Genomic DNA, 144,179 nt, shown 5'->3' on the forward strand with positions numbered 1-144,179 from the left:
CAACAAATATAAGAAGAGTAAGAAAATAAATATATACTTTAGGATTCGGGGTAAAGGGATCAATAACAATTTAAAATGTATATATTAAGCACCCACAGTGACACAGGTGTCACTGCCCTCTTTACACATTGAGGACACTTTCTGTTAATGTTTCAGAATTGACTGTCCCATGGTTTTTATGACGGTAAAAATGGGTCTGGGCTCTTAACACTGGAAGTGTTGGAGTAGTTGTCAAACAGCTAACAGGTCATCTGCAGAGGAATGGCTTATCTGAAGAGTTTCAGTCAGGTTTCAGAGCTCATCACAGCACAGAAACAGCTTTAGTGAAGGTTACAAATGATCTTCTTATGGCCTCTGACAGTGGACTCATCTCTGTGCTTGTCCTGCTAGACCAGGGTCTGCAACCTTTTACACCAAAGAGCCATTTGGACCCGGTTTCACGCAAAAGAAAACACTGGGAGCCGCAAATACTTTTTGACATCTAAAATGAAGATAACACTGTATATATTGTTTTTATCTTTATGCTTTGTGTGAACAACTTAAGTGTGTTGCTTATGAAATCCATGAAGTGCTACAGAGAAAATTACATTATATTTATGTAATCAACACATTTTGAACTCTTAAAGAAATATAACAAAAGGAAAGACACCAACCTGAACTAAAATGATCCATGTAGCAAACAAAAACTGTTGTCAGCCGCCACCCTTATATCCCCTTTGGGCTGTTGGAGCCTTGACCTGACTCTTAAAAATAATTGGAAAAAAGCACTATGCTGCTGAAAAATGAAAAATAGATATTTGCAAAATTCTGCCTAAATATGTATTTTACCTGGTTACGCGCGTCTTGGGGCGTGGTTTGCAGCGCCGCTGCAGGGGAGGCGGACGCACCTGAGCGACACCCGCAATCACGCCTCGCTGCCTTAAAGTCTGCGCTATCTGTGTTGTTGTGTTGTCGGGCTGTGAGCTGAAAAGCTACAGCCGGCTGTATGCGTACAGCAACCGTGTGTGAAAAGTGCTCAATAAAGAGATGCTCAAAAGCATGCTCATGGAAACATCGTCGGGTCTGCCGTGATATGTTTACAATGGGACTTCTGCTCCTGAACCTCTGCGCACAGTCCGCAAATCAGGGCTATACAAAGTCACTTTACGCAGGACTGTAAGCTGTCATCTGTCAGGCGTGAACGGTGTTTGTCTTTAACATAGTTCACGGTGGAGAACAGCTGCTGACATAATGTGGATCCGAAGATCCATAATTGGCCTACCTGGGGTTGAAAGTCTCGATAAATGCACGGCGTTTGGCGGGTACACAAGCCCGCGAGTGTGACTCTTATTTTGAGCGATGAAAAATAATAGAATATCATTTTATTTTTATATTTCAATATCACAATAATCTTCCAATTTAGAACTACAAGTTAAAAAGAACTAACATAAATAAAATACACTTCAGCTAAATACTTCTAATTTATTTGCCCAAACCAAGCGGAGCCGCACTTTAAGGACTAAAGAGCCGCATGCGGCTCGGAGCCGCAGGTTGCCGACCCTGTGCTAGACCTTAGTGCTGCGTTTGATACTGTTGACCATAATATCCTATTAGAGCGATTAGAACATGCTGTAGGTGTTACAGGTACTGTGCTGCAGTGGTTTGTATCATATCTGTCTAATAGACTCCAATTTGTTCAAGTAAATGGAGAGTCCTCTTCACACACTAAGGTCAATTATGGTGTTAAACAGGGTTCGGTGCTAGGACCAATTCTATTTCCATTATACATGCTTCCCTAGGCAGCATCATTAGAAGACATAGCATAAATTTTCACTGCTATGCAGATGACACGCAGCTCTATCTATCCATGAAGCCAGGTAACACACACCAATTAGTTAAACTGCAGGAATGCCTTAAAGACATAAAGACCTGGATGGCCGCTAACTTTCTGCTTCTTAATTCAGATAAAACTGAAGTTATTATACTTGGCCCTGAAAATCTTAGAAATATGGTATCTAAACAGATTCTTACTCTGGATGGCATTACCTTGGCCTTCAGTAATGCTGTGAGGAACCTTGGAGTCATTTTTGACCAGGACATGTCCTTCAACGCACATATTAAACAAATATGTAAGACTTCTTTCTTCCATTTGCGCAATATCTTTAAAATTAGAAATATCCTGTCTCAGAGTGACGCTGAAAAACTAGTTCATGCATTTATTACTTCCAGGCTGGACTACTGTAATTCTTTATTATCAGGATGTCCTAAAACTCGCTGAAAAGCCTTCAGCTGATCCAAAATGCTGCAGCAAGAGTCCTGACAGGGACTAGAAAGAGAGAGCATATTTCTCCTGTTTTGGCTTCCTTCATTGGCTTCCTGTTAAATCCAGAATTGAATTCAAAATCCTGCTCCTCACATACAAGGTCTTAAATAATCTGGCCCCATCTTATCTTAATGACCTTGTAGTGCCATATCACCCTATTAGAGCACTTCGCTCTCGCTCTGCAGGCCTACTTGCTGTTCCTAGAGTATTTAAAAGGAGAATGGGAGGAGAGCCTTCAGTTTTCAGGCCCTCTTCTGTGGAACCAGCTTCCAGTTTGGATTCGGGAGACAGACACTATCTCTACTTTCAAGATTAGGCTTAAAACTTTCCTTTTTGCTAAAGCATATAGTTAGGGCTGGACCAGGTGACCCTGAATCCTCCCTTAGTTATGCTGCAATAGACGAGGCTGCCGGGATTCCCAGTTTTCAGTTTTATTTGTCATATCCAAGTTAGCACAGGGTCAACATTGCAATGAAATGTGTTTGACGAGCAGCAGTCACTCAGCAGCATGATACAGTAGGAGAAAATATAATAAAATATAATAAAATAAAAAAAAAATAAAAAAATAGTAAAGAGCAAAATATTAGAGAGACATGGTAAAAGAGAAAAGATGACTAAATATATATGTATCTATAAATATAAATATAAATATATGTACACTAGTGATTAAATAAGAAAATCTTGAAAAGAAATATGACGGAGGGCAGATGGGATATTGCACAGGAATGAGCAGCAGAAAATTACAGTATTGCACTTTTTAAATATAAATATCAATAACAATAAAGTGAAGTGACCAGTGCAGATTAAACAGAGTACTTGTGAAGCTGCAGGGTAGCTTCTGAGTGCTGTGTTGTGTGTGTTTAAGTGTTGTGGTTGAGGTGTCGTATGGCTTGGTGGTAAAACTGTTTTTAAGTCTTGTAGTCCGAGCAGACAGACTCCTGTAACGTCTGCCAGATGGTAACAAGGAGAAGAGCTGATGTGCTGGGTGGCTGTGGTCCTTGATGATGCTGTGTGCTTTACGGAGGCATCGCTGGAGATAAATGTCCTGAATGGCAGGAAGCCTCGTGCCAGTGATGTGCTCTGCTGCCTTCACCACCCTCTGTAGTGATTTACGGCTGCTGGCAGAGCAGCTTCTGTACCAAACTGTGATGCAGCTCGTCAGCAAGCTCTCAATTGCACACCTGTAAAAATTTGAGGTGATGTTGGCGTTCATGCTAAACTTCCTCAGCCTCCTCAGGAAGTAAAGCTGCTGGCGAGCTTTCCTGATAGCAGTGTCTGTGTGGAGGGTCCAGGAGAAGTCCTCAGTGATGTTGACTCCAAGGAACTTGAAGCTGCTGACCCTTTCGACCTTGACACCGTTGATGTGGATGGGCTGGTGTTCCCTGACTGGTCGTTTCCGGTAGTCCACTATCATTTCTCTAGTTTTGCTGATGTTGAGAGTCAGGTTATTTTCCAGGCACCACTCGTACAGTGCCATCACCTCCTCTCTATAGGCCGCCTCATCGTTGTCTGTAGGTGTAGGTGACCTGCTCTACCTCCTGAGCTACAGCCACCCCTAAAATATTAAATAATCTAGAAGGATGAAATACATGTCTTTCAGGTTCTCATCTTCTCTTTTTAGTGTTGGTCTTATCCTGCATGAATATGCTGAATTTCAAAAAGAAAAGAGAAAACAAGAGATCTGGTGCGATTGTCTGTAGGATAATTTCCAAATGTCACATAACGGATATAGGAAGGATGTAGAGACTAACAGAGAGATAATTAATCAGCCGATGCTTGAAATAAATGAGGTGGTAGGCAGTTTGGGAGACGTGGGATTGCCAGTGTTTACAAAGCTCTTGCAAAAATGGTTTTTTTGCTGCCACCCTGACCAGCAGGGGAGCTCTAACAGAGACAAAGTAACACCATTACCCTTATGTTCTCAAAAGTCACACCAGACTTGGATTAAGTTTAATCATCTCAAAGATTCAGACAGAGGGTGAATACTGTTGCTGACCTTAAAAAAAACAAAACAAAACAAAAAAAAAACAAACAAACAAAACACACACACACTATTGATTACCTACACACATCAGATATTGATAACCTTTAACTGACCCCTGATCTCCTAACTGTTCCTCAGGCCTGACTCTGGGATCCTCTCGTACTCGCTGTCACTTTCATCCAGTTCACTGTCCTATATTGAAACAATGTTAGGGTCTGATGTTGGGTCAATGTTAAATTCTGATTCTGATTTTCCACCACGTTTGCACCCTTGGATAATATTGAAGCAACAATAAAATCATCATTAAAACCAACAGGACTTCACACAGGTATTTCAATCAATACTAAACCACTGCAAATTACCATCAATACCTGTGAAAAAGACAATTGTGTATGATATAAAAAGGATAACCATTATCTGTTAAGCATTATCTTACAATTTAACATAATGTAAAATTGTAACATTTGTAAACATAATGTTACAATTTTACATTATGTTAAATTGTAACTGTTAAGGGTGGTGAGTTAGCGAACTCAGACGCTGACCTCTCGTTTAAGTTGAACAGTGTCTTTATTTACAGTGAAGCCAAAACCAATCCACAGTTATCCACAGTGCAAGTCCCTTCAGTGCTCCTCTCCCCGTCTCCCTCGTGTGTCCACAAAACTCCAGAGAATCAGTGAAGTCTCCCTTCCGTCTCGTTCGCTTCCAGGCTTGGTGCAATACTCCAGCGCTGTCTGTCACTCAGCCACATCGTTAAATAGCCCTACCAACGATGGTGGATAATTGGCAGTAGCTGGCGACGAATCGGTCGCAGGTGAGGCAGCTCAGAGCGGCAGCACTTCCGGGTCTGAGGTCTTCCGTTGCTACGCGACCGCGTGACAATCGCAGCGGAGCCGGAGAAAAAGCAGAGCGAGAGAGAGGAGAACACAACACACACACACACACACAGGTCGACCGGTCGGGGCACCGTCCGACTCTGACAGTAACATAATGTAAAATTGTAACATTATGTTTACAATGTTACAATTTTACATTATGTTAAATTGTAACATAATGTAAAATTGTAACATTATGTTTACAATGTTGCAATTTTACATTATGTTAAATTGTAACATAATGTAAAATTGTAACATTATGTTTACAATGTTACAATTTTACATAATGTAAAATTGTAACATTATGTTTACTAATGTTGCAATTTTAATGTAAAATTGTAACATTATGTTTTAATGTTACAATTTTACATTATGTTACAATTTAACATAATGTAAAATTGTAACATTATGTTTACAATGTTACAATCAGTAGCGGTTTTAGATACGGGCGACACGGGCAGTTGACGTGGGGGCGGCATCACGGGCATCGGCAAAATAAATAAATAAATAAATTACTCGTACTCATGCTGCCCCATCAGTCAGCGCATATTGGGAATGGCATAGGCACCGATCGGTTTTCTATCGCCCATTTGCTGGGAGTAAGGGCGCCCTCCGTTTGCGAGGTGCGCCTGCTTCTTGCAGCACAGGAGGAGAGGGCGGGCGGCGGGGATTCTCTGGCTGACTGGAGCAGCATCTAATAACCAACTCGCAAAATAAAACAAAATTAAAACAAACCAACAACACGAAAACACCAGACATCATGATACAGACTTATAATTTGCACTGATGTTTTTTCGAAATTCTATACCTGAAAAGTGAGCGCGAGAGCTCTCGGTGCGCCTGCGCGCTGCTGAAGTCAAAGTAAACTTTATTGTCATCTCCGCTACATACAGTCCAGTATGTAGAGAGACGAGACGACGAGGCTCCAGTTACAGCAGTGCAAGTAAACAAACAACAAATATAAGAAGAGTAAGAAAATAAATATATACTTTAGGATTCGGGGTAAAGGGATCAATAACAATTTAAAATGTATATATTAGCACCCACAGTGACACAGGTGTCACTGCCCCTTTACACATTGAGGACACTTTCTGTTAATGTTTCAGAATTGACTGTCCCATGGTTTTTATGACGGTAAAAATGGGTCTGGGCTCTTAACACTGGAAGTGTTGGAGTAGTTGTCAAACAGCTAACAGGTCATCTGCAGAGGAATGGCTTATCTGAAGAGTTTCAGTCAGGTTTCAGAGCTCATCACAGCACAGAAACAGCTTTAGTGAAGGTTACAAATGATCTTCTTATGGCCTCTGACAGTGGACTCATCTCTGTGCTTGTCCTGCTAGACCAGGGTCTGCAACCTTTACACCCAAAGAGCCATTTGGACCCGGTTTCCACGCAAAAGAAAACACTGGGAGCCGCAAATACTTTTTGACATCTAAAATGAAGATAACACTGTATATATTGTTTTTTATCTTTATGCTTTGTGTGAACAACTTAAGTGTGTTGCTTATGAAATCCATGAAGTGCTACAGAGAAAATTACATTATATTTATGTAATCAACACATTTTGAACTCTTAAAGAAATATAACAAAAGGAAAGACACCAACCTGAACTAAAATGATCCATGTAGCAAACAAAAACTGTTGTCAGCCGCCACCCTTATATCCCCTTTGGGCTGTTGGAGCCTTGACCTGACTCTTAAAAATAATTGGAAAAAAGCACTATGCTGCTGAAAAATGAAAAATAGATATTTGCAAAATTCTGCCTAAATATGTATTTTACCTGGTTAACGCGTGCGGCGGGCGTGGTTTGCAGCGCCGCTGCAGGGGAGGCGGACGCACCTGAGCGACACCCGCAATCACGCCTCGCTGCCTTAAAGTCTGCGCTATCTGTGCTGTTGTGTTGTCGGGCTGTGAGCTGAAAAGCTACAGCCGGCTGTATGCGTACAGCAACCGTGTGTGAAAAGTGCTCAATAAAGAGATGCTCAAAAGCATGCTCATGGAAACATCGTCGGGTCTGCCGTGATATGTTTACAATGGGACTTCTGCTCCTGAACCTCTGCGCACAGTCCGCAAATCAGGGCTATACAAAGTCAGTTTACGCAGGACTGTAAGCTGTCATCTGTCAGGCGTGAACGGTGTTTGTCTTTAACATAGTTCACGGTGGAGAACAGCTGCTGACATAATGTGGATCCGAAGATCCATAATTGGCCTACCTGGGGTTGAAAGTCTCGATAAATGCACGGCGTTTCGCGGGTACACCGGCTTCCGCGAGTGTGACTCTTATTTTGAGCGATGAAAAATAATAGAATATCATTTTATTTTTATATTTCAATATCACAATAATCTTCCAATTTAGAACTACAAGTTAAAAAGAACTAACATAAATAAAATACACTTCAGCTAAATACTTCTAATTTATTTGCCCAAACCAAGCGGAGCCGCACTTTAAGGACTAAAGAGCCGCATGCGGCTCCGGAGCCGCAGGTTGCCGACCCCTGTGCTAGACCTTAGTGCTGCGTTTGATACTGTTGACCATAATATCCTATTAGAGCGATTAGAACATGCTGTAGGTATTACAGGTACTGTGCTGCAGTGGTTTGTATCATATCTGTCTAATAGACTCCAATTTGTTCAAGTAAATGGAGAGTCCTCTTCACACACTAAGGTCAATTATGGTGTTAAACAGGGTTCGGTGCTAGGACCAATTCTATTTCCATTATACATGCTTCCCTAGGCAGCATCATTAGAAGACATAGCATAAATTTTCACTGCTATGCAGATGACACGCAGCTCTATCTATCCATGAAGCCAGGTAACACACACCAATTAGTTAAACTGCAGGAATGCCTTAAAGACATAAAGACCTGGATGGTCGCTAACTTTCTGCTTCTTAATTCAGATAAAACTGAAGTTATTATACTTGGCCCTGAAAATCTTAGAAATATGGTATCTAAACAGATTCTTACTCTGGATGGCATTACCTTGGCCTTCAGTAATGCTGTGAGGAACCTTGAGTCATTTTTGACCAGGACATGTCCTTCAACGCACATATTAAACAAATATGTAAGACTTCTTTCTTCCATTTGCGCAATATCTTTAAAATTAGAAATATCCTGTCTCAGAGTGACGCTGAAAAACTAGTTCATGCATTTATTACTTCCAGGCTGGACTACTGTAATTCTTTATTATCAGGATGTCCTAAAAACTCGCTGAAAAGCCTTCAGCTGATCCAAAATGCTGCAGCAAGAGTCCTGACAGGGACTAGAAAGAGAGAGCATATTTCTCCTGTTTTGGCTTCCCTTCATTGGCTTCCTGTTAAATCCAGAATTGAATTCAAAATCCTGCTCCTCACATACAAGGTCTTAAATAATCTGGCCCCATCTTATCTTAATGACCTTGTAGTGCCATATCACCCTATTAGAGCACTTCGCCTCGCTCTGCAGGCCTACTTGCTGTTCCTAGAGTATTTAAAAGGAGAATGGGAGGAGAGCCTTCAGTTTTCAGGCCCCTCTTCTGTGGAACCAGCTTCCAGTTTGGATTCGGGAGACAGACACTATCTCTACTTTCAAGATTAGGCTTAAAACTTTCCTTTTGCTAAAGCATATAGTTAGGGCTGGACCAGGTGACCCTGAATCCTCCCTTAGTTATGCTGCAATAGACGTAGGCTGCCGGGGATTCCCAGTTTTCAGTTTTCAGTTTTATTTGTCATATCCAAGTTAGCACAGGGTCAACATTGCAATGAAATGTGTTTGACGAGCAGCAGTCACTCAGCAGCATGATACAGTAGGAGAAAATATAATAAAATATAATAAAATAAAAAAATAAAAAAATAGTAAAGAGCAAAATATTAGAGAGACATGGTAAAAGAGAAAAGATGACTAAATACATATGTATCTATAAATATAAATATAAATATATGTACACTAGTGATTAAATAAGAAAATCTTGAAAAGAAATATGACGGAGGGCAGATGGGATATTGCACAGGAATGAGCAGCAGAAAATTACAGTATTGCACTTTTTAAATATAAATATCAATAACAATAAAGTGAAGTGACCAGTGCAGATTAAACAGAGTACTTGTGAAGCTGCAGGGTAGCTTCTGAGTGCTGTGTTGTGTGTGTTTAAGTGTTGTGGTTGAGGTGTCGTATGGCTTGGTGGTAAAACTGTTTTTAAGTCTTGTAGTCCGAGCAGACAGACTCCTGTAACGTCTGCCAGATGGTAACAAGGAGAAGAGCTGATGTGCTGGGTGGCTGTGGTCCTTGATGATGCTGTGTGCTTTTACGGAGGCATCGCTGGAGATAAATGTCCTGAATGGCAGGAAGCCTCGTGCCAGTGATGTGCTCTGCTGCCTTCACCACCCTCTGTAGTGATTTACGGCTGCTGGCAGAGCAGCTTCTGTACCAAACTGTGATGCAGCTCGTCAGCAAGCTCTCAATTGCACACCTGTAAAAATTTGAGGTGATGTTGGCGTTCATGCTAAACTTCCTCAGCCTCCTCAGGAAGTAAAGCTGCTGGCGAGCTTTCCTGATAGCAGTGTCTGTGTGGAGGGTCCAGGAGAAGTCCTCAGTGATGTTGACTCCAAGGAACTTGAAGCTGCTGACCCTTTCGACCTTGACACCGTTGATGTGGATGGGCTGGTGTTCCCTGACTGGTCGTTTCCGGTAGTCCACTATCATTTCTCTAGTTTTGCTGATGTTGAGAGTCAGGTTATTTTCCAGGCACCACTGCACAGTGCCATCACCTCCTCTCTATAGGCCGTCTCCTCATCGTTGTCTGTAGGTGTAGGTGACCTGCTCTACCTCCTGAGCTACAGCCACCCCTAAAATATTAAATAATCTAGAAGGATGAAATACATGTCTTTCAGGTTCTCATCTTCTCTTTTTAGTGTTGGTCTTATCCTGCATGAATATGCTGAATTTCAAAAAGAAAAGAGAAAAACAAGAGATCTGGTGCGATTGTCTGTAGGATAATTTCCAAATGTCACATAACGGATATAGGAAGGATGTAGAGACTAACAGAGAGATAATTAATCAGCCGATGCTTGAAATAAATGAGGTGGTAGGCAGTTTGGGAGACGTGGGATTGCCAGTGTTTACAAAGCTCTTGCAAAAATGGTTTTTTTGCTGCCACCCTGACCAGCAGGGGAGCTCTAACAGAGACAAAGTAACACCATTACCCTTATGTTCTCAAAAGTCACACCAGACTTGGATTAAGTTTAATCATCTCAAAGATTCAGACAGAGGGTGAATACTGTTGCTGACCTTAAAAAAACAAAACAAAACAAACAAAACAAACAAACAAAAAACACACACACACACACACACACTATTGATTACCTACACACATCAGATATTGATAACCTTTAACTGACCCCTGATCTCCTAACTGTTCCTCAGGCCTGACTCTGGGATCCTCTCGTACTCGCTGTCACTTTCATCCAGTTCGCTGTCCTATATCGAAACAATGTTAGGGTCTGATGTTGGGTCAATGTTAAATTCTGATTCTGATTTTCCACCACGTTTGCACCCTTGGATAATATTGAAGCAACAATAAAATCATCATTAAAAACCAACAGGACTTCACAGGTATTTCAATCAATACTAAACCACTGCAAATTACCATCAATACCTGTGAAAAAGACAATTGTGTATGATATAAAAAAGGATAACCATTATCTGTTAAGCATTATCTTACAATTTAACATAATGTAAAATTGTAACATTGTAAACATAATGTTACAATTTTACATTATGTTAAATTGTAACTGTTAAGGGTGGTGAGTTAGCGAACTCAGACGCTGACCTCTCGTTTAAGTTGAACAGTGTCTTTATTTACAGTGAAGCCAAAACCAATCCACAGTTATCCACAGTGCAAGTCCCTTCAGTGCTCCTCTCCCCGTCTCCCTCGTGTGTCCACAAAACTCCAGAGAATCAGTGAAGTCTCCCCTTCCGTCTCGTTCGCTTCCAGGCTTGGTGCAATACTCCAGCGCTGTCTGTCACCAGCCACATCGTTAAATAGCCCTACCAACGATGGTGGATAATTGGCAGTAGCTGGCGACGAATCGGTCGCAGGTGAGGCAGCTCAGAGCGGCAGCACTTCCGGGTCTGAGGTCTTCCGTTGCTACGCGACCGCGTGACAATCGCAGTGGAGCCGGAGAAAAAGCAGAGCGATGTAAAATTGTAACATTATGTTTACAATGTTACAATTTTACATTATGTTACAATTTAACATAATGTAAAATTGTAACATTATGTTTACAATGTTACAATCAGTAGCGGTTTTAGATACGGGCGACACGGGCAGTTGACGTGGGGGCGGCATCACGGGCATCGGCAAAATAAATAAATAAATAAATTACTCGTACTCATGCTGCCCCATCAGCCAGCGCATATTGGGAATGGCATAGGCACCGATCGGTTTTCTATCGCCCATTTGCTGGGAGTAAGGGCGCCCTCCGTTTGCGAGGTGCGCCTGCTTCTTGCAGCACAGGAGGAGAGGGCGGGCGGCGGGGATTCTCTGGCTGACTGGAGCAGCATCTAATAACCAACTCGCAAAATAAAACAAAATTAAAACAAACCAACAACACGAAAACACCAGACATCATGATACAGACTTATAATTTGCACTGATGTTTTTTCGAAATTCTATACCTGAAAAGTGAGCGCGAGAGCTCTCGAAAGCGCCTGCGCGCTGCTGAAGTCAAAGTAAACTTTATTGTCATCTCCGCTACATACAGTCCAGTATGTAGAGAGACGAGACGACGAGGCTCCAGTTACAGCAGTGCAAGTAAACAAACAACAAATATAAGAAGAGTAAGAAAATAAATATATACTTTAGGATTCGGGGTAAAGGGATCAATAACAATTTAAAATGTATATATTAGCACCCACAGTGACACAGGTGTCACTGCCCCTTTACACATTGAGGACACTTTCTGTTAATGTTTCAGAATTGACTGTCCCATGGTTTTTATGACGGTAAAAATGGGTCTGGGCTCTTAACACTGGAAGTGTTGGAGTAGTTGTCAAACAGCTAACAGGTCATCTGCAGAGGAATGGCTTATCTGAAGAGTTTCAGTCAGGTTTCAGAGCTCATCACAGCACAGAAACAGCTTTAGTGAAGGTTACAAATGATCTTCTTATGGCCTCTGACAGTGGACTCATCTCTGTGCTTGTCCTGCTAGACCAGGGGTCTGCAACCTTTACACCCAAAGAGCCATTTGGACCCGGTTTCCACGCAAAAGAAAACACTGGGAGCCGCAAATACTTTTTGACATCTAAAATGAAGATAACACTGTATATATTGTTTTTATCTTTATGCTTTGTGTGAACAACTTAAGTGTGTTGCTTATGAAATCCATGAAGTGCTACAGAGAAAATTACATTATATTTATGTAATCAACACATTTTGAACTCTTAAAGAAATATAACAAAAGGAAAGACACCAACCTGAACTAAAATGATCCATGTAGCAAACAAAAACTGTTGTCAGCCGCCACCCTTATATCCCCTTTGGGCTGTTGGAGCCTTGACCTGACTCTTAAAAAATAATTGGAAAAAGCACTATGCTGCTGAAAAATGAAAAATAGATATTTGCAAAATTCTGCCTAAATATGTATTTTACCTGGTTAATGCGCGGCGGGGGGCGTGGTTTGCAGCGCCGCTGCAGGGGAGGCGGACGCACCTGAGCGACACCCGCAATCACGCCTCGCTGCCTTAAAGTCTGCGCTATCTGTGCTGTTGTGTTGTCGGGCTGTGAGCTGAAAAGCTACAGCCGGCTGTATGCGTACAGCAACCGTGTGTGAAAAGTGCTCAATAAAGAGATGCTCAAAAGCATGCTCATGGAAACATCGTCGGGTCTGCCGTGATATGTTTACAATGGGACTTCTGCTCCTGAACCTCTGCGCACAGTCCGCAAATCAGGGCTATACAAAGTCAGTTTACGCAGGACTGTAAGCTGTCATCTGTCAGGCGTGAACGGTGTTTGTCTTTAACATAGTTCACGGTGGAGAACAGCTGCTGACATAATGTGGATCCGAAGATCCATAATTGGCCTACCTGGGGTTGAAAGTCTCGATAAATGCACGGCGTTTCGGCGGGTACACCGGCTTCCGCGAGTGTGACTCTTATTTTGAGCGATGAAAAATAATAGAATATCATTTTATTTTTATATTTCAATATCACAATAATCTTCCAATTTAGAACTACAAGTTAAAAAGAACTAACATAAATAAAATACACTTCAGCTAAATACTTCTAATTTATTTGCCCAAACCAAGCGGAGCCGCACTTTAAGGACTAAAGAGCCGCATGCGGCTCCGGAGCCGCAGGTTGCCGACCCCTGTGCTAGACCTTAGTGCTGCGTTTGATACTGTTGACCATAATATCCTATTAGAGCGATTAGAACATGCTGTAGGTATTACAGGTACTGTGCTGCAGTGGTTTTATCATATCTGTCTAATAGACTCCAATTTGTTCAAGTAAATGGAGAGTCCTCTTCACACACTAAGGTCAATTATGGTGTTAAACAGGGTTCGGTGCTAGGACCAATTCTATTTCCATTATACATGCTTCCCTAGGCAGCATCATTAGAAGACATAGCATAAATTTTCACTGCTATGCAGATGACACGCAGCTCTATCTATCCATGAAGCCAGGTAACACACACCAATTAGTTAAACTGCAGGAATGCCTTAAAGACATAAAGACCTGGATGGCCGCTAACTTTCTGCTTCTTAATTCAGATAAAACTGAAGTTATTATACTTGGCCCTGAAAATCTTAGAAATATGGTATCTAAACAGATTCTTACTCTGGATGGCATTACCTTGGCCTTCAGTAATGCTGTGAGGAACCTTGAGTCATTTTTGACCAGGACATGTCCTTCAACGCACATATTAAACAAATATGTAAGACTTCTTTCTTCCATTTTGCGCAATATCTTTAAAATTAGAAATATCCTGTCTCAGAGTGACGCTGAAAAACTAGTTCATGCATTTATTACTTCCAGGCTGGACTACTGTAATTCTTTATTATCAGGATGTCCTAAAACTCGCTGAAAAGCCTTCAGCTGATCCAAAATGCTGCAGCAAGAGTCCTGACAGGGACTAGAAAGAGAGAGCATATTTCTCCTGTTTTGGCTTCCTTCATTGGCTTCCTGTTAAATCCAGAATTGAATTCAAAATCCTGCTCCTCACATACAAGGTCTTAAATAATCTGGCCCCATCTTATCTTAATGACCTTGTAGTGCCATATCACCCTATTAGAGCACTTCGCTCTCGCTCTGCAGGCCTACTTGCTGTTCCTAGAGTATTTAAAAGGAGAATGGGAGGAGAGCCTTCAGTTTTCAGGCCCCTCTTCTGTGGAACCAGCTTCCAGTTTGGATTCGGGAGACAGACACTATCTCTACTTTCAAGATTAGGCTTAAAACTTTCCTTTTGCTAAAGCATATAGTTAGGGCTGGACCAGGTGACCCTGAATCCTCCCTTAGTTATGCTGCAATAGACGTGAGGCTGCCGGGGATTCCCAGTTTTCAGTTTTCAGTTTTATTTGTCATATCCAAGTTAGCACAGGGTCAACATTGCAATGAAATGTGTTTGACGAGCAGCAGTCACTCAGCAGCATGATACAGTAGGAGAAAATATAATAAAATATAATAAAATAAAAAATAAAAAAAATAGTAAAGAGCAAAATATTAGAGAGACATGGTAAAAGAGAAAAGATGACTAAATATATATGTATCTATAAATATAAATATAAATATATGTACACTAGTGATTAAATAAGAAAATCTTGAAAAGAAATATGACGGGAGGGCAGATGGGATATTGCACAGGAATGAGCAGCAGAAAATTACAGTATTGCACTTTTTAAATATAAATATCAATAACAATAAAGTGAAGTGACCAGTGCAGATTAAACAGAGTACTTGTGAAGCTGCAGGGTAGCTTCTGAGTGCTGTGTTGTGTGTGTTTAAATGTTGTGGTTGAGGTGTCGTATGGCTTGGTGGTAAAAACTGTTTTTAAGTCTTGTAGTCCGAGCAGACAGACTCCTGTAACGTCTGCCAGATGGTAACAAGGAGAAGAGCTGATGTGCTGGGTGGCTGTGGTCCTTGATGATGCTGTGTGCTTTACGGAGGCATCGCTGGAGATAAATGTCCTGAATGGCAGGAAGCCTCGTGCCAGTGATGTGCTCTGCTGCCTTCACCACCCTCTGTAGTGATTTACGGCTGCTGGCAGAGCAGCTTCTGTACCAAACTGTGATGCAGCTCGTCAGCAAGCTCTCAATTGCACACCTGTAAAAATTTGAGGTGATGTTGGCGTTCATGCTAAACTTCCTCAGCCTCCTCAGGAAGTAAAGCTGCTGGCGAGCTTTCCTGATAGCAGTGTCTGTGTGGAGGGTCCAGGAGAAGTCCTCAGTGATGTTGACTCCAAGGAACTTGAAGCTGCTGACCTTTTTCGACCTTGACACCGTTGATGTGGATGGGCTGGTGTTCCCTGACTGGTCGTTTTCGGTAGTCCACTATCATTTCTCTAGTTTTGCTGATGTTGAGAGTCAGGTTATTTTCCAGGCACCACTCGTACAGTGCCATCACCTCCTCTCTATAGGCCCGTCTCATCGTTGTCTGTAGGTGTAGGTGACCTGCTCTACCTCCTGAGCTACAGCCACCCCTAAAATATTAAATAATCTAGAAGGATGAAATACATGTCTTTCAGGTTCTCATCTTCTCTTTTTAGTGTTGGTCTTATCCTGCATGAATATGCTGAATTTCAAAAAGAAAAGAGAAAAAACAAGAGATCTGGTGCGATTGTCTGTAGGATAATTTCCAAATGTCACATAACGGATATAGGAAGGATGTAGAGACTAACAGAGAGATAATTAATCAGCCGATGCTTGAAATAAATGAGGTGGTAGGCAGTTTGGGAGACGTGGGATTGCCAGTGTTTACAAAGCTCTTGCAAAAAATGGTTTTTTTTGCTGCCACCCTGACCAGTAGGGGGAGCTCTAACAGAGACAAAGTAACACCATTACCCTTATGTTCTCAAAAGTCACACCAGACTTGGATTAAGTTTAATCATCTCAAAGATTCAGACAGAGGGTGAATACTGTTGCTGACCTTAAAAAAAACAAAACAAAACAAACAAAAACAAACAAACAAAACACACACACACACACACACACACTATTGATTACCTACACACATCAGATATTGATAACCTTTAACTGACCCCTGATCTCCTAACTGTTCCTCAGGCCTGACTCTGGGATCCTCTCGTACTCGCTGTCACTTTCATCCAGTTCGCTGTCCTATATTGAAACAATGTTAGGGTCTGATGTTGGGTCAATGTTAAATTCTGATTCTGATTTTCCACCACGTTTGCACCCTTGGATAATATTGAAGCAACAATAAAATCATCATTAAAACCAACAGGACTTCACAGGTATTTCAATCAATACTAAACCACTGCAAATTACCATCAATACCTGTGAAAAGACAATTGTGTATGATATAAAAAGGATAACCATTATCTGTTAAGCATTATCTTACAATTTAACATAATGTAAAATTGTAACATTAGAATATAATGTTACAATTTTACATTATGTTAAATTGTAACTGTTAAGGGTGGTGAGTTAGCGAACTCAGACGCTGACCTCTCGTTTAAGTTGAACAGTGTCTTTATTTACAGTGAAGCCAAAACCAATCCACAGTTATCCACAGTGCAAGTCCCTTCAGTGCTCCTCTCCCCGTCTCCCCTCGTGTGTCCACAAAACTCCAGAGAATCAGTGAAGTCTCCCTTCCGTCTCGTTCGCTTCCAGGCTTGGTGCAATACTCCAGCGCTGTCTGTCACCAGCCACATCGTTAAATAGCCCTACCAACGATGGTGGATAATTGGCAGTAGCTGGCGACGAATCGGTCGCAGGTGAGGCAGCTCAGAGCGGCAGCACTTCCGGGTCTGAGGTCTTCCGTTGCTACGCGACCGCGTGACAATCGCAGCGGAGCCGGAGAAAAAGCAGAGCGAGAGAGAGGAGAACAAAACACACACACACACACACAGGTCGACCGGTCGGGGCACCGTCCGACTCTGACAGTAACATAATGTAAAATTGTAACATTATGTTTACAATGTTACAATTTTACATTATGTTAAATTGTAACATAATGTAAAATTGTAACATTATGTTTACAATGTTGCAATTTTACATTATGTTAAATTGTAACATAATGTAAAATTGTAACATTATGTTTACAATGTTACAATTTTACATTATGTTAAATTGTAACATTATGTTTACAATGTTGCAATTTTAATGTAAAATTGTAACATTATGTTTATAATGTTACAATTTTACATTATGTTACAATTTAACATAATGTAAAATTGTAACATTATGTTTACAATGTTACAATCAGTAGCGGTTTTAGATACGGGCGACACGGGCAGTTGACGTGGGGGCGGCATCACGGGCATCGGCAAAATAAATAAATAAATAAATTACTCGTACTCATGCTGCCCCGACATCAGCCAGCGCATATTGGGAATGGCATAGGCACCGATCGGTTTTCTATCGCCCATTTGCTGGGAGTAAGGGCGCCCTCCGTTTGCGAGGTGCGCCTGCTTCTTGCAGCACAGGAGGAGAGGGCGGGCGGCGGGGATTCTCTGGCTGACTGGAGCAGCATCTAATAACCAACTCGCAAAATAAAACAAAATTAAAACAAACCAACAACACGAAAACACCAGACATCATGATACAGACTTATAATTTGCACTGATGTTTTTTCGAAATTCTATACCTGAAAAGTGAGCGCGAGAGCTCTCGGTGCGCCTGCGCGCTGCTGAAGTCAAAGTAAACTTTATTGTCATCTCCGCTACATACAGTCCAGTATGTAGAGAGATGAGACGACGAGGCTCCAGTTACAGCAGTGCAAGTAAACAAACAACAAATATAAGAAGAGTAAGAAAATAAATATATACTTTAGGATTCGGGGTAAAGGGATCAATAACAATTTAAAATGTATATATTAGCACCCACAGTGACACAGGTGTCACTGCCCCTTTACACATTGAGGACACTTTCTGTTAATGTTTCAGAATTGACTGTCCCATGGTTTTTATGACGGTAAAAAATGGGTCTGGGCTCTTAACACTGGAAGTGTTGGAGTAGTTGTCAAACAGCTAACAGGTCATCTGCAGAGGAATGGCTTATCTGAAGAGTTTCAGTCAGGTTTCAGAGCTCATCACAGCACAGAAACAGCTTTAGTGAAGGTTACAAATGATCTTCTTATGGCCTCTGACAGTGGACTCATCTCTGTGCTTGTCCTGCTAGACCAGGGTCTGCAACCTTTACACCCAAAGAGCCATTTGGACCCGGTTTCCACGCAAAAGAAAACACTGGGAGCCGCAAATACTTTTTGACATCTAAAATGAAGATAACACTGTATATATTGTTTTTTATCTTTATGCTTTGTGTGAACAACTTAAGTGTGTTGCTTATGAAATCCATGAAGTGCTACAGAGAAAATTACATTATATTTATGTAATCAACACATTTTGAACTCTTAAAGAAATATAACAAAAGGAAAGACACCAACCTGAACTAAAATGATCCATGTAGCAAACAAAAACTGTTGTCAGCCGCCACCCTTATATCCCCTTTGGGCTGTTGGAGCCTTGACCTGACTCTTAAAAATAATTGGAAAAAGCACTATGCTGCTGAAAATGAAAAATAGATATTTGCAAAATTCTGCCTAAATATGTATTTTACCTGGTTAATGCGTGCGGCGGGCGTGGTTTGCAGCGCCGCTGCAGGGGAGGCGGACGCACCTGAGCGACACCCGCAATCACGCCTCGCTGCCTTAAAGTCTGCGCTATCTGTGCTGTTGTGTTGTCGGGCTGTGAGCTGAAAAGCTACAGCCGGCTGTATGCGTACAGCAACCGTGTGTGAAAAGTGCTCAATAAAGAGATGCTCAAAAGCATGCTCATGGAAACATCGTCGGGTCTGCCGTGATATGTTTACAATGGGACTTCTGCTCCTGAACCTCTGCGCACAGTCCGCAAATCAGGGCTATACAAAGTCACTTTACGCAGGACTGTAAGCTGTCATCTGTCAGGCGTGAACGGTGTTTGTCTTTAACATAGTTCACGGTGGAGAACAGCTGCTGACATAATGTGGATCCGAAGATCCATAATTGGCCTACCTGGGGTTGAAAGTCTCGATAAATGCGGCGGCGTTTCGGGCGGGTACACGGCTTCCGCGAGTGTGACTCTTATTTTGAGCGATGAAAAATAATAGAATATCATTTTATTTTTATATTTCAATATCACAATAATCTTCCAATTTAGAACTACAAGTTAAAAAGAACTAACATAAATAAAATACACTTCAGCTAAATACTTCTAATTTATTTGCCCAAACCAAGCGGAGCCGCACTTTAAGGACTAAAGAGCCGCATGCGCTCCGGAGCCGCAGGTTGCCGACCCCTGTGCTAGACCTTAGTGCTGCGTTTGATACTGTTGACCATAATATCCTATTAGAGCGATTAGAACATGCTGTAGGTGTTACAGGTACTGTGCTGCAGTGGTTTGTATCATATCTGTCTAATAGACTCCAATTTGTTCAAGTAAATGGAGAGTCCTCTTCACACACTAAGGTCAATTATGGTGTTAAACAGGGTTCGGTGCTAGGACCAATTCTATTTCCATTATACATGCTTCCCTAGGCAGCATCATTAGAAGACATAGCATAAATTTTCACTGCTATGCAGATGACACGCAGCTCTATCTATCCATGAAGCCAGGTAACACACACCAATTAGTTAAACTGCAGGAATGCCTTAAAGACATAAAGACCTGGATGGCCGCTAACTTTCTGCTTCTTAATTCAGATAAAACTGAAGTTATTATACTTGGCCCTGAAAATCTTAGAAATATGGTATCTAAACAGATTCTTACTCTGGATGGCATTACCTTGGCCTTCAGTAATGCTGTGAGGAACCTTGGAGTCATTTTGGACCAGGACATGTCCTTCAACGCACATATTAAACAAATATGTAAGACTTCTTTCTTCCATTTGCGCAATATCTTTAAAATTAGAAATATCCTGTCTCAGAGTGACGCTGAAAAACTAGTTCATGCATTTATTACTTCCAGGCTGGACTACTGTAATTCTTTATTATCAGGATGTCCTAAAACTCGCTGAAAAGCCTTCAGCTGATCCAAAATGCTGCAGCAAGAGTCCTGACAGGGACTAGAAAGAGAGAGCATATTTCTCCTGTTTTGGCTTCCTTCATTGGCTTCCTGTTAAATCCAGAATTGAATTCAAAATCCTGCTCCTCACATACAAGGTCTTAAATAATCTGGCCCCATCTTATCTTAATGACCTTGTAGTGCCATATCACCCTATTAGAGCACTTCGCTCTCGCTCTGCAGGCCTACTTGCTGTTCCTAGAGTATTTAAAAGGAGAATGGGAGGAGAGCCTTCAGTTTTCAGGCCCCTCTTCTGTGGAACCAGCTTCCAGTTTGGATTCGGGAGACAGACACTATCTCTACTTTCAAGATTAGGCTTAAAACTTTCCTTTTTGCTAAAGCATATAGTTAGGGCTGGACCAGGTGACCCTGAATCCTCCCTTAGTTATGCTGCAATAGACGTAGGCTGCCGGGGATTCCCAGTTTTCAGTTTTATTTGTCATATCCAAGTTAGCACAGGGTCAACATTGCAATGAAATGTGTTTGACGAGCAGCAGTCACTCAGCAGCATGATACAGTAGGAGAAAATATAATAAAATATAATAAAATAAAAAATAAAAAAATAGTAAAGAGCAAAATATTAGAGAGACATGGTAAAAGAGAAAAGATGACTAAATATATATGTATCTATAAATATAAATATAAATATATGTACACTAGTGATTAAATAAGAAAATCTTGAAAAGAAATATGACGGGAGGGCAGATGGGATATTGCACAGGAATGAGCAGCAGAAAATTACAGTATTGCACTTTTTAAATATAAATATCAATAACAATAAAGTGAAGTGACCAGTGCAGATTAAACAGAGTACTTGTGAAGCTGCAGGGTAGCTTCTGAGTGCTGTGTTGTGTGTGTTTAAGTGTTGTGGTTGAGGTGTCGTATGGCTTGGTGGTAAAACTGTTTTTAAGTCTTGTAGTCCGAGCAGACAGACTCCTGTAACGTCTGCCAGATGGTAACAAGGAGAAGAGCTGATGTGCTGGGTGGCTGTGGTCCTTGATGATGCTGTGTGCTTTACGGAGGCATCGCTGGAGATAAATGTCCTGAATGGCAGGAAGCCTCGTGCCAGTGATGTGCTCTGCTGCCTTCACCACCCTCTGTAGTGATTTACGGCTGCTGGCAGAGCAGCTTCTGTACCAAACTGTGATGCAGCTCGTCAGCAAGCTCTCAATTGCACACCTGTAAAAATTTGAGGTGATGTTGGCGTTCATGCTAAACTTCCTCAGCCTCCTCAGGAAGTAAAGCTGCTGGCGAGCTTTCCTGATAGCAGTGTCTGTGTGGAGGGTCCAGGAGAAGTCCTCAGTGATGTTGACTCCAAGGAACTTGAAGCTGCTGACCCTTTCGACCTTGACACCGTTGATGTGGATGGGCTGGTGTTCCCTGACTGGTCGTTTCCGGTAGTCCACTATCATTTCTCTAGTTTTGCTGATGTTGAGAGTCAGGTTATTTTCCAGGCACCACTCGTACAGTGCCATCACCTCCTCTCTATAGGCCGTCTCATCGTTGTCTGTAGGTGTAGGTGACCTGCTCTACCTCCTGAGCTACAGCCACCCCTAAAATATTAAATAATCTAGAAGGATGAAATACATGTCTTTCAGGTTCTCATCTTCTCTTTTTAGTGTTGGTCTTATCCTGCATGAATATGCTGAATTTCAAAAAGAAAAGAGAAAAACAAGAGATCTGGTGCGATTGTCTGTAGGATAATTTCCAAATGTCACATAACGGATATAGGAAGGATGTAGAGACTAACAGAGATAATTAATCAGCCGATGCTTGAAATAAATGAGGTGGTAGGCAGTTTGGGAGACGTGGGATTGCCAGTGTTTACAAAGCTCTTGCAAAAATGGTTTTTTTGCTGCCACCCTGACCAGCAGGGGAGCTCTAACAGAGACAAAGTAACACCATTACCCTTATGTTCTCAAAAGTCACACCAGACTTGGATTAAGTTTAATCATCTCAAAGATTCAGACAGAGGGTGAATACTGTTGCTGACCTTAAAAAAAACAAAACAAAACAAACAAAACACACACACACACACACACTATTGATTACCTACACACATCAGATATTGATAACCTTTAACTGACCCTGATCTCCTAACTGTTCCTCAGGCCTGACTCTGGGATCCTCTCGTACTCGCTGTCACTTTCATCCAGTTCGCTGTCCTATATTGAAACAATGTTAGGGTCTGATGTTGGGTCAATGTTAAATTCTGATTCTGATTTTCCACCACGTTTGCACCCTTGGATAATATTGAAGCAACAATAAAATCATCATTAAAACCAACAGGACTTCACAGGTATTTCAATCAATACTAAACCACTGCAAATTACCATCAATACCTGAAAAAGACAATTGTGTATGATATAAAAAAGGATAACCATTATCTGTTAAGCATTATCTTACAATTTAACATAATGTAAAATTGTAACATTGTAAACATAATGTTACAATTTTACATTATGTTAAATTGTAACTGTTAAGGGTGGTGAGTTAGCGAACTCAGACGCTGACCTCTCGTTTAAGTTGAACAGTGTCTTTATTTACAGTGAAGCCAAAACCAATCCACAGTTATCCACAGTGCAAGTCCCTTCAGTGCTCCTCTCCCCGTCTCCCTCGTGTGTCCACAAAACTCCAGAGAATCAGTGAAGTCTCCCCTTCCGTCTCGTTCGCTTCCAGGCTTGGTGCAATACTCCAGCGCTGTCTGTCACTCAGCCACATCGTTAAATAGCCCTACCAACGATGGTGGATAATTGGCAGTAGCTGGCGACGAATCGGTCGCAGGTGAGGCAGCTCAGAGCGGCAGCACTTCCGGGTCTGAGGTCTTCCGTTGCTACGCGACCGCGTGACAATCGCAGCGGAGCCGGAGAAAAAGCAGAGCGAGAGAGAGGAGAACAAACACACACACACACACACAGGTCGACCGGTCGGGGCACCGTCCGACTCTGACAGTAACATAATGTAAAATTGTAACATTATGTTTACAATGTTACAATTTTACATTATGTTAAATTGTAACATAATGTAAAATTGTAACATTATGTTTACAATGTTGCAATTTTAATGTAAAATTGTAACATTATGTTTACAATGTTACAATTTTACATTATGTTACAATTTAACATAATGTAAAATTGTAACATTATGTTTACAATGTTACAATCAGTAGCGGTTTTAGATACGGGCGACACGGGCAGTTGACGTGGGGGGCGGCATCACGGGCATCGGCAAAATAAATAAATAAATAAATTACTCGTACTCATGCTGCCCCATCAGTCAGCGCATATTGGGAATGGCATAGGCACCGATCGGTTTTCTATCGCCCATTTGCTGGGAGTAAGGGCGCCCTCCGTTTGCGAGGTGCGCCTGCTTCTTGCAGCACAGGAGGAGAGGGCGGGGCGGCGGGGGATTCTCTGGCTGACTGGAGCAGCATCTAATAACCAACTCGCAAAATAAAACAAAATTAAAACAAACCAACAACACGAAAACACCAGACATCATGATACAGACTTATAATTTGCACTGATGTTTTTCGAAATTCTATACCTGAAAAGTGAGCGCGAGAGCTCTCGGTGCGCCTGCGCGCTGCTGAAGTCAAAGTAAACTTTATTGTCATCTCCGCTACATACAGTCCAGTATGTAGAGAGACGAGACGACGAGGCTCCAGTTACAGCAGTGCAAGTAAACAAACAACAAATATAAGAAGAGTAAGAAAATAAATATATACTTTAGGATTCGGGGTAAAGGGATCAATAACAATTTAAAATGTATATATTAGCACCCACAGTGACACAGGTGTCACTGCCCCTTTACACATTGAGGACACTTTCTGTTAATGTTTCAGAATTGACTGTCCCATGGTTTTTATGACGGTAAAAAATGGGTCTGGGCTCTTAACACTGGAAGTGTTGGAGTAGTTGTCAAACAGCTAACAGGTCATCTGCAGAGGAATGGCTTATCTGAAGAGTTTCAGTCAGGTTTCAGAGCTCATCACAGCACAGAAACAGCTTTAGTGAAGGTTACAAATGATCTTCTTATGGCCTCTGACAGTGGACTCATCTCTGTGCTTGTCCTGCTAGACCAGGGTCTGCAACCTTTACACCCAAAGAGCCATTTGGACCCGGTTTCCACGCAAAAGAAAACACTGGGAGCCGCAAATACTTTTTGACATCTAAAATGAAGATAACACTGTATATATTGTTTTTATCTTTATGCTTTGTGTGAACAACTTAAGTGTGTTGCTTATGAAATCCATGAAGTGCTACAGAGAAAATTACATTATATTTATGTAATCAACACATTTTGAACTCTTAAAGAAATATAACAAAAGGAAAGACACCAACCTGAACTAAAATGATCCATGTAGCAAACAAAAACTGTTGTCAGCCGCCACCCTTATATCCCCTTTGGGCTGTTGGAGCCTTGACCTGACTCTTAAAAAATAATTGAAAAAGCACTATGCTGCTGAAAATGAAAATAGATATTTGCAAAATTCTGCCTAAATATGTATTTTACCTGGTTAATGCGCGTGCGGCGGGCGTGGTTTGCAGCGCCGCTGCAGGGAGGCGGACGCACCTGAGCGACACCCGCAATCACGCCTCGCTGCCTTAAAGTCTGCGCTATCTGTGCTGTTGTGTTGTCGGGCTGTGAGCTGAAAAGCTACAGCCGGCTGTATGCGTACAGCAACCGTGTGTGAAAAGTGCTCAATAAAGAGATGCTCAAAAGCATGCTCATGGAAACATCGTCGGGTCTGCCGTGATATGTTTACAATGGGACTTCTGCTCCTGAACCTCTGCGCACAGTCCGCAAATCAGGGCTATACAAAGTCACTTTACGCAGGACTGTAAGCTGTCATCTGTCAGGCGTGAACGGTGTTTGTCTTTAACATAGTTCACGGTGGAGAACAGCTGCTGACATAATGTGGATCCGAAGATCCATAATTGGCCTACCTGGGGTTGAAAGTCTCGATAAATGCACGGCGTTTCAAGCGGGTACACCAAGCTTCCATGAGTGTGACTCTTATTTTGAGCGATGAAAAAATAATAGAATATCATTTTATTTTTATATTTCAATATCACAATAATCTTCCAATTTAGAACTACAAGTTAAAAAGAACTAACATAAATAAAATACACTTCAGCTAAATACTTCTAATTTATTTGCCCAAACCAAGCGGAGCCGCACTTTAAGGACTAAAGAGCCGCATGCGGCTCCGGAGCCGCAGGTTGCCGACCCCTGTGCTAGACCTTAGTGCTGCGTTTGATACTGTTGACCATAATATCCTATTAGAGCGATTAGAACATGCTGTAGGTGTTACAGGTACTGTGCTGCAGTGGTTTGTATCATATCTGTCTAATAGACTCCAATTTGTTCAAGTAAATGGAGAGTCCTCTTCACACACTAAGGTCAATTATGGTGTTAAACAGGGTTCGGTGCTAGGACCAATTCTATTTCCATTATACATGCTTCCCTAGGCAGCATCATTAGAAGACATAGCATAAATTTTCACTGCTATGCAGATGACACGCAGCTCTATCTATCCATGAAGCCAGGTAACACACACCAATTAGTTAAACTGCAGGAATGCCTTAAAGACATAAAGACCTGGATGGCCGCTAACTTTCTGCTTCTTAATTCAGATAAAACTGAAGTTATTATACTTGGCCCTGAAAATCTTAGAAATATGGTATCTAAACAGATTCTTACTCTGGATGGCATTACCTTGGCCTTCAGTAATGCTGTGAGGAACCTTGAGTCATTTTGGACCAGGACATGTCCTTCAACGCACATATTAAACAAATATGTAAGACTTCTTTCTTCCATTTGCGCAATATCTTTAAAATTAGAAATATCCTGTCTCAGAGTGACGCTGAAAAACTAGTTCATGCATTTATTACTTCCAGGCTGGACTACTGTAATTCTTTATTATCAGGATGTCCTAAAACTCGCTGAAAAGCCTTCAGCTGATCCAAAATGCTGCAGCAAGAGTCCTGACAGGGACTAGAAAAGAGAGCATATTTCTCCTGTTTTGGCTTCCCTTCATTGGCTTCCTGTTAAATCCAGAATTGAATTCAAAATCCTGCTCCTCACATACAAGGTCTTAAATAATCTGGCCCCATCTTATCTTAATGACCTTGTAGTGCCATATCACCCTATTAGAGCACTTCGCTCTCGCTCTGCAGGCCTACTTGCTGTTCCTAGAGTATTTAAAAGGAGAATGGGAGGAGAGCCTTCAGTTTTCAGGCCCCTCTTCTGTGGAACCAGCTTCCAGTTTGGATTAGGAGACAGACACTATCTCTACTTTCAAGATTAGGCTTAAAACTTTCCTTTTGCTAAAGCATATAGTTAGGGCTGGACCAGGTGACCCTGAATCCTCCCTTAGTTATGCTGCAATAGACGTGAGGCTGCCGGGATTCCCAGTTTTCAGTTTTATTTGTCATATCCAAGTTAGCACAGGGTCAACATTGCAATGAAATGTGTTTGACGAGCAGCAGTCACTCAGCAGCATGATACAGTAGGAGAAAATATAATAAAATATAATAAAATAAAAAAAAAAAAAATAGTAAAGAGCAAAATATTAGAGAGACATGGTAAAAGAGAAAAGATGACTAAATATATATGTATCTATAAATATAAATATAAATATATGTACACTAGTGATTAAATAAGAAAATCTTGAAAAGAAATATGACGGGAGGGCAGATGGGATATTGCACAGGAATGAGCAGCAGAAAATTACAGTATTGCACTTTTTAAATATAAATATCAATAACAATAAAGTGAAGTGACCAGTGCAGATTAAACAGAGTACTTGTGAAGCTGCAGGGTAGCTTCTGAGTGCTGTGTTGTGTGTGTTTAAATGTTGTGGTTGAGGTGTCGTATGGCTTGGTGGTAAAAACTGTTTTTAAGTCTTGTAGTCCGAGCAGACAGACTCCTGTAACGTCTGCCAGATGGTAACAAGGAGAAGAGCTGATGTGCTGGGTGGCTGTGGTCCTTGATGATGCTGTGTGCTTTACGGAGGCATCGCTGGAGATAAATGTCCTGAATGGCAGGAAGCCTCGTGCCAGTGATGTGCTCTGCTGCCTTCACCACCCTCTGTAGTGATTTACGGCTGCTGGCAGAGCAGCTTCTGTACCAAACTGTGATGCAGCTCGTCAGCAAGCTCTCAATTGCACACCTGTAAAAATTTTGAGGTGATGTTGGCGTTCATGCTAAACTTCCTCAGCCTCCTCAGGAAGTAAAGCTGCTGGCGAGCTTTCCTGATAGCAGTGTCTGTGTGGAGGGTCCAGGAGAAGTCCTCAGTGATGTTGACTCCAAGGAACTTGAAGCTGCTGACCCTTTCGACCTTGACACCGTTGATGTGGATGGGCTGGTGTTCCCTGACTGGTCGTTTCCGGTAGTCCACTATCATTTCTCTAGTTTTGCTGATGTTGAGAGTCAGGTTATTTTCCAGGCACCACTCGTACAGTGCCATCACCTCCTCTCTATAGGCCGTCTCATCGTTGTCTGTAGGTGTAGGTGACCTGCTCTACCTCCTGAGCCACAGCCACCCCTAAAATATTAAATAATCTAGAAGGATGAAATACATGTCTTTCAGGTTCTCATCTTCTCTTTTTAGTGTTGGTCTTATCCTGCATGAATATGCTGAATTTCAAAAAGAAAAGAGAAAAACAAGAGATCTGGTGCGATTGTCTGTAGGATAATTTCCAAATGTCACATAACGGATATAGGAAGGATGTAGAGACTAACAGAGAGATAATTAATCAGCCGATGCTTGAAATAAATGAGGTGGTAGGCAGTTTGGGAGACGTGGGATTGCCAGTGTTTACAAAGCTCTTGCAAAAATGGTTTTTTTGCTGCCACCCTGACCAGCAGGGGAGCTCTAACAGAGACAAAGTAACACCATTACCCTTATGTTCTCAAAAGTCACACCAGACTTGGATTAAGTTTAATCATCTCAAAGATTCAGACAGAGGGTGAATACTGTTGCTGACCTTAAAAAAAACAAAACAAAACAAACAAAAACAAACAAACAAAACACACACACACACACACTATTGATTACCTACACACATCAGATATTGATAACCTTTAACTGACCCCTGATCTCCTAACTGTTCCTCAGGCCTGACTCTGGGATCCTCTCGTACTCGCTGTCACTTTCATCCAGTTCGCTGTCCTATATTGAAACAATGTTAGGGTCTGATGTTGGGTCAATGTTAAATTCTGATTCTGATTTTCCACCACGTTTGCACCCTTGGATAATATTGAAGCAACAATAAAATCATCATTAAAAACCAACAGGACTTCACAGGTATTTCAATCAATACTAAACCACTGCAAATTACCATCAATACCTGTGAAAAAGACAATTGTGTATGATATAAAAAAGGATAACCATTATCTGTTAAGCATTATCTTACAATTTAACATAATGTAAAATTGTAACATTGTAAACATAATGTTACAATTTTACATTATGTTAAATTGTAACTGTTAAGGGTGGTGAGTTAGCGAACTCAGACGCTGACCTCTCGTTTAAGTTGAACAGTGTCTTTATTTACAGTGAAGCCAAAACCAATCCACAGTTATCCACAGTGCAAGTCCCTTCAGTGCTCCTCTCCCCGTCTCCCTCGTGTGTCCACAAAACTCCAGAGAATCAGTGAAGTCTCCCCTTCCGTCTCGTTCGCTTCCAGGCTTGGTGCAATACTCCAGCGCTGTCTGTCACTCAGCCACATCGTTAAATAGCCCTACCAACGATGGTGGATAATTGGCAGTAGCTGGCGACGAATCGGTCGCAGGTGAGGCAGCTCAGAGCGGCAGCACTTCCGGGTCTGAGGTCTTCCGTTGCTACGCGACCGCGTGACAATCGCAGCGGAGCCGGAGAAAAAGCAGAGCGAGAGAGAGGAGAACAAACACACACACACACACAGGTCGACCGGTCGGGGCACCGTCCGACTCTGACAGTAACATAATGTAAAATTGTAACATTATGTTTACAATGTTACAATTTTACATTATGTTAAATTGTAACATAATGTAAAATTGTAACATTATGTTTACAATGTTGCAATTTTACATTATGTTAAATTGTAACATAATGTAAAATTGTAACATTATGTTTACAATGTTGCAATTTTAATGTAAAATTGTAACATTATGTTTACAATGTTACAATTTTACATTATGTTACAATTTAACATAATGTAAAATTGTAACATTATGTTTACAATGTTACAATCAGTAGCGGTTTTAGATACGGGCGACACGGGCAGTTGACGTGGGGGCGGCATCACGGGCATCGGCAAAATAAATAAATAAATAAATTACTCGTACTCATGCTGCCCCGACATCAGCCAGCGCATATTGGGAATGGCATAGGCACCGATCAGTTTTCTATCGCCCATTTGCTGGGAGTAAGGGCGCCCTCCGTTTGCGAGGTGCGCCTGCTTCTTGCAGCACAGGGAGGAGAGGGCGGGGCGGCGGGGATTCTCTGGCTGACTGGAGCAGCATCTAACCAACCAACTCGCAAAATAAAACAAAATTAAAACAAACCAACAACACGAAAACACCAGACATCATGATACAGACTTATAATATGCACTGATGTTTTTTCGAAATTCTATACCTGAAAAGTGAGCGCGAGAGCTCTCGGTGCGCCTTCGCGCTGCTGAAGTCAAAGTAAACTTTATTGTCATCTCCGCTACATACAGTCCAGTATGTAGAGAGAGAGACGACGAGGCTCCAGTTACAGCAGTGCAAGTAAACAAACAACAAATATAAGAAGAGTAAGAAAATAAATATATACTTTAGGATTCGGGGTAAAGGGATCAATAACAATTTAAAATGTATATATTAGCACCCACAGTGACACAGGTGTCACTGCCCCTTTACACATTGAGGACACTTTCTGTTAATGTTTCAGAATTGACTGTCCCATGGTTTTTATGACGGTAAAAATGGGTCTGGGCTCTTAACACTGGAAGTGTTGGAGTAGTTGTCAAACAGCTAACAGGTCATCTGCAGAGGAATGGCTTATCTGAAGAGTTTCAGTCAGGTTTCAGAGCTCATCACAGCACAGAAACAGCTTTAGTGAAGGTTACAAATGATCTTCTTATGGCCTCTGACAGTGGACTCATCTCTGTGCTTGTCCTGCTAGACCTTAGTGCTGCGTTTGATACTGTTGACCATAATATCCTATTAGAGCCATTAGAACATGCTGTAGGTGTTACAGGTACTGTGCTGCAGTGGTTTGTATCATATCTGTCTAATAGACTCCAATTTGTTCAAGTAAATGGAGAGTCCTCTTCACACACTAAGGTCAATTATGGTGTTAAACAGGGTTCGGTGCTAGGACCAATTCTATTTCCATTATACATGCTTCCCTAGGCAGCATCATTAGAAGACATAGCATAAATTTTCACTGCTATGCAGATGACACGCAGCTCTATCTATCCATGAAGCCAGGTAACACACACCAATTAGTTAAACTGCAGGAATGCCTTAAAGACATAAAGACCTGGATGGCCGCTAACTTTCTGCTTCTTAATTCAGATAAAACTGAAGTTATTATACTTGGCCCTGAAAATCTTAGAAATATGGTATCTAAACAGATTCTTACTCTGGATGGCATTACCTTGGCCTTCAGTAATGCTGTGAGGAACCTTGAGTCATTTTTGACCAGGACATGTCCTTCAACACACATATTAAACAAATATGTAAGACTTCTTTCTTCCATTTGCGCAATATCTTTAAAATTAGAAATATCCTGTCTCAGAGTGACGCTGAAAAACTAGTTCATGCATTTATTACTTCCAGGCTGGACTACTGTAATTCTTTATTATCAGGATGTCCTAAAAACTCGCTGAAAAGCCTTCAGCTGATCCAAAATGCTGCAGCAAGAGTCCTGACAGGGACTAGAAAGAGAGCATATTTCTCCTGTTTTGGCTTCCTTCATTGGCTTCCTGTTAAATCCAGAATTGAATTCAAAATCCTGCTCCTCACATACAAGGTCTTAAATAATCTGGCCCCATCTTATCTTAATGACCTTGTAGTGCCATATCACCCTATTAGAGCACTTCGCCTCGCTCTGCAGGCCTACTTGCTGTTCCTAGAGTATTTAAAAGGAGAATGGGAGGAGAGCCTTCAGTTTTCAGGCCCCTCTTCTGTGGAACCAGCTTCCAGTTTGGATTCGGGAGACAGACACTATCTCTACTTTCAAGATTAGGCTTAAAACTTTCCTTTTTGCTAAAGCATATAGTTAGGGCTGGACCAGGTGACCCTGAATCCTCCCTTAGTTATGCTGCAATAGACGAGGCTGCCGGGATTCCCAGTTTTCAGTTTTATTTGTCATATCCAAGTTAGCACAGGGTCAACATTGCAATGAAATGTGTTTGACGAGCAGCAGTCACTCAGCAGCATGATACAGTAGGAGAAAATATAATAAAATATAATAAAAAAAAAAAAAAAAAATAGTAAAGAGCAAAATATTAGAGAGACATGGTAAAAGAGAAAAGATGACTAAATACATATGTATCTATAAATATAAATATAAATATAAATATATGTACACTAGTGATTAAATAAGAAAATCTTGAAAAGAAATATGACGGGAGGGCAGATGGGATATTGCACAGGAATGAGCAGCAGAAAATTACAGTATTGCACTTTTTAAATATCAATAACAATAAAGTGAAGTGACCAGTGCAGATTAAACAGAGTACTTGTGAAGCTGCAGGGTAGCTTCTGAGTGCTGTGTTGTGTGTGTTTAAGTGTTGTGGTTGAGGTGTCGTATGGCTTGGTGGTAAAAACTGTTTTTAAGTCTTGTAGTCCGAGCAGACAGACTCCTGTAACGTCTGCCAGATGGTAACAAGGAGAAGAGCTGATGTGCTGGGTGGCTGTGGTCCTTGATGATGCTGTGTGCTTTACGGAGGCATCGCTGGAGATAAATGTCCTGAATGGCAGGAAGCCTCGTGCCAGTGATGTGCTCTGCTGCCTTCACCACCCTCTGTAGTGATTTACGGCTGCTGGCAGAGCAGCTTCTGTACCAAACTGTGATGCAGCTCGTCAGCAAGCTCTCAATTGCACACCTGTAAAAATTTGAGGTGATGTTGGCGTTCATGCTAAACTTCCTCAGCCTCCTCAGGAAGTAAAGCTGCTGGCGAGCTTTCCTGATAGCAGTGTCTGTGTGGAGGGTCCAGGAGAAGTCCTCAGTGATGTTGACTCCAAGGAACTTGAAGCTGCTGACCCTTTCGACCTTGACACCGTTGATGTGGATGGGCTGGTGTTCCCTGACTGGTCGTTTCCGGTAGTCCACTATCATTTCTCTAGTTTTGCTGATGTTGAGAGTCAGGTTATTTTCCAGGCACCACTCGTACAGTGCCATCACCTCCTCTCTATAGGCCGTCTCATCGTTGTCTGTAGGTGTAGGTGACCTGCTCTACCTCCTGAGCTACAGCCACCCCTAAAATATTAAATAATCTAGAAGGATGAAATACATGTCTTTCAGGTTCTCATCTTCTCTTTTTAGTGTTGGTCTTATCCTGCATGAATATGCTGAATTTCAAAAAGAAAAGAGAAAAACAAGAGATCTGGTGCGATTGTCTGTAGGATAATTTCCAAATTTCACATAACGGATATAGGAAGGATGTAGAGACTAACAGAGAGATAATTAATCAGCCGATGCTTGAAATAAATGAGGTGGTAGGCAGTTTGGGAGACGTGGGATTGCCAGTGTTTACAAAGCTCTTGCAAAAATGGTTTTTGCTGCCACCCTGACCAGCAGGGGAGCTCTAACAGAGACAAAGTAACACCATTACCCTTATGTTCTCAAAAGTCACACCAGACTTGGATTAAGTTTAATCATCTCAAAGATTCAGACAGAGGGTGAATACTGTTGCTGACCTTAAAAAAAAACAAAACAAACAAAACAAACAAACAAACAAACAAACACACACACACACACACACACACACTATTGATTACCTACACACATCAGATATTGATAACCTTTAACTGACCCCTGATCTCCTAACTGTTCCTCAGGCCTGACTCTGGGATCCTCTCGTACTCGCTGTCACTTTCATCCAGTTCGCTGTCCTATATTGAAACAATGTTAGGGTCTGATGTTGGGTCAATGTTAAATTCTGATTCTGATTTTCCACCACGTTTGCACCCTTGGATAATATTGAAGCAACAATAAAATCATCATTAAAACCAACAGGACTTCACAGGTATTTCAATCAATACTAAACCACTGCAAATTACCATCAATACCTGTGAAAAAGACAATTGTGTATGATATAAAAAAGGATAACCATTATCTGTTAAGCATTATCTTACAATTTAACATAATGTAAAATTGTAACATTTAGAACATAATGTTACAATTTTACATTATGTTAAATTGTAACTGTTAAGGGTGGTGAGTTAGCGAACTCAGACGCTGACCTCTCGTTTAAGTTGAACAGTGTCTTTATTTACAGTGAAGCCAAAACCAATCCACAGTTATCCACAGTGCAAGTCCCTTCAGTGCTCCTCTCCCCGTCTCCCTCGTGTGTCCACAAAACTCCAGAGAATCAGTGAAGTCTCCCCTTCCGTCTCGTTCGCTTCCAGGCTTGGTGCAATACTCCAGCGCTGTCTGTCACCAGCCACACCGTTAAATAGCCCTACCAACGATGGTGGATAATTGGCAGTAGCTGGCGACGAATCGGTCGCAGGTGAGGCAGCTCAGAGCGGCAGCACTTCCGGGTCTGAGGTCTTCCGTTGCTACGCGACCGCGTGACAATCGCAGCGGAGCCGGAGAAAAAGCAGAGCGAGAGAGAGGAGAACAAACACACACACACACACACACAGGTCGACCGGTCGGGGCACCGTCCGACTCTGACAGTAACATAATGTAAAATTGTAACATTATGTTTACAATGTTGCAATTTTAATGTAAAATTGTAACATTATGTTTACAATGTTACAATTTTACATTATGTTACAATTTAACATAATGTAAAATTGTAACATTATGTTTACAATGTTACAATCAGTAGCGGTTTTAGATACGGGCGACACGGGCAGTTGACGTGGGGGGCGGCATCACGGGCATCGGCAAAATAAATAAATAAATAAATTACTCGTACTCATGCTGCCCCGACATCAGCCAGCGCATATTGGGAATGGCATAGGCACCGATCGGTTTTCTATCGCCCATTTGCTGGGAGTAAGGGCGCCCTCCGTTTGCGAGGTGCGCCTGCTTCTTGCAGCACAGGGAGGAGAGGGCGGGGCGGCGGGGGATTCTCTGGCTGACTGGAGCAGCATCTAATAACCAACTCGCAAAATAAAACAAAATTAAAACAAACCAACAACACGAAAACACCAGACATCATGATACAGACTTATAATTTGCACTGATGTTTTTTCGAAATTCTATACCTGAAAAGTGAGCGCGAGAGCTCTCGGTGCGCCTGCGCGCTGCTGAAGTCAAAGTAAACTTTATTGTCATCTCCGCTACATACAGTCCAGTATGTAGAGAGACGAGACGACGAGGCTCCAGTTACAGCAGTGCAAGTAAACAAACAACAAATATAAGAAGAGTAAGAAAATAAATATATACTTTAGGATTCGGGGTAAAGGGATCAATAACAATTTAAAATGTATATATTAGCACCCACAGTGACACAGGTGTCACTGCCCCTTACACATTGAGGACACTTTCTGTTAATGTTTCAGAATTGACTGTCCCATGGTTTTTATGACGGTAAAAAATGGGTCTGGGCTCTTAACACTGGAAGTGTTGGAGTAGTTGTCAAACAGCTAACAGGTCATCTGCAGAGGAATGGCTTATCTGAAGAGTTTCAGTCAGGTTTCAGAGCTCATCACAGCACAGAAACAGCTTTAGTGAAGGTTACAAATGATCTTCTTATGGCCTCTGACAGTGGACTCATCTCTGTGCTTGTCCTGCTAGACCTTAGTGCTGCGTTTGATACTGTTGACCATAATATCCTATTAGAGCGATTAGAACATGCTGTAGGTGTTACAGGTACTGTGCTGCAGTGGTTTGTATCATATCTGTCTAATAGACTCCAATTTGTTCAAGTAAATGGAGAGTCCTCTTCACACACTAAGGTCAATTATGGTGTTAAACAGGGTTCGGTGCTAGGACCAATTCTATTTCCATTATACATGCTTCCCCTAGGCAGCATCATTAGAAGACATAGCATAAATTTTCACTGCTATGCAGATGACACGCAGCTCTATCTATCCATGAAGCCAGGTAACACACACCAATTAGTTAAACTGCAGGAATGCCTTAAAGACATAAAGACCTGGATGGCCGCTAACTTTCTGCTTCTTAATTCAGATAAAACTGAAGTTATTATACTTGGCCCTGAAAATCTTAGAAATATGGTATCTAAACAGATTCTTACTCTGGATGGCATTACCTTGGCCTTCAGTAATGCTGTGAGGAACCTTGGAGTCATTTTGGACCAGGACATGTCCTTCAACGCACATATTAAACAAATATGTAAGACTTCTTTCTTCCATTTGCGCAATATCTTTAAAATTAGAAATATCCTGTCTCAGAGTGACGCTGAAAAACTAGTTCATGCATTTATTACTTCCAGGCTGGACTACTGTAATTCTTTATTATCAGGATGTCCTAAAAACTCGCTGAAAAGCCTTCAGCTGATCCAAAATGCTGCAGCAAGAGTCCTGACAGGGACTAGAAAGAGAGACATATTTCTCCTGTTTTGGCTTCCTTCATTGGCTTCCTGTTAAATCCAGAATTGAATTCAAAATCCTGCTCCTCACATACAAGGTCTTAAATAATCTGGCCCCATCTTATCTTAATGACCTTGTAGTGCCATATCACCCTATTAGAGCACTTCGCCTCTCGCTCTGCAGGCCTACTTGCTGTTCCTAGAGTATTTAAAAGGAGAATGGGAGGAGAGCCTTCAGTTTTCAGGCCCCTCTTCTGTGGAACCAGCTTCCAGTTTGGATTCGGGAGACAGACACTATCTCTACTTTCAAGATTAGGCTTAAAACTTTCCTTTTGCTAAAGCATATAGTTAGGGCTGGACCAGGTGACCCTGAATCCTCCCTTAGTTATGCTGCAATAGACGAGGCTGCCGGGGATTCCCAGTTTTCGGTTTTCAGTTTTATTTGTCATATCCAAGTTAGCACAGGGTCAACATTGCAATGAAATGTGTTTGACGAGCAGCAGTCACTCAGCAGCATGATACAGTAGGAGAAAATATAATAAAATATAATAAAATAAAAAAAAAAAAAATAGTAAAGAGCAAAATATTAGAGAGACATGGTAAAGAGAAAAGATGACTAAATACATATGTATCTATAAATATAAATATAAATATATGTACACTAGTGATTAAATAAGAAAATCTTGAAAAGAAATATGACGGGAGGGCAGATGGGATATTGCACAGGAATGAGCAGCAGAAAATTACAGTATTGCACTTTTAAATATAAATATCAATAACAATAAAGTGAAGTGACCAGTGCAGATTAAACAGAGTACTTGTGAAGCTGCAGGGTAGCTTCTGAGTGCTGTGTTGTGTGTGTTTAAGTGTTGTGGTTGAGGTGTCGTATGGCTTGGTGGTAAAAACTGTTTTTAAGTCTTGTAGTCCGAGCAGACAGACTCCTGTAACGTCTGCCAGATGGTAACAAGGAGAAGAGCTGATGTGCTGGGTGGCTGTGGTCCTTGATGATGCTGTGTGCTTTACGGAGGCATCGCTGGAGATAAATGTCCTGAATGGCAGGAAGCCTCGTGCCAGTGATGTGCTCTGCTGCCTTCACCACCCTCTGTAGTGATTTACGGCTGCTGGCAGAGCAGCTTCTGTACCAAACTGTGATGCAGCTCGTCAGCAAGCTCTCAATTGCACACCTGTAAAAATTTGAGGTGATGTTGGCGTTCATGCTAAACTTCCTCAGCCTCCTCAGGAAGTAAAGCTGCTGGCGAGCTTTCCTGATAGCAGTGTCTGTGTGGAGGGTCCAGGAGAAGTCCTCAGTGATGTTGACTCCAAGGAACTTGAAGCTGCTGACCCTTTCGACCTTGACACCGTTGATGTGGATGGGCTGGTGTTCCCTGACTGGTCGTTTCCGGTAGTCCACTATCATTTCTCTAGTTTTGCTGATGTTGAGAGTCAGGTTATTTTCCAGGCACCACTGTACAGTGCCATCACCTCCTCTCTATAGGCCGCCTCATCGTTGTCTGTAGGTGTAGGTGACCTGCTCTACCTCCTGAGCTACAGCCACCCCTAAAATATTAAATAATCTAGAAGCATGAAATACATGTCTTTCAGGTTCTCATCTTCTCTTTTAGTGTTGGTCTTATCCTGCATGAATATGCTGAATTTCAAAAGAAAAGAGAAAAACAAGAGATCTGGTGCGATTGTCTGTAGGATAATTTCCAAATGTCACATAACGGATATAGGAAGGATGTAGAGACTAACAGAGAGATAATTAATCAGCCGATGCTTGAAATAAATGAGGTGGTAGGCAGTTTGGGAGACGTGGGATTGCCAGTGTTTACAAAGCTCTTGCAAAAAAATTTTTTTTGGGCTGCCACCCTGACCAGCAGGGGGAGCTCTAACAGAGACAAAGCAACACCATTACCCTTATGTTCTCAAAAGTCACACCAGACTTAGATTAAGTTTAATCATCTCAAAGATTCAGACAGAGGGTGAATACTGTTGCTGACCTTAAAAAAAACAAAACAAAACAAACAAACAAAACACACACACACACTATTGATTACCTACACACATCAGATATTGATAACCTTTAACTGACCCCTGATCTAACTGTTCCTCAGGCCTGACTCTGGGATCCTCTCGTACTCGCTGTCACTTTCATCCAGTTCGCTGTCCTATATTGAAACAATGTTAGGGTCTGATGTTGGGTCAATGTTAAATTCTGATTCTGATTTTCCACCACATTTGCACCGTTGGATAATATTGAAGCAACAATAAAATCATCATTAAAAACCAACAGGACTTCACAGGTATTTCAATCAATACTAAACCACTGCAAATTACCATCAATACCTGTGTGAAAAAGACAATTGTGTATGATATAAAAAAAGGATAACCATTATCTGTTAAGCATTATCTTACAATTTAACATAATGTAAAATTGTAACATTTAAACATAATGTTACAATTTTACATTATGTTAAATTGTAACTGTTAAGGGTGGTGAGTTAGCGAACTCAGACGCTGACCTCTCGTTTAAGTTGAACAGTGTCTTTATTTACAGTGAAGCCAAAACCAATCCACAGTTATCCACAGTGCAAGTCCCTTCAGTGCTCCTCTCCCCGTCTCCCTCGTGTGTCCACAAAACTCCAGAGAATCAGTGAAGTCTCCCTTCCGTCTCGTTCGCTTCCAGGCTTGGTGCAATACTCCAGCGCTGTCTGTCACCAGCCACACCGTTAAATAGCCCTACCAACGATGGTGGATAATTGGCAGTAGCTGGCGACGAATCGGTCGCAGGTGAGGCAGCTCAGAGCGGCAGCACTTCCGGGTCTGAGGTCTTCCGTTGCTACGCGACCGCGTGACAATCGCAGCGGAGCCGGAGAAAAGCAGAGCGAGAGAGAGGAGAACAACACACACACACACACAGGTCGACCGGTCGGGGCACCGTCCGACTCTGACAGTAACATAATTTAAAATTGTAACATTATGTTTACAATGTTACAATTTTACATTATGTTAAATTGTAACATAATGTAAAATTGTAACATTATGTTTACAATGTTGCAATTTTACATTATGTTAAATTGTAACATAATGTAAAATTGTAACATTATGTTTACAATGTTGCAATTTTAATGTAAAATTGTAACATTATGTTTACAATGTTACAATTTTACATTATGTTACAATTTAACATAATGTAAAATTGTAACATTATGTTTACAATGTTACAATCAGTAGCGGTTTTAGATACGGGCGACACGGGCAGTTGACGTGGGGGCGGCATCACGGGCATCGGCAAAATAAATAAATAAATAAATTACTCGTACTCATGCTGCCCCGACATCAGCCAGCGCATATTGGGAATGGCATAGGCACCGATCGGTTTTCTATCGCCCATTTGCTGGGAGTAAGGGCGCCCTCCGTTTGCGAGGTGCGCCTGCTTCTTGCAGCACAGGGAGGAGAGGGCGGGGCGGCGGGGATTCTCTGGCTGACTGGAGCAGCATCTAATAACCAACTCGCAAAATAAAACAAAATTAAAACAAACCAACAACACGAAAACACCAGACATCATGATACAGACTTATAATTTGCACTGATGTTTTTTCGAAATTTATACCTGAAAAGTGAGCGCGAGAGCTCTCGGTGCGCCTGCGCGCTGCTGAAGTCAAAGTAAACTTTATTGTCATCTCCGCTACATACAGTCCAGTATGTAGAGAGACGAGACGACGAGGCTCCAGTTACAGCAGTGCAAGTAAACAAACAACAAATATAAGAAGAGTAAGAAAATAAATATATACTTTAGGATTCGGGGTAAAGGGATCAATAACAATTTAAAATGTATATATTAAGCACCCACAGTGACACAGGTGTCACTGCCCCTTTACACATTGAGGACACTTTCTGTTAATGTTTCAGAATTGACTGTCCCATGGTTTTTATGACGGTAAAAATGGGTCTGGGCTCTTAACACTGGAAGTGTTGGAGTAGTTGTCAAACAGCTAACAGGTCATCTGCAGAGGAATGGCTTATCTGAAGAGTTTCAGTCAGGTTTCAGAGCTCATCACAGCACAGAAACAGCTTTTAGTGAAGGTTACAAATGATCTTCTTATGGCCTCTGACAGTGGACTCATCTCTGTGCTTGTCCTGCTAGACCTTAGTGCTGCGTTTGATACTGTTGACCATAATATCCTATTAGAGCGATTAGAACATGCTGTAGGTGTTACAGGTACTGTGCTGCAGTGGTTTGTATCATATCTGTCTAATAGACTCCAATTTGTTCAAGTAAATGGAGAGTCCTCTTCACACACTAAGGTCAATTATGGTGTTAAACAGGGTTCGGTGCTAGGACCAATTCTATTTCCATTATACATGCTTCCCTAGGCAGCATCATTAGAAGACATAGCATAAATTTTCACTGCTATGCAGATGACACGCAGCTCTATCTATCCATGAAGCCAGGTAACACACACCAATTAGTTAAACTGCAGGAATGCCTTAAAGACATAAAGACCTGGATGGCCGCTAATTTTCTGCTTCTTAATTCAGATAAAACTGAAGTTATTATACTTGGCCCTGAAAATCTTAGAAATATGGTATCTAAACAGATTCTTACTCTGGATGGCATTACCTTGGCCTTCAGTAATGCTGTGAGGAACCTTGAGTCATTTTGGACCAGGACATGTCCTTCAACGCACATATTAAACAAATATGTAAGACTTCTTTCTTCCATTTGCGCAATATCTTTAAAATTAGAAATATCCTGTCTCAGAGTGACGCTGAAAAACTAGTTCATGCATTTATTACTTCCAGGCTGGACTACTGTAATTCTTTATTATCAGGATGTCCTAAAACTCGCTGAAAAGCCTTCAGCTGATCAAAATGCTGCAGCAAGAGTCCTGACAGGGACTAGAAAGAGAGAGCATATTTCTCCTGTTTTGGCTTCCTTCATTGGCTTCCTGTTAAATCCAGAATTGAATTCAAAATCCTGCTCCTCACATACAAGGTCTTAAATAATCTGGCCCCATCTTATCTTAATGACCTTGTAGTGCCATATCACCCTATTAGAGCACTTCGCTCTCGCTCTGCAGGCCTACTTGCTGTTCCTAGAGTATTTAAAAGGAGAATGGGAGGAGAGCCTTCAGTTTTCAGGCCCCTCTTCTGTGGAACCAGCTTCCAGTTTGGATTCGGGAGACAGACACTATCTCTACTTTCAAGATTAGGCTTAAAACTTTCCTTTTGCTAAAGCATATAGTTAGGGCTGGACCAGGTGACCCTGAATCTTCCCTTAGTTATGCTGCAATAGACGTGAGGCTGCCGGGATTCCCAGTTTTCAGTTTTATTTGTCATATCCAAGTTAGCACAGGGTCAACATTGCAATGAAATGTGTTTGACGAGCAGCAGTCACTCAGCAGCATGATACAGTAGGAGAAAATATAATAAAATATAATAAAATAAAAAAAAAAAAATAGTAAAGAGCAAAGTATTAGAGAGACATGGTAAAAGAGAAAAGATGACTAAATATATATGTATCTATAAATATAAATATAAATATATGTACACTAGTGATTAAATAAGAAAATCTTGAAAAGAAATATGACGGAGGGCAGATGGGATATTGCACAGGAATGAGCAGCAGAAAATTACAGTATTGCACTTTTTAAATATAAATATCAATAACAATAAAGTGAAGTGACCAGTGCAGATTAAACAGAGTACTTGTGAAGCTGCAGGGTAGCTTCTGAGTGCTGTGTTGTGTGTGTTTAAGTGTTGTGGTTGAGGTGTCGTATGGCTTGGTGGTAAAAACTGTTTTTAAGTCTTGTAGTCCGAGCAGACAGACTCCTGTAACGTCTGCCAGATGGTAACAAGGAGAAGAGCTGATGTGCTGGGTGGCTGTGGTCCTTGATGATGCTGTGTGCTTTACGGAGGCATCGCTGGAGATAAATGTCCTGAATGGCAGGAAGCCTCGTGCCAGTGATGTGCTCTGCTGCCTTCACCACCCTCTGTAGTGATTTACGGCTGCTGGCAGAGCAGCTTCTGTACCAAACTGTGATGCAGCTCGTCAGCAAGCTCTCAATTGTACACCTGTAAAAATTTGAGGTGATGTTGGCGTTCATGGTAAACTTCCTCAGCCTCCTCAGGAAGTAAAGCTGCTGGCGAGCTTTCCTGATAGCAGTGTCTGTGTGGAGGGTCCAGGAGAAGTCCTCAGTGATGTTGACTCCAAGGAACTTGAAGCTGCTGACCCTTTCGACCTTGACACCGTTGATGTGGATGGGCTGGTGTTCCCTGACTGGTCGTTTCCGGTAGTCCACTATCATTTCTCTAGTTTTGCTGATGTTGAGAGTCAGGTTATTTTCCAGGCACCACTCGTACAGTGCCATCACCTCCTCTCTATAGGCCGTCTCATCGTTGTCTGTAGGTGTAGGTGACCTGCTCTACCTCCTGAGCTACAGCCACCCCTAAAATATTAAATAATCTAGAAGGATGAAATACATGTCTTTCAGGTTCTCATCTTCTCTTTTTAGTGTTGGTCTTATCCTGCATGAATATGCTGAATTTCAAAAAGAAAAGAGAAAAAACAAGAGATCTGGTGCGATTGTCTGTAGGATAATTTCCAAATGTCACATAACGGATATAGGAAGGATGTAGAGACTAACAGAGAGATAATTAATCAGCCGATGCTTGAAATAAATGAGGTGGTAGGCAGTTTGGGAGACGTGGGATTGCCAGTGTTTACAAAGCTCTTGCAAAAAATGGTTTTTTTTGCGGCCACCCTGACCAGCAGGGGGAGCTCTAACAGAGACAAAGTAACACCATTACCCTTATGTTCCCAAAAGTCACACCAGACTTAGATTAAGTTTAATCATCTCAAAGATTCAGACAGAGGGTGAATACTGTTGCTGACCTTAAAAAAAAAAACAAAACAAAACAAACAAAAAAAACAAACAAACAAAACACACACACTATTGATTACCTACACACATCAGATATTGATAACCTTTAACTGACCCCTGATCTCCTAACTGTTCCTCAGGCCTGACTCTGGGATCCTCTCGTACTCGCTGTCACTTTCATCCAGTTCGCTGTCCTATATTGAAACAATGTTAGGGTCTGATGTTGGGTCAATGTTAAATTCTGATTCTGATTTTCCACCACGTTTGCACCCTTGGATAATATTGAAGCAACAATAAAATCATCATTAAAACCAACAGGACTTCACAGGTATTTCAATCAATACTAAACCACTGCAAATTACCATCAATACCTGTGAAAAAGACAATTGTGTATGATATAAAAAAAAAGGATAACCATTATCTGTTAAGCATTATCTTACAATTTAACATAATGTAAAATTGTAACATTGTAAACATAATGTTACAATTTTACATTATGTTAAATTGTAACTGTTAAGGGTGGTGAGTTAGCGAACTCAGACGCTGACCTCTCGTTTAAGTTGAACAGTGTCTTTATTTACAGTGAAGCCAAAACCAATCCACAGTTATCCACAGTGCAAGTCCCTTCAGTGCTCCTCTCCCCGTCTCCCCTCGTGTGTCCACAAAACTCCAGAGAATCAGTGAAGTCTCCCTTCCGTCTCGTTCGCTTCCAGGCTTGGTGCAATACTCCAGCGCTGTCTGTCACTCAGCCACATCGTTAAATAGCCCTACCAACGATGGTGGATAATTGGCAGTAGCTGGCGACGAATCGGTCGCAGGTGAGGCAGCTCAGAGCGGCAGCACTTCCGGGTCTGAGGTCTTCCGTTGCTACGCGACCGCGTGACAATCGCAGCGGAGCCGGAGAAAAGCAGAGCGAGAGAGAGAGGAGAACAACACACACACACACACACAGGTCGACCGGTCGGGGCACCGTCCGACTCTGACAGTAACATAATGTAAAATTGTAACATTATGTTTACAATGTTACAATTTTACATTATGTTAAATTGTAACATAATGTAAAATTGTAACATTATGTTTACAATGTTGCAATTTTACATTATGTTAAATTGTAACATAATGTAAAATTGTAACATTATGTTTATTAATGTTACAATTTTACATTATGTTAAATTGTAACATAATGTAAAATTGTAACATTATGTTTACAATGTTGCAATTTTAATGTAAAATTGTAACATTATGTTTACAATGTTACAATCAGTAGCGGTTTTAGATACGGGCGACACGGGCAGTTGACGTGGGGGGCGGCATCACGGGCATCGGCAAAATAAATAAATAAATAAATTACTCGTACTCATGCTGCCCCGACATCAGCCAGCGCATATTGGGAATGGCATAGGCACCGATCGGTTTTCTATCGCCCATTTGCTGGGAGTAAGGGCGCCCTCCGTTTGCGAGGTGCGCCTGCTTCTTGCAGCACAGGGAGGAGAGGGCGGGCGGCGGGGATTCTCTGGCTGACTGGAGCAGCATCTAATAACCAACTCGCAAAATAAAACAAAATTAAAACAAACCAACAACACGAAAACACCAGACATCATGATACAGACTTATAATTTGCACTGATGTTTTTTCGAAATTCTATACCTGAAAAGTGAGCGCGAGAGCTCTCGGTGCGCCGCGCGCTGCTGAAGTCAAAGTAAACTTTATTGTCATCTCCGCTACATACAGTCCAGTATGTAGAGAGACGAGACGACGAGGCTCCAGTTACAGCAGTGCAAGTAAACAAACAACAAATATAAGAAGAGTAAGAAAATAAATATATACTTTAGGATTCGGGGTAAAGGGATCAATAACAATTTAAAATGTATATATTAGCACCCACAGTGACACAGGTGTCACTGCCCCTTTACACATTGAGGACACTTTCTGTTAATGTTTCAGAATTGACTGTCCCATGGTTTTTTTATGACGGTAAAAAATGGGTCTGGGCTCTTAACACTGGAAGTGTTGGAGTAGTTGTCAAACAGCTAACAGGTCATCTGCAGAGGAATGGCTTATCTGAAGAGTTTCAGTCAGGTTTCAGAGCTCATCACAGCACAGAAACAGCTTTAGTGAAGGTTACAAATGATCTTCTTATGGCCTCTGACAGTGGACTCATCTCTGTGCTTGTCCTGCTAGACCTTAGTGCTGCGTTTGATACTGTTGACCATAATATCCTATTAGAGCGATTAGAACATGCTGTAGGTGTTACAGGTACTGTGCTGCAGTGGTTTGTATCATATCTGTCTAATAGACTCCAATTTGTTCAAGTAAATGGAGAGTCCTCTTCACACACTAAGGTCAATTATGGTGTTAAACAGGGTTCGGTGCTAGGACCAATTCTATTTCCATTATACATGCTTCCCTAGGCAGCATCATTAGAAGACATAGCATAAATTTTCACTGCTATGCAGATGACACGCAGCTCTATCTATCCATGAAGCCAGGTAACACACACCAATTAGTTAAACTGCAGGAATGCCTTAAAGACATAAAGACCTGGATGGCCGCTAATTTTCTGCTTCTTAATTCAGATAAAACTGAAGTTATTATACTTGGCCCTGAAAATCTTAGAAATATGGTATCTAAACAGATTCTTACTCTGGATGGCATTACCTTGGCCTTCAGTAATGCTGTGAGGAACCTTGAGTCATTTTGGACCAGGACATGTCCTTCAACGCATTATATTAAACAAATATGTAAGACTTCTTTCTTCCATTTGCGCAATATCTTTAAAATTAGAAATATCCTGTCTCAGAGTGACGCTGAAAAACTAGTTCATGCATTTATTACTTCCAGGCTGGACTACTGTAATTCTTTATTATCAGGATGTCCTAAAAACTCGCTGAAAAGCCTTCAGCTGATCCAAAATGCTGCAGCAAGAGTCCTGACAGGGACTAGAAAGAGAGAGCATATTTCTCCTGTTTTGGCTTCCCTTCATTGGCTTCCTGTTAAATCCAGAATTGAATTCAAAATCCTGCTCCTCACATACAAGGTCTTAAATAATCTGGCCCCATCTTATCTTAATGACCTTGTAGTGCCATATCACCCTATTAGAGCACTTCGCTCTCGCTCTGCAGGCCTACTTGCTGTTCCTAGAGTATTTAAAAGGAGAATGGGAGGGAGAGCCTTCAGTTTTCAGGCCCCTCTTCTGTGGAACCAGCTTCCAGTTTGGATTCGGGAGACAGACACTATCTCTACTTTCAAGATTAGGCTTAAAACTTTCCTTTTGCTAAAGCATATAGTTAGGGCTGGACCAGGTGACCCTGAATCTTCCCTTAGTTATGCTGCAATAGACGTAGGCTGCCGGGGATTCCCAGTTTTCAGTTTTATTTGTCATATCCAAGTTAGCACAGGGTCAACATTGCAATGAAATGTGTTTGACGAGCAGCAGTCACTCAGCAGCATGATACAGTAGGAGAAAATATAATAAAATATAATAAAATAAAAAATAAAAAATAGTAAAGAGCAAAGTATTAGAGAGACATGGTAAAAGAGAAAAGATGACTAAATATATATGTATCTATAAATATAAATATAAATATATAGTACACTAGTGATTAAATAAGAAAATCTTGAAAAGAAATATGACGGAGGGCAGATGGGATATTGCACAGGAATGAGCAGCAGAAAATTACAGTATTGCACTTTTTAAATATAAATATCAATAACAATAAAGTGAAGTGACCAGTGCAGATTAAACAGAGTACTTGTGAAGCTGCAGGGTAGCTTCTGAGTGCTGTGTTGTGTGTGTTTAAGTGTTGTGGTTGAGGTGTCGTATGGCTTGGTGGTAAAACTGTTTTTAAGTCTTGTAGTCCGAGCAGACAGACTCCTGTAACGTCTGCCAGATGGTAACAAGGAGAAGAGCTGATGTGCTGGGTGGCTGTGGTCCTTGATGATGCTGTGTGCTTTACGGAGGCATCGCTGGAGATAAATGTCCTGAATGGCAGGAAGCCTCGTGCCAGTGATGTGCTCTGCTGCCTTCACCACCCTCTGTAGTGATTTACGGCTGCTGGCAGAGCAGCTTCTGTACCAAACTGTGATGCAGCTCGTCAGCAAGCTCTCAATTGTACACCTGTAAAAATTTGAGGTGATGTTGGCGTTCATGGTAAACTTCCTCAGCCTCCTCAGGAAGTAAAGCTGCTGGCGAGCTTTCCTGATAGCAGTGTCTGTGTGGAGGGTCCAGGAGAAGTCCTCAGTGATGTTGACTCCAAGGAACTTGAAGCTGCTGACCCTTTCGACCTTGACACCGTTGATGTGGATGGGCTGGTGTTCCCTGACTGGTCGCTTTCGGTAGTCCACTATCATTTCTCTAGTTTTGCTGATGTTGAGAGTCAGGTTATTTTCCAGGCACCACTCGTACAGTGCCATCACCTCCTCTCTATAGGCCGTCTCATCGTTGTCTGTAGGTGTAGGTGACCTGCTCTACCTCCTGAGCTACAGCCACCCCTAAAATATTAAATAATCTAGAAGGATGAAATACATGTCTTTCAGGTTCTCATCTTCTCTTTTTAGTGTTGGTCTTATCCTGCATGAATATGCTGAATTTCAAAAAGAAAAGAAAAAAACAAGAGATCTGGTGCGATTGTCTGTAGGATAATTTCCAAATGTCACATAACGGATATAGGAAGGATGTAGAGACTAACAGAGAGATAATTAATCAGCCGATGCTTGAAATAAATGAGGTGGTAGGCAGTTTGGGAGACGTGGGATTGCCAGTGTTTACAAAGCTCTTGCAAAAATTTTTTTTTTGCTGCCACCCTGACCAGCAGGGGAGCTCTAACAGAGACAAAGTAACACCATTACCCTTATGTTCTCAAAAGTCACACCAGACTTGGATTAAGTTTAATCATCTCAAAGATTCAGACAGAGGGTGAATACTGTTGCTGACCTTAAAAAAAACAAAACAAAACAAACAAAAACAAACAAACAAAAACACACACACACACACACACACACACACTATTGATTACCTACACACATCAGATATTGATAACCTTTAACTGACCCCTGATCTCCTAACTGTTCCTCAGGCCTGACTCTGGGATCCTCTCGTACTCGCTGTCACTTTCATCCAGTTCGCTGTCCTATATTGAAACAATGTTAGGGTCTGATGTTGGGTCAATGTTAAATTCTGATTCTGATTTTCCACCACGTTTGCACCCTTGGATAATATTGAAGCAACAATAAAATCATCATTAAAAACCAACAGGACTTCACAGGTATTTCAATCAATACTAAACCACTGCAAATTACCATCAATACCTGTGAAAAAGACAATTGTGTATGATATAAAAAAAGGATAACCATTATCTGTTAAGCATTATCTTACAATTTAACATAATGTAAAATTGTAACATTGTAAACATAATGTTACAATTTTACATTATGTTAAATTGTAACTGTTAAGGGTGGTGAGTTAGCGAACTCAGACGCTGACCTCTCGTTTAAGTTGAACAGTGTCTTTATTTACAGTGAAGCCAAAACCAATCCACAGTTATCCACAGTGCAAGTCCCTTCAGTGCTCCTCTCCCGTCTCCCTCGTGTATCCACAAAACTCCAGAGAATCAGTGAAGTCTCCCCTTCCGTCTCGTTCGCTTCCAGGCTTGGTGCAATACTCCAGCGCTGTCTGTCACCAGCCACACCGTTAAATAGCCCTACCAACGATGGTGGATAATTGGCAGTAGCTGGCGACGAATCGGTCGCAGGTGAGGCAGCTCAGAGCGGCAGCACTTCCGGGTCTGAGGTCTTCCGTTGCTACGCGACCGCGTGACAATCGCAGCGGAGCTGGAAAAAGCAGAGCGAGAGAGAGGAGAACAAACAAACACACACACAGGTCGACCGGTCGGGCACCGTCCGACTCTGACAGTAACATAATTTAAAATTGTAACATTATGTTTACAATGTTACAATTTTACATTATGTTAAATTGTAACATAATGTAAAATTGTAACATTATGTTTACAATGTTACAATTTTACATTATGTTAAATTGTAACATAATGTAAAATTGTAACATTATGTTACAATGTTACAATTTTACATTATGTTAAATTGTAACATAATGTAAAATTGTAACATTATGTTTTACAATGTTACAATTTTACATTATGTTAAATTGTAACATAATGTAAAATTGTAACATTATGTTTACAATGTTGCAATTTTAATGTAAAATTGTAACATTATGTTTTTAATGTTACAATTTTACATTATGTTACAATTTAATATATAATGTAAAATTGTAACATTATGTTTACAATGTTACAATCAGTAGCGGTTTTAGATACGGGCGACACGGGCAGTTGACGTGGGGGCGGCATCACGGGCATCGGCAAAATAAATAAATAAATAAATTACTCGTACTCATGCTGCCCCGACATCAGCCAGCGCATATTGGGAATGGCATAGGCACCGATCGGTTTTCTATCGCCCATTTGCTGGGAGTAAGGGCGCCCTCCGTTTGCGAGGTGCGCCTGCTTCTTGCAGCACAGGGAGGAGAGGGCGGGGCGGCGGGGATTCTCTGGCTGACTGGAGCAGCATCTAATAACCAACTCGCAAAATAAAACAAAATTAAAACAAACCAACAACACGAAAACACCAGACATCATGATACAGACTTATAATTTGCACTGATGTTTTTCGAAATTCTATACCTGAAAAGTGAGCGCGAGAGCTCTCGGTGCGCCTTCGCGCTGCTGAAGTCAAAGTAAACTTTATTGTCATCTCCGCTACATACAGTCCAGTATGTAGAGAGACGAGACGACGAGGCTCCAGTTACAGCAGTGCAAGTAAACAAACAACAAATATAAGAAGAGTAAGAAAATAAATATATACTTTAGGATTCGGGGTAAAGGGATCAATAACAATTTAAAATGTATATATTAGCACCCACAGTGACACAGGTGTCACTGCCCCTTTACACATTGAGGACACTTTCTGTTAATGTTTCAGAATTGACTGTCCCATGGTTTTATATGACGGTAAAAAATGGGTCTGGGCTCTTAACACTGGAAGTGTTGGAGTAGTTGTCAAACAGCTAACAGGTCATCTGCAGAGGAATGGCTTATCTGAAGAGTTTCAGTCAGGTTTCAGAGCTCATCACAGCACAGAAACAGCTTTAGTGAAGGTTACAAATGATCTTCTTATGGCCTCTGACAGTGGACTCATCTCTGTGCTTGTCCTGCTAGACCTTAGTGCTGCGTTTGATACTGTTGACCATAATATCCTATTAGAGCGATTAGAACATGCTGTAGGTGTTACAGGTACTGTGCTGCAGTGGTTTGTATCATATCTGTCTAATAGACTCCAATTTGTTCAAGTAAATGGAGAGTCCTCTTCACACACTAAGGTCAATTATGGTGTTAAACAGGGTTCGGTGCTAGGACCAATTCTATTTCCATTATACATGCTTCCCTAGGCAGCATCATTAGAAGACATAGCATAAATTTTCACTGCTATGCAGATGACACGCAGCTCTATCTATCCATGAAGCCAGGTAACACACACCAATTAGTTAAACTGCAGGAATGCCTTAAAGACATAAAGACCTGGATGGCCGCTAATTTTCTGCTTCTTAATTCAGATAAAACTGAAGTTATTATACTTGGCCCTGAAAATCTTAGAAATATGGTATCTAAACAGATTCTTACTCTGGATGGCATTACCTTGGCCTTCAGTAATGCTGTGAGGAACCTTTGAGTCATTTTGGACCAGGACATGTCCTTCAACGCACATATTAAACAAATATGTAAGACTTCTTTCTTCCATTTGCGCAATATCTTTAAAATTAGAAATATCCTGTCTCAGAGTGACGCTGAAAAACTAGTTCATGCATTTATTACTTCCAGGCTGGACTACTGTAATTCTTTATTATCAGGATGTCCTAAAACTCGCTGAAAAGCCTTCAGCTGATCCAAAATGCTGCAGCAAGAGTCCTGACAGGGACTAGAAAGAGAGAGCATATTTCTCCTGTTTTGGCTTCCTTCATTGGCTTCCTGTTAAATCCAGAATTGAATTCAAAATCCTGCTCCTCACATACAAGGTCTTAAATAATCTGGCCCCATCTTATCTTAATGACCTTGTAGTGCCATATCACCCTATTAGAGCACTTCGCTCTCGCTCTGCAGGCCTACTTGCTGTTCCTAGAGTATTTAAAAGGAGAATGGGAGGAGAGCCTTCAGTTTTCAGGCCCTCTTCTGTGGAACCAGCTTCCAGTTTGGATTCGGGAGACAGACACTATCTCTACTTTCAAGATTAGGCTTAAAACTTTCCTTTTGCTAAAGCATATAGTTAGGGCTGGACCAGGTGACCCTGAATCCTCCCTTAGTTATGCTGCAATAGACGAGGCTGCCGGGATTCCCAGTTTTCAGTTTTATTTGTCATATCCAAGTTAGCACAGGGTCAACATTGCAATGAAATGTGTTTGACGAGCAGCAGTCACTCAGCAGCATGATACAGTAGGAGAAAATATAATAAAATATAATAAATAAAAAAAAAAAAAATAGTAAAGAGCAAAATATTAGAGAGACATGGTAAAAGAGAAAAGATGACTAAATATATATGTATCTATAAATATAAATATAAATATATGTACACTAGTGATTAAATAAGAAAATCTTGAAAAGAAATATGACGGGAGGGCAGATGGGATATTGCACAGGAATGAGCAGCAGAAAATTACAGTATTGCACTTTTTAAATATAAATATCAATAACAATAAAGTGAAGTGACCAGTGCAGATTAAACAGAGTACTTGTGAAGCTGCAGGGTAGCTTCTGAGTGCTGTGTTGTGTGTGTTTAAGTGTTGTGGTTGAGGTGTCGTATGGCTTGGTGGTAAAAACTGTTTTTAAGTCTTGTAGTCCGAGCAGACAGACTCCTGTAACGTCTGCCAGATGGTAACAAGGAGAAGAGCTGATGTGCTGGGTGGCTGTGGTCCTTGATGATGCTGTGTGCTTTACGGAGGCATCGCTGGAGATAAATGTCCTGAATGGCAGGAAGCCTCGTGCCAGTGATGTGCTCTGCTGCCTTCACCACCCTCTGTAGTGATTTACGGCTGCTGGCAGAGCAGCTTCTGTACCAAACTGTGATGCAGCTCGTCAGCAAGCTCTCAATTGCACACCTGTAAAAATTTGAGGTGATGTTGGCGTTCATGCTAAACTTCCTCAGCCTCCTCAGGAAGTAAAGCTGCTGGCGAGCTTTCCTGATAGCAGTGTCTGTGTGGAGGGTCCAGGAGAAGTCCTCAGTGATGTTGACTCCAAGGAACTTGAAGCTGCTGACCTTTCGACCTTGACACCGTTGATGTGGATGGGCTGGTGTTCCTGACTGGTCGTTTCCGGTAGTCCACTATCATTTCTCTAGTTTTGCTGATGTTGAGAGTCAGGTTATTTTCCAGGCACCACTGTACAGTGCCATCACCTCCTCTCTATAGGCCGTCTCATCGTTGTCTGTAGGTGTAGGTGACCTGCTCTACCTCCTGAGCTACAGCCACCCCTAAAATATTAAATAATCTAGAAGGATGAAATACATGTCTTTCAGGTTCTCATCTCTCTTTTAGTGTTGGTCTTATCCTGCATGAATATGCTGAATTTCAAAAGAAAAGAAAAACAAGAGATCTGGTGCGATTGTCTGTAGGATAATTTCCAAATGTCACATAACGGATATAGGAAGGATGTAGAGACTAACAGAGAGATAATTAATCAGCCGATGCTTGAAATAAATGAGGTGGTAGGCAGTTTGGGAGACGTGGGATTGCCAGTGTTTACAAAGCTCTTGCAAAAAAATGGGTTTTTGCTGCCACCCTGACCAGCAGGGGAGCTCTAACAGAGACAAAGTAACACCATTACCCTTATGTTCTCAAAAGTCACACCAGACTTGGATTAAGTTTAATCATCTCAAAGATTCAGACAGAGGGTGAATACTGTTGCTGACCTTAAAAAAACAAAACAAAACAAACAAAAACAAACAAAAAAAAACACACACACACACACACACTATTGATTACCTACACACATCAGATATTGATAACCTTTAACTGACCCCTGATCTCCTAACTGTTCCTCAGGCCTGACTCTGGGATCCTCTCGTACTCGCTGTCACTTTCATCCAGTTCGCTGTCCTATATTGAAACAATGTTAGGGTCTGATGTTGGGTCAATGTTAAATTCTGATTCTGATTTTCCACCACGTTTGCACCCTTGGATAATATTGAAGCAACAATAAAATCATCATTAAAACCAACAGGACTTCACAGGTATTTCAATCAATACTAAACCACTGCAAATTACCATCAATACCTGTGAAAAAGACAATTGTGTATGATATAAAAAAGGATAACCATTATCTGTTAAGCATTATGTTACAATTTAACATAATGTAAAATTGTAACATTAAACATAATGTTACAATTTTACATTATGTTAAATTGTAACTGTTAAGGGTGGTGAGTTAGCGAACTCAGACGCTGACCTCTCGTTTAAGTTGAACAGTGTCTTTATTTACAGTGAAGCCAAAACCAATCCACAGTTATCCACAGTGCAAGTCCCTTCAGTGCTCCTCTCCCCGTCTCCCTCGTGTGTCCACAAAACTCCAGAGAATCAGTGCAGTCTCCCCTTCCGTCTCGTTCGCTTCCAGGCTTGGTGCAATACTCCAGCGCTGTCTGTCACTCAGCCACACCGTTAAATAGCCCTGCCAACGATGGTGGATAATTGGCAGTAGCTGGCGACGAATCGGTCGCAGGTGAGGCAGCTCAGAGCGGCAGCACTTCCGGGTCTGAGGTCTTCCGTTGCTACGCGACCGCGTGACAATCGCAGCGGAGCCGGAGAAAAAGCAGAGCGAGAGAGGAGAACAAACACACACACACACACAGGTCGACCGGTCGGGGCACCGTCCGACTCTGACAGTAACATAATGTAAAATTGTAACATTATGTTTACAATGTTACAATTTTACATTATGTTAAATTGTAACATAATGTAAAATTGTAACATTATGTTTACAATGTTGCAATTTTAATGTAAAATTGTAACATTATGTTTACAATGTTACAATTTTACATTATGTTACAATTTAACATAATGTAAAATTGTAACATTGTAAACATAATGTTACAATTTAACACAATGTAAAATTGTAACATTGTAAAAAATAATGTTACAATTTTTACAAAATGTTACAAAAAGAAGACGAGAGGCTGGGGATGGAGCCTGCCTATTTGCCTGACACGCTGTCAACTTTACGCAATAATGCGAGAGATGGAATTGCTTGCTTGTTTATTAAAGTGCTTGAAAAGTTTACAGAGCAATGTGATCGGCTTGCGATTCAAACTCTTAAAACATCACAGGCTTTATTGCAACAAGGGGAAACTCGTTGTGCTGCGGTCAACAAAAACTACGGCTGCCAGCCCTCCTCTCTGTCAAAATCAAACCAGTTAAAGGCAGACTGACAACGCCCTCTTAATGTCACTGCTAGCACCCACGTGACTCCCGTTACACATCACCATAGCAACCAAACAAATGTAAACCCAGTGATCATTAAAATTCAATACATTTAATTATAGCTCCTAGAAGGAGAAGCGAGCAAAAGACACAGGTAAGCAGATGTGTCATTGGATAATGGCAGGTTATGTAAATGGTAAAATGGCCTGTATTTATATAGCGCTTTACTAGTCCCTAAGGACCCCAAAGCGCTTTACATATCCAGACATCCACCCATTCACACACACATTCACACACTGGTGATGGCAAGCTACATTGTAGCCACAGCCACCCTGGGGCGCACTGACAGGGATGTGACTACATTTAGAAATGTCACACATTTTTAGGTATACAGCAAAAGATGCAATGAAATAAATGAGTGATCACATATTTATCAAAATGAATTCACTGAAATACATCTGCACATTTCTGCAGCCTGACACACATGAACACAGTACACATTTGTTTACTGCAAGCTTGTTTCAGAGATGTAATGCAGTTAATTACATTTTTAGTTATTTTTTTAATTATTTGCCTGTTTTATTCATTTTAATCTGGATGTGTCTGTTTCCTTGTAGCGTTAGTGGAGATGGTGAACCTGACACAATCCTGTGTTTAGTGTGAAAGAAACCAGTTAACAGCCGGTTTAGTGAAATTCTCTTGAACTCATGAAAAACTCATCGTCGTCTGGAAGTGAGCAGCTGAAGCGTCCTGTGTGATCAGAGGTCCTCGTCGTCCTCGCTCACCATGACGTCGAGCTCTTTGTCTTTCCGTACGACGCTCTCGGTGATGAACTCCTTCTGCTGCTCCTCCAGCTCACGCAGCTCCGCCTGCAGGCGCTCCAGGTGGAGCACTCGCCGGTTCTTCAGCAGCCGGCTGGGGAATGGGTTCATGTCATTGAAGGCGATGCTGGTCAGCTTCCTGCATGGACACACGCAGGCGTAAAGGACTCGATCACCAACACAGAGGAACTGGAAACTGATCAGCTTGAGCGTTTCTGTTTTATGCTGCTTGATACTTCAAGTACTGCAGTTTGAGCAGGAAATACTGGACTGACTGGACCACATGTATCCGAGAGCTGCAGATACTTACAAATCTCTAAACCATTGTTACTGTGACCAGTGAAATTTAAACTTCTCACAAGATTTCAGTAAAAAGAGTTTGAAGCTCAAAGATTCAACAGCTACATCCACTAATGATAAAACACTTCTGAGAGTGTAACAGCTCGTAGATTAAGGCGGGTGGAGGCGAGTGCATACCTGGCATTGGAGACGGTCTTTGTGAAGAAGCGTAGGTATTGGTAGATCTCCACGCTGTCGTGGATCTTCAGGATGTCGTCCTCTTTGTATTTGAACAGAGCCAGAGTGTATCTGAAGATCACCTGCAGCACAGACACGCATTTCATAACAGGACACTCACGCCACACAATTAACTGCAAACTTTGAGGAGGTGAGTCATAAAATTACTCTTTCAGTTGTGGTGCAGTTGGGCCATTTACTAATTACAGCTCTGATCGATTTCCAAGAAGCCACTTGGTTCCTCACTTGCCAGATAATCTTATCCTACTTGATAGTTGAGCTTCTCTTGATCTACGTGGCAGAAGCTGTTGTCAGCATTTATCCCTGTGTGGTATAAATTTCTGGGTCTGAACTGCCTTCTTGTTTCCTGAGACAAACAATGTAAAAGCTGTGTTGCATTTTTCACATTACGAAACAAGCCCAAAGGAATTGGCCCGCTCATCATCTGGATTTGCGCTGCTTGTGGTAGACTGTGAGGTCGTTACTAAAATTATCTGCCTTCCCACTCCTATTTCATGTCACATGACAGTTCCCCATGCGTAGTAAACAATGTCTTAATTACTCCTAAAATGTAAATAAAGACATCTAAAGCTCAAAACAAAATCATTTTTGTTTCCATGGATACTACTGTGGTGCATTGTCTGTATTTCTGTCATGGTGCGTTCGGGTGTATGGTACCTTGGTACCCTCGTACAGGAAGGCGTCCCACAGAGGCATCAGGATGTCGCTCGGCAGACTCTCCACAAAAACCACCAGGAACCAGTTGAAGGTGATGAGAGAGACGTCAATGTTGTGATCCTCAAAGTGAGATGCCAGGCGAGGAAGCTTCTCCGCCATGAAGTCCTTCAGCACGCGCTGGTCCGCCTGAGCACAAAGACTCACACAGATCAGCCTCACTGATCACTAAAACAGATCACAGCAGGCAAGCAGGTGTGTGCTGACCTGAGAGGCCACCAGATTCTTGGTGTAGTAGTCCTGAGGCATGATGGCTTCCACCACCGCCACCAGACACCAGAAGGCGTCTTCTTCACTTTGGAGGACCAGCAGAGCCAGGGCTGCTAACCTGTGGACATTTATGGAAGGTGAGATCATATCTGGAAGGTGGGTAAACATAAGTACTCAGATATAAAATTTATATATTTATTCTGACCTGTTGAGTCCTTGGCAGTAGCCAATGGCAGGGTTATGCCAGGAGAAGGCCAGAAGGATGCGGCGGAGCTGCTGGAGGGCGGGGCTGGATGGCGAGGAGAAGTGCTGATTGGTTGTCAGGGTTCGGTGAAGGTCCAGCTGGATCTGCCTGGAGGCAGGATTAGGAGCTGTCCGACTCTTCTCACACAGCTGGAAACAGAACAGGCGGATTACTGAGTGCTCGCCAGTATTCCCAACAGGAAGAAGGAGGAGCCACCTGTGCCCAGCTGCGGGTAAAGCATTCTCTCTCTCTCTACAGCTGTACCTGCTGATAGCGTTGCGGGTGGCGCTCTTGGCTTGTCAAAGTTCTGGCTCGAACCAGACAGCGCCACACTCTCTGCCGATACTCCCGAGGGACGCCTTCACGCACCAGAATTTTGAGCTCAGGTGAGATGATGAAGTCATCGTCGGACCTGCCTGCCAGGTACTGAGCCCAGCGGCTCAGCAGGGGGTGCTCCAGACCCTCCTACAGGGACAAACGAGACCGCCAGTTACTGAACACCGTAGCTCTTGATCAAAACTGGAAAAAGTTTCTTTATGGGAAACTGCTTCCCGGTTCTGGACTGTCGGTCGGCTCTGAACAGGACATGATGAGAAAATAATATAAAATATAATTAATAAATATCATTAAACATACAAAATAATGTTGGTTATGACTATAAAGATTAAATCTTTAATAGGGGACAGGTGGAGACAGATGATTGGCTGTGGCAACCCCCTTAAAGGGAGCAGCTGAAAGAAGGTTTGGGGTGATTTTTTAGCCCTGAGTAGTGACTGCAGGCCCTGCTAGCCTGCTGGGGGATCACGCTGAGTTTATTTAAACTCCTCCGGATAAGCAGCTGTAAACTTTGGTTTCTCGGACCTGGTGCAGCAGGTTGTGGGAGCGAATCTCCAGCGCCTGGATCTTTGCCAACAGCTTCATGTCCTCTACCTCGTAGTCTGGGATGATCTTAAAGCCGTACTCATCGTGATCCCTGAGGACACAGCAGATCTTTAATACATTTAACAGGTTTGGAGTAAACAGTGAAAAATTTGATCTATTTAGAGTTTCTTCTTCTGAGTTTTTAATTGTCATGTCAAGTGACTCTTGAATAAGAAAGAAGCAGGTTGTGTCTGTTATTTTGTCTACCCTGCTGTTCAGGTGCTCGTACCTGTCCACGCTGAGCTTCGTGACGCTCTTCAGCTCTCCCTTCAGAGCGTCCTCGATCATTTTCTGCACGGCCTCCCGCTGGGCCGGATGCAGAGATTTGATCTCCTGCAGCCTCCGCAGGACTCCCAGGTAACGGCTCTCCACCTGACAGTTAGTGGCTTCCAGGAAAGCACACTGCAGCCAATCAGAGGGCAGGAAAAGGGGCATTATCACTGTGCTGTAGGCTGTGGGCTGTAGCTGGCCCATAGCAGCTCTGTGTGGTGGTGGAGTGTTTAAATGAACAGAAATGGCATCAGACCGACCTTCACCATCAGGGTCTTCTCCTGCTCTGAGCTTTTCCTCCACAGTTTGGTCAGCTGGTAGATCTCAGAGTTCAGAAACTTGTTCTGAGTCTTATACGCCTCGATGTCATCCTGCAGACACAAACACAGTCAGACAACCTCGGAGGTTTAAGAGGTTTTAGACTCAGTAACGTAATATCAGCTGTTTCTTCACTGTTGATAGCTTCAGCTCATTTTGGAAGGTTTTTAAACTTTCTTTAAAACACAATCATTTACACTTGGTACCTTCAAGTAAAACTTTAATTCGCTGTAAATTATCACTGTGCTTCACCTTGAGGTTGTTGTTCTCCTGCCGAAGCTGTTTGAGAGTCTGAGAGTTGATGCGGCCGGCAGAGGACGAGTTGGGGCGCCGCGGGTCTGACAGACACGCCGTCACCTGATCGGACAGTTTTATGATCACCTGACAGGAAACAGTCGCACAGTGAGTGCAGCTGCAGATAGACTTCATGTTTTACTGTCACACAAAGATCACAGGAAGCAAGAAAAAGTAACTGAGTACATTTACTCAAGTAGAAGTGCTCGTAACTCTGAGCACTTTTTATTTGTCTGCCAGCTGCAGGCGGTGATTCAACAACACAAAACTTTCTCATGTTGTGTGGGTGCGTCCTGTTTTGGTTCAGGCAGGAAGAAGAAGCTGAGTCACACAGCCAGTTACTGCCTAGATACGATACGTGACCACAGGGTGGAGCAGTTGATTGAGCTATATGGTCATAATGCACGCCACACATAAAACAGAATTAAAATGAAACCCTGACAGAGTCAAATATGAAGCCCGGGGGCCGGATTAGGCCCACCAAAGGTCCCAGTGCAGTCCTGGGTGGCTTTGAATAAAGTGAAAATTTAAAAGTTCAGGTATTTGGAAAATAAAATCATCTCCTACTCACGGTGTGATAATCCCAGCACAGGAGCAGAAGACTATGGGAAGTTAAAAGCTGCTTGAATGATAACGAAATGCTATTTAAACCTGCGACAGCAGAAAACTGAGTGAAGTTGTATGTTTTAGACTTCGTAAGCAGCTGACAGCTCATTAAACATGAACGTTTTGAGAATGCGTTTGGACTTAAAGGGAAATAATTTTGTCTTAATATTTGCCTTAGATTCAGAAATCTGCGGTGAACTCATTTCACTGGTCCGGCTGATTTGAGATCAAACTGCAGTGTATGTGGCACTCAAACTGACACAGCTGATCACTTTAAATAACTGAAACAACTCATGATTATGAAGGACGAGCTACCTAAAGAGCCCTACTCTCAGCACAGTTTTTATTTTTGATCGTCAATTATAACTCCTGCAGCCTCCTCTCTCCTCCTGATGAATTTTAGGAATTGAGATGTTTCAGTGTGGCGTACAGAAATTCAAATCCAGGTCACATGTAGGAGGACGGTCCAAATAAGGAGGCACAAACTTGAAGAATTAGAAAATATTTTTAAAAAGCCACCCCCGAAGAGACCTAAGTAACGTTGCAGAACACCAACCTGCACACTGCTCTTTAAAAGTGGAGACACGGAGCTCGCTCAATGAGCATTTTGCTCCGTGATCTTTCTCAAACGTTCCCTTTTTGGGGTTTTTTGGCTACGATTCTCAGTTTTCCAATAAATCACATGACACATCCATCATCTGGGCTGGTCATTTAGGTGAAGCGCTGAATGCACAGGAGAGGCCCTCTGTCTGATCTAATCAACATCCACCCACACTCGGTTTGTTTTGTGCTTTTTTCCTGAGCCAGCAGCAGCTCCAGGAACAGCCCCAGATCTCAGAGAAACTTTCAGTCATGCAAACAAACGTGCACGGGTTATTTTAACGTGACCAACCGGAGGTCAGTCTGACAGCAACCTCTGGTTTGTCCTCACCTCCTGTTTGGCGTTGTTCTTCTCCATCAGCATCGTGTTGTTCTGCTGCAGCTCGGCGACCTGCATGGCCTTCTCAGCCAGACTCTTCTTCACCGCCTCCACCTCCATCTTGGCCTCGTCCAGCCGCCCCCGGAGGTCGGCCGCCTGCCGCTCGCGGTGTCGGAGCAGCTCCAGACGTTCCTGCTCACCCTCCTCTGCCAAAAACTCGGCACAGGTTCGCTTCTCCAGCTGAGAAGCCTCCAGCGCTTTGTGGAGGATCCACACCAGCTCCTGCAGGAGGCGGTGTGTTTGTCACTTTTTTCAGTGGCAGCAGAGATCAATAACGTTTTATGATTACCGAACGACTGATCACCTTCTGAGCTTTGACCTCCTCCATCAGCATCTCTTTCTCCTGCTGCAAGCGGCCTATCCGGTCTGAGGACTGAGACGCCATGTCTCTGCGGCGGACCGGCAAGGTGGACGCGCTGCGAGCCTTCACCCTCCGGCTGCAACTCTCAAACAGTGATGGTGACTCCCTGCCATCTGCAGGGGGGGCCTGATCAGCTGCATTGAGCAATGGGAGGGGAGGGGAGGGGCTCGGGGATCCAGAGGGAGTGCTGAGGTTTGGAGAGGCTGAGAAGTGACAGAGAAGGATTAAAAGAAGTCACACGCCCGGATGTTGAAGCGCGTAAATAAACTGATGGTGGTAATTTACAGGACAAACACAGACCAACAACCTCTTAATAAAAACCCGAGGACTGAAGAGGATCACGGCCCAAATCAGGTACAAAATACTCAGTACAGGTGAGTCACAGTTCAGGCTGATGTTTATGTCTTAAGTCTGAAGTCAAAACGAAAAAGTCCCAATTCAAGTCCAACTTGAAGTCACAGGTAACTATAGATGCATCTTCTTCCTTCCACACCTGATGGGCACTGCAGGCCTCAACTTTATTACATCTATATAACCCCAAATCACAAAAATGCTGCCTTAGTATCTCAAAGTAAAGGCCTTACAGTATTAGAGAGACCTCAGTGATTACACGATCCCCCATGTGGAGCACTTTATGACAGAAGGAAGGAAAAAATCCCTTTTAAGGAAGATGGCTTGAACAGAAGCAGGATCAGAGGGGGGCAGCAATCTGTCTCGACCAAATGTGGGAGGAAACATTCATAACATGGTTTGGTTCACTGTCTCCTGTCACCTGACACCTACACAACACCAACTACAAGCTTTATTAAAAAGAGAAGTCTAATAGGAAAAGTAGAGAGTGTTCCTGAATCCAAACTGGGGAGCTCGTCTGTTATATTCTGCAGAATTTCAAACAGCTGAAGGCTTTTCAATGAGCTTTAAGAACAACCCGACAATAATGAATTCCAACAGTCCAGCGTAGAAGTAGAAAATGCGTGAACTAATATTTCAGCATCACTTGAGAGGATGTTCTTAATTTTGGTGATATTGCATATATGAAACAAAGAAGTCCTACATATTTGTCTAATGTGCGCACTGAGGGACATAAATGACTCCAAGACTCCTCACAGGGCTGCTGGGGGCCAAGCTAACACCATTCAGATTAAGGATCTGGTTGGACACCAAGTTTCTGAGGTTTTTAGGGCCGTGTACAATAAAAAACTTCAGTTTGTGTGAATTTAAAAGGAGGTCTGAGGACTGAGACGCCATGTCTCTGCGGCGGACCGGCAAGGTGGACGCGCTGCGAGCCTTCACCCTCCGGCTGCAACTCTCAAACAGTGATGAATTTAACTTTAAATTCAATTTAACTTGAATTTAACATCATTCAAGTGTTTAAGTTATGACTGTAGTTTAACTGATTTGCGTCATGTGGTTTCATAGATGAATATAAATGGTATTACTGGTGTACTCTAAGCTCTGACTAGTTACTGTAGTACTGCTGTAGTACTGTATATACATACTGGGGGTGCTGACTGTGTCGGCAGTGTTCGGGGGAATCCGGGGTGGAGCTTCTACGTGAAACACGCTCTGACTCCAGTCCTGGGATGACCTCTTACGCAGACAGTGGACTGAGTTTCTGTACTCAGAAAGAAGAAACATGAAGACCAACAACAAAACAAGTGGAAGACATCAGACTGTCTGAGCCTTTTAAACGCCTCAGATTTGTGGGGACTCACTGGATCTCGATGAGAGGATGCTTGAGCGACACGTTGGCGAGGGGAATTCGCGTCATCGGCACACTGGCGGCCCCCTCGCCGACCAGACCGATGGGGCTCTTCAACACCGGCAGGAAGTCATCTGCACAAACACACAGAGACATTCAACACCTCAGACACACATGCAAAGCCTGTGTGTTTTCTTCTAGCTGCTTATTTCCAATGAATGTGTGTTTGATGTTTAAATACTTTTAATTTGACCTTTACTTATACACTCTCTTATATACTCTCATTAAGACTCAGTGTCTCATTTACAAGAGTGACCCGTTTCAGACAAACATTAAAATTGCAGCAATAGAAGAAACAATAGAATAGCTAAAAGTGTCTAACGTTTACACATTCATGTCAAAAACAGGAACAAGTCCCCAGGGATGATTTCATAAATTCCTATGTACGTCTTTTAAAGTCTACAAGTGACATCAGCTGATGTCATGTCATGTATCCCATGAAGATGGGGCAGAAAAAGAGGAATGCCTTCTTTCTGAGTTCTGTACGAACTGATGGTGACTGTAATGAAGTCCTGAGACCGCAGACTATGACTAAGCTGTTTGCGTGACGTGTACTCTGATAAATAAGAAGGGAGTAAACCACACATAGATTTACAGATAAAATTATACCAATGAACCATCCTGCATATGGCCAGTCAACCAGAGAATGTACAGCAGTGTGCCAAAGGTTTACAACTGCTTGTAAATCTTAGTGCCCTGTGATAAACAGTCCATGAGATGGAGAGAAAGAGGCGTTCATGTAAATTTTATCGCTGTAATCCAGGAGGGGTTAAAAGGTGGTAACAACAAGCCTTTTCCTTGCTGTGAAAAAGAAACACGATTGATTTTTGGAAAAAGAAGCCCAACTTTCACATAACCTTGTTTTTTTTCTGCATTCAAAAGCAGTCTGAGCTGACACAGTTGTGACTGTATAAAATCAAAAGCTAGCTGTAATTGTTCAAAAATTTATATGAGCACAATAAATGATTGTATCATCTGTGTAAAAATGAAACCGATGCATTAAGACTTTGTCCACAGCCATTAACATAAATAGTAAATAGTGCAGGGCCCACTACATAACCCTGGGGCACTCTCTGGAAATGAGACCACTGAGCTGCATGCACTGCTGATGGTCAGAAAAGTAATTAGTAATACACCACTTGCTTGGTCTGAAAGGCCTATGACCAGTAGCCTCTGGCATGAAAAGTCAACAGTGTCAAAGGCTTTTGATAGACCAATAAAAAGAGCAGCGCAGTAGTTCTTTGAAGGCTTTCAAGGCTCAATAGACATCATTAAGAACTTTTAAGAAAGCAGTTTCATAGCATTGCAATTTCCTAAAGCCAGACTGAGAAGGAGAAAAAACTACTGTAATCTAGGAAACGCTAAGTTGATTATTTACCAGACTAAGATCCAGAATTTGGAAACTGGTCCGTAGTTATTGACCATCGAAGAATCACCAGTTTTCAGAAGCAGGAGTAAAAAAGGCACACTTCCAAATTTCTGGTAAAGAATTTGTTGTATGGAAAGATCAAAATACATCAACACTGGCTCAGCTATGACACTTGCGGCCAGGCACAAAAAGAAAGGTGACAGGAATATAAAAATATTAATTTAAAAGTCTGAGTTCACTCTTTTTAAAACTCTGTTTAAAAAGTTTAGGCTAATTGTCTGAACCTTAGCACACTGTGAAAATTCAGTGTTGACAGAGACTCGAGATTTCTGTTCGATGAACAAATAGCAGCATCATTGACGGGTCTTAAATTGTTTAATTATTATTTTTTGTCCCGCTTATGTAAAATTATTTGCACTTCTACCCCCATTATCTTTTTCTTTTAAAATTTTCCATACTAGATGTCCAATAATGTGACTGATGTGAATCCTAGATAGTTAGCTAGATTGCTAGATAGATAAAAAGCTAGCTAGTTAGTTAGATGGATAAGATAGCTAGATAGTAGATAACTCGACAAATAGGTATTATATGCAGTGATAAAACAAAACAAAAAAAACAAAAATAAGTTTAAGTTAAAGAAAAGTAGAAAGCAAGACTAAAATTGTGAAAGAGTTGCAGATTGTATTAATAAATAATGTTTAGACTATAAATAAAAGAAACAGCTGCAAAAAGGTATAATCCAGAAATGTGTGTGCCTGAAAGGTGTTTTATAGTATAATAGGAATCATTTGCTGAAGCAGCTGGGCTGAGTAATTCTGACGCCTAAACAACACACAGGTAAATAAAAACAATTTTAAAAAATTATTCTTTTAAAAATTAAGAAATTTTGTGATTTTCAATGTATATATTGGGATGCAGTCTGGGTGGATCTTCAGGCCATGTCATAAAGACCCTGCAGGGGGCACTGAAAGATCTCTACGCTGTCAGATTAGGCTCTGAACGCCTACATCAGGGGTGTCCAAACTTTTTTCACTGAGGGCCACATACATAAAAATATAGGAGGGGCTGGACCACTTACTAGAAATTAGGTATATAACCGTAACTGTAGTGTATTAAAGTTAGAAAAATCATTTAAAAGTGGTCAAATGTGTTATATTGTTGAATATAATTAAAGACAAAACTGCCTTCATCACAGCTTTCCATAAATGGATCTTTATTGATTTATTCAGAAAAAGCTTTGGTAGCTCATTCTCAGAACAGCAGCAGATTTCTTCTTGGACAGAAGATTTACAGCACAGAGAAAAAACAATAAAGGGGAAAATGGGACGGGTACATTTCAAGCTTGTTATTTAAGTTCTTAGGCTTAGCAACACACCTATTAACGTTCGTTTGAAACCATTATCAACATTAACAGACTGAACTGGACTTAATAACAGGAGTCCATATAATTTTAGTAAATTATTCTGGTGAGTATCAGCTGCGCTGGGTATGTAAATCGGGCCATCCAGCCGCGGTGCTGATCGTACGCCACTCGTGCCAAAAATCCGGACAAATGTCACTTGATCAAGGAGCAGATCTGCATCAGATGAGATCAGCTGACTTTGCGTGCGCTGTGCACACCGGTGTGTACTCTGTGTGTTAACAAGAAAAACGCATATAAGAAAGTGGTGCGCAAAAGCAGGGTAGTGACAGAATTGATGCGCATCATTGATATTTGAAGCATGTGTACCTGCACATGCATGCTTATTAACACACGTGTACTGTGGAATATATTTTTACTCACCTAAAGCGCTCGTGCTCTCGTCCACTCCCCAAAAAAAAAAAAAAAAAAAAAAAAAAAAAAAAAAGCAGCTGTGCGGTGTCTGTGGCATCGGTGCTCTCATCGCATGCGATGGAGTAAAAATCAAAAGCACAGCTTTATCAGACAGTTGCAGTTTAATGTTGGCTGACAGTCTTCAGTGCGTGGCACAACTGTATTTCTGGACATGCTGACGTTGTTGAAGTCCTGCACTTTTTCCGGGCACATTATTTCGGTGACTTTAACGAGGCAGCGTTTTATGAGGTCTCCATCTGAAAAAGGCTTGCCATGTCTTGCGATGAGTTGGACGACCTCATAGCTGCTATTGGAGCCTTTTCCTGGACTTTTTGAGCACGAAAAAAATACTGTTGCTGACCCCGCAGGATAGCTACCCTTTAATTCCTGCTCTCGCTCAGCACCAGTGTAGGATGCATAGGCCTGATGTTTGGTTTCATAATGACGTCGTACATTATACTCTTTCATAACTGCCACAGTTTCAGTGCAGATCAAACAGACACACGTCCCCTTGAATTCTTTGAAGAAATATTCACTCTCCCACTGTGTCTGAAATTTTCTGCACTCACTTTCTACTTTTTGCTTCTTTGGTTCTGCCATGTTTGGTAACTTGGGGTAAATTTCTTCTGTGATTGTCCTTTTTGGTAGAGCAACTGCCTTGATCAACAGTGGCTCCCCCTGGTGTTAAAACTAAGAAGTGCAATACACTTAAGCAAAAGTTGAAGTGCGGGCCATTTTCTATTCTATTTATAAAATTACTTGAGGGCCAATTAAAAATGGACCGCGGGCCGCAGACTTTGGACACCCCTGACCTACATGAAGGATAATTAAAAACAAACAATGGAGCCGTCTCTGTAAGCTGAGCTGAGACGTAAAGGTGCTGAACAAGCTGGGACATGAACTGAATACCTGAGAGCCAGGTGAGCTGCTCCAGCAGTCAGACTGACAAACAGAGGAGGTTTAATGCTTGTTTATCTGAATTTTATCTCACGATAAAAAAATGAAAGAATGTTCAGTTTTTTTCCTTCCAGCAGGTGTTTGCTCGCCAGTTTATATTTAGTCCGTGGGGGTTTCCTCTCATTCAGCCGCATGCAGCTGATCTGCAGTCAGAGTCACTTCCTGTCCAGATGATGATGTAACTGAGCCATAACAGGAAATGATCCTCAGCTCCACAGGGCGACATCAAAGAGCGTATCGAGCACGCCAACATTTGGTGAAATGAGATGTGATGGCCTCTTAAAAGTCAAATATTTTCAGAGCTGAAGTATTTGACTGCATGCTACATGAAGTACTTGGACTGATACTTATACGTAACACTTTTTACTACAAGCTTCATTCATGTGATTTCATTTAATCACATTTGCATAATTTTTGCTAAGTGAAGATTTAAGTTTTAACCTTTTTAACCCTCTAATGCGCTTACTTGTTAATAGACTACAGTAGAGGCACACAACAGAAGTAAAATTACACTTTTTACTTCATCTACAAAAGTATAATTTAAGATTAAAAAATGGTTTATTTGATCAAACATCACAGAAACTCAAAATGCTGAAGGAGCTCATCAGAGTGCTTAATATTTTTAATTAGTTTGAGTCAATGAACACTGTCACCAATTTTGACCTGGTCAGTCAGTTGGAGGCTGTCCGGCATTGCACATAAACATAGCATTACTGTGTTTACCACTGCTGTCATAGGAATGCTCTGCTTAGCTTCAGCTAGTGTGTGCTTGCTTAACACTGACGGATAACTGACCGCAGGCTGACTGTACACGGGGACGTTCAACTAAAAGCTGATCAGTGAATCCGGACCTCATGCACAGAGAAATAAAACCAGACCACATTCATGTTTAGTGCCTTTCAGCAGGGAGGGAGCAGTGAGTTTACCCACCTGCTCCTCTGCTTAAGTTTTAATGGCCCTGCTGGGATTTTGATGATCTCCATCTCCAAACTCAGGTCCTAATTAGGATGATGAGGGTGTAAGAAGCACAGAGAGAGACCCTATAAACTCCTTCATGCTGACCTAAACAAAAAAAAACAGCCACATATATGAAGACACGAAAGGAAAAGCGGCTTCTTATCTGTGACAAAAGTATAACCTGAAATATTTCTATGAAAAGTGGAACATAAAACCAGTCAGTGCATGCTAAATGACTCGGTCGATCCTTTATTCTGACGCAATTTTAGACTTTCAGGGAACAGTGAGTCAGTCTGAGCCCCTCCCATGCCTCATGGAAGGATTTCCCAATTCTTGTCGGGACACAAAGGAGGAAGAGGAAGATAAACCACAGCAGTCACTCACTTCCTGAACATGAGAGACCAAACATGAACATGAGAGGGCCGATAAAGACAAAAGAGGTGAGAGCACACCAGAAAAGGTCTGAAGAAGCTTCTGGTGAGAGTCACAGGAAAAGCAAGTTAGAGACTGAAAGTCTGTTTCAACCACAGACTGGGTATAAAAATGAGCTGGGAAACTCACAGCTTTGTAGCTTCTGCATTCTGAAGCCTCAACATTTATAGAGCTAGAAGTGACCACGTGTGGATGAGAGGCATACACTGTACAGGTGCATCACACAGACACAGAGCTCAGACTTCTTCTGGGACTACTATTCATTTGGACAGCAAATGCTGAAAGTGTATTTAGTCAACTGAACATCATCAGACTAGGAGACTAAATCAAAAGTTGACTCAGATTGGATCGCCGCCAAATTATCCTGACGAAAGTTATGATGCAAATTATGAGTCAACGAAATTAACAATATCTGTTAGCATTAAAAAGGCTCCAACAGCACAAACGCAGTCCAGAGGTCCAGTTCAGGGACTCCACTTGGCTGAGGTGAACACTACTAGCTACAACCACCTGCGTCGCCATTCACCTGGCAGTCCAAACGGACACGCCCCCTTAAAAAAAAAACAGGCCGTAAACATGTTTGTCTTTGGGGACTGACTCACTATGGGGTCTGCTTGAATCTCACCAAACTGTAATTTACTGATATTTTCAAAATAAGATTAGACGAAGCAGATCTTCTGTCAGTGTTCAGGGCTTTTGTTTTAAATAAACTTTTATTGTTGCTCGCTGTTAAGTTCATGACTCAGCGTACCATGTAGAAGCTCGAGCAGCAGCTCGCGCTGGTTTCTCACCTGCAGTGTTGTTGTTGTTGTTCGTCGGGTCTGAGCACATAGACATCATTCGGTGCTGCCAGCGCTTCACCTGTAGCTGCTGCAGCCAATAGAGCATCAGCTCCTGGGTCACAGCCTGGAGATGGTGGAGGTGGATTAAGAGACTACAAACGCATGCGACTCAAATCGAAAAATGCTTTAAGCAACATTTGGCCTCCTACCTTCAGTATGAAAGTGCGTTCAGGTGTCTTGATTTGGAAGGTACCCGGCTCTGACTTCAGTGGGTACGTGAAGGTGGCACCGCTGAGCTCCACCCACCCCAGCGGCATCACGTCGTTCGGTGTGCGGTAGTAGAATAGCTGGTTCTTCTTCTCCTCGTAGGTGAACCAGCGCTGCTTCCAGGCCCTCAGGGGCCCGCCCTGCTTCATCAGGAAGCCGCACAGTTTGGGCTCCCCTGAAGAAGAACCTGCAGGGCCGGGCTGCATCTGGTCACAGAAAGCCTCAATGGTGAGGGGTGGAGCTGGTGGAGCCAGGGCGGATCTTTTAGCTGGAAGATCCAAGTGTCTTTTCTGGTCTGCAGGAGAAGGAGGAGGAGACTTGTGGGTGTTTAGGTGAGGAGGATCTTGGAAATGCTGAAGCCTCTCAGGTTTTTTCTCCTCTATGGACTCAGAAATATGGAGCTTATTCTGGACATCCTTTTCAGCTGTTAGGAAAGTTATAAATGAGTTCCTTTTCTCATCTTTAGTTTTCTGATCTGCATGACAAAGATCTTTGTGGTTTTGACAGTCCTGAGAGTCACCCGGTTCTTGTTCATGTTTTGGTCTGACAGGATCTCCAAGGTTCCTCTGATCTGCCCCCAAACCAGAATCTGTTGATTTAGAAAGAGGATCTAGTTTGGTTTGGTCTGGAAAGAGGTTTTCTGCTTGTGGTCGATCTGGTTTTGATTCATCTTTTGAAGAAGTTGAATCTTCAGCATTACGCCTGTTTGTCTCTGGAGTATTTTCTGGGTTTTTCTCCGTGTGAGGATCCCGCCGATCTGTTTTCTCTTTAGCCTGTTTGGTCCCTCCTGGCCTCTGGTTCTTCTGTGACCCAGGCACACTCCCAGACTCTCTGCTCTGCAGGTCCTTCTTCTGAAACTCTGTCTTCAGCGTCCCCTCATTAGCGTGGGCAGGAAGTGAGCAAGACGAGGCAGCGCTGGGATTTCCTGCTGAGCCGCTTCCATTCATCCTGCAAAAAGAAAGACGGAGGAGGGAAATGGAGTTTAATGATGTTTGTGAGGAGACGTTTGGCGGTAAACCATCAAACTGGATTCTGAGAATTTTAAATCCAGACTAAGTGCCTTTTTCCAAACAAGGAGTATAAATAAAGGCTACATTTGAAAAAAGAAAACAGCCAGCAGGAGAAGAAACGCAGAGACACAAATTCAAAGTAAACCAGTTACACATTCAGCAGTTTGTGTTGAAACATGCAAAATCACCTGTATGCAGTAAAATCATGTGGACATCCAAGGTTCCTCAAACTCCTTTATTTTTTAAATGATTTTTTAAAATTGATTTGCTTATTTTTTGAGTGTTTATCTTATATAGACTATAAATAAAAGATGACTACACCCACCTTAATGCCACTCATTAGTTTTAGTATCTGCCTTTAGAAACCTCAGAGCTAGCATATCGACCATATTTGTATGACAGGGTGGAGTGTCTCTTTAAAAACCATTTAAAGAGAAAAGGATCCATAAATACTAAGAGCATGCTGCAAGCAAACAGAAAAAAAAGTTGTATTGTTATTTCTAAGTGCTGGGCTAAGAGTTGCACGTTTTCCTGTTTAGAGGAACAGCAGCTTTGCTTTGGGTGTGGATTTTGTTGTGTGTGCAAGGGCAAGTGTACTCGATGTCTTAATGTACAGTATAGTGCTTACTGTATATGTTTAGGAAGGTATACAGTATGCAGATCATCATTTTAAAATTCAGCTGAGAATGCTAAAAGTTTTTTCTCTACTGAGAAATAAAAATCAAATAGGACCAAACCTGTAAATAATATTTTTCCATATCCATTCTTTCTTCTTTTACTGAATTCACATGTTTGTATTTAGTCTAAAATGTGTGTTCAAGTCTTTATTCACCCGTTGGTGGTCCACGAGCAGAGCACCATGATGAGTGAAGCTCTAATAATACATGTTTTCGGGTTTTGGGGTTTTTTCCTGCAGTGGAGGACCCGAATCCTTTTTCTACTGAAGAAAAGCACCAAAATAAGCACAAATCAGATGAGTTCTAAAGTAATGGGACATAATTACAGGAAGTGGTTCAGGTCCAGGGAAGCAAAACATCTAAATGACGATCCATATCTCTGTATCTCTATACACACAGATATGAAGGGGGAAAGCCAAACTAGAGCAGCGGCTCTTGACTCGTGAGCGTGGATGACCTTCTGATGTGGCAGGTCAGCCCACACGTATTTGTGGAATATCCAGTTCAGCTTAACTGCAGACCTGTGCTGTGCAGATCATGCATGTTACTTACACTGCTGTTATATTCATGGATTTTTCCAGACAGCCTTCAATGAGTTTGGAAGGAGGCCGCATCCTGTATGGACTGTTGGCTTTCAGTTAAACAGGTTTCATATAGGAAAACCAGCTGCCCTTTAATTTTCTTTTGACTACTAGACTCATTTTATTCAAACAGCTGAAAGGGGAAGATGGTCCAGGTTCCCCACATTCTGCCTTTGTCTGACTGTGTTTGTCTGACATGTGCTTCCAGTTCGAGGTATTTGACATTTGGTTTGTGTAAGCAGTGGTGCGGCATTTGGTGTCAGCGCTGATTCACACTCCAGAGACTTGAATTCATTCAAAGAAGCACTAAGTTCGGAGAGTTTTCCTTTCCTTTAAATTAGTCTGACCAATCCCATCATTTAATGTCTTCACTTCACAGGTGTTTCAGCTACCTGGAGGGCAGGGCTGACTGGGTTTTCCAGTCTATAAAGCTGTTGCTAGTACTTGCTCTGAGTTAGTTCTTTGTTTTTCTTCCTTGCACCTCTCACAATCCTGATTCTCCTGACTTAAGTTACTTCGGTTTGTTTAATGTGTAATATTTTTAAAATGCTTCAGAATAGTGTGTTTGTTTTTTATCATGACTTTCTGAGAATCACTGTGACAGACTGAGGAGCTTTTTTAAAACAAATTCTATTGTGTTGTGTTGTCACACTTGGTGTCAGCTGTTTTTGGACACCTGCTTGGGATTTTGTGGGTCATTGTATGGAAACTGATCTAACTGCGCTGATTCAGAGTTTGCTTGTTGCAATCGTCAACATGGGACAATGGGTAACACTAAAGTGTGAGATAGGGTGGAAACCCTTAAATACAACCGATTTAAAGCAAAAGTGCTCTGTGACCATTTTAAAAGACGTTCAGCTTCTGTAGGGAGTTTTTCCCCTACATGTCAGGTTTTGGATCCAGTTCCAGATGAAACTACCAGGCTAATATTAGACTGGCAGGAAGAGTAAGAAAGCTGAAAGGTTAGATCTACATGACACTAAAAGGTGAGAAAAGAAAATGGCTTCAAATCAAATTAAGTGTTCAACAGGGGGGGAAAAGGATCCAAGCAATGCTAAAGAAGAGATTCATGCGAAATTCTTCACCTAGGGCAAATTCCTTTCAGCAGTGGTGTGTCTCATGCCTGTATTTCCTCTCAAGCTATTTAAGCATTGGTGTGGGTTCAGAGTGTGCTAACTGGAAAAGCTGAGACAGCACTGATTTAAAAGCCTAAGCGCTGCTTCCAGGAACGTAGTGCAAGCATTTTAAGTGCTGGAGAAAAAACAAGCGATGGTCTGTATGTGACTTGTTTCAGTTGGTGCTGCTCCGCTGCAGGTGTGACCGCTTTTAGAGGTCGCCGTGTTGGTCCCACAGCATACTGCTTGTCATCTGAGCGAGCATGAAATGATTCATGTTTGCGGCAGCAGCTTTAGCCAATATGTCTTGTTATCTAAATGTTTGTTTAACTTGGAAAAGTTTTGGCATTCTCACATCTCACTGCACTGCCCCCGAAGGCCCAACCCAAAGCCAAACCCCCAAGTATGTCAGAGGTTTATGACAGTTTGAGCCTACTACTCATTAGGCTTATTTTACTCCGGTTGCTCTATCCTTTGGTAATGACTTACAACCAGTGTTGGGTAAGTTACTTTAAATTAGTAACTTAGTTACATTACTAGTTACTTCTCTAAAAAAGTAACTCAGTTACTTCAAGTTACTCGTTACTTTCAAAGTAACTAGTTACTAGGGAAAGTAACTTTGGTTTTACTCAGAATTCTCTTGTTAATGTGTTGCTTCCGTAACTGGATACCCAGCCAGACTGCCAGTCTTCTAGCTTGCTTACTTGCCACAAGTGCACTGTGCCACCTACCAATAGAAAGGAAAAAATAATGTGCACATTTCCACGAGAGAAATCACGCCTGGACCGTCGTTGACCGCCGCCATGATTCTAGCCTGCTTTTTACATCCAACACAAAAACTGCAGTCGTGGTGCTTTTGATTGTACTCAGAACTTGGAAATTCTGCCTTCTGAATAGGAAGATGTAGGTAACACCAGACTGCAGATGAGCTGCATACAGAGCTGGACTGGGACAAAACAATCGTCCGGGCATTTTGACTAGAGACCGCCCACCATTATAGGAAAAATCATAAAGCCTTTGAATGAAAATAAACACTGTTGTGACAGTGATGTACACTGTTCTGATGGTATATATGTATCAATCTATCAATCGTTTGTTGTAAGACTCAGATAATTATTTTTTTAAAAGCGAGACATTTTAAATGAGAATAATAAAGAAAAGTATATCTTTGTGCCCCCTTTCCCTGTTAATGCCCTACCTGGCCCCTGGCAACACTTTGCTAGACCCGCCCCTGCACAGTTACCAGCTGTCAGCTACTTAGAAAAGGATCCTGGTGTTATTTGTCTCTCAGAAACAGCTCATAACTTCCCTTCAACTCATTCATGTCACCTAAAAGGTAAACCTGTTTCTCCATCACCTGTTCAGCTCTGATGATTCAGTAAGGACATCTCCTGGTTTCATCTGCATGTTTCCTCTCACCAGATAACCAAACCGATATCATGACCAGCAGCTTTACAGCTGTGGCTCCAGCAAACATCAGCTGATACTAGAAATTAATATTAAATAAATTCTAACAACAGCTGATCAAGCTTAAACGTGCTGCTGTTGTTTAGCGCGACATCCGCTGGTTTCCTCTTTCTGGCGTAAAGTGGGCGATAAATAAACAAGAGAGAAAAGCCGATCAGCTGATCATTGATCATTGTTTCATGACTGAAGTAGAAACGGGAGAGGAGAGAATGAGAGAAGAAGAGGCAGCTGTGCAGCTTCAGCTTTGTCTTTTTCATTGTAGCTGAAGTCCGGGACAAACTGTGTTCCTTTTCACCTCAGTACGAAACGCGTAATATTTTCTCTGAATACCAGACGATTCTGTTTTTTACGGGACGGTTGGCAACTCTAATAATTAACCGTATGAACAAAATAAAGTTCAACATCAGTAACATAGCACCCACCCAGCTGTATAGAAACTCCGTCATGCTAGCTAGCACGCAGTACGAAAATGTCAGCATACCGAAAATAAACTCCACCTAAACTTGGTTTATATCTGACTCCGATAGACTGCAGGTCATAACTTCTTACCTGAAGTTCAGTTCACCTGACACGCGGACCGGCGGCCGCTTCGGGTCTCTCCTCTTGCCTCCCTTTTCCTTCATCCACCTGCTGGCCTCCACCACTTGCTAATGTTATTGAATCTGTGGAAGCTCCGCGATATCCACCACACGAAGTAACGAGTAACGAGCCTATCTAAATCCCAGTAACGAGTAACGCGTTCCTGGTTTTGGCATAATAACTAGTTACCGTGCTCGTTACCACAATAATAACGTAGTTACTGTAACGCGTTACTTAATAACGCGTTAGTCCCAACACTGCTTACAACTGTGAGATTTTTAAGAGTGACTGCATTTTATTTCATCTAACAGAAACAACAGACACTGTCACCTCTCTGTGTGGAATTCATGTATATGATGTTTATCCATCAGCATGAACAGTGACGCCATGGTAATCTCAGGCTGCAAAGGAAAAATACATATTCTCTGATTGATTTACAAGTGGTTAAAGTTAGTTAACACAAAGACTATGCCTTCAAAGTAAAAGTCATTCATGTCTTGTGGAATGTGTGTCACAATGAGGCCCAACCTTTACCCTGGAAGTTCTCTGTTTCCTGTTTGGATTACACTTTTTCAAGTAGCACTACTGCTTAGTGGTTAGTTAGCGAGTGTTTGCAGACAAGTGGCCATCTTGCACGCAAAATATGGGTGACTATGGCAACTTCCTAGTAACCACGGCAATTAAAAGGAGTTTTTCTGTTGCAGCACCCTGTTTGCAACCAATATCACCCCAAAACAGCCAGCAACCTCTAGCAACCACTTGCCAAGATGTCTGTCCCCATGGTAACCAGGTTACCATGGGGACACTGTAAGGCACCAGGAAGAAGTGCCGGGAAGACACTGGTAAGTGTCCATGGGGACACTGCCACAGGTTACCATGGGGACACTGTAAGGCACCAGGAAGAAGTGCTAGCAATAACATCAGTGGCTTGTGGCTCTGTGCTAATTTAATGCAAAACTACAAACTTAGCCAACCTATAGAGCGCCCCCTGCTGGTTGGTTTATTAACATAATTCTGCCTGTTTACTGGTTTTTAGGCATGCTCAACTGAGATGCTCTGCAGACTGGCTGTGACTCCGGGACCAACTTTGTTTCATGTGTCTTCTAGAAAGACTTTTCTTTGTTTTATGAAGTTAGTACAGACAGCTCGTCATAACTGAAATCAGATTTATTTTTCTTGTACGTTTTGGAGGAGGATCTCTGACTGATGAAGAGCATCACTGACTTTGCTTTTTAAGCATGAAGTGATGGAAACATGAGCAGCCGGCAGGAACGCAGTTGATCCGGTCACAGAATAAAGCGCAACACCGGCAGCCTGACAGGAAGTGAGCAAATACTTCATGCTTTTAGGAAAGCTGCTTATGTTCACTGATCCCATTCTCACACACACACACACACACACACACACGTAATTACTGCAGTACTTCATACAAAACTGTGAAAAAATACTTTTAAATCATCCTTCCTCTCAGTACCAAGTCCCTACACGTGTCTACTGCTGCTCACACTTCACATTAAAGTACTTTCCCCACTCAGCAGTACTCCACTGTTACTTTGATTACTTATTATTACTTTGATAGGACTTCTGGAACAGCAGAAACAGTTGAGGGTTTACCTGAAGGGGCGGGGCCTGAGCCCACCTGGCGGGTCTGTTCGTGTTTGACTGACAGCCGCTGCTGCTGTTAAAGAAATCAGACTGAGTCACTCCACCAGCTCCTCACTTCTTCTTCTCCTTCTGGACTTCTCCCTCTCCTCGTTCCTCTCCTCCTCATAGTCTCCTTCTTCTTTTCTGTTTTACGTCCTTTTATTCTGACTTCTCTTTCTTCCGGCTCCTTTCCATCCACCCCTGCGGCTGGGAGCGCTCCTTTCAGCGCTACAGTCCAACAACACGGAGCGAAGACGTAACTTCCGGTAAGAAATTTCAAACTAAGACAAACTTTGGAAAACTTCCTCTGATCTTCAAAATAATGTGTACTTTTGTAACAGAAGAATTCACGTTATTTAATAGCGAGATGAGGAACTTTTTAGGAAAACTTGCACTGGAAATATTTTATTTCACTTTTTTTTAACTTCACTAATTACAGAACTGTTCAAAAGTTTTAAGCCACCCGTTATTTCTTTTATTTTTTGTTTCCAAGCATCCAGACCTTCTTGGCAGTATTTCTTCATACTTTCTGATAAACTGTCAATGCTTTTCTTTGGACACTGGCTGCTTTTTCATTCATTTTCAGTACACCTCCTGTTCTAGACCATTTTTAGAGCAATGTTTTTGGTTTGTTTATAAGCAACTTCAACGCTCACCTATGAGTCATTCAAGCATTAAAAAAACGCAGATAACGAGATGAATCAGTGTTGTGTCTACACACAACTTAGCAAAGAGCTAATTTTAAACAGTGTCTTTAGGCAGCCTGTCATAAAATATATCATTTGTTCCATTCCTTTGGTTATATCTATGAAAAATATCAAAGATAAGACAGTTTGACAGCATAAAATTGTATTTTTGGAACAACAAGGTGAATCCCAAAAGACTATTAGCTGGCATATCTCAGCATGGTGTGCAGTGTGTCTTTGAAAAAGATTGACACAAGACTTGAGAGAAGCATCTGGACCTTCAGGTAATCCATCTACTGTTCACTGAAGCCTCATCAGGCTGTCAGGAAGCCATTCTTAATGATAGGGAAAAGGGAGAAAGGGCTGCAGTATGCCAAATTCCACAACAACTGGACTGAAGATCAGTGGCAAAGGGTCTGATGGAGCGATCAAGTTTTAAATTTTTTCTTCAAATCATCGTTAAGTATGGAGTGGGTTAGGAAAGAGGTACAACATGAACACTGTTTAATTTATTTTACTGAATGAATCATATGTGCATACATGTCTTCAGTCAAGGAATATAATAGTCACACTTATTATTTCAACTACAGAAACTAAACCTGACCAAAAACAGAGAACAACATGAAGTTAAAGTTTGTCTCCATCTGCTGGCAGCAGGAAAAAACCACAGTGTGGGGGATCGCATCCACAAAGCAGTCTAATCCAGATCCCATTTTCCCAGTAGAGGATGAGTAGCCAGGCACAATTTTGTGGAACAAAAGAAAACTTAATGATAAAATAAAATAAAATAAATAAAACAGTCTGGAATCAGGATCCAGTTCTGGCAGTAACTTAGACACCTGTGATCACCTTTCAATCTGCTGCTTTTAAAGGAGGTCCTATACTGAATCAGGGGGTGTGTTTAGTTTGTCTGTATAAAGACCTGTGACATAGTGAGAAGTGATCTCATCTGCACCAAAGCTGCATGAATTAATTTTGTTCTTCTGTTCTTCATTGTAAATGTGTTTTCTTAGATATGAGCCTTAAGCATAAACAGCTCTTCTGCTCTGCATGGAAGCTGTTAGATGATTTGTTTGTATTTGGTTTTGATGATGATGGATGAAGGATGCATGAGCAGCTCATTCTGTTCTACAGAGGGCACAGAGGAAGGAGTCCATCACTAACTATCCATGACTTCCCTCCATGTCCGAGCCCCACATTCAGATCACTCCACCGTCATCATTCACACCCGAAGTTTTAGTGTGTTGTGTTGAAGAACAAAGCAGTAGCACACTTTGCAGTCTGCTGGACCTGGAATTAAAGGACCAGCACCAGTGTGTCCATGAAGAATCAGTGGGAAGAATAATTTGGTTATTCATATTTCTGGTTCTTGTTGTTTGATTATGTTAGTTTCCCTTTCGTGTCCAGTCTCGTCTCTGTCTTGTCATCAGCATCTCTTTTTGGAAGTCAGTTGTGTTCCCGGGATCATTTCTCTGTGTGTCATACCTTTGTCCGTCATGTCCGCATGTCTGTTTGTTGCCAGTCCCTGTGTCAAGTTCACGCGCCACAGTGTGTGTGTGCTACTTCCTGTTTTTCTTTGGGGTTTTTTTACAATCCCTCGGCTTGTGTGTGTGATGTTCAGCTTTGCTTCCCCTGTCTCATCAGTTAGTTATGTTCAGCTGTGCTCCCAGGTGTGTCCATTCTGCTCTAGTCTCCTCCTGTGTCTCGCTCTGTTCTTTGTCACGCCCTCCCTCATGCTGGTATACCTGCTGTTCCTGCAGGGTTTTTAAAATTTTTTTTAAATTTTATCTGTTTTTGTTTTAAACCCAGTATTAATAAAGCTGTGGTTTTGAGTTACGTCAAAGTCTTGCACTGTGGGTCCACTCTCTGTCCGCCACACGCCCATTTTATCACAAAGGCAATTTACTGCCTTTGTCATAAAACTAATAACTGTAGTCCGAGTGATGCATGAGCTGGTTTTGCAGCATCACTCTGAGACAGGATTCTGATTTCAGTCTGAACAGCGCCACATTAACACACCTACATCAGGAAAATCAAGAGTAACAAACTACAGTTTTCTGGGCTGTTGTTAAATGTCACCCAGGCTCCTCACAATCAGCTGATTTTTTTTTCAGTAGCATTAGAAATTTAATGAAGACACAAAATTTTGCCTTTATCTTCATTTTACCCGAAAACACAATCACTCTTTATTAAAAAACAGCAAGAAAGTCAATTTTGCATCCTTCCAAGACAAAATGCTCACTTTTTTCTGTACTCTGTACTCCAGATGTTTGATCTATTTTCTGATGATTTATTGAAGAAAATTTCAGAAAGTACATTTTCTATGCTCATATCAACATGTGAGATATATGGCAGCACAAAAAAAGTCAGAGCATATGATGGGTCTCCTTTTTACACGAGGATTATCTTTTAGCTCTGAGTCATATTTTGATCCATCCATCCATCTTCGTCTGCTTATCTGGGGCTGGTTCGCGGGGGCAGCAGCCTAAGCAGAGAAGCCCAGACCTCCATCTCCCCAGCCACCTCCTTCAGCTTGTCCGGGGGAACACCAAGGCCAGCCGAGAGATATCATCTCTCCAGCGTGTCCTGGGTCTGCCCCGGGGCCTCCTCCCAGTGGGACATGCCCGCAACACCTCACCCAGGAGGCGCCCAGCAGGCATCCTTGTCAGATGCCCGAACCACCTCAACTGGCTCCTTTCGATGTGAAGGAGCAGCGGCTCTACTCTGAGCCCCTCAAGGATGGTTGAACTTCTCACCCTATCTCTAAGGGAGAGGCCAGCCATCCTTCGGAGGAAGCTCATTTCTGCCGCTTGTATCCGTGATGTCATTCTGTCGGTCACTACCCACAGCTCATGACCATAGGTGAGGTTAGGGACGTAGATCAACTGGTAAATTGAGAGCTTCGTTTTTACACTCAGCTCTCTCTTCATCACAACAGACAGGTACAGCATCCGCCTCACTGCAGCCACTGCACCAATCCGTCTGTCGATCTCCCGCTCCCTTCTCCCGTCATTCGTAAACAAGACCCCGAGATACTTAAACTCTTCCACTTGGGGCAAGAACTCGTCCCTGACCCGGAGTGGGCACTCCACCCTTTTCCGGATACATGCAAATCTTATTATTATTGTGAAATAGAGAAACACCTGAGATATTCGCGTGTTCTGTATAATATTTTGGACAGATCATATTGATCAAACAACCCTTGGTATGCAAGAACGTTTTCAAACTACTTGAAGGGCATGGATCACTTGGATTTGCTTCAAATGAGCTTGGCTGTAGTTTTTAATTGAGCTATCTCCTCTGCTTTTGCAGTTATGGTGGAATTACCTGATTTCTAACAACTCCAGCAGAGTGAAGCATGAAAAGTAATTTAAAACTGCACTAAAACAGTGTGAAAATCTTCAATTAACTTAAATAAAAGAGAAAAAAGAAAATGTAATGATTTTTAAGAATGGGATTTTACTCTGGCTCAAATGTTTTTACAGAACACTTAAACTCGTAACAAACAAATAAAACAAATAAAGAAACAAATAAAAACTGAACTAAAACTCATTCTGGAAACTAAACCAAACATACAACCATTTAGTGTTCCTACTAAAGTGATAACTGCTTTATATTAAAGGTTATTTATATGTTCTAAAAACCATGACATCTGCGATGCTCTGAGTGAACAACAGGTGGCAGCAGACTTTTACGTTTCTCTGCAGAGCGTCTTCAGGTTTGTTTTTCCAGAACAACAGACGATCCTGTCCACAGATGCAAGAACAACAACCTCAGTCCTTTAAATTAAAACAGGAGTACCAGAATTAAAAGTCAAACATCTAAAATCTTCAACGTAAAAGCAAAAAAACCAACAAGAAGTAAAACTGAAGAAATCAACTTTCTCTCTGAAGGGCAGGAAAAGTCTCCTGTATCGCTTACCTATGTCCTCTGGGCTTCGCTGCATGTATTTAGTGATCTCATGCGAACACGAGGATCAATTATTGTCCCGTGTAGGCCCCTGTAGCTTACTGAAGCAGAGAAAAACGAATTAAAGAAGCGAGAAGAAGCTGCCAACAGGAACAGAGCCGGCGGGGCGATGAGGCCAAACAAAGAGGATGGATTTCAGACTGAAGCCTAAACCTTCCTAAATCAGTTAGTCCTGAGCCCATCCTGACCTCTAATCTGCTCATCCGGCCTTTGAAGCATGCACTTCAGGGGGAGGAAAACCGATCAGCCAAATGTCCCACTCTTAAGTGACAAAATGCCCCGAGGTGACACACACACACACACACACACACACGCACACACTGTGAGGCAGCTGGACGAGGTAAAAACACTCCTGACTTTGTCTGTGATGTGTGGACAGCTGCAGCGAAGAGCAGCACTGTGTCTGATCAGACCACCTCAGTCGAGTTCAACACAAGTCCAAGAGCAGATCTGGAGTGAAGCACCAGCAAAGTCAGGAGGCTGGAACGCACGTTTACAGGCTTTTCATTTCAAATGCCAAACACACACAGACCGAGTTTCAGCTTTTACGAGACTAAAACAGAGTAAGGACATGTTGGGAACCCCATGGTGGTCCATCAGAAATCAGTGCCACCCACCAGACCCCCTCAGAGTCAGCTGAGTAGTAAATTTAATGAAACCATACAATAAATGTTTCCACCACACTTTCAATACTTACAACAGTAGCAACTTTAATTTAGAGCTTTTTAACTCAAATAATTTTCCATCATTTTTTAGCCTTGAGATACACACATGAAATTTTCAGTACTGACATTTTAGCTCTAGAAGATGATCCTGGTTTATAAATGTAGGTAAAAATGCAAAGCTTTGTGTCTTTTCTCCAAAGGTGACGAAGAACATATTTACCGAATGAATGTGTGAAATTTTTACTGACAGTGTGCTTCATTAGTTTTCCCTTCTAATCAGATCCTGGAAATCAGCTGTAGGTCTCAGAAACACAGGCACACGTGCTACACATTTCTATCCCTGCAGGTAGATTCTAGTTAAATGTGCCTCCTAAAACCTAAAACTGATAATGCCTTTGTTTTTGAGGACCAAAACAGTTCAAATTTGCACTGTTTCTCCTAGATTTGAAGTTGTAGTATTAGAAGACATTGTGTATTTGGGCAAATACAAAAATAAAATAGGTAAAACATTAAATTGACCTTTAGATTTTAGTGTATGCTGAAGTTACCAGACAATCAGTACTGGACAGGGGTTGCAGAGGAACCTCCACTTCTGCACCTCTCTGGACTAGTTTTAATGGCTCTGCTCAGACCCCAGCAGGTCTTGGTTTGGGTTCAGGGAGGATGGTAGTAGTTTGTTTTTATTCAGAAGAGTCCAAAGAGATGAAATTACATTTGCATTAAAGCAAAAGCTGATCTCTTTCTAACCTAACCAGCAGTAACAGGGTTACAGCCTTTACAAGAAGGTGTTAGAGTGTTATTACTAAAAGTATGAAACACTTTGCACTTAGCTTGCTTGCATTTAAACTGAGGCTTCAAAATAACCTCCTGGATTTGTTCCAAGATGGCTGCCAAACAGGACTTCGTGGACATCCATAACTTTAAGTTCAGTGCTACTGAAGGTGCAACATTTCATTTTCACGTTTCTTCTTCCACGCCTGTAAATCAGAAAGTCGTGGAAATGTTTCGGGGATTTTGTTTTTAAAGTTTCATCGCTTTAGGTTTTTTTTTCTCTTCTTGCTTTATTGAGGAGAGCGAGGACAAGCCCCGACAAGAGCTTAGAGGATTAAGTTCATTCTCACTGCCAGCCTGAATGAAAAAGCATCTGCACAAACACACTTCGCTCACGCGCACATTAATTCAAACATACACACACACCCGTGGGGGGGACTCAGGACTGAGCCCAGTCAGTGGAAAGACCTCATAAGGATGGAGATGCACTCTGTGTCTGTGCGTGTGTGTGTGTGTGTGTGTGTGTGTGTGTGTGTGTGTGTGTGTGTGTGTGTGTGTGTGTGTGTGTGTGTGTGTGTGTGTGTGTGTGTGTGTGTGTGTGTGTGTGTGTGTGTGTGTGTGTGTGTGTCTGTGTGAGATCCAGTCCAGTGAACCCTGAAACATCCTGAGGCGTCAGACTGCAGCCAAAACTGAAACTGAATCTGCTTCGTCTTCACGTCCACACCCGGCTGCGTTCACAGGTTCAGCACAGTTTACAGCAGGTTCACTGAAGATGGAGGAGCGCTACTGAACCTTCTGCTCTACTCTTAAATGGGAGAAAAGTATGGAAACTTGTGTCCACCTCTGAAAAAAAAATACGTGTTTTTGCCATCCATAACTCAAAATTTCAACCAGAACCAGAATAAGTAGGTGCACTGTTCCCACAGACTGTATATCAAAAATGGACACTTCACATTCAGAACCCTTGACTATGGAGCTAGTGACATCACCATGTAAGATTTTTGGAGTCAGAAGTGATGGAAGGGTGGAGTGCTGCTGTTACTAAGCGTCAGTGACATCCAAATAAAATCCTAGAATTTCACTCACCAAAGGAAGTGGTGAGAAAATCTAGCTGGAGGTGGTGGAGGGGTAAAAGAGAAATATGGAAAACAGTGGGAGACCACGAAACAATGAACAAGGAAACATGAGAAAGAATAGTAATGAAAATCTAAAATAAAACCTTAGCGTTACCATTTTACACCATGCTAAGTGCTGAGTAACCTCCAAGTAAAATTCTGGAATTTCACCAAAACTGGAGCCCAGACTTCTTAAACGTTTATTTGTACAATTAACCACCCAGCAGCCACATTATTGGTCAGATAATCGCATCAAAAGGCTCCAACAGCACAAACACGGTCCAGAGGTCCAGTTCAGGGACTCCAATTGGCTGAGTTGAAGCCAAGCAGCTACAGCCGCCTGCGTGACCATCCAGCTGTCAGTCAAAGAGGCCACTCCTCCGTTATATAACAACATATTTAGAATGTAATTATAATGTATTCACTGTCCTAAAAGTAGGATCAGTGCGAGTGCTTAAAGTTCATCAGCAGTGTCTGTGTTTTGTGATGGATTTATTTATTTCTCTTCACGTTCTCGTCTGCTACACACCAGATTTCTGTGATTTCAAAAATCCTCCAAGAAGGAGCTAAATGAAGATCAAATATACGTAAACCTAAATAATTTCTTATCTGAATGTTATTTGGTTTTCTGGTAAATGTCTTTCTTTCTTTGATTACATCAGTCGTCTGAGCACCTGAAGCTCGTCAGTGACCTCAGCTGTTTCCCGTCTGAGGAGCAGAGTTTTGCTTCGACGTGATGCTACTCTTTGTCTCTGCCATAGAACCTGTTCAGTTTTTCCTGGTCATTTAAAAAAAATGGTTTCTCAGTGAGACGGTCTTGGCCTCTTGAACCTGGCTCCGTGTCCTCAGACCACCCTTCAGCACAATACGCCGACTCTCCACCAGCAGCCTCCATCTCATTAACAGCTCTTCACTCCCAATCAGGCCGGTCCTTTCTGTGTGCCGTTTGCCCTCGGTATTATCTCCGAGCTGAGAGCAGATCATCACGCCGGAGCCTCCTTCATGAACAAACAGAGCTTGTTAAAACCTCCTCGCTCCCACCGGCTCCTTTACAAGTGTGAAAGGATCCCAGAAGGATTCATTAAAGCTGCTGCTGAGCAGACCGAAGCTGATTTAGCTTCCAGAAAGTCCCCTCATCTCTTTAACCCACGGCACATTTCTGCAGAGACCTCATTGGTGGTAAAACACCTGCTTGGTTTATCTGTTTTTCTCTCCTGGGCTTTAACGTGTCAAACTGGTAATTTAGAGTCAATTTAGGGCAAAAGTTTTGTTCACATGAGGAGAAATGCTTTGAGAACTGAACATGGGAAAGGTTTGTTCTCAATACAGGTGGAAAAATGAAGTGTAAAGTTTAAAAAAACTGAAACTCAGGAATCAATATAAAAAACTGACCTTCAGAGATTTAACATAGAAAAGCATCCATTTATATATCGGTAGACTGATTTATCATATATCAAATAAAGATAAAACGCACAAAGAAACCAATTAATCAATTAGTCCATCAAAAAGTTTAATTATTGAGAAATCGACCGAGAAGGTGATGAAGAAATCTATCGAGATCGAGATGTCTATCAAGATGCACGAAGGGATCTATTGTCACATCAAGCTATTAAAAAACCTGTTGCAAAATCATCTATGAAGACGTCTATTGAAGTGTATTGATCAAGGAGTCTATGAAGTCTTTTAATAAATCAATCAATTGAATCTATCAATAAATTTTTTGTGAAATTTTTTTTTTTTATTAATCAATAAGTCTAGCAATAAGAAATGTATTAAGAAATGTATCAAGTTATTTAAGCACTGAGAAATCTACAGCAGAATACAAACATTTTGTAGTTTAATCTGTTGAAATTATTTATATTTTAGTGGATAGATTATCAATCACCATGAAGTAAGCTAATTACTGAGCGCATCCAGTGCTGGACTGAGATATTTATCAATGAGATTTAATCGTAAACAGCAATGAAGCCTTTTAATCTGTGTTAGCAGATGATTTTTCATTACCTGCTGCACTATCAAACTCACAGGTGTAACTCATAAAAAGGTTAAAGGCGTTCGGGGCTCATGTGTTTCCTGAACTCAGAACTGAACCACCGGATTAGGTTTTAGTCGGCTCGCTCTTATTCCAAATCTTTCTCTGTGACTCTGGATTAACGGCGCAGTGTCTGGAGAGAAAAGTGATCCTAGCTCGGAGAGTTAATATCACCTCTGAGTCCGTTCACAAAAGCTTCCTGTGAGGCGACACGGAGATAACAAAGGGCTCTTATCTCTGGACTGAGGAGGGATTCTCTCCTTTCTTTCTGTCTCTCTCGACACCCTTTTGACTCCAGGGTTTGTGTTTTGTGTCCCCACGCTCGGAGGTGACTGACCTGCAGGGAAAAGATGTGTCAGACGAGGTGCTCAAGCCGCCAGATTGGTAGAGAGAAGGGGGGCGCTTGGTATCGGGATCCAGATCAAGGAAGTTCTGGATATCTGCAAACATCTTTGCAAGTTTTATCCGTTTCCAGCTGCAGCCTTTTCAGGAAGTACGAATGGCAGAGTATCATGCACCGTTTTCACATTTCACTTGTGTCTGATCAACAACTGAAAGCTTTGGGCTACTCCGTATGTGACAGTTACTGATAACAGAGTTTGAGGGTAAAGCAGAGCTCCCCAGGAGGGTATTGTGGCAAAGATGGGGCCGTTGGGTATGTGCACGAGTGGCAGGAGCACGAACAAAAACTAAAGCCATGGTTCATCTGAATCAGTGATGAGCAGAAACCTGGTCGAGGCTCTTGACTTGGATGATAACTTTTTGTAAGGATGTGTCTCAAAAGTGTGTTTAAGAGTGCAGAGAGGGTTTATAAGAATGTGGGAGGGGTTTAATGGTTTAAAATATTTAAAAATAATTTAAAAAACACATGGTTTTTACTTATGGATTTTCACCTATCATTTGGGTACACTACAGGGATAGTGTAGTGTTTCTGGCTTCCTCGTGTCTTTGCTTATCAGATTTATGTCTGGCTCTTCTTTTTTGGAAACTGTCCATCCTGCACTTTGTCTCTTCCTTATCTCACAATCCAAGCACACTGCAGTTTGTGACTCTCGTTACATTCAGCTCTGTCACGGTTTGATGATCTAATGAAGGAGACGGGGAAATTGCTTCAATTTGTTACTGGATTAAACAGAAAAAACATTTACTGACTACATATGAGTTAGCAGCCAATTATAACCAGATTTTTCTGCATCACCATCTGAATGCATTCAGATTTCCTCGACAGAATGAGGCATTTTGAGATGAAGGGCAACAGGTTGCAAATATAGCATGCTTCCTGCAGTAGAGAGTCTATATCACACTTACAGGCCATATTAAAAATGAAAAGACAAAGAGTCACTGAAAATGTGACCCTTACAGCCAGTGTAACTAGATTACATGTTCAGATTACTGGTAGAAATCCCATTAGGAGGGCAACATTGTGAAAACTCAGCACCTAATAAAGTGGGCGCACGCTGTAGTTGATGATTTACAGTGTTTTTAGAAGTGAATGTGTGTGCGTGTTTAGACATTCTGGGGGTGGAGGGGGCTGTTGTATTGTTGCTCTGCTGACAGTGAATGAAGAGGCTCAGGCCTTGTTTGGGATTAACGATTCAGCAGCAGAGATTCAGTCTTTGTTCACGCTCGTGTGTCAGTCTGCAAACCTACATATGAAACAAAGGAGAATTCATGAGTTCAGACTGTCGGACCCACTTTACAACAAAAACAGTGTCATTACAAAACACGCAGAATAACTGATGGCTTAAACTTATTTTGAAGATTACCCTACGGCTAACGTTTTCTTCTTCTTCCGCTGCTGCTGCAGCTCCCAATGGTCCAATAAAAGCGGCGTCCGACGGCAGTAATCCTGCCGATGACCTTGCTTTGTCACACGAGGTCTCCGAGTGTGTGCGTGAGTGAAACAAAACAAAACAAGCAGAGACAAAAAGGGAAGAAAGCTCACATTAAATCCAGCACACTGCTCGCCTATGCTGCGACCTCTGATTGCTGCAGAGAGCTGAGCTGCTCCTCTCTTCCGTCACTCTCATCCTGCCTCTTCTGCTTTTCTTCTCACAAGACGTGCAGGTTGATTCATTTTGCTTTGCAACTCTTTTTTTTGGTAGTTTGGTCATCTTTTCTGACACAAAACAGGAAGTTCAACAGGAAAGAGTCACAAGAACTCACAAGAAGGTCAGGAACAAACCAGCAGGTCTAACCACATGACTTTAAAGGGAAATTAAACCATCACTAACTTCCTGCTTCAGCTCTGCTGCACTTACTGTAGATGGAAGAGTCCAATTAATGGTTGCAATATTAGGGGCGTGGCCTCTTTGACTGACAGCCAGCTGTAGCTGCTAGCTGTCTGCTGGCTTCACCTCAGCTAATTGCAGTCCCTGAACTGGACCTCTGGACCCCTTTGTGCTGTTGGAGCCTTTTATCTGACCAGTAATACGGCTGCTGGGAGGTTAATTGTATTGACAAATCATTCAAAAAGTCTGAGCTCCAGTTTTTGTGGGTGAAATTCTAGGATTTTATTGGGATGCTACTTAGCACGGTTAAAATGCTAACACTGATGCTGGACAGTATTACGGCGGCTACTTTGTTTTAGATATTATCAAGTTTTCCTGTCTCACACGTGTCACACAGCAGAAAAACTTCTGTAGTCACTGTGATCTCAGGGTCTTGTTGTTGAGATTTGGTTGGTATTTTTAGTTTTAGTCATTCTTTTCTTGTGTTGTCTTGTGGTTCATTTTTTCCAGGTGCTTTGGTGTATCCGTTTCCTTGCTTCCCTTTTTCTCGTCTCCCATTGTCTTCTGTATTTCTGCTCTCCACCACCTCCAGCTTGGTTCTTTTTACCACTTGTTTTACTCCGTTTATTTTCTGGGTGATAGACTTAACTTGAATGTTATTTTAAGGTCCTTTAAAATTATGAATTGTTATTGCTACTTTGTATCTCTCTGTGGATATCCTGTTTTCACCATCTTTGCCCCAAATTTGAGGTCAGAGCTTCGAAAAAAGTTAAAAGGAACGTTTTCGCAAACTTCCTGCTGTACGCTCTGACAATCCCTTTTTAGAGACCGACTTGGTTGCGGATTTATGCTGAGCTTAAACCTCCTGCAGGTTTTTAATTTATCAGATCTGCTCAAAAGGTGCCAAGGTTTCACACGTTTATACATTCAAGATTTATCAAATGTAACTCAAGATTTCAGTTTGTGATGCTGTCTTCTTGGAAGCCAAGCTTGTGTGTTTGTGAAAACTTCACATCTGATATGAATCTGAAACCTTTCACTGGATTCAGCTGGAGGAGATGCTGTTGCTCCAGCCAATCAGAGAACAGGATTTTCTGTTGCTGTGGTTTAAAAAAAGGACATGCAGACATTGCACAAGAACAACGTCAACAAGTGTGAGAGATGCAGAGATGCAATCAGGCTCACATTACAATGGAGGAGTGTGTGTGTGTGTGTGTGTGTGTGTGTGTGTGTGTGTGTGTGTGGGTGTGTGTGTGCGTGTGTGTGTGTGTGTGTGTGTGTGCACCAGGAACAAAAGGGTGCAGAAAAGCATTGCATCTAATATTAAAATGATCCAGTAATTATAATAATAATACATTTAATCATAAAGCAATTTTAAAATCTGAGTTTCAAGTTTCATGGTTATTAAATTTAATGCAATTAAAAGTGAAAAATTATACAAGAAACTTTTAAAAATGATACACAAATGATTAAAAGATTGTTAGATGTGATTAAAAGGACGACGCCACATAAAAAAGTGTGTGTGATCTGAAGGAAGTCGTTTAAGGTGATCTCTGAAGTTTTCCCATTAGTTGGACTTTTTAATCTAAACTCTTTTTATACAGGACTCTTTGAAGAAGAACGCTGCACACACACTAATGAATTCAGTTTCAGACTTTGCTAAATGAGTTATTTGGACAGCAAGGAAAACTGCAAAGGGTCAAAGGCAGCTCAGCTCAGACTCAAATAAGACATTTTTCAGAATTGTCAGGGCCGTTTTTTAAATTTTTGCATAAATTTGCTGTTTTCTTGTTTCAAGGTTTGACTGTGAACTGAACGTATTCTCACTTGTGGAACGGACTCTCTCTCCTCTGTCTTAATTGCCTCGGTCGGCCGCTCCGTCTCTCTGCAGATGTCTCGCTCCTTAATTTGCGTAGAGAGCAACAATCAGCCCCATCTGTCCCAGTTTTTACTTTCGTCCTCCTCCTCCCCCTGAAAAATCACCTCTGTGCCCCCCTCGCCCTTCACTAAATCTCCTTAGTAAGCCCACCACACACACAGACACACAGACACACACACGCACACGCACAGACACACACACACACACACTCCTCCCATACAGAACCTTGTCAGTGGTGTGGGGATTGAAAGCCAATCAAAAAGCTATAGAAGAGTGCTTTGGTGCACAGGAACACAATCGGGGGTCTGCGGGGTGGGGTTTGGTGGGATGAGGTGTGTATATGCGTGTGTGTGTTTGTGTGTGTGTGTTTGTGTGTGTATGGGGGGGGGTGGAAGAGAGGTGAGGTGGACCCCCCTCCTGTCAGTCGCAGTGAAAGAGGCTGAGGCCAGCAGAAACGGGGACAGATGGGAGGACTCTGAGGGAGGAATAATCACTGCTTCGTCCTCCTCCTCTGTCCGTCCGTCCGTCCTTGCTGACAGGACGCACAAGAAAAATGTGATGTTTGTTTCCAAAACAAACTGTGAAGCGACCGCTGCTTCTGCGAGCAGTGGACATCAACACACTTCAGGCTGGAGCAGAGGAATCTCCAAGAATCCCTCAGATTCCTGTTCTTTCAGATTATTACACACAAAGCGTTTGTGCTGAACTAAATTTATCCCTCAGGTCTTATCCATGCGGTTTCCTGTTTTCTGCCTGTGTTTGCAGGCTTATCACACACTCTCATTCCCTCATGCTGACTCATGGTCTGAGCTCTTTACGAATGAGTTTCTGGGTTTTTGTTAATAGTTTAAAATGCGGTCCTGGTTTTGATTTTACTCTTTTTTTTTCCTGGCTTTGAGTTATAGGGTCTTATTCTCTCCTCTGCCCAGTGTCCCTCTGTCTCTGTCTTTCTATTTCCTGTTATACTCTCAAAGTTGGTTTTCTCTTGTGCGTCTTCTTTCAGTTCTTACTTCCTGTCTGTCGGATCGATGTGCGCCTGTGTCTCTGTTTATAATTTCGAATTAGTCCTCAGTGTGTTTTTACTAATATGTCTTAGTTTATTAGTTTTACTTTATATTCATTCCAGTCTCCGGTGTGACCCAGTGATGGGTTTGTCACAAGGGTACTCAGAAATATTCACATTTTTTATTATTATAATTATCAATGTCTCACTGATATTCAAAACCTCATTCACCTGTTTAGGAAACCACATGGATGTGTTCAGTAAGTCTCACTGCAAAGCATCATTATATCAGCAGCAGTGAGGAGGATAGCCACATGGTGCCTTCACAACTAAAGCAAAATAAATAAATAAAAAATTTAAATTCAATTCTGTTTTCAAAATTATTATAATTGTGGATATGATGTCATACATACAATGCCTAGTTAATGTAAGTTTACATACACCACAGAAGAAGAGAAAAGTGTACCTCACAGGTTGTTGCATGCCACATGAAACATGCAGTAAAACCTGGAAATGGAGGATAAACGTTGTGCACCATTTTCACACTAACTTTAGCACAACATGGTCGAGTTGGTCTCACCACAGCACACCAGTCAAATGTTCTAATGTCAATAGTGAACCATGGGCTCAGTAAAAGTGCGCTTGGCTTCACAGCACTTAACAGACCCAAAACTAACAGACCAAAGCATGTGGGATTTAAGTGGTGACATCACAAAATTCATATAACTTAGCCGAAATTTAGCTGAATTTAAAATTTTAAGATTCTGCTTTAGTTTAACTGGACATTTTTTGCAATACTTTTAAAAGTTTTTTCCTGAACCACTTTGCTTTGACTGTCGGACATTTTTTTCCAAAATATGTCTTCAAACAGCTATTCCCTTGGGATAGGGTGTCCCCGTGGAGAATACATCCAGTGGATCCTTCAAATCTGGGGAACAGAAGCACACATTTCTATTTGGATAGCAGCAATGTAGCAGCAGCTTCATAAGAAGCAGATTTTATTACAGCACCTAAGATTCATAGTTTGGTGTAACAGCCTCTCAGTGAAGGGTGACAACACAGCAGCAGGTTATGGCATGAAGTGGAAAATTTGCTAATAATTAAGATTTAATTGATCACTTGTCAGTCATTAATGATTCATGGGTGCATTTATGAGTTTTGGATGTTGTTATGTCCTTTCATTAAGGATAGTCCAGTGTATCCTCTGCTAAAGGAGGTGATAAAGGAACCACTGGACCTTCACTGAGTGAGCAGCTCTGCCAGTGTATCACAGGTTAGGTTCTGCGAGGCGTGTCTTTTACCTGCAGTGTTTGAAGATCGACACATGTGCTCACTGAACACAGGCAACACTTTTCTTTCCTCCTGGCTCTACTCATTCTCCTCGTTTGTCTGTCTGCAGGATTCCACCCAGCCCCTCCTCTGCCTGCTCGCTCTCCACTCATCATGTCAGCATTTTGAGTGGGACTGCTCTGGAAATAAAAAGAAAACCACTGCATTAGAGATCTATCTAAAGCTGGGATATATCGCATCTCAGTCTGGGTGGAAACACATGCAGAAACATGTAACTATTGGTCAACTTTCATAGGTCAAACTCAGACACTGAATGATCCTTAAAAGGACTCTATTAGAAAATTGCTTTGAGCTAGAAGGAATCAGATGACCTTGGTGTCTAAATGTAGGAGAAAGGGAGACCTTTCATATGCTCTAACCTGTTGTGGACAACTACTTATGCAACATGATAATATGAGCCTTGAAAATTTACCCAAAATGCACTTTTTTAAGTTTTCTCCAGAGAACGATCAGAAACAGATCAAACTTGCAGGATATCAATGCTTGTTTCTGTTCAACTACACCACAGACATTAAACTGGAGCATTTAACTGAAGCTATGATAGATCCTGTAATACTGACACTCAGAGCTGATTGTTAAAAAAAAAGCTTGGAAGCCTGAGTGACAGAGGAGGATGCTGGGATATGGTGAGCTGGATGATCCACTGTGGCGACCTCTAAAGAGAGTAGCCAACAGAAGAAGAAGACGACTTGGAGTGGGTGTAAAATTGATTTGGTTTGAGTTTCAAACGGAGCTTAAATGTGTTCTTCAGCCCTGAAACCTCCACGTGCATGTCTCCTGTGCTTATGAAGTCATCAGGACTCTGCTGGAAAACATAAGGAGATAAGAAATACCACCCTTATCTATTTTGATGGTATTTTTTTTTAAAATAATGTCATTTATCCTGTCAGATTTGTTATTTTCATGCACAACAGGTCTAACCAAGCCATCTCCTGCAAACACTGACCAAGACTCAAAGTGTGGGATTTGTTTTCATCCTAAACGACATGTCCGCTTCTCTCCTGACAACATTTTAACACCTAAACTTTGACTTTTTTCTTTTTTTTTTTGCAGAGAATTTAGCAAAACGCACCACAACTTTATGATGCTGCGAGGTAAGTTAAACTTTCCCTCTCAGCTTTTTGGGAACACTTCTGCAGGTTTGGGATGATTGATGCTTCTGTGCGAACATGTAAATCAAGTCAGCCGGAGCACGACTGATGGGGTGATTGATGGCGTCTTTAACAGAGAGCACAATCCCAGATGAGTCCCTCAGATTCGAGTGGTGCTTCTCTTTTGGAGCCTCTATCTGTGTTTTTTACGCTTTTGTCTGAGCTCCCAAAGTGAACCATTGAGACGAGTGAGTCTTGTGTTCCCCTGCAGCCGCCTTTGTGAACCTCACAATGACCATTCAGCTCTGTTGGTGGTGGAGCGGCTTTTCATCTCACACGCCAAACATTGCAGCAGTGGAACATGAGGCCAGAGAGAAGATCCTCCACAAAAACATGGGTAAAAGGACAGCGAGGAGCTGGAGAGGAACGGGTTAAAATGCAGAAGGTTCACCGCAAGACTGCAGGGAATCAAACCTGTGGAACATTCACCTGTTGAATAATAAAATCCTGCAGTCACACAGGTGTCCATAAACAGGTTAAATGTACCCTTTTCCCCAAATAAACAGTAAGAAGAGAAGAAGAGAATTAGTCAGATACCCTTGATGTTGAGTCCAGTTTGTAAAAGAGCTAAAAAAACAAACAAACAATTTATCATGATTCCGATTCAGGCATTAAATTCAATATTGTTATTTTCAGAGCTACAAATATTCTCTATACAATTGCAAATATGTTTTTAAGGCCCAAAAAGAGCAATGTTTAATTTCAGGAACCCAAATTATTCTGGACATATTTTTAAATGTTTAAAAATCTCCCAGAAAGCTCAGTTTTATTTGCAGCACACTCCCAGTCGAGGAAAAAATCATCAAAATTAAACCACCTTGTGTTTTTTTTCATCCAGAGTTATTTTGTTCTTGGACAACGTTCAAACAAAAACTATGACAGGCTCTAAAAATCACTGAGGGTTTCCATGTATGATCTTCACTATCGACTAGAAACTGCTTCCTTTAATGAGGATGAGCTGCAGATGTGCAGAGTCGCTCTGATTTCAGGACCCTGCAGAGATGCGTGCTCCCTCCTTCTCCTCAGACCTCACACTTATCTGTATCCACGTCCTTTCAGCCTCTCCTCCTCCTCCTCCTCTTCACGCTTGACAGTCGGCTGAGTTTGGACTGTGTCTGCTCTGAAAGGCCTTTGTGTCGGGCCGCTGCGCGTGTTATCCTCCGTGGCCTCTTGTGTCAGTCACAAGAGGTCCAAGGAGCCCGAAGGGGCCGAGGCCCGGCGATAGACTGAGCCCGGGGCCTCCGGAGCTGGCCTGCGGCCCGGAGCGGCCCCCTCTCCGGTCACGGTCTCGTCTCTTTCACTGACAGTTTGTTCTCAATTAGATAGCTTTTGTCCCAGAGTGAAAGCCTTCAGCCGACGGACTCTGCGCTGCCAGCTGGGGAGGGCTTTCTGTGCGGCTCAGGAGATGGCATCCGTGCCATAATGCCGATGTTTCGCTTCTCCACAAACCCCCGCCGCGACGCTCTTTACACTCTCATTTTGGCTTTTTCAATGCTTTCCCTTTGAGGGCAGCTGAATAGCACTTAACTAGCTTTTTAAAACTTCCTCGATATCTAAATCTCATTGAGAAGCCATGCAGACAGTCAGGAACAGAGGCGCTGGTGCAAAGCGTCAATTGAAAATTTATTATATACAAACTCGGAGCTGGTATCAACAAGGCATTCAGTGGATTCAGTTTTCCATTGTGTTGAGTTGCTGATCAGAAATCTCAGAAAAGCGTATGCTAGTTAGAGATAAATGAAGCCGTTTTCTTGGGCTGTTTGTATCAAAACACTAAGGCATAGGCTTAAAAATGTCAGAGTATAGAAACTACTGGGTGGTGTCTATGATTTTGTTTCACATTTAATTGTGATGTATCGAGCTGAAACTTATATTTAACTTTAAGTTTTGTGATTTGTTCTGTTTGTTTGCCTGTTTGTTAACATTTATCTACAACTTAAGGACAGATTTGCATGAAAATGCTCCCAGGGGTGGGGCTTGGCAAAACCTTGGAAGTCAGTCCAGATCTGGGTCCAGGAATGTCAGGAAGGACTGTTTAGTGTTTTAAGACCAGGCAAAACTTGCATCACATCTTCATAAGTACAAAACAATTTTATAAGAAAAACTGAGGGACATCCTCAAAATATTATAAACTAATCTGGGTCCACATGTCCTTCTGGTCCAGGGTCTGGTGTGGAGGCAGTTTTAAACCTTTTGTGTGTGTTTGTTATTGTTACTGTTTTTTTTATATCAGTTTTTGTTATGATGATGACATTTCCAATGTGCTCATGACTGAAAATGAGTCTCTTTGTGTTTTTGGTTCTTTCTTAAATTTACTCAGCCTAAACAAAGGAAGTTACTCTTTCAAACAAGGCTATTAATTCTTCTTCGAATGATTCTGTCATGTGGTTTTGTATTTCACCATCACCGTTGTGTGTTTTGTTGTGTGAAGGACCCCAGGCAGCCCTCAGCGGGGCCTCGTGTGGCCCTCCGACCACATTTGGAAACAGTGCTGATGTATCTGAGCGGCAGATGGCTCAGTGTGTGCAGTTTGTCTTCGTGGTGTTTTTCAGGTCAAATGTGTGTGTGTAACCGTTCATTTGTTGTGATAATTCTCTGGTTAAATCTATTGAACAAAACACGCTCACTGCTCATTACTCTGCAGCATCGACCCGACTCTGCTACAGAGAAACAACACGTCAGACAGAGCATCACTTAAACTGCCATTCACACCTCATCTAGACGTATAAATGCCCCATTATGGATTAAAGCAGACACAGTTAAATGAATGTGCAACATGTGCAAATGGGAGGGGGTGAACCCCAGCAGGTCACATGATTCTAATCACAGGAAATGTTCTCTTGAATGAAAATGAAGGATAAAAAAAGTACAGCACTGAAGGATTATCTAAAAATGAACAAAATGACAGAGCCCATTTGATAATTAGAGTTAATTACATCAATGTTTTAAAAATAAAAATACATTAATTGTGGTTTGAATCTTAAATTTTTGTGTCACACACACTATTATGAATAAATAAATAAAGTTTGCATTTCAGTTTCATACACCTTTGATAACATGAAGAGTCCTGAGGTCGGTCTGTAATTGTAATATCCTCACATCAACACAAACTTCTTCAACTTAAAGCACTTTTTCCATGTCTTAATCAGAACATCCTGCAGAAGTAAAACATCGACTCCATGCAGCTAAACATGAAGGTTTCTGTAGATTAATTACAGAGGTTAAAGTGGGAGATGAGGGAACCCATAGGATCAAGTGTTGCGGTGCATTTTGAGACAAGAATCGCCAAGAAATAGTCACAAAAATTGTCATGGCTGGCTTAAAAAAAGGGTAAAAGGAAGACTTTGGTGAGTGAAGCTAATCAGCATCATGAGCTTCATTGTAAACTGTGTGCTGCCCTTAGTGTAACCTAACACTGACCATGGACACCACGTCTGCTCTGCACCAGTCCGACATAGTGCATCACAGTAAACTTAAAAAACTTTATTTACATCTGAACCATGGACGCATCATTATGAAATATCTCCACACTGCCCGCTGAAAGCAACACCAAGCTGCAGTATGCAAAAAAATAAACTCAGCTGATAATAACATATGTTGACCTGCCTGTCATATTTAATGGCAGGTCTTTAATTTCCGATTAAATATGAGAGTGACCTTTTTTGGAGATGACACTGCCTTGTTCGCACGTGACTCTTCTGCACTGATGAATTGAAACAGTTCTTTGGTATAATCTCTGTCTTGTTTTGACTGAATGTACTGAGCCTGAAGATGAGTGAATGTTGTCTAAAGTTCACTATCAGAATAACAGCTGCAGGACAAAGGTGCTCATAAAATAATATGAGCACCTAAAATAATAATAAAGGTATATCAATCAATCAAAACATTTTTTTACACAGTATTAATGCAGTTTTGTTGTTGTTATAAGCCAAATAATATAAATGTACCAATTAACTTTCAATAGTATGTACTCTGTGATGAATTAAGAGATCAGAAACTCATCATTTGGACACAAACCACTGAGATGTTCGTGTCACAAGCTTATATTTGTTTACCTGTCTTTGGTTTAGGCACATTATGTATATTCCACATAAAATAGCTTACATAATCATGAGTGTGGGAATCATTTTTGGTCATTATTATCTTTGTTTTAATTCATCATAGGTGCCACATGCTATTAGTTTGGAATACATCTGGTTTGAAACAACTCCCATCTAAAACTGAGACATCAATACCCAACAGATAAATGCAGTGAAACGTGAAATAGTTCTTTCCATTGCTGTTCTACCCGATGACTCTGAAAGAGGCAAATTGCTCAAAATCTCAGCACTCACCAGCTGCCTGACGTGTCTCACATGGATGTCTTTAAATCAGTTTGTTTTTTTATATTTCTTTGTCCTTTTTCCAAACATGTTTATCTGCAGTTCATTTTATACAGCAGACACAAACCTGTCAGGGGCTGGGGCTGTGACACAGCAGTTTTCAGTTTGTTTTGTATTTTGTTTCCTTATATTGTTGGAAATATGTTAAGTTCTTGTGTTGCCACTATTAGTTAGGATTTAGTTTAGTTTTATTCTAGTTTTACTACTTTTATAACTCCTGATTTATAAGTCTTACTCTTGTCTTCAGTGTCAATATGTCGTGTTTCTTGTCTGCATGTTTCATGTTATCAAACTTGTTTGTCATGTCTTCATCTCTCTGTTTCCTGTTTTATTTTGAAAGTCTTGTGTTTCTGTGTTTAGTTTTACTCTTCCCCTGTGACGCTGTTATGTTCATTCATGTCAGCTGTTTCCCCGTGTGTTTCTACTTCCGCTGATCACCTCCTGTGTGTATTTAGTCTGTGTGTTTTCATTCATTCCTTGTCAGGTCATCTGTTGTTTCTTGCCATGTTTCCAAGTTTCATGTCCAGGTTCGTCCAGGTTCATGTGAGGGTTCTTCATATTGGTTTTTAGTTCTCCCAGTTTAGGTTAATGCTTAGTTTTGCATCAGTTTGCTTGCCTTTTGTTTGCACCTTTTTTAAATCGGCCTCATTACCTCATACTGCCTCATTCTTTTGTGTCTGCATTTAGATCTACTATTCACAATTCATACAGTCTGCTTCTGCATACTGTGACACAAACCAACAATAATAAACATCAAATATCACATCTGTACAGAAGTGAGATGGGAAAAAAAGGAAATAGTAGATTGTGTTACAAAAGTCAATGTCACAGCTGTGAAGAAAAACAATCACACAAGACAAGCACATGCATTTCAGACAAATAGTTTCCTCCAGTTACAAACAACACGACAGCTAATATTTAAATTCCCAGATAATTTTCATCAATATTTCTGCTACTTTACATTCTTTGAAAGTGAAGTCACATTTAATGAAAATGTTATTAATCCCAGCACACATAAATGAATCTTTCCTCTAAGTTACAATAAATAGAGTTACAATAAATAGTTCTCAGCAGCAAGAATCCAAAAGTCACCAATTACTCAATGAAAGAAAATGTATTCTGTTGGCAGACTACAGGAGGTGAAGGTGTCCAATCACGATACTTTAAATGTCTTTAACCTTTCAAACATAGAAATGTGACTTATTGAATGAAACACACGATCCGACAGTAAAGCTGCAGTTTGGTCACACGACGGCAGCGATGGCTCATCATCACACCGCTAATCTGATCCGATCCCCAAAGAGCAAGCGAGGCTGAGAAAGAATAGAGTTAAAGAGAGGGAGTGTGGGGAGACTATAGAGAGGGGATTAAAGGCATGTAGGGGTGAGAAGAGAGGGTGAGGGGGGCGAATCTGGTTTTAAATACACAGAATGAGAAAGAAATTAGATGTCTGGGAAAGTTTGGAAAGATTCAACAGAAAAAAGATGCAATGAATGAGAAAAAAAATTAAAAACTAAAAATGCTGTAAAATGTGCTCAGGTGAAGCCAAGTCCACAGAGAGACTGGTTAGTTCAACATGTTTAATATTTTTTTTAATGAGCAGGTGAAGAAGTAAACAAAGAAAAGCAGGAAAACAACAAAAAGGACAGAAGGAGAGAGAAAAAGGAGAGAAAGTCTTGCCAGGATTTGAGTTAATCCTCTCAAACTCTTTAGATCCATGGATCCCAGCGTGGGGGTCAGGACCCCCCTGAAGGTCCTGCAATAATCCCAGGGGTCAAATGATGATTAAAAACGAGAAAAAGCCCAAACCAAAGTGACAGGTTCAAGTTTTTAAAGCAGCTATCAACATACTAGAAAGCAGGCAGGACCCTTTTTGTTTATCAGCTGACCCCAAGTTGGGTCGTAACCCTTTGGTTGGGAAACTGTGAGAAGTTGAATGCCTGGTAATTAAAAATTACATTTAAAGCCTTAAATGTTTTCATTGAATTAGAAACTGTTTTGTGAACTTTGAATCTAAAGTGTCTACAACAAACTGGTTTGTAGTAACAATGTATGAACGAAACATTGATTTATAAGGAAGTTAAGCTCCGAGTGTGTTATTGTTGCCAGGAAGAGTAAGGCAGACAGATGGAGGAGAAGGTTTGGGGGTAAAGACAGAGACGTGCCACTAAGGAGATTCATCAGGTGGGCATCAGGTGCTTTCCCGCAGAGCCGATCTGCCTCTTCTCTCCCTCTCTGTAACTGTAACTAGTTTCTGTCATTTCTCAGTTCATACATCCTCTATTTGTATCCTTGCCTCCTCTCTTCACGTGTTTGTTCCTCCTAAAGATCTGAAAAGAGGACGAGCCACGAGAAGAGAGGAGATGAGGCAACAGGCATTTTAACCAACTGAGACCTCCTCACCTCATTTCAAAGTGATATCAGTTAAACATGTGTGACTCAGATAGTGAAAGTCCAGAAGAGGTGATGCAGAGGCAGTTTGAAGGGTAACTTATGTTTAGAGCTTCAGTCTTTCCTGCAAACAGGACTGTTTTAGCAAAACGTGCTAAATGGAGGTTGTGCTGACATCAGAGCGCTGCTCAGCTTCACAACAAAGACTCGATAAGCAGGAATCCAAAGACGGCTGTTGAGCTTTGTGTTTTCTACCTTTAAAAGGATTCAAAATGAACAAAGGAGAGAAACAGAACTTCTGAAAGTAGACTGAAGGGAACTCTGAGCCATGGGGGGCTCCCTCTGCGGCGGCTCGGCTCTGAAGCTCCGCCTTTTGTTTGCCATTTGTTTACCTTTGGCCGGCCGAGGTGTGGAGGAGAGGACAATGAGCTGGTAGATCAACAGCTCGGCCTGAATGAGGCGGCACTCCTTTATCTGCTGCCCCCTGAACGCAGCGCACCTCAGAGGGCCGGTGATTAAGAGCCCAACAGGCCACCTCAGGCTCCAAGGCACAAAGGAAGCCGCTCCACTTATCCAATAAAAAAAAGTGTCCCACACAATGAGCGCAGGCGACGTCCTGCTGACATCACACTCCAGTGATCAGTGGAAGGACGGAGGATAAAGAGGGAGCACTCGAACCGACAGACTCTCCTCCTTTCAGGCCAAGGAGGGTGGGGGGTCAGCTTGTTAACTCCTCACTGAGGATTCTGAGAAGCTTCAAGTGTGTCGAAGCTTTTAAACTGGCTGTTAGAGGACGAGGAGCAGAGTCAGAGTGGTTTACAGACCGAGGAGGAGGAGGAGGAGGATACGCACGCATGTATCTAACATGTTAGCTCATTTAAATCCTCAATTTAACAATGAAAATGCATCTTAATGGTATCGTTACTGTCCCTGTGAGAGGAAGAAGAACTTTAGGGAAGCATTAAAAGGACAAGGAGGTGCAGGAGGGAAGGAAGGGGTCATGAGCACAGACTGTATATAAAAGATGGATGAAGCCTTCTATGGTTTGTGAAGCTTGAATCGTGACGTTGGCCACCTCTGAAATGTTTTTTTTTTAAAGGCAATTAGTAACTAATTTGTAAGATCCAAAGAAAATCCTACAATTCACTACACAGAAACCAGAAATCCATCCACCTGTTCACCTGTCTTCCTACCTGGGTCCTGTACTACCAGGACAGTTTTTCCTCGTCGGTCAGGCTAAGCAGTTGCATGAAGGATGTTATCCTCTCTATAACTCAAGCCTTTATTTCTAAATCAAGCTACAAGTGCATTAATATGAAAGTCGATAAATGTGGACGGGTCGAAGCTTTACAAAGGAAACAAAAATCTAAAGAGCTTAAACACGTAAAATGCTTTTGCATTGCAGCTGTGATGCTTTCAGTGTGTGGATTTGTGACAGGAAGAGAGACTTTCAAAAAACGAGACCTTCTGAAATTTAGCGACTTGCAGGGCTGGCAAGCCAAGTAACGGTTGGCAACATGAAAAATTCAAACAGGTAAGTCATCTTCAGTGGCAGGCTGGCCAATCAGGATATTTCCTGGTGGCTTGAGGGTCATTTTGGATTGTCACGAATTTGAGCAGCAATGTTATAAAAGCAGGGATGAGCAGAAGGACGCTCATGCTCTCCGATAGACTCTGAGCGCTCAACACAGTATCCCCAACACCTTCAGCTCAGGCCAGGATTATACTTTCCAGCATCTGCAAGTCTGTGTGGATGTCCATGTGCCTGCCTGTTTTTAGTGTATAATTGAGGCCTTACAGCTACACCTGCTGGTGTGGAGTGATCAGACTAACTGGTATTTAAGGCACGATGGGCACATTCAACTACGCCCAAGATGCTACATCCGTTTGTTGAGTTTGGTTAAGTTTATCCTCCCAAACACCCTGCATCTCACCATGCTAACACACCCACATTAACACCACTGCTATTACACACAAACACGTTATATTTAAAATAATGTTTCTGTTTTAAATCAAAATTTTCTCATAAAAGTTCAAATTTAGGCTGCTGTGTCTTCTTCTATCTTTCTCACAGCCTGTGGGAAAAATTTCTGGAAGTTTTTAACCACGTAGGGAAAATCAGTAGAGTATTTAAGTATTTGCATGCAATAATTTAAAGAAAAGAGAAAGAAAATGTATCATCAACAAGTTAAAAAGTCAGAAAAATGTTAGATAAATAATATTTTTCCATGCTAATCTGTAAGTTTAGAAATTATAGGAAACATAACAAAGTAAAACGATGAACGATCACATGCTGACAGTCCTAAGAAACATACGGAGTTAATGTGGCCCGAGTTGTGTGAAACAAATGAAGTTTAAAACAACCGGGCTTCCTTTGCATTACCTGGTTCAACAAAACCTGAAGCCCCAGTCAGAGATAACGGGTATCACAATGGTGGTTATTAACTTTCTGTTAACCCAGGTTCTCTGCTCCAGGCTCGGTGCACACTCACATAAAAGAGAGTGTTTCACGATCCCTATGAGTGCCACCTACTCCAATCAGAGACACAGTCAGATGATGATGATAAAAAATTGTGATTAAACTCTATTAAACGAATAAATAAATAAAGTAAAATGAAGCACTGTTGCAAATAAGATGAGAACAAAAATGCATCAAGCATAAGAAAATTATTAATTTGTTGATTTTGCACACACAGCTGCAAAATAAACATTTAAACTCCAGTTAATTAATCGCAGAGTTCACGCTCTACCTTTCTAACATGATGGTTGCACTTCAGAGCTCTCAAACTTTAAACTGGATCCATTTAAACATTAAAGCTTTCGGTCTCACAGCCTCAGAGACGTGGAAATCACTTCAGCTCGTTGCAGATCGAAGTAAAAATAAATAATTTTACTGATTAAACAGGTGTTCTTGGTGTGTGTTCCAGGAGCTGCTTTTCCAGGAGCGTGTATCAGACTAAGCATCAGATAAAAATGAAGTATAACAACTTACTGTACTGGATCTGCGACCCAGTGTTTGTGTTTCAGACTCACAGTTACAGTAATTGTATTATTGTTGTTGTGTTGTTGTTGTTGTTGTTCATAGTTTAGGTTTTCTTTAGTTCTTACTGATTGTAGTCCTTCCTCCCTTAGTAGTTACCTTAGCCTGTGTTTAGTTTCTGTTCCCATGTCTACTCTATGCTTTCCCTGTATCCCAAATTTTACCTATGTTCCCGATGTCTCCCCAGTTACTGTGTTAAGCTTGTGTGTCCTGAGTCTGAGTTTCCGTCTGTTTCCTGTTTTATTTTGATAATCCATGTCCTGTGTGCACTGTGTCTGGTTTTACTTCCCTTGTCTCGTTTGGTCTGATTTGTCCCAGCTGTGTTACCACCTGTTCCCCATCCTGCTAATGTCCTGCTAATGTATTTAAGGCCTGTGTAATTCCTAGTTCCCACTTCCTGGTTTATCTTCTAGTGTCTTAGTTTGAGTTTTCTTGTTTGTAGTTTCGAGTTTTGTTTTGTATTTGTTGTAGTGATTTCCAGCAATAAAGCTTCTGCTTTCAGTTAAATTTCCTGTGTGTGATTCCTGTGTTTGGGTACTGCATCCCACCTGCCACACAGCAAACCATGACACAGACAAATAAGAGATTTTAAGGGTTGTTTGACGCAAACAGGAAACAAATTCGGGAATAACGTTTCTTAAGCTCATTACTGAATGTCCGAGTCTTTAAAAACTCGTGCCCTCATGCCATTTGCACACTGAGGCTGAAGGCTCTTCCAGGAGGACAGAGGAGGAGGAGTTTTCCAGCGAATCAGGCAGCAGTGTCATGCCTGTTAATCTCCAGAGCAGGTTATGTAAATCGGCGAGACAGAAAAAACTGAGCTGAACTGAAGTTACTTCAGTAACCACTCTCATCCCCACAGCACTGACGATGATGATGATGTGAACTGAGGTGAAGTTCAGAGGAGGATGAAGACCTAAAGGCGTGTCCTGGTCTTCGTGTCCTGGGTGTAATCCTGAATTGGTGGGGGAGGAGGGGGAGGCTCTGCCAGCTGCATGGCAAAATCAAAGCCCCTCCCCTTCCTGCTCAGTGCCACAAAGGATGAAAGAGCTGAGTCCCGCTGGGTGGCACCAGCTCCAGGTGACCACAGCAACCTGACCAGCTCACTGAGCTGCTCCCTAATGTGTAAAACCATCTCCCGTCGTTGTATAGAGCCCATTTAAAGCGCGGGGGTGGGAGGATTGGAGGGCGGGGGGCTCTTTCTCTTGTTTTCTAACCTGACGACATAATCTCAGCCTTGAAGCGTCCACACAATGGAGCCGGTGTGAAGGTGGCACCTCAGAGGCCGGGCTCTAACTAGCAGTTTGAGCTGTCCAGGTTCGATAATAATACGGCGGGCTCGAGTTACATATCGGGCTGAATGGGGGGTCGCCTCGCAGGACATTTCAGACCTGCTTTTTATTCTGTGTCTGTTTTCACAGGACCAATTAGAGAGGACTGAGGACGGAGGGGGGGAATCAGATTTACACCTCAGCATGTTGGCTTTCATTTGATTTATGCACACGCATAGCAGAATCATTCATATGCTCTTGTTCTTTGGCCACATGTTAAACTTTTTATTTTAAAACAATTAAGAGCGGCTCAAAGTCACATAGATGACACGTAATGGAGCCTTTATTCTACAGATCTTTTAAATCAATGAGATATTCCAGAAGCTTTACTTTAGTAAGATCAAAAACTTTCATTAAAAAGTAAGAGGTCATTTAAATAATTTGATTTTAATGAGTTTGATCTGTACAGTGGTCCCTCGTTATAACGCAGTTCACCTTTCACAGCCTCGCTGTTTCTCGCATTTTTTTGTGTAATTTTGCATGCTTTTTTTTTATTTTTATATTTTTTTTACAGCACATTGGTTCCGCGTCCTGATCGGCTGTAGACCATTGTCAATCACTCTCCTGCTGTGTCTCCTGTACAGCAGCGGTCCCCAACCTTTTTTGCGCCACGGACCGGTTTATGCCTGACAATATTTTCACGGACCGGCCTTTAAGGTGTCGCGGATAAATACAACAAAATAAAACTAGTACCGGTACCGAAAAAAAGAAGATTTATTCACAACACACGTGAAAAGACCCAGGAAAACCGAGTTAACGATAAAAACGATAACAAAATAACACTGAAAACCGATAAAAACCCTGAAAACAATACATTTCACACCCAAGCCTCAACTCTCGCGACCCGGTACCAAACGACTCACGGACCGGTACCGGTCCGAGGCCCGGGGGTTGGGGACCGCTGCTGTACAGTACGGAATGCGTTGAGATCAACGGTCAAATTTACATAAATCTTCGATTGCCAGCAGTGTGACTCTGAAGTGATGTACTGTATGTTTGTAAGTTTTCTCCCCAACAAACACAACAATGTTGACGAAACGTTTTGCACCATCATTGGTGATGGTGCAAAACAATGGTGCAAAGTGGTGCAAAAGGCGGAGGAAGATGCTAACCATTACACAAAAAGTTGGACTTCCTGACATCCTAAAGAAAGGTAGAAGTTAGCTTATTTTTCGGACCATAAGGCGCACCGCATTATAAGGCGCATTAAGCGAAACAAAACAGTCAGATAAGTCAAACTTTACTGAATTCATTCTTCTTGCTTTCTCTACTTCTGTACCATTGATTCATTCATGTTGAATTCTCTCGCAGCTGCTCTATTCCCGTGTTCTGGAACTGAAAAAAGGATTTGACCTTTGGTTTCATTCTGTAATACTGGACTTATTTTTCTACGAAGGTTTGAACTTTGAGGATGTTTAAACAAGAGAGAAAAGTGTGAAAATGTGCATGCCGAAAAGTGTATAAAGTGTGTAGTGAGGGGTTTTATGGCCTTAAAACATCTATAATAATTGTAAAAAATAAAGTTGGCTACTTCGCAGATTTCACATATCGCGGGTGATTTTTAGAACGTAACTCATGCAATAAACGATGGCCCACTGTTAGGGATGGGAATTAATAAGATTTTCACGATTCCGATTCCATTTTCGATTCTGTTTAACGATTCGATTCTTTATCAATTCTCTTATTGATTCTCTTATCGATTCTTATTTTTTAAAAAGGAGAACACTAAGGTTGATTAGCTTAGAACTTTGTTTTATATATACCATATTTTCATGGTACAAAAAACCAGATGTGATGGGGAAGGGCAGGTCACAGTGTGAACCCACATGTTCATTGGCTAATGATTGCGACTGGCACGTCGTCAGCCAATAAGCATGCAACTCCCTACTACAGATATCCCACCACTGTGAAACATCATATGACCAGGCTAGACTTCATTTTTTTAAATTCAGTACGGCTGATTCTTTAAACTCGACAGAAAGTCGTATTCCCGCAGACTTCTATAGGACCAGACGTTTTTTTGTAGCCATGGCTGTCGCCATCTGCTGCCCTGAACACAGGTTCAAGGTCTCACAGCAGTTCATAAAGTAGTAAGAAATGTCCCCTGTTTGTTTCTGGACACAAATTTCTCTGGGTTTTCTTAATGTTCATCCACTACTATTGTGTCTGTATAAACACGGACATGTTACATCCCAGAACATTCCAGGTCGGCACTAGGCAAAATGAAGAAGGCGGGACATCAGAAAGAGGATCTGGTATAGTCTAAGGAGCTGGTAAAGAAAAGCGTCTGGACTTCTTTAAGTTGCTTGAAGACATTTCACCTCTCATCTGAGAAGCTTCTTCAGTTCTTCAGATCTAAAACAGAACTGAAGAAGCTTCTGGGATGAACTGGATGACTGAGAACCTTCACAGACAGGATCTGGTATATTTTCAAAATAAAAGACCCTGAGCAGACTAAACATCTGAAATGCTCTGAAATATACACCTGTCTAATATTACATTTTTTAATGATGTAAAACATTTATGTTTGACAAACATACAAAAGAAAAATAGGAAATTGGGGGTGAACACTTTTTCACACCACTGTTGATAATCCTGGTATTCCAGGCAGTTTAAATGTGTCTGGCAGGAGTAACATGGATACATGCATACACTGTGTTAATTAGGACATATAAATGTAATTTTGTGAAAACCGCTGTTTAAAACTTGAGTCGTTTAGAAACTGTCTGACAGATCATATCCTTGAGAACAGTTAAAGACATTTTTCCTGCTTATTTAATTTATTTTGATGAATTCAGTTTTGATGTTTGTGAATCCTTGTTTTCTTCTATGAGTGCTAATCAGTGGCACACTTTCCCTCTGTCCTTCAGTCTTTTTGCCTCCTCTGTTGCTCAAATATCAAGACAACACACTCTGAAACGGCCTCTCACTGAAGCCCTTAAACAGTAAAATGAGCCTCATTGCTTAGGCCACCAACAGTGAAGAGGTCAGAGGTCAGAGGTCGCAGCAGCCTGTGGAAGAAATACTCCTGCCCGCCCCACAATGACCATGAAAGGAGGGAAAGTTTTTGTTGTTGTTGTTGTCCTTGTAGGTCATCATTACCACTGGAGTCTAATAACTCACCATCTATAAAAACAAAAAGGCTCGTTTCATTGGCGGCTCCCCACGGGGTCCTGGGGGCGGAGCCAGCGGTCCTCAGGGAGAATTCGGCTCACCTGTCGGGCATAAACTCTGCATCGAGCTCGCTTCACCTTCATTTTGAGCTGCTGCTCAGTTCTGATGACACAGTTCATTAGACATTTAAAACATCTAACACAGCACACCTTTACCTGAGCAAAAACAAACTGGAGAAGGAGAATATGCTTAAAATAAAGGCGACACCATCTACTAAGTATGAATAAGACAACGAGCACGTGCTCTAATAAAGGAAATATTTGTTTTTCATGCTCTAGTCAACATGCACAAGGTCTTTTTTGTACTGATGTACTTTCTTTATCTTTTTCTGCTTAGTTTTGTTCAACATTAACAGGGATTTCTAAATAAACCAATCTGAAACCAGTGAAAGTGTTGACTCACATTTAAAAATCCCCTCCTTGTCCTCCAGCTGTGGGAGGAAGCTCCCTGCAGCATCATGCTGCCCTTAAAACAACTGACTTTCAAATGATTCTGTTAGTGATGAAGGAGAAAGAAAAGAAGAGCGTTTAAAGATGCAAAGTGATGCCTCGTCGATCATCTCCAGCTGCCTCTTTCACATTCACGCCGTCCCTGCTGCTGCACCTCAGAGCGTCATCAGCACAGCACTCTTCATCATTGGCTTTTTTCGTTTATATATTATGCCCTTAGTGTCCCACCTGACCCTGTAGACAGTATCTGATCAGCTTGTACAAAACTTTACCTTCTTACTCTGAGTTATTTCTCTCAAAGCACACGAGTGGATCAATATTTTGCACTTTTGAAACCTCAGTATTTTTCCAGCATGCTTGAGCTCTCGTCACGTTAGAAATACAGCAAATAGCCACATTCATTTTTCAGGGCAGAAAAACTACAACCAAATCAGCTTTTCTCCCACTGCAAGTATCACAAACAAAACCTAAAATCTGGTTTCTGTTGAGCATGATTTTCTTTCCTTTCTAACCGATTCTGAGCATCAGTGTGATGCGATACTCCGTAGTTTCAGTGAACTGCACCAGTTTAATGTATTTGATGAATAGAGAAACAGTAACAGAATCACTTTTAATCTTGTTTGATGTTTGACTTGTTTTCTGATAATTCACTGGAGAAAACTTCAAAAAGTGGATTTAGGGTCAAATTTCTCTAAATCTCAGGAGTTGCTGATCTGACTAACTCAACAGCTTTAAAATCGGAGTCATGATATTTTTCTTCTTTAAGGCTTGTTTAAATCCTAGGTCCCCTCAGCTCAGCCAGGTCTGTTCAGTCAAACTGTTAATGTTTAAAATCGTGTAGCTTATTATGTATTAATAATCTGAATACAGACACAGACTGTGGAGTTTCATTTAGAGGTAGAAGAGGACGAGAGGTCTAAAATCACACATCCCATTTTGTTCATTGCCAAACACAACCTCTTCTCTCTCCCCTCTGTCTCCCCTCTTCGGCCCCTCACCTTCTTCTCCTTTGGCTTTTTGCCCCCACCCTCCCTCCTTTTGCCCCGCCAGCATCACAGAACTCGCAATTACAGGCGATTTCCAGCTCCCAGTGGAACTAATGTGATAAAATCTCAGAAAAAGACACACTGGACAAAGAGACAGAGATGTAGCCGGGGGCACAAGGGTTTTTGGGGGTTTTTTGTAAGGGGAGGGGGGGCTCAGCCAATGCAACAAGTGCCTTTTTTGGGTTTGGGGGGACCTAATGGGATTTTCCAAGGAGCTTTGCCAGATCTCCTGCCTACCCATTCAGGATCAGCCTTTTGGCTGCCAGGCGGCACACTTCAGCCCCCTGATGGCCTCGCGTCACCCCCTCCAGACCCACCCATCACTTAGTTGTATGACCCCCCTCAGATCCCCTCAGTGTGATGGACTGCAGGCTGCAGATGAGCCAGGTGTCAGAGGTGAGATCCTGAGGTGATCTGGGATCTGTTTAGCTCCTTAATCCTTCACTTTTCCTTCCTTTGACAGAGGATTGTTGTACCTGTACGAAGGAGTATTAGGGCCACAATAAAAAAAAAAAAAATTATCGATCATTTTGAGAATGAAGTTGACATTTCGAGATTAAAATCCTAATCCTATGACGAGAAAAAAGTTGAAATCGTATTTGGAGAAAAAATGTGGCGATTACAGTTGTTGTTTCAAGACAAACTGTCACCGTTGCTGTTTTTTCTGAGTGAAATCGTACTTCAGAAGGAAGGAAATTGTTTTTTTCCCCACACATAAACATGTTGTGGTGACAAGCATAAGGATGTTGAAAAGAAAAGCTGCGTCTGGGCAGTTGGAAACACATAAACTCGGAAGAGTGGATTTGTTCAAAATGAAATGGCCGGTCATGGACAGATGCGAGGTTATTGATGATTACATCCTCGTGCAATAAAGAGGATGCATGCTGTTATGTGAGTTTCACAAAAAGTCACCTACGCAAGGCATTTTGTAGAGGGTACAGTAACTGTGGCAGTCTGTCAACAACTGTAATCTTCGCATTTTGACTTTTTTCTCAAAATAGATTTTCGACTTTAATCTCAAAATTTGAACTTGATCAACTTATATTATGTATTTTTTCTTAACGTGGCACTAATACTCCATCTTATACCTGATGTGCAGCTTACTGTTGCTATTTTTTAAGCAGCAAACAGGAGCAGATCAGTCTGGTTAAATTAAACTTTCAATTAACTGTCAGCTTTAATTCTGAGGTAGAAACCAGCAGGAAAGCAGCGTGGCAAGTAAGGAGGTATCTAATTAATAATTGAAGAATTATTTATTTACAATAAAACTTGTACAAAACAGTGATTAAATAAAAGATTTCATAAAAAATATTTTAAAATGAATAAAACAGCTAACTGCCACCACAGCCTCTAAATCCCCTGAGTCAGGATTCCTGAGTGCGCTTCGGTCCGAGTGACAAAAATTTCATCATAAGATGGTGAATGTGTCTGTGTAGATATTCTGTGTAGATGCCATCTCTGGCATGCAACCAAGAGGGCAAATTTCAATGAAATAAAACAGAAAACTGCTGGGCCTCCAGCTGTATGTGTTCTGAATATATTCAAGTATATTCATGTATTTAAAAGCCCTTGATTAAAATATATATATGAAGGTGTCCATTTGGCAGTGGCCCACATCTCCCACTTCAAACTCAGCACACTGACTTTAGAAACATCCATTTGCTGCATCTCTGTGCTGTTTACTTACTGTGCAGCATTTTGTCCCAGTGTTGGGCTCATGTCTCTTCTTCTGAAACAGGTAGGCTCTGCAAATGTAGTTCATTTTGTTAACTAGGAGATGTGGGTAGTAAATAAAATAAAAATAGTGTTCACGTCCATAGGCTTCTATTAATAAGCTTTGCATCTAATCTTTAAATTGCAACAGGCCTGGGCCTTGATTTTCTAGAGATTTGTGGCCCTTATTGAACAGCTACATTAGTGTGTAATGCATCTATATCTGATATAATATATGATGTCATGATATTAATAGGGAGCATTTTTAGTAGAATAAAAACTTTTATTTTTCATACTTTAAGTAAAATGTGCCAATAACACACAGTTTATTTATAGAGAGGTGTTTCTCTAGAATTTTATTACTATTTTTATTGAATGAATAGTTCTTCCAGTTCCTCCAAATTCCTCCAGAACTCAGTATTGTCCGATAAAGTAAAATATTTTGATGACAAATACAGAATCGAACATTTTTACAGTTCTTATGCCAAGAAGAAGTGCAGAAAGGCGAAGAGAACCACGCATGGGGCAACGAGATGAAGGAGGCCTTCAGCATACATAAAAGAATAAAAGACAGCCAGCACAGAATCATTAAACTGTTCACAGAAAGTGTTGGAGGGGAGCTGCAGGGCTGAGCTTCTCAGTCCTGTGAACATGTAAAGCGTTCTCTGGAGAGTGCCGCCTTTTCTGGTTTTATTTGTTGATCTGAAGCTGAACGGTTCCCCACTGAGGATCAATTAAAGCCTCAGTTTACCAGCAGTAGCAGGTGTCAGGTGTCTCCGAATCAATGTAGTGATTTGAGCTCGTGTTTCAGAGGTCTGAGTGATGCTTTAGGCGGCTTCAGTTGGCTGTTTCTCTTCTGTTACAATCACAGAGCTCTGCAGGAAGAATAAGAAGTTTTTATCCAGGAGCAACAACAAGGAGCCGAGGAAGGAAGGAAAAAATCCTCCAGTCTGCAATGATGGAAACCTTTACAGCAGAATAAATATATGATGCTTTTACTGGATCGTTTTGATTTCCTTTTCTCTTGGGGTACCTCTTTTGACAGCTCTCTGAACTGCTCTCTGCTATGTGAATCTAATTTTACATATTAGGATTATTAGCAGCTCATTACCATTTAGGGAGGGTCTCATATTTACCAGAAACACCCTGAAATCCTGTGGTAAAAAGCCTGAGCCATAAAATAATCGAAAATATTAGTATTTATTGAACATTCTGATAATTTTTTAAATTATCTATCCATCCATCCATCCATCCATCCATCCATCCATCCATCCATCCTTCCACTTATCCTTTTCAGGGTCGCGGGGGGCACTGGAGCCTATCCCAGCTGTCATAGGGTGAGAGGCAGGGTACACCCTGGACAGGTCACCAGTCTATCGCAGGGCTAACACACAGAGACAGACAACCCTTCGCACTAATGGAACAACCTTCATCTGATTTTTATTAGCACTGACCTCCTACCTAACCATTTTCTGTTCCTTGCCTGTACAAACTCTGGTTTCAAGCATCCATCCTTCTGTGTCAGTCTGAGAGCTCCATATTCATGGAGCTGTGGTGCAGGATATTTACCCTGAAGCATTTAAAGGACTGAGCTCATGCTGTCACTTCACAATGATGCCAAAAAAATAAGTCTAACTTTCTTATATTTTTATGGTAAATTTGAGATGGTTGGATGGGAAGTATTTCAATTTTTCCTCAAGATGCATATTTAATATTTTTCCTGTTAATCCTTCAATTGTAGTGCACTCTGAGTTACTGTGGTACCTTTACTTTAGCACAGCATGTACAGAGTGCGTCCTGCAGCGCTGTCCCAGCTGCAGTCGGACTCTCAGCGAAAGGCGATACTCACAGCAGTAGCTGCAGGTCAGAGAAGCGCGACCGCTGCCAGTTGTTGCGTTGACCTCCGACCTCTGTGGGGAAGGGATGGGAGGGGAGGAGGAGAGTCTTTTGTTGCAGAACCACATACAGTTTTACTGCCTGGATGAATATAGCCTATAAAGGGCTCAGAGGCACTTCAGCAGCAGCTCAAGAGGAAATGACTTCATAGAATATCATTTAATCATTAATAAACATCAAAAACTCAAAGTTCTCCTCTGAAATATCGATCACCTGTTGGATTTGAGAAGAAAACTTATATTTTATTCATTAAAGCTTTTGGAACATCCTGTGTTAATGTGCCAACTGTAAATAAAACCAGCAATATGAATAAATAAAATGAATAAATAAATAAAACAAAAATACACATATAAAAAAGTAAATATAACAAGAATTATAAATAAAATAACAAAGGAATGGTAAAAAAAAATGAGTTAATAACTGAAAAAAATAAACAAAATACTGAAAATAATAACAAATACTAACAACATAAATAAATTAAAGCAATGTTAAAGGCATAATAATAATAAAACAATTAAAATATTAAACAAACTACAAAAAAACTAAAAGAAATAAAATAGTATAATAAATACACTAACAATCCAATAAATTAATTATAAATAAATAAAATGCAAAATATTGATGAAAAGAAATAAAATACAAACAAAAATAAAAAAAACTTAAAAAAAAAGAAAGCACATCCATAAGTGAAACAATAATAACAAATACAATAAATAAATAATAATAATAATAATAACATGATAAATAATAAGGTGGAGTAACAATAAATTAATATGTATGTGGAAGAGGATAGATAATAAAAATAAACATAAATAAACTGAGTTTTTCTACTCCCGCCTCATATCTGGAGAGAAATCCAGATTTAATAATCTGGACTGATGGTTAATCCTGTTACGCCTGAATCAGGTGCATCAGTGTGGTGGCTGTCAGTGTGCGCTGCCTTCAGGTACCCTAAACTCTGATCTCTGACCTGCAGGAGGTCACACTTAGCAGGAAGTGACTGTGTGGGTTCAAACGGACATGAGCGCCGCTCCCTGAAGTGAGGCGGGAGCCAATTTTTTTTTTTTTTCTGTTTGAAGAGTTTGATGTCCACAGGCGACCTCCTCTTTTTCATCCTCCCTAAAACACTGTTTGTATTCTTCCCTCCCCCCCCCCGTCACCCTGACCTCCGGGCCACTGTGAGCTGGTCCCTTTTAGAGTAGAGAAGAAGAATAGAGTCACTGTAGGACAGTGATCTGTAGCGGGACAGTCAAAGGTCTGTGGTTGGTTCCCAAACTTCCAGGCATGCACTTTAAACTGACCAATATTCTCACACAGCCTCTGAAAAATGAAAAAGTATGTTTTATTGCCCATTGTTGAGCCACTCAGTGAAAACGCTTACATCAAACTGGGTTTAATTGAGTCGATCACACATTAATTTATTTAATAAACCCATGAATGGATTCCTATTACAGAGGAGTCAGAAAATTATGAAGGAAACTAACAAACAGAAGCTTTTGCCTCGTACCTGACGGCTACAGCAACAACAACAAATCACAGTATGAATAAAGACACCTGTCCTCCATATTGATCAGTGACACACACAGGTGTGTCAAACGCAGGTGTAGCAGGAAATCCATCATCCTTTACCTGATGTAGCTGCTCTGAGGTCAGTTTATCTTATTTGCACAGAGAGATAAAAGTCTGCAGCACCTGCTGAATCCTGCAGCATCACTCAAAGCATGCTGGCAGACCAAACCTGAGTGTGTGTGTGTGTGTGTGTGTGTGTGTGTGTGTGTGTGTGTGTGTGTGTGTGTGTGTGTGTGTGTGTGTGTGTGTGTGTGTGTGTGTGGTTGCTGTATCAGAGAAGCATGGTCTCCTGCAGAGGTTTGGGATCTCTACAGATTTCTAATTTTTAATATTTACATGATTATTATTACACTTTCATTGCATCCAGTTGGTGTTTTTAAAGAAATGTGTCTCAGGTTGTCATGGACCGGAGGTTTTGCTTAAAATAAGATTTTAATTTTTTAAAATACTTATATGTCCTCGCTGTTTGATGTGTGTCCTGTGTTTTTGTCTCAATAAATCTGTCCTCCTGTGCTTCATTGTCTCCAGATCTGAATATCCAGTTATAAACTGGACGTCACTCATGACTTGTGTCCATCACATCAACTATCCCATTCATTCTAATTGCATCAGAAAGCTGGTATCGACCAACAGCCAGCGGAGCACCGAGTCCACAGAGCTCACATGGTGAGTTTCCTCCTGCACAGCAGTGAGACCTCGGTGTGTAGTGGATATCACGTGGCAGGAAGTGCTAAACCACATCTAGCATGTACACCTTACTGAACCCATTAGAAGTGATGTGAGTGGCGAACAAACTGCTACACTGTCCAGAGACCTTTAAGTAATTAATTACATAGATAAATATGACTGAAATCTTCCGTAGTTGGCAGTTGTGCATGCTGTTCAGGGTCATGATGGCAAAGTCCGAAATCTGAAAAGGCATCTGCTTGAGAGAGATTTGCTCAGTTCTTTTTATAAAATGGGGCATTGTATGTGATATCAATCAGATTTTAATAAAAAGGTCGTCATCTGTCCCCCTCAAAAACATTTGATTTTTATTTATTTATTTGTTTGTTTGTTTGGTGCAAACTTTAACCCTCACACTATAAAAACAGAGTTGCAGGCTGATGGTCACACATGATCGGAAATTTTCAGAGCGGAAAAACTGCAAACGAATCACTTTTACATCCACTCCAAGCATCACAATTTAAAGTAATTATTTTATTTCAGACTAATAACTTTTTTAATAACCAACTCTGAGTATCAGTATCATGAGATATCTGCAGCAGTTTAATGTTTGTGATCAGAAACCAGCCTTCACCGGAGGAAACTTGTGCTGGGAGTCCCTGGATTTCAGATTCAGGGATGAGGGGCCCCGACTCCTAATCCTGTGTGTGTGTGAGGATTAGATTCACCCTCCTCCTCCTCTTTGTATCTGCAGCTTGTTGTCGAGTCACGTGTTGTTGAACTTCTGCAGCGTGCACGAGAGCTTTAGACACATGTAGTCACTCAAAAAGTGGACACACGGATAAAGGAAGGGACTGCCTTTCCAGACCCGAGCATTTGCTGTGAATCAGAGAGGTTTTATGGAATATCCTCTGATGCAGTGTGAGAGTAAAGGAACGTCAGAGATGCTCCAGTGAAAGTGGTTTGTTTCCAGCTCGTGGATTAAATGTTCTTTGGATTTCAGGTGCAGAAGAAAACAAATGCCTACATCATCATCATCAAACATTAAAAACCTGCAGTTCCTCTAACGTCCACTAGAGGCTCCAGTAGTAAATCACTTATGTTAAACATGTTTACAGTGACAGAAACACTGTTTTGGTCTTTAAAGCTAAGTTATGTTTATTGCTGAATTGTTTAAGTTATTATATATCTCTTTGACTAACAGCTGGACAGTGACACAGTTGTAGTTGTAGCTGTCTGTTAGGCTTCCCTTCAGCTAAATTGGACATCTGCACCATGTTTTTGCTGTTGGAGCCTTTTCAATCATTTTAATGAGATTATCTGACCAAAAATATGGCTGCTGTGAAGTTACTGTACTAACCGTTCAAAAGGTCTGAGCTCCAGTTTTGGTGAGTGAAGTTCTGGGATTGTGTTGGATGTTAGTGCTAATTTGCAGGCGCAGTCACTACTGGATCCAAAAAATAAAAAATGGAGGTGGGCTAAATGCTGAAGTTGAGGTTTGAAGTTGAAGTGAAGAGGCTGAAAGACTCGTGTATGAATGAATGTCAACATGTGGCCTTGATGCGCTGTTGATCCAACCAGCAGATGACCTCCTGTACCACCTGAGCTCCAGCCACGCCAAGGTGATGTCAGGTTCATCTTTTGTTTGCAGTTAGGGGTGTATACAAACACACAGACTGCATGTTTATCGCTTTTTCATGTTTGACAGATCTCGTCTCTGACTGCTGGGGAGTTGACCTCTGTGTCTCTGCACCTCCTTTAAAGGGGAGCGAAGGGGTTAAAGTGTCTTCAGACGGGAGACACAAATGCAGTTCTGCAGTATTAACGCTTCACGTGCACGTTCCTTTGTTTCAGAGAAAGAAAGTTTAACATGGAGACAAATACTCAGATCTGCGTCAGAAATGCTGTTAATGCATGAGTGCACATGCACAGGCATTCACTCTCCCCCCCAACCCATCCTCCTCCTCCGCCTCCTCCTCCATCGACACAACAACACACTCTCAGCCTCTCGTGTATTTGTGAGCATCGGATCTGATTTCAAACCCGCAGCCTCTCGTCGCTCCTCGTCTCCCTTTTGACAACTTTTTCTGTATTTCTTTCTCTTTCAGCTCTCGCGTCGTGGAGAGCTGTTAGTCGTGAAAGGAGGGCAAAGAAAACAGCGTAACGCAGTGAAAAAGCCATTAAAAGAATATTTTCCCTGCTCTTCTTTTGTGCGGCCTCTCCTCCGCCTCGCTGCAGCTCCAAACCACACAAACAAATGCAAATGGATGTGAAACCTTTCCACAGAGAGAGAGGGACCCCCGTTTGAGAGAGGAGCTGAATGGGCTCTAAAGGAGAGCCTAATTAATCTAAGTACAGCACCAATAGGCCCACTTGGAATTTTTTTTTCACCCCCTTTATCTGAATGGGAGGGCAGAGGAGAGGGGGGAGGGGGGAATAAAGAAAAAGAGAAAGAAAGGAAAAGAAAGAAAAGAGAGAGAGGGGATCAGGCCTCCACCTTTTCTATCCAGAGACCCGCCTCATTGAGCCCCTCCATGTTTAACAGCAGCAACCCCTCCACCCACTGGAATCAATCACAGATCACATAAGTTCACTTTTTTTTTTCCTCTTTTTTTTGCGCCCTCCTCCGAGCGTCGTCGTGCAGCTTCACCTCCCTTCTTCTTTTCTTTTTTTTCTTTTTTGCACAAAATCTTTTTCCCCCTCACGTAAGAAGAAAGTGTGCAAGTGTGTGTCGGCCCTGCGGTTGTAGCTGGTGTTGTCAGGTGCAGGGGTGGCTGCAGCAGAACAATGGCAGCAGAAGGCTGCAGATGAATGCTCCGGGTAAATCAGTAATGGAGCTAAAGGGCATACGCCTGTGGGGAATTTGCCGGCTTATAAAGGAGCTTTAAGAGGGGCCTTCATTCATATGGGCCCAAAGAGATTTGAATTGCCCCCTTCACAATCACTTGAAAGGATGAGCTCAGGGTGTTCCGAAACAAAGTGGAAATCACTCTGCCTTTCAGCGCTTCTAATAAGCTTTTAACTATTTTACATTATGGCGCTCCCCTCGTCCTCGCCCTCCTCGCCGCCATTGTGGCCCCTGCCTGGCGAGCCAGGGCCGACTTAAATGTCTGATTTATACTTTTCTTCATGGTGAATTTTGATGTTTTTTTTCTCCAGGATCTAAAAGAGAAATCCCACTGAAAGCTTTATTATTATACGGCTGGAAAAACAGAAGCTTATTATTCAGTCGGCGACCGGGACGAGAGCGGGCGAGCGGCGCTCCCCGCGGGACACGGCGTGAAAATGTTTGTTTATGTGCAGATATGATGGCTGACTTTTTTGCATTTTATTATTGTTTTTACTGACCTTTAGAGAATCCCTCATCACCCTTGCATCCACGCCAGTCACATTGCGAAAGCGTCAGCGCTCGTTGCCAAAGAAACGGTTTATTGCTCTGGAAATTGCTTCAGTCTTTTTGGAGCATCAGAGGTCAGAAGGTCAACCGGGACACGACGGGCAGAGCTGAACCCTGAAACTCTGCAGCAGCAGGAGGGAGGGAGGAGGCTCGGAGCTGTGTGGGTGGAGGTTAGTTGTGGTGGTGGGGCGGGCACAGTCGGGAGCCCTCTCGCCCTCTGGATGACTCGAGTCTGAGCGAGCTGTGTGGACATTAAGAATTTCATGGTAATTGTGGAAAACAAGGAGGGAGGCTGGAGGAGGGGGACTCCTGCACTCTGCAGCCCTGATTAAGTTCTCATAACTCCTGCCCCCCCCCCCAAAACATCAGCTCACACACACACACGTACAGGCAGCTCTGCAGTAATGGAAGAAGGCGTGAGGAGGAAGAGTCCAGCGATCAGCATGTGCAAACATGGCCATACTTCCTGCCACCGCTACAACGTGAAAGGAATCGCATCCAAATTCTTGTGTATTCACACTGACATGACGGATCAAAGCTATCTCAAAAAGTCATAATAACTCTAATCTATCATATTTATGTTCCAGGAGAGGATTTTTCATCTTTCCAGCTTCATACTGACTGATTTGTGTCTGATTTCATTTTTCCAGAGTGAGAGGCTGGAGGGGGGAGACCTAATGTCAAATTTTATATGACAGGTATTTTTGAAAATCAATCCAAGCTTTAAAGGCATCGACTCCAGCAGGAGTGAACAGATCTCACATCCTGGTCTCTAAATACATTCCTGGTCAGGTTTTGAATAAGCTCACAGATTGGTTGCTGCTTCTTTTGATGTCTTGATTGCATTGAAGTATCCCCACTTACGGCTTACGCCTTCCTGATGTAAACCTTGTGTCACCTTCAGAAGCAGAGATTTTTCATTAAAACATTAAACTTATTATTCAGAAATGAATCAATAAGTAAGCAAATGTCGATCAGGGATAACAAATTTACTGCCAAAGGCATTCTTTAATTAGTTCAATTAATTAAGTTGGAAGAGTCTGATCTTCTGTCTTCATTGCCATGATATCTTAGACATTCTTATATTTATATAATTAATGTTCATATAAAAATAAGTTTTAAAAAATCTTCTATTACATAGTGAAAACTAAAGGTACATTTTTTATTTTTCCATAGGTCAAAATTTCTTATGTTTTATTTATTTATTTATTTATTAGAGAAGCGAGTATTTTGGCCATATCATAATTTTTATGCATATTTTCCAATTTCAAGCTGTATAAACTTGAGTGCTTATTGGATTTAAGCATATTAGGTGATGTGTATTTGTGTAATGAGTGGGGGTGTGGCCTAAGGAGATCAACACTCTAAATAGCAAACAGGGTCACAAAAAACTTATTGAGGAAAAAAAAGATGCTAATTAACTTCCAAAGATTTGAGAAGAATCAAACGTGAAGCTACCAGGAAACCATTATCCTCCACTGCTGCCATATTCCAGAACTGCAACCGGAGTGTCCAGAAGTACAAGGTGTTCAGTGCTTAGAGACATGGAACCTGACCACCACTGAACAAAATACACAAGTTGACTGGGCAAAGAAATATCTGAACACAGAACGTTCAAAGTTTTTATGGACTGTTGAGATGAGAGTGACTCTTGATGGACGAGATGGATGGGCCCATGGTTGGCTCATTAACGGACACAGTGCTCCACTGACTCAGACGCCAGCATGGTGGAGGTGGGGTACTGGTATCGGCTGGTATTATTAAAGATGAGCTAGTTGGACCTTTTCGGGTTGAAGCTGGCCTCAAAACCAACTCCCAAACCTACTGCCAGTTTTTAGAAGACATTCTTCAAGCAGTGGCACAGGAAAAAGTCAGCATCTTTCAAGAAGACCATGATTTTTATGCAGGACAATGCTCCATCGCATGCATTGAAGTGCTCCACTGCATGGCTAGCCAGTAAAGGCCTTAAGGATGAAAAAATAGTGACATGGCCCCCTTCCTCACCTGACCTAAACCCTATTGAGAACCTGTGGGCCCTGCTTAAACGGGAGAGTCACAGTGTAGGAAAACAGTACAGCTCTCTGAACAGCTGCTGCACAAAAAGCTGATCGTCAACAGATCAAGAAACTGACAGACTCCATGAATGGAAGGCTTGTGACAGTTATTGAAAAGAAGGGTGGCGATATTGGTGACTGATTTATTTTGACATGTCAGAAATGTTAATATGTACATTTTGAGTTCTTTTATTATTCTCACTTTAACAGATAAAAATAAACAAGTGAGATGGGAAAATGTTCATTTTTTCATTAAGTTGCATAATAATTCTGCACACTAATAGTTGCCTAATAATTGTGCTCATATATATAATCTCACTTACTTTCTTAAACATTTAGGGTTAGGTTCATTTTGGATTGCCCGAGAGGACTGTAGTTGTTCAATAATGAAATGAATCCTCAAAAATACAACTTGCCTAATAATTGTGCACACAGTGTATTATTTTTGTTGCAATGTTAATATTATAATCCTACTTCTCTTATAAACTGCAAAACTTTTACTGTGAAAAGACGACACAGGAAGAAGCCTTTTTTTTCAGCAACCCATAATTCCTTTCTCTCCGAGGACATAAAATAGCCATAAATGCTGAAGTTGAGGTTTGAGCCCATCAGCTCACCAAATATTGGAAAGGCTGTCTGCTCTGCACCCTGCAGAGTTGAATGAACCAGTTACAGAGGTCTACTGAGGGTGAACAGGACGAAACTCTACTCTGCCCTGGGGTGAGGACAGCGGTGAGGGGGGTTACAGGTGCAATCAGTGGCACAAGGAGGAAGGAGGAGAAGTTGGAGGGGGAGGAGGGGGAGTCAGAGGTTATCATGTAGAGCAGAGAGAGCAGAGGGCAGAAAAACTCCCATCTGTTTACCTGAACAGCAGCAGCTCGCAGGCTCAGTTTCCAGATCTGTATCTGAGGAAGGAGGGGGCCGTCCTCACATCTGACCCCAGCAGCTCCACTGCGTCCTCACCTGAGCATCACTGCAGGTACATCATGTGTTCATTTCACCACAGTTAAGACCGGCAAACACTTCTTTTCCTTCCACTTAAGTTTTATCTTAGTTTAAGCCCAACGAGTGTCTTCAGATCAACCAGCCGAAGTAACACAACAGTCACACAGCAGAAAACTCACAGCCTCTCATCCGCCGATTCCTGTTTCCCTATGTTTTCACAACCCGGAGCACAATTTTTCATCTTTTTGGTCTCATTTGTAATGATTTATGTCCACAATGTGCAAAAAGTTATTTATGTTATGGTTTAAAATGGTGAAAAAGTCAACATTTTTGGAGGTTGGAGGAGTAAGTGGTGAAGCTGTTGACACCAGAGACCAGTTTTACATCAGGCCGTGTTTAATTTTTTGGCTGCTGAAATGTTTTTAACATCCAAAACAGCATGCATCTTCATCTCAAGCTGTCCTATCGGTGCAGTCGATGCAACACAAACACCTGGAGTTAATAATAGAATAATCTGGTTATGGAGGAATCGCTCAGACCTTCAGTAAAACAAAGGTAGTAAGACGAATTCTGAGCTCACAGAGCTGAAAAACCTCAAGGTTGGAGCTTTTTCAGAGAAGTTGCCACCAACCCTGAGTTCACAGTCCGGGTTCACAGCAGTGTGTGAAAAAAATAAAGGAGTAAAACTATAAAACTTGTGTTTGTTTGCTAAATGAGCCACACGCAGAGCTCTGACCAGGCTCTGAATGTGCTGCAAACACAAAATTAATGAGGTTAAACTTCATGTGATAGTGTTTGCAATTCAGCCTGAAGCTAGGCATCAGAAACCGCCTTTCGTGATCCCTTTTGTTTCATCATGGCCTTCAGCCTCTGCACAGTAACAGGACCAGCATGAAGGAAAACATTTCTAATGATGCTTGAATGACTCTGACTTGCTGAGCATTGAACCAAAGTCTCAAACTAAGTCTGGTTTCCTTCTTTTTCCAACCGCACCGCTGAAACGAGGTGAACTCGGGAGCGACATCACTCACATCTCTGAGGTTCCTCGTTAAAGTCGTCTCTGTGCAACCCCTCTGTGAAGCCACGTCAGTGTTTTTGTCCTTATGTGGAGTTTGGTGATATTCGTGATCAGTGGACTCCATTTTTAAGCTAACGTTACCCAGTGCTGTTCAATGATAAAGACTTCAGTTAGCGAACAGCTTGCTTCACAGCTTGTGTCCACACTCACCAGGTGACTTTATCCCTCTGTACCCCACAGCACCTGCAGCTGACAGGTAAGTTTCTACTATAGTTTACTATTTGAAAAACATGAGAACTTGATGGTAAATCTGGAATTTAAAAAAAAAAATGTGTTAAAACTCTTTCCCCCATGAAGACGACTTTTCACGACTTGCTCTGGATGCTTAATGGAGGGTTTTAGCACCTCAGTACATATCAGTAAAGGCGTCCACAGTGAGATCCCTCCCACTACCTTGATGGACACTCAGTGAATTTGCTCTGGAAGCAGGACTGAAATATGACAAAAATGTACCTCTACTAGGCATCCAAGTTAAAAAAAAAAAGAGTTAAATATTTTATGATATTTTACAGATTCCCAGGAATCTGGAGCATCCTAATGGAGTCCTGTCATGACACAGAGGTTAAACGCTCTTTGTATGTTTTTAATTTAAAAATATTAATTTTTTTTGAAAAAAAAAAGGTGCAATAACTGCAGGTGAGGTAGAAACAAAGTCCTCTCCCCACTGGATGAAGTTTAAATCAGTGCACCTCATAAGGTGGTGTGTGTGCGTGTGTGTGTGTGTGTGTGTGTGTGTGAGTGTGTGTTCATGCTGCTTGCTCTCTTGATTGACACTTTCCTGTGACTCTGTTCTGCCTCTGTGGGCTTTTAAAGGGAGACTGACTGCCCCTCCACCACCGCCAATTACCCCCGCGACATGCCCCAGAGCAGAATGTGTGTGTGTGTCCTCTCAGCTGCACTCAGCCTTCCTGCGTGTCTCCACTCAGAGATAATTAGCGCTCTCTTCACTCCTCTCTGAGAGCCCTTCATCAGCCACTTCTACCTGTCGACCCGCTCACCTCCGACCCTCAGCACTGAAGAGACGATCAGACGCCTCGAACTCGTTTCCGATCATGCAAACAGCAGTAACACACCTCAGTGTGTCCCCACATACTGTGAAATATGGACCAATAAACTGGGTGAGACTTTAATAAGGCTTTACGTTTATAGTGCCTACTGAGTCATGGGCTACAGCCATCAGATGGTATATAAAAAAAGAATCTTCTCTGTCTTCTTCTTCTTCTCTGGTTTGGTTTCCATCAGGTCAGGAGTGCTCTGACAGGAGGCAAATCCCACTGTCTGTCTGTATGAAGATTTCAATAAAGCTTCAGTGACGCAAACTGTGCGTTCCTCTGTGAGCGAGCACGGCTCACTGAATGTGCGATGGCGTGAACAAGCATCTGTATAAGTGTGTGTTGAACCGCGAGGCTGTGTGTGTGTGTGTTTCCTTTACAAATGAAGACAACATATCTTTACATCGTGGAGGTCAGCAAGGAGAGCTTTCTGCCTCAGGCCAGCGCGCCTCCTCTCCTCCTCTTTCAGTTTCCTTTTTCACCTCAAACCTTCAGATCCTTCCTTTCTTTGTTCCTTCATTCCTCCCTCTGTCTTTTATTGAACATGATTTTTCATGCATTAAAATGCCTTTTTCTGCCAGTAGATTATGATGATACTTAAAAAACTGACCTTTAGTTTTTCTTTTCTTGTTTTTTTGAAGCTTTGTTTTCAAATCAGTTTAGTGTCACTAAGTTTCCAAGGTGGGTTTTCCTATTTTAGTTTTAGTTTTCACTGATATTTTAGTCTTTTTAATTCTCATGTTACAGGGTGTATTTCTCAGAACATGTTCAGTTCAGAGGACGTATAATGATCGTAACTGTCACAGTCCTGGGCCTCTGACCCAGTATTTTGAGTTTGTTCTTGGCATATGATTAATTTCCTCGACAGTAGGAGTATTAGCGTTTTCAGTTGTTTTCACATTGAAACGACCCAAAACGCTTATGTTCCAGTACTGCGCACGCGTGAAACGCAAGAAGATTCGACCTGCCTCATTTCTGTCTGCCGTTTATTTACTTTATTTACTCTTTGAAACGTTGCGGCAAAATGTTGAGGAAAAGCACCGAGTTTTTTAAATGGACTAACAATGAGGTGGAGTTGTTGCTGCAAGTAACAAAAGTATAAAGTTGCAAAAGCGAGTGAGAGTTAAAGAATGTGAAGAAAAGCTATCTGGAGCATGTACAGACTGATATTAATCTTTAATAGGGCTGTCAAAATTGAGAGCAAACAAAACAACTGCTGTATAACGCCCTCCGCTATCTAAGTTTAATTGGTCACATGACTTCATCATATGACTAACATGCGTCATCGTTTTAGAAAGTCTCAGTTTTCGCTGTCCACACTGTGACGCGAAAGCACCGTTTATAAATTATGCGTTTTCGAGAGCGTTTTCAAAACACTGCGTTTTCCATGAGCGAAAAAACGCCGTCTCAGCGTGGACGGGAGGCCAAAACGGAGAGAAAACGACGCGTTTTCAAATGAAAACCCATTAGTGTGGACGTAGCCCTAGTCTCGTCTCCCTGTCGGTCACGTGTCTGTTTAATCCTTTCCCGCATCTCCTTTGTGTGCCTAAGTTTCCATCTGTTGGTTTCCTGTCTTATTTTGAAAGTTTCTCATCCTGTGTGTGTTGTGTTCAGTTCTGCTTCCTCTGTCTCGTTACTCTGATCTAGGTCCGCTGGTGTGTTCTCTCTCCCTGATTACCTCATGTGTGTATTTAAGCCTTAGTGTCCTTGTCATGATTTCCCTGAAGCTTTGGAGAGGTTTCCTGTGGTTAGTATTTCTGAGCGTCTGCTTCGTGCACTTCCTAGTTTCTGTTCAGTTCATGTGTTTCTTACAAGTTCAGCAGTAAAGCTGTTTTGAGCTCAGTCCTGCATATTCCCACATAGCAAAATTGGTATGGTCCAGATCTGGCCCACACAATGTGCTTACACATGGCCCACATACCGCAAAGAATGACGGCCCTTTGGGGGCCCAATTCTGGTTTGCCAAAGGTCGCCCACACACAGGCCAGTTGCAGACACACCGGTGGCCCTTTGCTGGCCCGTGTGTGGATTACCTCTGGCAAACCTGGTCTGGGCCGCCATTCTTTGCGGTATGTGGGCCATGTGTAAGTTGTGTGCAGCCACGGGCCAGTTGCAGACACACTGCTGGCCCAGAACAGTTTCAGTTCTGGCCCCAGATGTCAGCCTAATGTGTACCTTAATTGAGCCATGTAACAACAACATGTGCATAAGTAACATGACGAAACTCTGTTCAGACAGTGAATGGACTGATTCTTATATAACATTTTTCAACTCTCGTAGATTACTCAAGGGCTCCATACAACATGCCACATTCACCCAACCACACACTTCCTCTTAACTGAGTGCTTCCTAACTACATTCATACACATTCACACTCACGACATGCACACTGGAGGAGCCAGGGATCGAACCACTAACCTTCCGATCAATAGGTGACCTGCGCTACCACCTGAGCTACAGCCACCCACTGGTAAACATGAGTAAACCCTCACTAGGTTTTGGATAAAGTGTACACTCACAAACCTGTCAAACCTGCATTTGAAACGTTGGCTACCACAGCAGTATAGTATTGCAACATGGCATTTGGGTCTTCTAACTAAAATAGGAAAATAGTAACATAAACAGTGCATCATTGCCAGTCCTGGCCCACATCTGGTTGACATACACCCTGCCATAACACCGGTCAGTCAGAAGTGCCAGCTTGATGCCGGATCCTGGCCAGAGCTGTTTTCTATGGGCCTGGGCCACATAAACCAAACCATAATCGGGCCAGATATGGTATGCCATCGCATAAACAGTGGCGTCATTGCCAGACCTGGCGCACATCTGGTTGACATACACCTTGCCATGACACCAGTCAGTCAGAAGTGCCAGCTTGATGCCAGATCTGGGCCAGGCCTGTTTTCTATGAGACTGGGCCACATAAACCAAACCACAATCGAGCCAGATGTGGCATGCCATCACATAGACAGTGCCATCTATGCCAGGCCTGGCCCATATCTGGATGACATACGTCTTATCATGCCAGAAGTCAGCCAGCAGTGCCGGCTTGATACCAGATCTGGGCCAGACCTGCATGCTATGTGGGTTGGGTCAGAAACTGTGCCTTCCACACAACATAAATATGACATAAACATATGTTTGTTTGTATGTGCTCTTCCAAACTAAACCTAGACGACTACCTAAGGCACCAAGATTCATTCTATATGTTGATTGTTTCAATTAAATTCAGTTTTATCTATATAGCCCCAAATCACAACAATTTGCCTCGAGGTGTTTTTTTTCGATAAAAAGCAATACAAAGAAAACCCCAATCATCAGACGACCCAATATGAGCAAGCCCTTGGTGACAGTGGGAAGAAAATCTCCCTTTTAACAGGAAGAAACTTGCAGCAGAACCACTGGTTAAAACATTAGCCTCTTCTTTGGTCTGTTTGCATATAGAAGTTGTGTGATCAAGGCCGGTTTGTGAACGTTTTGATTTTACACAAAAAAATGCAGCGTAAAAGTTTGCACGTGGAAATACGCGTTACACGTTACATGTCTGTTTTAACGGTTACCAGAGTGTTTCAGTTTTAATAAGTGACCAGTTTTTATTTCCTTCCTGGTGCACCGTTAGCGTTCAACAGCACAGGTTGAACGGCGAGAGGGGAATCTTTCCAGACGTTTGCATCCCACATCCAAAGAACAATGATCGAAGTAAAAGGCTGCAAGTACTCGGTGCAAACAGCAGGCGTGGCCATTCAACTATCGTCTTTCCTCTGAAGTAATTTCCATTTTAATTGCTATGTTTAAATTAAAAGTCCCTATTACTGATATTCACATGAAGATTTAATGTTTGACCAGTAGCAAAATCCCTCTTTTAAACACTGTTCAAAATCCTATTTAATAGTAATTTAGTGGTAATTAAGCTATTGAGGCTCATGATTTATAGGAAATTTACAAAAAACAAAAAAGATATGTTGACAATCATCATAAATAGCTGGCAATAAAGGGAGCTGTGGCCATGTTCCTATTACACTTCTAATGGTTCCAAATTGTTAATGATTAACCCTTTCACACATAGTGGTCACTACAGTGGACAGCTATCCGGTCTTTAAGTCTGACGTCATTAGCCCTGCCTGGGCCCAAACTCTGCTGCAGGTCCCTAAGTCACACGATCACTGCTGCATCACTGAGAGTTTAGAAAACTGTCTAAATTCTTTCATCTGTAATAAAATGATCAGTGTTCTGCTCTACCAGGTGTAACAATTAAGTTTAACATCCAGTCATTCATGAAAACCCAATTTATGAAATTTAACGGAGTTAGAAGTTAGCAGGGAGTTAGCTTGCTAGTTTCCATCTAAATATAATATACCATGTTCTGACTGAGAGATTTCCGAGACAAATTAAGACGTACAGCTCTGCTATCACTTCTGACATAAATGAAAACAGTAAAGTAAACAGCAGTGACATTTGTAGGGTTACTGAAGTTGGACTAGTTGGTATATAATGATGTGCTACGTGATCGCTAGCGACACAGCTATGTTAGCATAATATAAACACTGAAGCTGGAGGATGAACGCCAACTTTTTTCCACTCGATAAAACTTAACGTGAGGGTTCCTGATGGTTAGAGACAAATGCAATCGCATGGCAGGATGCTGTAAACGGACCAAACTTCAGTCGGGAGAACAAGTGAACAACTCCTTGCTGAACAACTTCGAGGTTAGTCATTAATGTACTGCTGCATGGGCTGGGCTGTAGTTACATCGTAAGAGTTTAAAAACTGAGCTTTAAAATGAATAGCGGTAATAAAAACCGAAAGATGAATAAAACTGCTTAAGAAAAAAATTCCAATTGAGGTTGTCATAATTCATGCATGAAAGGGTTAAATGGCAAATGCTTTCTTTAAAATTCTCAGCTGTAACTGTACCAAGTGTGACGGTACACATCCCAATGTGTTCATTAACAAAGGCTAAAGACATTTATTTTCCTTTTATTAGTCAGTATTTTAAGTACAACGTGTGTGTTAGTTTTCTGAGAAGTCTGGCTTTTAATTTGACTTCAGTTTATTACTTTGACATCTAGTTTTGGTTTCCAGCTGTCACACAGCCGTCTGTGTCTTCATTTAATCCTCACTCGCTCAAAACAGAGCAGCTGTTGCATATCTTAGAGGGTCCTGCTGAGGTGCACACCAGGTCCCCAAAATCCAAGAAGAGTCAAGCCCTTTCGCTGCTTCACCTGCTGAAAGGTGGAGTGAGGTCATCAGGTGGATTCAGCTCACCTGCTGCCTGCTCTGGATGATCCTGAGCTCTGTTTGGTTTGTTTGTCGTTGAGTTTTTGCATTTTAGCATAAAAATCAACCAAACACAGTGAAACAGACGTTTTTGTATTCTTATTTTTTCTTTAAAAATGTGGATCTCAGAGACTTCCTGTTAACCGATAACAGAAAAAGTGAATATTCCTCCTTTTAACATGGCTCTTTATTTTTAAATACACCCGTTTATTAAAATGAGATTCAGGTGTAATTTGCTGATCACTTAATCTGCATAAATGAAATGAAGTTGTCTCTGTAACATGAACTCATCATGTAAAAGGCCCCACACATGCACAGTAAAACCTCAGTGTGTGTGTGCTGTTACAGGGTGGTGATTGGTGCACTTCCTGGGCTGCAGATGGACAGGTGAGTGAATGGAGGGCGGAGCAGCCTCAGGGTGGAGGCCGACCGTCTGAATGGAGGAAGTCAAGAGAAACCAAGTGGAAGTGAAGTCCTGTCATTTTCTGAAGTTCTCTGTGCTCACAGAAACGCCACAAACAAAAGCTGAACTCTTCCTCTTCCTCCTCCTCTGTTGTCTCCCAACAATGCTCTGCAGCTTCTTCCTCGAGTGGCTGATGGAGCGTTTGAGCTTTCTCCTTCCACGCTCCGCTCACTCTGGTTTCAACATGATCCATTTTGATAAAAACAACGTTTCACACAAGCACAGATCAATAATCAACCTCCAGGTCTGAGAAGTGAAGCCAACACTGAGGCACCAAAACATGCAGCTCTTCGATGTCCAGCAGAGGCTCCAGCAGTGAGCCCGTGCTTACAGACTCCCATGTTAAAACTTTAAAGCATAAAACTGTTTTGGTCTCTGCAGATCATTAAATCCTTCAAAACACCTGTACAGGTGGTGATTTGTTTTATACCTCACATGATTAAATTATTAGGAGCGTGGCCTCTTTGACTGACAGGTGGATGGTGACACAGGTGGCTGTAGCTGCTCGCTGTCTGGTGTCCCTGAACTGGACCTGTGGACCCTGTTTTTGATGTTGGAGCCATTTGAGCATTTTTAATGGGATTATCTGAGTAATCCTGCGGGTCCCGTGCGCTTAATTGGACTAACAGAAGAAGCCCAGGCTCCAGTTTTGGTGGGTGAAATTTTAATTCAGTGAATAGTTTATGGATGTAGCAAGAGCGCAGAAAGCAGTGGCTGACATCATCGTGATTACATCCAAAGTTATATGGTCAGTTATTAAGTGGTTATTAGATAATTTTATTTTGATGTTAGGCTGCTCACCCAATGCAGTCCGACTTATGAATAACAACTAAATGTTAAACACACATTTAAAGGCAGGATTAAAACACACACAGTCAGTGGCCGGGTCTCACTAAAAGACCTACACCACCGGGGGTGGGGAACTCCAGGCCTTAAGGTTCGGTTTCCTGCAGGTTTTAGATCTCACCCTGGGTCAACACACCTGAATCAAATGATTAGTTCATCACCAGGCCTCTGGAGAACTTCAAGACATGTTGAGGAGGTAATTTAGCCATTTAAATCAGCTGTGTTGGATCAAGGACACATCTCAAACCTGCAGGACACGGGCCCTCGAGGCCTGGAGTTCCCCACCCCTGCCTTAAATGTTTATGCAAAGCAGTGAAAGTTCAACAGTTTTAACACAAGCAGTAAGCAGTTTTAGAGGCTTCAAGCTTTCCACCGAGTCACAAGAAAAGAAGTTTGATTTGGGATCAAGATGCACGTTTTGGCAGGCTGAGTAGACTTCTGCTCTGAAGTCTGGAGGTGACCGTGCGTTTGCCTTGGCTGCACCTGATTTGTGAAATAACCTTCCTATTGCTATCCGTGCATCTGATTCTATCCGATCATTTAAATCAGTTAATAACCTATTTATTTAACCTTGCCTTTCCTGTTAGTTAATGCCTGTATCTGATTTCTAGACTTACTCTATTTCTCTTTTATACATATCTTTTATGGCCTTGTGCTTTTACTATGTTTTTATTTGATATGCATTTCATGCAATTCCTGTGTATTAGTGACATTGACCTTTTAGCATATTTGGTACTTTGTCATAATAATAATAATAAAGTTGTATTGTACTTATAAAGTTATGAGGGCTCAAAAATTCTGAAGGTTCTTTTCTTCCAGGGTCTGTAACTCTGGTAAAATGTAGATGTTTTGTATTAAATAAACTAAAGTTATTGTACATATTTTTTTCAATAAAATCGTCTCATTCTGAAGGAGTTTGGGGTGAGATGGAAACCTTTTGCAGTGATTTTGCATGAAAGGACTCACCTGCATCGTTACGGATGACCAGGTTCTGATCAAACTCCAGAGAAATCAGGACAAGGAAGAGAAGGAGAGTGGAGTCTGCGAGGCTTTGACTGCAGGAATTCTTCCTCCAGCATTTGAGGGCATTGAGGAGAAGGAGGAGGAGGTGAACTCCACCATAAAAAGTGTCAGAGGAGGAGGACACCGGAGAGAGCTTTAGTCCTGTCACACAAAGAGCATAAAGTGGGCCAACAAATTGAGAACAATGTGGAGGAATTTACAATGAGCTGAATGGGAGCGTGCTGCTGAGGAGCAGGCACTCATTAACCAAACTGTTGTCTCTCTGAGAGATCAGTAAAAGAGAAACTCAGACTTCAGCTCGAAGAAGAAGCAGAAAAGCCCGATCAGAGCCAGATCAGAACCAAACAAGAATCTAAAAGTAATCAGTTACTAAGTTATAGCCCAATTTCCTTACTTCTATTCACTAAATATACACATGAGGTATCACTTTTTACATCTTCTTAAATCTGCCCTTTAAATTTTCAGACCTGGAGGTGGATTTCCGGTTACACCCTCTCTCGTGTATTTTTCAAAACTTTCTTTTTTACCCAGCTTTCCTTTTTTCTTATTTCTATGTGAACCCATGCTCTTGTGCATTAGTCCTGTTTGAAAGGTATTGTATAAATAAAGTTTGAACTGTGTTCCCTCTTTAAAATCCAGGTTGGAGTTTGGGGAGTGACAGCTGGACGTCCAGACCTGGACCCATGAAGACCAGTGATTCAGTGAGTCTGGCTCACATATTCATCTAAGAATAATGATGTGATCTCTGAGGCAGAGATGGGACTTGTGTTGGACAGATTTTTCTCTGCCTGTTTGCATCTTTAAGTGTGACACGGCAGCAGAAGGATTTTTACTGCTGGTGAAGCTCTCGTGTCTGGCAGGCGTGCCGACGGCCGTCCTGCAGCTGGATAATGATTTGTTGATAAAACAGAAGCTTAAGCTGAGTCTAATTGGTCCTCTAAGTATGGCGGTCTGTTTGACAGACTGTCCCCGCAGGGGGGGAACTAGGAGGGGCCAGGTGACAGGTAAACAGGTAAATAACAGACAGTTGTTGAGATGAAAAGAGAACATAAGCCCCATAACAAGTCGTTACCTCACACCTCATGAGTCAGGAGACCTCTCATTAGGGCCCATCTTATCGGCCTTATAGTATCACCCATTAGAGATCTTTGCTCTCAGACTGCAGGCTTACTTGTTGTTCCTAGAATATTTAAAAGTAGAATGGGAGGCAGAGCCTTCGGGTTTCAGGCCCCTCTTCTGTGGAACCAGCTTCCAGTTTGGATTCGGGAGACAGACACTATCTCTACTTTTAAGATTAGGCTTAAAACTTTCCTTTTTGCTAAAGCATATAGTTAGGGCTGGATCAGGTGACCTTCAATCCTCCCTTAGTTATGCTGCAATTGTATAGGCTGCTGGGGGATTCCCATGATGCACTGAGTGTTTCTTCTTCACTCACTATGTGTTTGTACACCGCTCTGCATTATTTATTACTTATTCTTAATCTCTGGCTACCACAGCGTGTCTTTTGTCCTGTCTTCATCCACTGGATGGATGACGACAGGACAGGACAACGGTCATGACAGACGGCCGCCCCTGAGCCTGGTTCTGCTGGAGGTTTCTTCCTGTTAAAAGGGAGTTTTTCCTTCCCACTATCGCCAAGTGCTTGCTCATAGGGGTCATATGATTGTTGGGATTTTTTTTGTTGTATAATTGTAGGGTCTATATTACAATAAGAAGCACCTTGAGGCAACTGTTGTTGTGATTTGGAGCTATATAAATAAAGTTGAATTCAACTAAGGTTGCAGACTAGGCTCTTTAAATTCATCATTAATAATCACTTGGTTCATCTCAGACAAGCTTAGATTACTGCAGCAACCTCAGAGAGTTCTCAGGAGTACACATCTTTACTTAAAAGTACTGCATGCTGGATGATAGTACAAATACTGAGTATTTAATGCTGTGAGATTTTAAATGTACAGTTTGTTCACTTTACTTCACAGAGGGCTCAGCTGAATCTTCAACTATAGGCTGAAACTATAGGCTAACAGATGAGGCTGTTCCACTTATAATGGGTGATGTTTAAGAGTCTGAACCATAAACTGTGAGTAAAATATAATTAAACTCTTTGTCTTATATTGATAATCAGACTGAACAGTAAATATAGTGGCAAAATTTAAACACAGCTAAGCTGCTCTTTACTATTATTATTATTATTATTATTATTATTATTATCATTATCATTATTATTATTATTATTATTATTATTATAATTATTGTTGTTGTTGTTGTTATTGTTTATGTATATATATATATACATACATATATATATATATATATATATATATATATATATATAGTATTATTATTCAAAGTTTTGCAAACTGTGAAATTAGACCAATGGTGACTGAAGTGGTGCTGAAGTGAGTGCAGTGAAGTCTGTTTGTAGTTTGTTTTCAGTGCTGTATTTCTTTTATCATCAATATTTTATTCTCTTAATTTAAAAATATTTTCCTTTATAATTAACAATAACCAGTCAAGCAGGTCTTTATCACCTCTTAATTTAACCCACCGCTCTTTTCCTGTTTGTTTTGGTTGTTTTTTAGTTTAACTGTTAGTCACTTGTGACAAGGATGTGACCAGTTAAAGAGGTCCATTTATTTTTTGGGTCATAAATCAAACATGCTGCTGAGCATAAGTATCTCCATCTAAATAATGGAAAACATCTTAAAGAAGGAAACATTTCTGAGACTCTTTCTATCTTCATCTCTGATGTTCTCAACAGTTCCTCCACCTCTCTGCGTTCCTACATTTGACGGGCAGATTGCTGAAAGCCAGAGGTCGAAGGTCACTGTCTAAAGGTGACACTGTGACCTTGAGGTGGCTGCACAGGCTGACCTGGGATCAGTGCTGTGTGTCTGCTGTCGCCTCGGGGTGAGGACAAGGTGATCAGAACAGTCCTGCACAAATCAAAGCGGCTTCTGTCAAATCCACAGTTTCACTTCTCAATGCAGGTCAGAGTGAACTGGAAGTTATGGTACTAGTCCACACGAGGGACCACCCGACTCCCAGCAGTGGATGCTTCCCTCTCATACAGTCTCCCTACAACCACCCAATGATCAGCATCAATAGAATTTTCATTCCATGTATTTAAAAAATAAGTCAGAAACAAACTATAGTTTTTAAAACTAAATATCCAAAATAAGACAATTTTATTCAGAGATTATGGTTTTATCTCAAGTCCACGCTCCACTGAGAGATTTACAGGAAAGCCAAAGTGATGTTTGTCTTTTGTAAAGGGACATTTCACCGTCCCGTGTGTGTTCACTGTAGTTTGACTCTTGCACCTCCACTGCCACAATTTCAACTTGCAGGGCGACCAGTTAAAGATGGAGAGCAGGGGGGCAGGAGGGCCAGCGCCCTGCAGGCCAGCCCAGCTGAGCCCCCAGCTCTGAGTGCATCACTGTATTCATCATGTGCTCTAATCAATAAAGTTGTCTCTCCTCCTTGTTTTAACACGCACACACACAGTGCAAGGATTGCTGGGGGGCGGCAGCCTTCTGTCTCCTTCATCTTGTCCTGATCAATATTAAATGAGGTGATAAAGCCATAAAGCTGAGACCACAACCTGAGACAGTACTGACAGGAAGTAGAACCCTGACGTCCAGTATAAATTACAGACAGTACAAAAAGATGAACACATCCACTGTGATGTCACCCATTTGTTTTTGTAGATTTTTTTAAAACATCAACATCAGCACCAGAAGTGACCATACTTGGATGAAATTGTTTTGTATCAGGCTGTTTATAAACATATTTATTTCTTGGGAGTCTATGGGGCCTGACTCACTCCTAGCGCCTCTAGTGGATGTTAACGGAAATGCAGCTTTTGGTGCATCTCTATTGGCTTAATTTTGGCGTATGCTTGCAGAGCTCCAGTCTCACAAAATGTCACAAAAACTTTCCATGGACAGAACTTAGACCACATGTGGGAAAAAGGCATCTTCCTTCCCTGCCTTTCAAAATAAAAGTGTTTGAGTAGTGTAGATTTGGACTACAGGTAAATAACCAACTGAATAAACTTGCAGGTTGTTGTATTAAATACAAATCTCATTATGGGTGTTAGTAGTTAATAGACAGAAAACTAATCTTGTCTTAATATCTGAATATTTTTTCTTGTTTTTGAGATACATTTCAAAACAATCCCGCTAACCCAGTCCACTCTGGGCCCACAGTGTGTTTCAGTACCAGCGAATAGGCTCCTGAGCACTGCATTTCAGTGTAGTTACAAGTAACGAGGCCTGCAGGGTGATTTTTATCTTCCGTTTTATTTTGCTAAACCACTTCATCTTTCAAAAACCGAAACATAAAGTAACAAAAAACTGCTGATTTCAGTTACAGAAACTAAGATGTGCCTCTGCTGGGTGCGACTTTCAGCTAAATCCTCTTAAGGGAGGGAAGCATTGAGTTAAAAAGAAAGGAGGAATGCTTTAGAAGCTCAGCTCCTGCTGTCCTCCTCCAGGATACACACACACACACACACACACCCAATTCGACTGGAAGCCTGATGTCCCCCTATCCCAAATTTGGCCTATCAGCTTATGAAGTCTGATGTCATTAGCCAAACTTTGCTTCCGTTCCCAAAAACAGACGTTCACAGCTATGGCCATTTTAGAGTCACCAGTTAGACTGATGTTCATGTCACTGGACTTTGGGAGGAAGTTGGAGAGAATATGCAAACTCCACACTGAAAGCCCGCCTGTGGATTCTAAGCCAGGACCTTTCTGCTGTGAGGCATCACACCACCTCACCTCCTGTCCTCTGTATAACTTTGGAGTCTTCTTGAAGTTTAGAAATGTTTGGTGTGTGGGACATCGCGATCCCATGGGTTGTAAGTATAACACAACGTTTTTGAAAAAGCACATGAACAGAGAATGCAGAGTGAAACCCAGTATGCACTTTTAGAGTTTTATATTGTATATTTTTTTACTGATCATAAAATAATGTGGCATCACAGGGGCCCTGAAATAACACAAGACCCAAGAAATTAAAAGTTTTGGATTTTTTTTAAAACCCTTATTTTTAATGTGGGGGTGAGCTTTTTAAAGCTTATGTCTCTCAAATATAACCAGGTCTGCATATGTCTGGGTGATCAGAATTTGTTTTTTAAGTTGTTTATTAAAACATATTTCAGATACACACAAGCTTCAACCAGGTGAAGCCAACCTGAAAGCTGTGAAGCTGCAGTACCTCTAACGTCCACCAGAGGCTCCAGCAGTGAGTCAGTCTCCGTAGACTCCCATGTAAAAACTTTACAGCAGAAATAAATATCTTTAAAGTTGATACACAAACTGTTTGGTCTCTTATAGATAATTTAAACCTTCATAACTCCTGTAAGGAGGAAAAAAATATCTCAGCTGTTTAAATTGCATTAAGGCTTAAGGTTTGCATTATTAGGGGTGTGGCCTGTTTTAGTGAGATGTGATATTTTTTATCCCACTAATGGCACTAAGGAGCCAGTTGAGGTGGTTCGGGCATCTGATAAGGATGCCCCCTGGGCGCCTCCTGGGTGAGGTGTTCCGGGCATGTCCCACCGGGAGGAGGCCCTGGGGCAGACCCAGGACGCGCTGGAGAGATTATATCTCTCGGCTGGCCTGGGAACGCCTTGGTGTTCCCCCGGATGAGCTGGAGGAGGTGGCTGGGGAGAGGGAGGTCTGGGCTTCTCTGCTTAGGCTGCTGCCCCCGCGACCCGATCTCGGATAAAGCGGATGAGGATGGATGGATGGATGGATAATATTGAGGCTTCAAGAAACCAATGGATGACTTCACAGTGGCTACATCCATCTTTTATATACAGTGGTTCTCCCCTGCTTGCTGGCTTAAACTGCTGTGTACACCTGACAGCTGCTGAGGATCATGGGTATTGGAGTATTTACAGGCGTCCCCTAAACTGAAGCAAGATGAAAACCTTCCAAATGGAGGTCAGTCTGTCATCTGCGTGTGTGTGTGTGTGTGTGTGTGTGTTTAAGTGTTTCCCTTTAATAATAAAAATCCTGCTGGGTCCGGGGTTGGTGTGCGTGCAGGGCGCGTGTGTTTTCCAGCCAATGAGCTTCCTGCTCGGCCGCTGAGGCAGTTGACAGATTTGGCTTCATCCTCAGCGGCCACAATAGAAATCTAATTAAAACTTACTGGACCTCATTACGGGGCTGCAGGTGCACGCGGGCCGCCGGCGGTTAATCCCGCTCAATTAGCGCACGGCCCCGCGCACACCAACAATACAGCGGGTCGGCATCGGGGGCGCGCAATCATTCCCGTTCCCGGGAGGAAATAATGGGGGTCCTGTGATGTCTGTAATCAGAAACTCTCAGAAACAGGATAAACTTTAATGTTTCCGGTCTTTCTGCTTTGTCTAACTTATTTTTATCAGATATGTTTTTATATCAATAAATCACTGATACTGAGAAATGTCTCTGTATGCACTGGAAGGCTTTGTGATATCTCTGTGTCTGTGGGTGGGTGTGGGTGTGAATCACAGTGTTTAACTGCAGATGAAAGTCAGCCTGTAACTTAATCTAATCTCATGATAGAAAAACATTGGCACAAAGTTTACGGTGACAAATAAATAAATAAAATTTATAACAAATCCACAAAATATTTAACACAATTGCTGCTACAGAGAAATGAGGAGGAGGAGGAAGAAAAGGGAATCAAGGAGTCAGTGAGAGAGGGTGAGGAGAAGAAGAAGAAAAATTAGGCCAGAGGAGGTAAAGGAAGAAAAGTAAAGGAGCAGGAGTAAGAGAAGGAGAATGGAGAGAAAAAGGCGAAAGAGGAAAATGATGAAAGGAAAGGAAAGGAAAGAGGACAACAAGGGGGATAAGTGTGAGGAAGATGAGGAGAGGAAAAGGAAGCAGAAGGAGGAGAAAAAGAAAGGGAAACAAGTAGTGAAAGAGAAAGAGGAGAATTCAAAGGAAAATGAGGAGAGGTGGACCAACCGTAAAAGAGGAGAAAGAGTCACGAGGAAGATGCTAATTTGAAGGAAAAATGAGGAGGAGGGGAAGAAGTAAAGGAGAAAAAGTAAAAGAGGAAGAAGGGGAGGAGGAGGAGGAGTTGACAGTGAAAGGGGAAGACAAGAAGAAAGAGTGGGGTGGAAAAGGAGAATGATGAATTGATGAGGAAGAGGAAGAGAAGGAGGACAAATAGATGAAAGGGTGGATGGATGAGGAAGAAGGAGGAGAAAGAGGAGTTGAAAAAGACATGGAAGGAAGAGGAGAAGGAGCAGGATGTGAATTAAAAAGGGGGAAATGTGGAAGATGAGAGGGGAGAGAAGGGAGAAAAGGAGGAGAAGGAGGAGATTTCAGAGGATGAAGACAAAGAATGAGAAGAAGAAGTAACAGAAGAAGGAAACAATGCAGAAGACTCCTGCAGTATGACTCTCGGTTAGATTACTCCAGCAGGAGGATTATTGTCACTCTATACTCGTCTCTCCTTCCTCTTTTCTCCTCCTCCTCTGCAGTTGGTAGCACTGTGTCCTCCCTCGGGTGTTCCCTGATCGTCTGTCCATCCTCAACACGTGCAGAGACAACAAGACTGCTGTGACTCCCAGAGGAGGAAGAGGGGGAAGATTAAACACCTCCCTCCTCCTCTGCCATAATATCTTTTATTATATTTTAATTTTGTTTTTCACAAACACTCTTATTGTGAAACGTTTCCAGGTCTCATTTTATTGTTTTATTTTGAAATTGGCTCTCTAATCGCTGGTACACATGCGCAGAACAACAGGCTGGTGCATCTGTAAAACTCATTAAATAACATTAAATCCTTTAGTTGCAGTTTGCTTGTTTATGATCTTCCACCGCTTTTTATTTGTGCCTCATTAACATGACAAACTTTAAACGATCTCCGTGTCGCGTGACGTGCTTCCACCTGCTGCTCTCAGCAAACCGTTATCTTATTAATATTAATTATCATTATAAAAAAAAAAAAAAACTCACGCACGATCCTTGAAGCCATTGTCTGCGCGCGTGCACGGCGGTTAAACCCGGATTAAACTCAGATTACTGCAGCATATCTGCGCAGACTGAGGCTCAGGATCAAGGAGAAGCAGGCAGAGGCGAGTTTTATAGAAACGTTATAACTTTATTATTTAGTAGAAAAGTGGCACCAAAGCTCCAAGTAAATAGAATAAAATCTCTTTATGTACAAAATACAAATTTCATGTGACAAAACGAAACGAGTCAAATAAATAAAAACACAGCAGAGAGAGGGTGTGTGTGTGCGTGTGTGTGGAATACATAATGAATGCGGGCAGCTCCTTTCAGTCTATTGTGGGAGCGTTGAAACTCGATTTCCACGCTCTCTTTTCTGCAGAATCACTCTACTAATTGTAAAATTGACTTTTCACCTCCGACACGAAAACAGAAAAACTGAGACTGAGTGTAACCTGCAGACTGTGGGGGAGAGAGAGGGGAGAGGGGAAAGTGCAAAGTTTTTTGGAGAAATTTACAAAACCCAAAACTAATAATAAAAAACAGAACAAATTCAGTTCCTCTCATTTCCAGTCCATTCGTAGAGGCACGACGATGATGATGCTGATGAGGAGAAGGAGGTGTGAGTAAGGCAAATAGCGGCTCTCAGTCTTATTCCAGCGGGACCTCCGGGCTCATGGATCAGTAGATGCCCGGTACGAAGCTGCGGAAGCCGTACAGAGCGTCCTGCCGCAGGTAGCTGTAGTCCTCGGGCGCGGCGGGGCTGCCCGGGCTGGAGGCGCAGTAGGCCGGGGAGGAGGAGGACGAGGAGCCGCTGGAGCTCCAGGAGCAGGCATCGCTGCCCGGGCTCGGGGCCTCGGCTAGGCACGGGCTGAGCAGCACGGGCGGCTCTCCGACCTTATCCGCCTGCAGGTCCGCGATGCGGATGGTCTCGGACAGCGCCCAGATGTAGTTGTGCGCGAACCGCAGAGTCTCGATTTTCGTCAGCTTCGTCTCGTCCGGGAAAGCGGGCAGCACGCCGCGCAGCGCGTCCAGCGCGTCGTTCAGGTTGTGCATGCGGTTACGCTCGCGGTCGTTGGCTTTCAGGCGCCGGTTCTTCTTCACCACCTGCACCGTGGCGTCGCTGCGCGCGCGGCCGCGACGCCGCTGCTTCTTCTGCTGCTGCTCGGGCTGCGGGGACGCGCAGCGCTGGCCGCGGGACTCCTCATCTTCGCTGTGCGGGAAGAAGTCGCAGCTGTTGCTGTCGATATCGGAGTAGAGCGAGTCCATGACTGCGGGGAGAGGTGGCGTGAGGGATCCACGCGAGAGGAATTCACCTGAAGTCTGTGGCAGTTCGGAGCGGCGCGCGTGTCTCTGCGTGTTTTCTGCTCTAGTTCAGCTCGTGCGAGCCGGTGAGCCTGGCACACGACTGGCCTCAGCCCGCTTATATAGCGCGCGGGGGACAATGACCGGCCCCCTGCCCCCGCGCCCCCCTGTGACCCCCCCGGCCTGGCATCAGCGCGCAGGATGAGGGGATGAATGCTGCGGCAGGTCTGCCCCGTGCCGCGGGAGAAGCTCATTAACATAATGACGCCCGCGGTGTTTGTCCGCCCCGCGCAGAGAAGCGTGCCGGTAATCACGGCCAGCCAATCAGAGCGCGCGGCCGGCCACGCGAACTACACGCAATGCCCCCCTCCGCGAGACAGAAAGGACCAAACCCACTACGAGAGTTTAAACCAAAAACATGAAAAAAGGTGGAAGAAGAAAGCAGAGGCAGAGAGACCTCCACCTCCTCCACCCCGCCGGGCGGAGACACGCTTCGGAGAATCCATCCATCCATCCTCTGCTTACAGCTCCACAAACACAGAAAGAGGAGCAGCAGCAGGAGGAGAAAGGAGCTTCATCCTAACAAAGAAAACTAGTCCTTTCTACCCGGAAGTCTTCGTCACTGTTCGGCTTTTTCCTTAACGTGAAGAGAAACGTCTCAAAGTTTAACTTGCACCTGTTCATTCTGTGCACCTCAGCAGCGATACAAAAAACTACTGTTCACCTTTAAATCCGACAGACGTGCAACTATGAAGCCTTTCACAATAAAAGTCTGACCACTAACAGCTTTTAAACATAAGATTAACAACTAAAGTTTCTTTCCTGTCACAGAATATATTTTTATCTTTACTGGGAAAACGTGAAAAATCAAACCTTATTTCTGCATAAACAAAAAGTGTTTCTCATGTTTGTTTAATTTCACCAGAAATCATTATAAACCCTTGTGTCCAAAAACCTAAAAAATAACCAAGTATGTGAAAAAAAATAATTACAGTCTCCACCAGAATTACAAACATGGCCTCAGAGCATGACACAGAGACACTACATTAGCATTACACTCCATAAAATACAATCAAATCCTCTCTCTTCTTAAACGCTTTAAAAAATGCATAGAGTTTGGTTGATGGGGGGCTCTGCTAGGGGAACATTTGCACTTCTGACCTCGGTGTTTCTAAAACTCTGAATAGCAGCATGTAAAATAAAACGGGAGCTACAACAGCGCCCTGAGGTGCTCCAGAGTTCACCGGCAGACATCACTAAGAGCTGCTAGAACGCTTCTGTAAGAGATAAATAGAATGTAAACCCCAGCATCTGAACACAAGCGTTAAAAATGACCTCGATCTTTGGGTCATTTTTATCTGACACGTTGGGCTTCGGCTGAACTGTTTCACCTTATGAAGTCTGGCTTTTTTGTCCGTCTTTTCATCCCTTCAGGCAGCAGTAAACCCATCCAGCGTGAGCGCACACAGACCAATTTTCTTTAAGTGTTTTTTAAAGACATCTTTATGAGACAGGCATACAATTTTCCATTAATTATTCCATTTATTCAGTATGCAGTCCAGCGGAGGAGAAGCAGAGACCTGCAGAGTCTTTCTGCTGCTTTCTTCTGCATGAGGAGGGGGGGACACTCATTTATAAATAATTACACAATGTTTAGAGTCTTCAGGCATGTATAATATATCAAAGCGATTATAAGGTGAATTGTTCCATTGTGGCTGTCCGCCCTGCACTTCTTTTCAGTCCTCTCCTGGTTTGTCCCTCGTCCAAATTCAGCTCCTCTGGCCTTTTGTGCTGCTTTCTTTCTGTCTCAGCCACTCTATTGGCATCATTCTTATTCAAATGGGCCACAGCAGGAACAAAACCAAACCCAGGCTGCACACAAATCATCTCTGCCCCGGCTGCAGGGCCGGCACAAGCCTCCGTGAGGCCCCAACAACGAGCCAGCAAATCCTATTTCACCCAAAGAGGATAAAGCACGCTTAATACAAGAAGAAATCCAGTTTTCTGCATTTTACTGAAGTTTAAAAACAAATGTTTCTGAGGGGACATGTCTGCAGAATTTTACAGACCTCATGTTTGCTTTAAGGTTGGAAACTCTTTAAGGAGAAAGAAAAGAAAGGAGCCTTCAAAGGAAAGAAAGATGAACCCTTGGGGAAGATTTTGTTGAATGCAGAAAGAAAGAGTTAAAGAAGGGAAGAAAGGGAGTGGAAAGTAGAGAAGAAATAAAGAAAGGTAAGATGAGGAGAAACCCATGAAGATGAATAAGAGATGAAAATCAGAAACAAACAACTGACTGCAACAGAAAAATAAATCTTCCAGAGGTTAGTTTTATGTCTGCAGAATACTCAGGGAAGTTTTTTTATGAAGGAAAGAAAAACAGAGAAAAAGAGAGAAGAATATTGTCAGGTCAAAAAGAAATAGTAAGAAAAAGGAGTGCAAGTGTACAACAAATCCTTTTCTCTGCAGAATTTGTCATGTTGCTTAGTTATGTGCATGATTTTAATGAAACATAAAATTCTGCAAAGTAGGAAGAAAAGAAAAGAAAGAAGGTTGAACCCTCAGTGCTGAAAGAAAAGATCTGAGAAAGGAAAAAATGGAGTTAAGAAGGATTAAGAAATAGTGACAGAAGAAAGTAAATAATTAAACTTAAAAATAAAGAAGAAAGTTTGGGTTTGAATAAAATAAAAGCACCTACTGAAGAAGAAGGAGAGGAAAATGGTGTGCAAAAGAAAGAAAGGTAAACCCCTCAGTGAAGAGTTTAACTTTAGATTAACAGAAGAAAGAAAAAAGAGTTAAAAAGGAAACAAAAGACAGAAAACAGGAAAGAAAACGATCCAGAGGATAAGAAAAACAGGGAGGAAAGGAAGAAAGAGAGTCCGATTAATAAGAGATACAAACAGATGATTGTGAAAAACAGAAAGAAGAAAGTCTTAAATCAAATCATTAAAACTCTTCAAATAAAATCAGAGGTCTGTGTCACTGACCTGAAATGGACTTTATAATTTCCTCCAGGGGGCGCTATAAACTACCCAGACACCAGCTCTTCCCTGCAGACAGGAAACTCTCACCTTTATAGTTTTTACTTCTGATTCACATACAGTCTGTTTAATCACAGATCAGATTAAGATTTATTTGTTAAACATAAAAAACACTTTGACTAAACTCAAACGATAACAATAATCTAACAAAGCCAGAGATGGGGCATGTTTTAACCCCAAACACCTTCTTTTTGTAAACCTAACTGAGACGTTTTTAGTAGGTTCAAGCAAAACAAACACAAAGATCCAAAGTGAACACAGTTTCTAACCCTCCTACCTCCGAGCACACGCTTTGTATGTTTCTAAAACAGGACTGTTATCTCTTTGTGGTCGGTACTTTCTCCGTAATGCTGAGAACAAAGACGGACGTAGTTTCCAAGTCTAAAAAAAGAGAAGCTAAGTGTCTTAAATCTGTTCTGTAGAAACACTTTGGTCCTATAGAAGTCTGTGGAGAAAACAGTCCTCAGCGCTGACCTCAGCAAAACTTTCCTGATGAGTTTTTGGGCTCAGTCACTGAATAAAACATGAAGTCCATTTTCCACGTTTTGGTCATTCGAATTTTCAGAAAGGAGGATAATCCTGCTCGTGCTCACTGGGTGAAGTCTTTTTGACAACACAGTGGTGAATCTGTTTGTGTTTTGTTTTGTTTTTTTGCAGGATGTACACATGGCTGTAAATTTCTATTAATACAATTTTGGAGCCAGCGTCATGTGCATATTAGAGGAACTGCAGGGTCTGGGACATTTGGTTGGATAATTTGGTAGAAAAAACTAACATATAATGTATCTGCAGCTCAATAAATACATATGAGAAGAGGAAACTGAGGGGGATCAGAGTGTAAAAGCTCACTATTGTCCCTGGAAGCAGCTTGACCAAATAAATGTACCATTTTCTAGTTTTTAACCCAGAGTCATTTCAATGGTCTTTTTGAAGCAGATGCTGCGCTGTCATGTCTGAACCACACACAGAGCGGTCCTGCAGTGAGGAGGAGGAGCAGTTTAAACCCCAACAGACTGCAGAAGAAGAACAAGGTGGAGGTAGGTTCCTTATTTTACAGC

The 144,179-nt window shown here is 41.9% G+C and overlaps 2 protein-coding genes and 5 long non-coding RNA genes across 7 annotated transcripts; 1 reads left to right on the forward strand and 6 right to left on the reverse strand.

Moving 5' to 3' along the window:
* Positions 1-16,200: 16,200 nt before the first annotated feature.
* Positions 16,201-16,955, reverse strand: LOC120433031. Its single transcript, XR_005608259.1, has 2 exons — positions 16,818-16,955; positions 16,201-16,469 (listed from the first exon to the last, which is right to left on the reverse strand). It is a non-coding gene; the product is annotated as an uncharacterized LOC120433031 (long non-coding RNA).
* Positions 16,956-22,325: 5,370 nt separating this feature from the next.
* On the reverse strand, positions 22,326-23,422 carry LOC120433032. The gene is made up of 2 exons (XR_005608261.1): positions 22,925-23,422; positions 22,326-22,575 (listed from the first exon to the last, which is right to left on the reverse strand). It is a non-coding gene; the product is annotated as an uncharacterized LOC120433032 (long non-coding RNA).
* Positions 23,423-28,326: 4,904 nt separating this feature from the next.
* On the reverse strand, positions 28,327-29,395 carry LOC120433035. Its single transcript, XR_005608263.1, has 2 exons — positions 28,942-29,395; positions 28,327-28,589 (listed from the first exon to the last, which is right to left on the reverse strand). It is a non-coding gene; the product is annotated as an uncharacterized LOC120433035 (long non-coding RNA).
* An 18,470-nt stretch (positions 29,396-47,865) lies between these two features.
* LOC120433036 lies at positions 47,866-48,578 on the reverse strand. The gene is made up of 2 exons (XR_005608264.1): positions 48,493-48,578; positions 47,866-48,139 (listed from the first exon to the last, which is right to left on the reverse strand). It is a non-coding gene; the product is annotated as an uncharacterized LOC120433036 (long non-coding RNA).
* A 6,004-nt stretch (positions 48,579-54,582) lies between these two features.
* On the reverse strand, positions 54,583-76,433 carry tbc1d2 (TBC1 domain family, member 2). Its single transcript, XM_031751747.2, has 17 exons — positions 76,144-76,433; positions 69,043-70,048; positions 68,843-68,957; positions 62,477-62,597; positions 62,261-62,376; positions 60,705-60,964; positions 60,353-60,622; positions 58,774-58,902; positions 58,464-58,574; positions 58,163-58,335; positions 57,874-57,985; positions 57,277-57,477; positions 56,974-57,161; positions 56,766-56,886; positions 56,502-56,687; positions 55,785-55,906; positions 54,583-55,446 (listed from the first exon to the last, which is right to left on the reverse strand). Exons 2-17 carry the CDS (start codon positions 70,045-70,047, stop codon positions 55,245-55,247), a joined length of 3,432 nt encoding a protein of 1,143 aa, XP_031607607.2. The 5' UTR covers position 70,048; positions 76,144-76,433; the 3' UTR covers positions 54,583-55,244.
* Positions 76,434-127,842: 51,409 nt separating this feature from the next.
* Positions 127,843-129,350, forward strand: LOC120441122. The gene is made up of 4 exons (XR_005613794.1): positions 127,843-127,914; positions 128,342-128,509; positions 128,834-128,872; positions 129,063-129,350. It is a non-coding gene; the product is annotated as an uncharacterized LOC120441122 (long non-coding RNA).
* Positions 129,351-139,399: 10,049 nt separating this feature from the next.
* On the reverse strand, positions 139,400-140,221 carry neurog1 (neurogenin 1). Its single transcript, XM_031751721.2, has one exon. It carries the CDS (start codon positions 140,045-140,047, stop codon positions 139,460-139,462), a length of 588 nt encoding a protein of 195 aa, XP_031607581.2. The 5' UTR covers positions 140,048-140,221; the 3' UTR covers positions 139,400-139,459.
* Positions 140,222-144,179: the final 3,958 nt, after the last annotated feature.

Source organism: Oreochromis aureus, linkage group 2, assembly GCF_013358895.1.
Source record: "Oreochromis aureus strain Israel breed Guangdong linkage group 2, ZZ_aureus, whole genome shotgun sequence".
NCBI lineage: Eukaryota > Metazoa > Chordata > Actinopteri > Cichliformes > Cichlidae > Oreochromis > Oreochromis aureus.

Coding starts and splice junctions, on each gene's coding strand:
- tbc1d2 (XM_031751747.2), bottom strand. CDS start 70,047: ATGAATGGAAGCGGCTCAGCAGGAAATCCCAGCGCTGCCTCGTCTTGC. Junction 62,598..68,842: donor CAACAACAACAACACTGCAG/GTGAGAAACCAG, acceptor GTGTTTGTGCAG/ATGACTTCCTGCCGGTGTTG. Junction 60,623..60,704: donor AGGAGGTCAAAGCTCAGAAG/GTGATCAGTCGT, acceptor CGCCTCCTGCAG/GAGCTGGTGTGGATCCTCCA.
- neurog1 (XM_031751721.2), bottom strand. CDS start 140,047: ATGGACTCGCTCTACTCCGATATCGACAGCAACAGCTGCGACTTCTTC.